The sequence below is a fragment of the Oncorhynchus gorbuscha genome, linkage group LG12 (genome assembly GCF_021184085.1).
Source record: "Oncorhynchus gorbuscha isolate QuinsamMale2020 ecotype Even-year linkage group LG12, OgorEven_v1.0, whole genome shotgun sequence".
NCBI lineage: Eukaryota > Metazoa > Chordata > Actinopteri > Salmoniformes > Salmonidae > Oncorhynchus > Oncorhynchus gorbuscha.
Window position 1 is genome coordinate 54,970,578 of NC_060184.1, and position 126,471 is coordinate 55,097,048.

At 43.0% G+C, this 126,471-nt stretch overlaps 1 protein-coding gene across 1 annotated transcript; it reads right to left on the reverse strand.

Moving 5' to 3' along the window:
• Positions 1–962: 962 nt before the first annotated feature.
• Positions 963–106,922, reverse strand: LOC123991132 (zinc finger protein 438-like). The gene is made up of 6 exons (XM_046292361.1): positions 106,812–106,922; positions 37,057–37,148; positions 19,512–19,599; positions 13,110–15,005; positions 2,093–2,246; positions 963–1,786 (listed from the first exon to the last, which is right to left on the reverse strand). Exons 4-6 carry the CDS (start codon positions 14,975–14,977, stop codon positions 1,649–1,651), a joined length of 2,160 nt encoding a protein of 719 aa, XP_046148317.1. The 5' UTR covers positions 14,978–15,005; positions 19,512–19,599; positions 37,057–37,148; positions 106,812–106,922; the 3' UTR covers positions 963–1,648.
• Between the last annotated feature and the right edge of the window lie 19,549 nt (positions 106,923–126,471).

Genomic DNA, 126,471 nt, shown 5'->3' on the forward strand with positions numbered 1-126,471 from the left:
AAGAAATGAAGGCCAGACAATTTGGAAAATTTCAAGAACTTTGAAAGTTTCTTCAAGTGTAGTCGCAAAACCATCAAGCACTATGATGAAATTGGCTCTCTTGAGGACCGCCACAGGAAAGGAAGACCCAGAGTTACCTCTGCTGCAGAGGATAAGGTCATTACAGTTAACTGCACCTCGGATTGCAGCCCAAATAAATGGTTCAGAGTTCAAGTAACAGACACATCTCAACATCAACTGTTCAGAAGAGACTGCGTGAATCAGGCCTTCATGGTCGAATTGCTGCAAAGAAACCACTACTAAAGGACACCAATAAGAAGAGACTTGCATGGGCCAAGAAAAACAGAGCAATGGACATTAGACCAGTGGAATTCCAGATTTTAGATTGTTGGTTCCAACCGCCATGTCTTTGTGAGACGCAGAGTAGGTGAACGGATGATCTCCGAATGTGTGGTTCCCACCGTGAAGCATGGAGGGGGTGGTGTGGGGGTGCTTTTCTGGTGACACTGTCTGATTTCTTTAGAATTCAAGGCACACTTAACCAGCATGGCCACTACAGCGATACACCATCCCATCTGGTTTGGGCTTAGTGTGACTATAATCTGATTTTCAACAGGACAATGACCCAACAGACCTTCAGGCTGTGTAAGGGCTATTTTACCAAGGAGAGTGATGGAGTGCTGCGTCAGATGACCTGGCCTCCACAATCACCCGACTTCAACCAAATTGAGATGGTTTGGGATGAGTTGGACTGCAGAGTGAAGGAAAAGCAGCCAACAAGTGCTCAGCATATGTGGGAACTCCTTCAAGAAGGTTGGAAAAGCATTCCTCATGAAGCTGGTTGTGAGAATGCCAAGAGTGCAAAGCTGTCATCAAGGCAAAAGGGTAGCTACTTTAAAGAATCTAAAATATATTTTGATTTGTTTAACACTTTTTTGGTTACTACATTATTCCATGTGTTAATTCATAGTTTTGATGTATTCACTATTATTCTACAATGTAGAAAATAGTCCAAATAAAGGAAAACCCTTGAATGACTAGGTGTGTCTAAACGTTTTACTGGTACTGTATATACTGTACAACCCAATCCTATTAAAACATAGAAAAAAATTAACACAAAAACACAAAACAGAGTGCAGTCCACAAAATACCAAAATAATAATTTGTAATGTATCAAGTGGATTCTCTAACAAACTAAACTGTGCGATAACTGACCTCTGTATGGACTAATACCCTTTCACCATACTGAGGTGAGCTGAACTTGCCTGGTTAGTGGTTACCCAGCCATCATAGTAGCTGGAAATGTACTGCATGGTTGGGGTCGGCTGGATAGTGTGCATAGGGACTAACTGGGTGTGTTTGAGAGCAGCACACAGCGCATGATCGGCTCATACAGACACAAATAGTAGGTACGTTCGAGGTTATATCTATTGTAGTCAGCCCGCCCCGATTATAAGATCTCACAATGCCTGGAGAAGTGTTTTTTTTACATCTCAGAAACTATGTTGATATGATATATCAATCTTTTAAAATGCACTGTTCTGGCAATTTGCTTCCTTAAGAGGCTAGAAGGAATAAGTAAAGTCAATATTCTGAGATGTGCAGCGTGACTGCAACAGAGACGACCTAGAACGTGTCCAGTGCCATGTTAACATGTGCTGTGGTCGGGCGAGTCCATCTCCCTTTCCCCCGAGTAGGAGCCGAGGGCCTCCCAGAGTACCTGGGTCTCCTCACAGTGGTGGTGGCCTCTCCAGTGCTCCATCACCTCCTCTTTACTATCCAGGACCTGGGTGCACAGCAAACAGTTAAACAACAATCCCTGCCTCAGGACCCCTCTCCCTCCCCAGGCTGAGGGGCCGGTCGGCTCCCCCTCTCCATCATCCTCCGGTCCCCCCTGGTGGTGGGAGAGGATATGACGCTTCAGCTTGGAGAAGGAGAAGAACTCTTCATCACAGCTCCCACACTGGACTAGGTTCCTCTTCTCATTGAGCTGGCACCAGTAGTGGGCGGCGTGTTTCACCAGCTCATCCTCTGCCTCCCGGCCCCCCCGCAGTGACCTTCCCACCCCCCCAGCCCCGTCCCGCAGGCGCACCTGGACCTCCTCCCCATGCACATAGAGCAGGTGTAGCTTCATGTCGGCGAAGGTGGGGGTGATGGCCTGACAGCGGCTACACTTGATCTGGAGCTCAACTGGGTCCTCGCGCTCCTCCTGGCCCTGCTCGTCCCCCAGGTCTGAAGACATGGCCCTGGAGACACGAACAACATGGAGACATATGATGGGAGGAAGAACTGGTGTTTTATGAAAATTGAAGGGCCAGAACGTTCTATTTTGATGTGCTGAGAAGCTAACAATATTCTAAGACAGGTATTCCAAAACTGGGATATTTCTCTTTTCAAACAGTCCATTTATATTTTCCAACAAGGCTATACATTTGGGTGAGTTTTTTTCCCCTCACCCGAGTAGCCGTTGGCTCGATAATGATAAATGGTTAAAAAAAAAGTAAGGCCCGCGTCCATAGAGACACATACCAGTTCTACTGGTAGTACTGCTACTACCAGCAGTACTACTCCTGCACCTGTCGAAGACACAAGTTGTTCTGCTTCCATGACCACATCCAATGCTAGCATCAGTAATTCTACATTTGTTGTTAGCCCAGCCAGCATGGGCACTGACAGTTGTGAATCTGATGCAGCCGAAGAGCTACTGCCCCTTACCTGGGAAAGCACCGAACAACAGAGCGGGACGGTGGACCATTGAAGAGGTGAAAATATGATGACATTGATTTGGGGTTCACTTATATTGGTAGTAGTGCCTTTCCTCAGCCACAGTGTGTTATATGTGCAAAAGTACTATCTCACAACTCGATGAAACTGTCACTCTTGCACAGGCATTTAGAAACAATACATGACAGTTTGAAAAATAAGCCATGGGAGTCTTTGGAGCGAGAATTAAGACGACCTTTGAGTAGTAAGACATGTATAAAAACAACAGATAGCATTAATAAGAAGGGGCTAGCTACCGAGTGGCTAGGACAGACAAGCCCCATACTATTTTGGAGGACTTAATTCTTCCTGCTGCCGCGGAAATAGGTGGGACAATGCTGGGGGAAAAGGCCCAAACAACTGTACAGATAATGCCTTCATCAAACAACACGTTCACGATGCATCAGTGACATGGCAGGAGATGTTTTGAAACAATTACTGCTTCGCATAAAAGCCAGTGAATTCTATGCATTACAGCTGGATGAGTCAACAGACGTGGCGGGCCTGGCACAGCTCCTGGTTTATATCCGTTACGTTCATGGGGAGGGGGTCAATTAAGGAAGACATCCTCTTCTGGAAACCAGGACAACAGGAGAGGATATTTTGAACGTACTGGACAGCTTTGGTGGTCAAGATGTGTTGGTATATGTACTAATCACGCAAAAACCATGACAGGGAAAGATAGTGGAGTGGTAACGCGCGTGCAAGTAGTTGCTCCCGACGCTACTTGGGTACACCGCAGCATCCACCGAGAGGCTCTTGCTGCCAAAGGAATGACTGACAGCTTGAAAGACATTTTGGACACGACAGTGAACATGGTTAACTTTGTTAAAGCAAGGCCCCTGAACTCTCGTGTATTTTCTGCACCATGCAATATGGGCAGCAACCATGTAACGCTTTTACAACATACAGAAGTGTGCTGGTTATCAAGAGGCAAAGTATTGACAAAGTATATTTTTTTTGTGAGAGACGAGCATAAAGTTTCTTTACGGACAATAATTGTCACTTGTCTGACCGCTTGCATGATGACGAGTTTCTCACACGACTGAACGATTTGGGTGATGTTTTTTCACGTCTGAATGATCGGAATCTAGGATTACAGGGACTCTCCGCAACTATATTCAATATGCGGGACAAAACTGAGGTTATGATTAATAAGACACAGCTCTTTCCATCATTGTATGATTTTTGTGTACAAATGAAGAAGCTTTTTTGTTCCGGAGTTCTAAATTGAGCAGCTGCTGAAAAATGAGCTCCTGTATATATTGAGATTTAAATGGTTTTTTAGAGTGAAGTACATCGAAAAAATCAAGAGAAAACTGCAAGACTCAATAGAAGACAAAACAAGGAACAAACCAAAAAAGACAGGCTTTTGAAAAATTAACTATTTTTCATAAAATTGTACAGTTATCTTAGCTAGCTGAATTGCTAGCAGAATTGTTTACTTGTTGCTAAGCAGTTGCTAGGGACTCTCCTGGAAGAAGCTAGCTAGCTTACAAAGAACAACAACAAAAAATATCTAGTTAACAGAAGAAAGGAAGACAAAATAAGGACAAAAGAAGGACAGAAGAAAAAGGAAAAGAAAGAGGACAACAAAGTGAAACAGTCAGCACTTCTATTGCAACTTCGTATTTCGTCGTCCTAACGTAGTCTACACTGCTATCTGCCCAGCAGCTAGCCAGCTAGCAAACGTCCACCGTCTACCGAATAGCAGCACTGTAGAAACTATTACACTCAACTGAACAACTTGATTAGTGTAGTGTTAGCTAGCTACATAGTTGTCTTTGCTGTCTTCGTATCCAAGATAATTGTGTAGTTTAGAGCGTGTAGTCTTAGAGTGATTATCTTAATTTACCGAGGTTAGCTAGCCAGCTATTTGTCGTCCTTAACGTAGGAGACACTGCTAGCTAGCCAACAGCTAGCTAACGTCTACTGAATAGAACTTCCGCACTCAACAACCCGGTCGCATTCCGCTTCGCTCCACAGGTAGTATCACATTTTTCATTTCATTTCATTACAGCACAACGGTTTGATTTGTTTGATCGTAGCTAGCTACATAGCAGTCTGTGTATCAAAGATAATTGTGTAGTCTAGAGCGATTTTCTAGGTTAGCTAGCCAGCTATTGTCGTTCTTTTAACGCAACGTAACGTAATCAACACTGCTAGCTAGCCAGCTAGCCCCCGAATAGCAGCACTGTAGAAACTATTACACTCAACGGAACGACTTGATTAGTGTAGTGTCAACAACGCAGCCACTGCCAGCTAGCCTACAAAGTCAACAACGCAGCCACTGCCAGCTAGCCTACTTCAGCAGTACTGTATCATTTTAATCATTTTAGTCAATAAGATTCTTGCTACGTAAGCTTAACTTTCTAAACATTCGAGACGTGTAGTCCACTTGTCATTCCAATCTCCTTGCATTAGCGTAGCCTCTTCTGTAGCCTGTCAACTATGTGTCTGTCTATCCCTGTTCTCTCCTCTCTGCACAGACCATACAAACGCTCCACACCGCGTGGCCGCTGCCACCCCTAATCTGGTGGTCCCAGCGCGCACGACCCACGTGGAGTTCCAGGTCTCCGGTAGCCTCTGGAACTGCCGATCTGCAGCCAACAAGGCAGAGTTCATCTCAGCCTATGCCTCCCTCCAGTCCCTCGACTTCTTGGCACTGACAGAAACATGGATCACCACAGATAACACTGCTACTCCTACTGCTCTCTCTTCGTCCGCCCACGTGTTCTCGCACACCCCGAGAGCTTCTGGTCAGCGGGGTGGTGGCATCGGGATCCTTATCTCTCCCAAGTGGTCATTCTCTCTTTCTCCCCTTACCCATCTGTCTATCGCCTCCTTTGAATTTCATGCTGTCACAGTTACCAGCCCTTTCAAGCTTAACATCCTTATCATTTATCGCCCTCCAGGTCCCCTCGGAGAGTTCATCAATGAGCTTGATGCCTTGATAAGCTCCTTTCCTGAGGACGGCTCACCTCTCACAGTTCTGGGCGACTTTAACCTCCCCACGTCTACCTTTGACTCATTTCTCTCTGCCTCCTTCTTTCCACTCCTCTCCTCTTTTGACCTCACCCTCTCACCTTCCCCCTACTCACAAGGCAGGCAATACGCTCGACCTCATCTTTACTAGATGCTGTTCTTCCACTAACCTCATTGCAACTCCCCTCCAAGTCTCCGACCACTACCTTGTATCCTTTTCCCTCTCGCTCTCATCCAACACTTCCCACACTGCCCCTACTCGGATGGTATCGCGCCGTCCCAACCTTCGCTCTCTCTCCCCCACTACTCTCTCCTCTTCCATCCTATCATCTCTTCCCTCTGCTCAAACCTTCTCCAACCTATCTCCTGATTATGCCTCCTCAACCCTCCTCTCCTCCCTTTCTGCATCCTTTGACTCTCTATGTCCCCTATCTTCCAGGCCGGCTCGGTCCTCCCCTCCCGCTCCGTGGCTTGACGACTCATTGCGAGCTCACAGAACAGGGCTCCGGGCAGCCGAGCGGAAATGGAGGAAAACTCGCCTCCCTGCGGACCTGGCATCCTTTCACTCCCTCCTCTCTACATTTTCCTCCTCTGTCTCTGCTGCTAAAGCCACTTTCTACCACTCTAAATTCCAAGCATCTGCCTCTAACCCTAGGAAGCTCTTTTCCACCTTCTCCTCCCTCCTGAATCCTCCTCCCCTCCCCCCCCTCCTCCCTCTCTGCAGATGACTTCGTCAACCATTTTGAAAAGAAGGTCGACGACATCCGATCCTCGTTTGCTAAGTCAAACGTCACCGCTGGTTCTGCTCACACTGCCCTACCCTGTGCTCTGACCTCTTTCTCCCCTCTCTCTCCAGATGAAATCTCGCGTCTTGTGACGGCCGGCCGCCCAACAACCTGCCCGCTCGACCCTATCCCCTCCTCTCTTCTCCAGACCATTTCCGGAGACCTTCTCCCTTACCTCACCTCGCTCATCAACTTATCCCTGACCGCTGGCTACGTCCCTTCCGTCTTCAAGAGAGCGAGAGTTGCACCCTTCTGAAAAAACCTACACTCGATCCCTCCGATGTCAACAACTACAGACCAGTATCCCTTCTTTCTTTTCTCTCCAAAACTCTTGAACGTGCCGTCCTTGGTCAGCTCTCCCGCTATATCTCTCTCAGAATGACCTTCTTGATCCAAATCAGTCAGGTTTCAAGACTAGTCATTCAACTGAGACTGCTCTTCTCTGTATCACGGAGGCGCTCCGCACCGCTAAAGCTAACTCTCTCTCCTCTGCTCTCATCCTTCTAGACCTATCGGCTGCCTTCGATACTGTGAACCATCAGATCCTCCTCTCCACCCTCTCCGAGTTGGGCATCTCCGGCGTGGCCCACGCTTGGATTGCGTCCTACCTGACAGGTCGCTCCTACCAGGTGGCGTGGCGAGAATCTGTCTCCTCACCACGCGCTCTCACCACTGGTGTTCCCCAGGGCTCTGTTCTAGGCCCTCTCCTATTCTCGCTATACACCAAGTCACTTGGCTCTGTCATAACCTCACATGGTCTCTCCTATCATTGCTATGCAGACGACACACAATTAATCTTCTCCTTTCCCCGCATTCTGATGACCAGGTGGCGGATCACCACCTCAAGCATCTCTGCATGTCTGGCAGACATATCAGTGTGGATTCATGACGGATCACCACCTCAATCCAGCTGAACTGCAACTCGGCATTAAACCCCTACAACTCATCCAGACGGAGCTGCTCTTCCTCCCACCCCGGGGCTTCCAGTTGAGGACTGACCATGGTTCCATGATCTACCTCCAGGCTCTGATCACCCTACACCCAAATAAGGTTGACAACTCCATTGTGTCCTCCTCCCAGAGCGCTAAGAATCTTGGCGTGATCCTGGACAACACCCTGTCGTTCTCAACTAACATCAAAGCGGTGGCCCGTTCCTGTAGGTTCATGTGAAAATGTAATTTAAATCAGAATCCACAGCCAGATTTATGGATTGGGCTGTGCTCAGAGTATCCTGCCCTGGCAAATCGTGCTGTTAAGACCCTGATGCACTTTGCAACCACATACCTACAGTTGAAGTCGGGAGTTTACATACACCTTAGCCAAATACATTTAAACTCAGTTTCTCACAATTCCTGACATTTAATCCTAGTAAAAATTCCCTGTCTTAGATCAGTTAGGGCACATATGTCAGAGTCAAGGCCCGCGGGCCACATCCGGCCCGCGAGAAGGTTTTTTACGGCCCCTGGGATGATCTTGATTTATTATTAGAACCGGCCCGCAGACCGCAGCAAGCCGGCAGCCCGCAGATCTTTTACACGCACCAATACTACATTTCCCACAATGCAACGGTGACGCACCGAGCAGTAGGCTGCTTCATTTCAATATTTATTGGCACAGCAGTTGTCAGCATCACAGTAAAATTAACTTTCAGATACCCATCAAAAATGGCAAAACGGAAGGTGGACACTGAGAACCGGGGGTTTCAAACAAGGTGGGAGTCGGAGTATTTGTTCACGGAGGTAGCTGGAAAACCTGTGTGTCTTCTGTGTGGAGAAAGTGTGGCGGTACTGAAAGAGTATAATCTGAGACGACATTATGAAACGAAACACGCGGACAAAAACAAGAATATGGACATGGAACAAAGGCTACAAAAGGCAGAGGAATTAAAACGAGGCCTCAAATCTCGACAGGCTCTGTTCAAAAAAGCCAAATCACAAGGCCAGGCTGCTGTCAAGGCCAGTTTTATTTTGGCAGAAGAGATCGCTAAATCAGCCCGGCCATTTACGGAGGGGGATTTCATCAAAAACTGCATGATTAAAGTTTGTGACGAAGTTTGCCCAGAAAAAAGGCAACTCTTTTTAAATGTGAGTCTGAGCAGAAACACCATTGCCGAGAGAGTAGACCAGTTGTCCATCAATCTAAAAGAGCAGCTTGTGAAAAAGGGAAAAGATTTCATTGCATATTCCTTGGCTGTGGATGAGAGCACCGACATTTCTGACATTGCCCAGTTGTCAATTTTCATCCGCGGAGTGGACTCCAGCCTAAGCGTGACAGAGGAGTTTTTGGCTTTACGTCCTATGCATGGCACAACTACGGGGCATGATTTGTATGAAGAGGTGTCAAGATGTGTAAATGAGATGGAGCTGCCTTGGGAAAAACTCGTGGGTTTGACAACCGACGGAGCACCTGCGATGTGTGGACACAGGAGCGGACTGGTGGAGAAGATACGGGAAAAGATGCAAGAGGAAAACGCGACAGGTGAGCTGACAGCTTATCATTGTATCATACACCAGGAAGCGTTGTGCGGTAAAGCCTTGAAAATGGAGCATGTAATGAGCATCATCACGCGCACAGTTAACTTTATCAGAGCCAAAGGTTTGAATCACCGCCAGTTCAAGGCATTTCTGACGGAGTTAGAAACGGAGCATGGTGATTTGCCTTATCACACAGAGGTGCGATGGCTAAGCCAGGGAAAGGTGCTTCAAAGATGTTTCGAGCTTCGTGAGGAGATTTGTCTGTTCTTGGACAGCAAAGGGAAAGACACAACACAACTCCGAGACGAAATGTTTCTGTGTGAAATGGCTTTTCTGTGTGACATTACGAGTCATCTGAATGCAATGAACTTGCAGCTGCAGGGTCGGGATCGTGTCATCTCTGATATGTACAGTACAGTGAAGGCATTTAAAACCAAACTGACTCTGTGGGAGACGCAGATGCGGAAAGAAAATTTGAGCCACTTTCCCAGCTGCCAGACCATGAAAGAGAAGCTCTCTACCAGTGCGTTCCCGAGCGCACAGTTGGCTGATAAAATAGGTATGCTTGCCGCTGACTTTCGACGCCGATTTGCTGACTTTGAAGCACAAAAAAGCAGGTTGGAACTGCTCGGTAACCCATTTGCTGTTGACGTGGAAAGCTCACCACCAAACCTCCAAATGGAGTTGATTGACCTCCAATGCAATGATGCACTGAGGGCAAAATATGCGGCAGTGGGTGCTGCGGAGTTCGCCCGTTTCCTCCCCGACACAATGCCCCAGCTGCGCATCCAGGCTGCTCAAACGTTGTCTATGTTTGGCAGCACATACCTGTGTGAACAACTGTTTTCTTTGATGAACTTGAACAAAACATCACACAGAAGTCGACTTACTGCTGAACACCTCCACTCAATTCTGAGGATTTCCTCAGCTCAGAGCCTTACCCCGAACATTGATGAACTTGTGGAAAAGATGGGACACCACCAAGTATCACCCTCAACCTCAAACAAGTGAACATTACTGTGCAATCACATATTTAGAGTTTTTACTCAGTTCAAGTTTAAAAGTTAAAGTTTAATATTTGTTTTCACTGCATGTTACTTCTCCTTAAACAAAGTGTTGTTTTTGATTAATAGATTTTTGCACTTTATTTTATTGTATTTCAATCCAATTATATTTTAAAAATATTTCAGTTGAGTGGATGATAGAAAATTGCTATTATTGTTTTTTTCTTTGAAGTAAATTTAGCCCACTTTTGCTAAAATAGAAAATATAGGCTACTGATGGTGCCTTGAATACCGGTTTCTTTCATTTAATGTTCATGTTATGGGGATTTTTATATAAAGGAAATTTGTCTTTTGTGTCTGTTGAAAATTAAAGATTACTGACAGAGCCATAAGAAAATATTGCTTTATTTATCTGATCATATTGGAATATATTTGTTAGGTTTTCAGTAGGTTCAATTAGGTTCACTAGACTATATGCGTCATTTAAAAAATTTTCAATGAACATTCGAACAGTCCGGCCCTCGGCTTGTAGCTAAATTTTTTATTTGGCCCTCCGTCCATTTGACTTTGACACCCCTGAGTTAGGGGATCACCACTTTATTTTAAGAATGTGAAATGTCAGAATAATAGTAGAGAATGATTTATTTCAGCTTTTATTTCTGTCATCATATTCCCAGTGGGTCAGAAGTTTACATACACTCAATTAGTATTTGGTAGCATTGCCTTTAAATTGTTTAACTTGGGTCAAACATTTCGGGGAGCCTTCCACAACCTTCCCACAATAAGTTGAGTGAATTTTGGCCCATTCCTCCTAACACAGCTGGTGTAACCGAGTGAGGTTTGTAGGCCTCCTTGACAGCACACGCCTTTTCAGTTCTGCCCACAAATTTTCTACAGGATTGAGGTCAAAGCTTTGTGATGGCCACTCCAATACCTACACTTTGTTGTCCTTTAGCTATTTTGTCACAACTTTGAAAGTAACTTGGGGTCATTGTCCATTTGGAAGACCCATTTGCAAAGAAAGCTTTAACTTCCTGACTGATGTCTTGAGATGTTGCTTCAATATATCCACATAATTGTCCTACCTCATGATGCCATCTATTTTGTGAAGTGCACTAGTCCCTCCTGCAGCAAAACACCCCCACAACATGATGCTGCCACCCCCGTGCTTCACGTTGGGATGGTGTTCTTCGGCTTGCAAGTTCCCCCCTTTTTCCTCCAAACATAACGATGGTCATTATGGCCAAACAGTTCTATTTTTGTTTCATCAGGCCAGAGGATATTTCTCCAAAAAGTATGATCTTTGTGCAGTTGCAAACTGTAGTCTGGCTTTTTTTATGGCGGAGCAGTGGCTTCTTCCTTGCGGAGCGGCCTTTCAGGTTATGACGATATAGGACTCGTTATACTGTGGATATAGATACATTTGTACCCGTTTCCTCCAGAATCTTCACAAGGTCCTTTGCTGTTGTTCTGGGATTGATTAGCACTTTTCGCACCAAAGTACGTTCATCTCTAGGAATCAGAATACGTCTCTTTCCTGAGCGGTATGATGGCTGTGTGGTCCCATGGTGTTAATACTTGCGTACTATTGTTTGTACAGATGAACGTGGTACCTTGAGGCGTTTGAAAATTGCTCCCAAGGAAGAACCAGACTTGTGGAGGTCTACATTTTTTGGGCTGATTTCTTTTGATTTTCCCATGATGTCAAGCAAAGAGGCACGGAGTTTGAAGGTAGGCCTTGAAATACATCCACAGGTACACATCCAATTGACTCAAATTATGTCAATTATCTCATTGCTTTAGATCAGAAGCTCCTAAAGAAATTACATTTTCTGGACTTTTCCAAGATGTTTAAAGGCACAGTCAACTTAGTGTATGTAAACGTCTGACCCACTGGAATTGTGATACAGTGAATTATAAGTGAAATAATCTGTCTGTAAACAATTGTTGAAAAAAATTACTTGTGTCATGCACAAAATAGATGTCCTAACCAACTTGCCAAAACTATAGTTTGCTAACAAGAAGTCTGTGGAGTGGTTGAAAAACAAGTTTTAATGACTTCAACCTAAGTGTATGTAAACTTCCGACTTCAACTGTATGGGAGAGTGGATTCTTGGCCGTCACTAGCATGAAAACAAAATACAGGCAAAGACTGTGTGTGGAAAATCATTTAAGACTGAGACTCTCTCCAATACAACCCAACACTGCAGAGTTATGTGCATCTTTTCAATCACACCCGTCTCATTAACCTGTTGTGAGTTATTCACAATTCTCAATGAACAAATAAAGTTTTATATGTAAGATGGCTAAATAAAGAGCAAAATGATTGATTATTATTATTTGTGCCCTGGTCCTTTAAGAGCTCTTTGTCACTTCCCACGCGCGGGGTTGTGACAAAAACTAAATCATTCTTAAGTTATAAATGTAATAAATGTATCGTATAGTGTGTGTGTTGCAGGCTTACAACGACGGCAAAAAACATTTGAGAGTGCGCTGACCCTGGTGCTAGAGGGGGTACGCAGCTGGAGGTTGAATGTTTGCAGAGACTATAAAAAGTTTGGGAACCACTGTTCTAAGACATTCAATGGTCACAGTGACCAAACGTCAAGACTCAAGAGTCCTATTGATGAGATAAATATACCAGTATTGTTAAGATATTCTGCTGATTATTCCCTATCGGAATTTGGCCTCCAAGTACCCTCTAAGGTCAGAGGTCACCATAAAGCAGGTCTTAGTAACTGAGATCTGGGCCCTTGAGCCACAAAATAAAAAAAATGGGCTATGGGGGTCCTTAAGCAATTAAGACATTTCAAATGTATAGTCTATTCAACCTCTAGGTCTCAGCCTTGATTGAATGTTTTGACTCAGGACAGGGAAGGATGAGACAACCAACAGATAAGGAGTATTTAGGTTTTCTCTCCCCGCTGGAGGGGATGAGATTTTCTGCAAACCTCTTAGAGGAACACGTCTGTCTACATCTGTTCTATTACATTGTTCACCTTATTTTTTGCATCTAGCATTTCTCGACACGTTGACTGGTTTTCAATTCCTAACAGTATGTAGGTACTGCTAATAATGCTGAATATTTAGGTACCCACCCCTCCACAGGCACGTCGTCTTCATGCTGGCTGACGGACGGCTCCACGGTCAGGATCACCTTATGCACCTCCCTCAAATGGCCGAAGTACACACCCACGTAGCCAAACGCCTTCTCACAGAAGTCACAGCGAAGCGTCCGCCGCGGTCTCCCGTCAGAGTGATGCAGCTTCATGTGGGTGCTGAGGGAGCCAGAGTGAGCATAGGCCTTACGACACACAGGACACAGGTAAGGCCTGCTGTTGGTGTGGCTGTTCATATGGCTCTGGAGGTGGTGTTTGAACTGGAAGCAGCGGCTGCAGGTGGGGCAGCGGTGGAGGGGCTTGCTACTGCCCAGGTAGACCCTATGAGAAGGGCCCCCTTTCAGGTACAGCGGGGTAGAGGCTGGCTGGGGCTGGGGAGGACCGGGCTCCAGGACCTCGGCAGAGAGCTGATGCCCCACAAGGAGCTCTGAATCCAGGCTGTCAGAGGAGGTGAAGGAGGGCAGGCTGACCAGCTGGGGTACAGTCTCCATCAGCAGCGTGTGGTGGGGCTTGGGTCTGATGCTGCGGTACTTCTTAGAGATGTCCACCTCCCTCTGCTGTTTAGACAGCGGGGAGGAGATGACGGCTGAGACAGAAGGCTTCTCTGGCACCCTCCTCCGAAAGAATGACAAGGACCTCTTCTTCCTCGCCTCATAGGCCAGAATGTCCTCCATTGTCTTCCTCTTCCTCCCCCTCTTCTTGCCTGATGGTTTCTGGATCTGTAGTGTTCCCAGCAGCGACAGGGCGCCTGTGGTCTTGGCCTGAGGCTGGCTCTGCAGCAGGGAGTTTGGCATGTGGTTCTGACATAGGGCCTCAGCAGTCTCCGGGGTCTTGGACTGGGGATCAGAGGGATAAGGGGAGAGGCTAGGGAAAGCCTTCTTGGGGGACATGGCATTGAGGTTGAGTTTGGAGGCGGGTATGAGGGTGCTTTTCATCATGGAGTAGGGCAGGATGGGCAGCTTGCCCTTGGGTGGGGAGGGAATGATCTGGACAGCTTTGCTGAAGATGGCTGGAGAGAGGACAGTGATGCTGCTACTAGCTGGCTGTGGATGGGGCTGTTGGGCTACAGGCTTGGGTTGGCACGGCCTGATAGCAACCTTACCGCTGCTCTCATCCTGTGATGATTCGACCGGGGAACTTTTAGTAATGCCACCAGATGGGTAGTGGAGGTTCTGCAGCATGCTGGTGTCAGGGCCGGGAGCGTGGGCAGGAGTGGACCGGTGGTCGGGGGTGGTGTCCACCACTGCTATTCGCTCCAGTGGAGAGCCATTGTAGAGCATGGCGTTGTCTGGGAGCAGGGCTGTGAGGGCGGAGAGCTCAGAGGAGGCTGAGTCGTCGATCAGTATGACCTGTTCTGATGGCTCCTCCTTGGGCTCAGCCAATGACAACTTCTTCTTTATGGCTGCTATTGACCGATGGTCCCGGGTTGTCAATGCAACCTTGGTGGGTGTCCTCACCCCCCTGGCGCTGACACCGGCGGTGGGCGTGGCTGATTTGACCTTCTCCGGGGTGTTCTTGGTCCTCATTGGCTGGTACCTGGGGATGGGCAGCTTCAGGTTCTTCTGGATTGGCTGTTGCTGCTGCTGTTGTTGCTGCGGCGACTGAGGGGATACGGAGGGCGGCAGGGCCACCAGAGAGAAGGTACCCTCCTGCCCTGCCACCTGCATCAGGGCATAGTTCTGGGCCGGGACCAGGATAGACTTGGGGCTGACGGCTGTGGAGGCTGCCTCCGGGAGGGCAGAGGGGTGCTGGCAGGACAGGATGGCGGCTGGGGAGGGAACCACCGCTGCTGGGGCCTTGGGGGCGATGCTTCTGAACTGGAGGCTCTTCATCATCTGGCCTGGCATGGAGGTCTAGACCAAGACCTGTCTCAGTCTGTCAATACAACAACAACAGTCAAGTTAGCGAAGTATTCCCCAACGTAGCATTTTTGGTCACAGTCCCCAATTATTATGTTCTCAACAGGAGGGTTGACCTTAGTGTTGTTAATGGGGTCGTTACACAGCGGTTCATAGTCAAGATGAGACACAGGATGCAATCCCAAATGGCACCCTATTCCCTATATGGCCCACTACTTTTGACCAGGTTACATAGGGCTCTGGTCAAAAGTAGTGCACTATTTAGGGAATAGGGTGCCATTGGGATAAATCCTGAGTTGAGAAACAGACAGAGGTAGGCAGACGTTGTCACTAACACAAACATGTCTAAGGCTTCCACAATAACTATCCCCCCACACACACACACACACATACAATCTACCCCCAGGAACAGATGGAGTGCCCCCTTTGATTTGGGCCCAGCGTGCAGCCTGGTTACCATTGTGGCTCGGCGGGGTGCACCCTGTACCTCCCACCACCCTCACTGTAGCCCCCCGTACTTCCTGGACGGATCAGTCAGTAGAGTGTGAAAGCTGCCCCAGGGCAAGACCGGCAGGAGCTTTACCACCACATTAAGAGGGGTTACTCTCTCTCTGTGTGTGTGTGTGTGTGTGTGTGTGTGTGTGTGTGTGTGTGTGTGTGTGTGTGTGTGTGTGTGTGTGTGTGTGTGTGTGTGTGTGTGTGTGTGTGTGTGTGTGTGTGTGTGTGTGTGTGTGTGTGTGTGTGTGTGTGTGTGTGTGTGTGTGATATTCACTCCTCATTCTCTCCTGACCAGCATTAGTAAGGCCCCGACTGTGGGGCTAAAACAGCCTCACTGACAAAGCCCCCCCATTACCCAGTCCCATACTGAGTAATGATATTTCACAGTACAACACCAGGGATTATGATTTTAAAGTAGGCTTGTAATTCTGGACATCGAAGATAAAAATCCCAAGAAAGGGTTGAACAAACTAAGTGGTGTCCAGGTAAATGGTTAATACTATTTAATAAAAGTTGAATGAACTTTATCTGGAAGTTTTTGACATCTGTACTGTGTAGTTCCATTTCAGTATAACAAATATCCACATACCTGCTTAAAAATAATTACAGCGGAATGTTTCGACTGGACGTGATTGTAAACGTCCAGTCGAAACATCCAAAAAATGTATCCAACTTTCAATACCAGCCTTACCATGGGTTAATGTGTCCAAGTTCTGTGCCACATTCAGAATAACCACCAGGCTCTAGATTGAAATAAAATGGGAAACATTTCACAGTATCATTTCTCCCACGTAACCTACACCCAACCATTCTATCGACTTTCAAAGGACATGGGCTGAACCAAAAGGTTGCTTTCATTTCAAAAGAGGGGAACAAGAAAAAAAAGAAAAAAAGAGTCAAAGACACATTGTTCAACACCTGGAAGTATTTCTGAGTGAGAGCAGAATATGTATACAGTGTCCACACAGCATCTTAACTCCATGCAACTGAAAATATTCCCCCTGTTTGCATAGTTGATTCCAATTCAACTGTGAGTTTGGCTGTTTGGCCAGGCGTTCAGTAGAGTAGTGAGGTGGGATATCAAGGATGCTCCCAGGACATGAAGGGGGTTCAAATGGTGTGTGCGTGTGTGTGTGTGTATGTGTGTGTGTTCGTGTGAGAGTGATTTTGTCAGTGGCAGGCTAACCTTCCTCCCATCAACTCTGAGTTTACAGTTGAACCCCAAGAGAAAAGGAGGGAATAAAAGGGAGGGAGTTTATAAAGGGGGGCACGATATAGACTCACCCCTTTACTCTCCCCCATTCCCTCTCCCTCAGTTTGGCACAAAGCAAAGATGTCTGTTGACACCAAGCCTACCCCCCACAGAAAGGAGAGTGGGGCCTCACACCTTCCCTCCCGAAAACTCCTTATAGAACTATGAAAGCTATGCTGCCGAGACGAAGCCGAGCAACCAACCACAGGCAGCGTGTGGGCCTGCTGTCTGCTTGAATCAGACTGATGACTTCTCACAGGAAAGATTGTTCTCACTCAGTCTTGCGAACCAAAGACAACGACGAGATGGAATGGAGAATGAGGGAGATTAAAATTAGTAGAGTGCTAGTGCGCAAGTGAAGTCGGGCCGTGTAAACCGGATGCAACCCGGATATAGACGGTGCATGAAAATCGGCATATGCAAACGCAAGTAGATTACGTTGAAAACAACGGTCGGACATCTTGGACGCAGTCGTCAGTTCTTTTGTACCCCAGTGCTATGGACCCTAGTCAAAAGTAGTGCACTATATAAGGAATAGGGTGCCATTTGAGACGCAGCCCTAGTCTCCAGAGGATGTGTGTGCTGCTTTAAGAAAACCCATCAGATGACCTTCCAGACCAGGCCCAGGGCTGCCAGAGGAAGTACACTGGGGGTACAGACAGACAGGAGGACTGGAGTGGTGTTGATGAAGACTATAGCCTCAGGCTAGCTACATTCTGTTGTCCAGTCAGTGTGTGTTTAAACCACAAATTCAAGATCCAAATCTAAATACAAGAACTGCCTCCTTCCATCTCTCCTCTCTACCTTCCATGTCTTGCACCCTGTTTCTCACCCCCCCCACCTCAATAACTACCTCAGCTCTCTCTCTCTCTCTCTCTCTCTCTCTCTCTCTCTCTCTCTCTCTCTCTCTCTCTCTCTCTCTCTCTCTCTCTCTCTCTCTCTCTCTCTCTCTCTCTCTCTCTCTCTCTCTCTCTCTCTCTCTCTCTCTCTCTCTCTCTCTCTCTCTCTCTCTCTCTCTCTCTCTCTCTCTCTCTCTCTCTCTCTCTCTCTCTCTCTCTCTCTCTCTCTCTCTCTCTCTCTCTCTCTCTCTCTCTCTCTCTCTCTCTCTCTCTCTCTCTCTCTCCCCTATCTGCAGAATGAGGATGCCAAAAACCCCTCTCCTCCCACCACTAGCCACATGTCGACCTGCCCTGGGGGGAGGGGCCTCACTGTTGAGGTCCCCAGTGTCAATTACATTATGGCTACGCAGATGATGAGAAAGAAGGAGAGAGCAAGCAAGAAAGAAATGGAAAAATGTAGAGAAAAACAGAGGGAGAGAGAGAGAAAGATAGTGAATAGGCAGTAAATCCCTGTAACAAATCGTCCACTCTCTCAGTTCATGGTAGGGGGTATTAGTATGGTGGTGTAGTGGTGAATTGGGGGTAGTGTATTGTGAATCAGGGGGTGGTGCAGTGGTGAATGAGGGGGTAGTGTATTGTGAATTAGGGGGTGGTGATATAGTAGTGCATTAGGTGGGTCTCCCCTGCACACCTGCGTCGGATGATAATGACATGAGCACAGCATTGAGCAGCAGCAGACAAACACGGGGTCGGCCCAGAGGCAAGCTGGTGGGGTTAACTGGAGCGAGAAAGCAGGAGGAGTTATACCAACACGAATCCCACCCCACAGATTTCTGACTGCTCCTCCCAACATGGGCTCATATGACAGCTTCGTGGTTGTTGTTTCTGCGGTTGTCATTCCTTTGGAGGGCATTTTGATTACGTGAGCACACATACAAGGATGAGAACAATGTTCATACACGGCAGGTTAGCAACATGAGTATGAGCAGTGACTCTTGACATACAAAGAAATGGATTGCTGGCAAATGTGTTTTATCTGATAATGTGTTTATACTGTATGAATTAACCTCAATATACTACTTTTGTATTTAACTAGCTTTCTACATCAGCATCATATTCCTCGTCATTCCCCGTAGAGACGTCGCTACCCAAGTCTCAAGGGGAACATGAGGTCACAAACGGAGACACTTAATCTAGTGCATGGCTTCAAAATCTACCAGGGTTCAGGGGTCAGGGATGGGCTGAGGACAGATGGACAGGGCTTGCCTGGCAGTAGACGAATATAGAGAGAGTGAGAGAGACAGACAGATAAACAGAAAGCGAGACGGAAATACCAGGAAACCGTGGCTATGTCGCCTGGGCCAGACCTTCCCAGGGTTACCCAGATAAGTAGGTAAGGCCAAGAGGTGAAAAGTCAGGCCTGGTGTTTACGTTAACAGCCAGGTCGCCAGGGTTACGGTAGGGCCATGGCAGTGCTCTAGTCGGACCGGTTCACTTGACGTATCCATCCGCGTGGAATGGAATGTGCTGAGGAGGCCGGATGGATCAGATGGATGGTGGATGGATAAGGCCCAGCGGTCAATGGGTCATGTAAGCATGGTTGTGCTGCAGACAGATAGAGGCTGAATCCCCAATGAGCTCCAAATGAGCCCTGGTCAAAAGTATTGCAATATATAGGGAATAGGTTGTTGTTTGAGACACAACCAGACAGGGACAGCAGCCAGTCGCCCAAACAATACACAGACCGGCCGCTGATCTGATGTCTTCCTGATTGGTTGACATGTGGGAACATAGGCCTATAATTTGTTGTAATGACAACCCAGTTAAGGAACAGGCATATCAAGCACAATGTTGTGGTCTAGGATTATGCATTTCCTCTCGCTCTCTCCACTGTTTTGGCCCTTGATCGTGTTATGGTTTTGGCCCGACTTACTTTGTGCTTGAAGGTTTCAGTCAGAGTGTGGAGTCCAGTCTTCTGTCTGGCTCCAGACTGGTCATGGCTCTGTCCCAAGGCAGAGGTCCTGAATAAACAAGAACAAACAGTACAAGAAATTACAGAGAATGAAATTAGCTGAATTGTGTTAATTCTATCTTCATCCACAAGGCAACCGATAAATAGGGGTAGTGTGTATGGAGCGTCTCAGAATAGGAGTGCTGACTTAGGATCAGCTTTTCCTATTAGATCACAATGAATAAGATTAGATGAAGCAGATGGAGCAGTGCTGGTCTTGTCTCAGTCAGTGGAATAAAGAGAGAGGAGGCTTCTCTTGATTCTCTGCTTCTTTTCATATTAAAAAAAAATAAAAAATCTATCAAGAAAACCTGGTGCTTCACGCAGAGCTAGAACAAACAGAACCTTCAAACAGCAGGAGGACTTACAGGGAGAGAGCCGTACAGCAACCACACAAAGAGACAGGCCTGGTGAGAGACATGTAATCCCGCCTGTAGGTGAGAGTGCTCATCTGGGGCTGAAAGATAAGAGCTGCATCCCAAGTGCCACCTTATTCCATACATAGTGCACTACTATTGTCTGGTCAAAAGTAGTGCACTATATAGGGAATAGGATACCAGTTGGGATGTAGACACAGGCTGGAGGAGGACGGGTGGAGGACGGAAGGGGGTCTGGAATGGAGGGTCAGGGGGAGAGGGAAGGGGGGGGGGGGACAACAGCAGCAGCCGGCCCAGTGGAGGCCAGGCCAACCTCCCCCAGGTCTTAGCCAGGATGAAAGCTCTGGATCTCTGCTAGATAAGGGCAGGATGCAGGGGAGAGGGGGGGTGCCATGTCCAGCGAGCATGTTCCCAGCCTCCTTTCCATAATCACGGTACTCTCCTCTAAAAAAGCTCTCGGAGTGTCTGTGGTACCAGACCCTCAACTATATTAGGACTGCACATGCCATTTCAATATCAAAACACAGAGCTGCATTCTACGTATCCACCAAGTGGGAAGGAATCAGATCATTCCATATTTGTTTGTGTCGTGAGTGCACTCAAAAAGATGCATCTGTGCTCAATTGCTTTTTCCTACATGCGTACTAAACGCTAATTTCTCCTGTGGAGGTTAGGGATTCGTCCGGGACATTGAGGTGTGTCTGTGTGTGTGTGTAGAGCAGGATCTCTGCCGTCTCTCTGAGGAGCGCAGGGTCGGTCAGGGGGGAAATTAAAATCAGTGTTTGCAGAACTACTTGTTTTATCCCAGAGCAGATGGAGGGAGGGAACAAGGAGGTAGCGACCGCATGGGGAGGAAGAAAGGAGGACGGAGTTCTTCAGCTTTAACTCTTACAAGACAGACCACAGAGGTGTAGTGCAGTGGGGGAGGGAAGAACATACTGAGTGTCCCAAATGGCACCCTATTCCCTATATACAGTACACATACAGGTAACTGCCCAAATAAAGAAAACACCAACATAAAGTGTCGCATTTGATGATTTCTTCTAGACATGGTAGCCAAAATAACGGGCAACTGGGCCTTTTTATACACGACACTACCCATGGGATGTGATGTTCATTTCTTCCTTAACTCAGGAACCGCACCTGTGTGGAAGCAGCTGCTTTCAATATACTTTGCATCAAAAGTAGTGCGCCACATATGCAATAGGGTGCCATTTGGGACGCACACCCATGGTATTCAGCACCACGCAGAGTGGACACACAGGAACAGAAGCACAACACCGTATGACGTTAGCTGGCACCTGTCCTGAACAGATCAATGAAAGAAATCAATTCCAATTACGATCTAGCCGCTTGGCTCTAAATAGGGATGTGGATCAATCAATATCCATCTCAAAGGGAACAAAAAAAAAATAGTGTTTGTTTGTGTGTTTGTCAGCGTTCAGATTTCCCCCCAAAAACTAGCAAGGATGCCATTCAGCTAATTTGTTAATGAAGCAAAATCTTGCTTAAATGTAGATTCACCTAAATGACATTACCATGAGAAGTACCGCAGATATTGGTATGAGAGAGATGCAACACTTGGCTCTCACACAGTCACACACAGTATCTGTGCATGTGCATTGGTTTGCGTCACTCTGTTACAGCAAGGTAGCCAAGGGACCAAAACAGCTGAGAAGTTGAGCCTTCTGCTTTAACGCACTTAGTTGTTGCAGAGATTGACCCTCTATGCCGTTTCCTTTCTGCATCTAAGTCATATCGCTGAGCCTACCTTTAATTGTTACAGTAGTAAAGACGGGATATTCTGGCTACTTTGTGCTAAAAATCAGATCAGTGTATGCCGACCTCTGTATGCAATTTTTTTTACAACATTCTCAGGACAAATATGGCTGTAGACTTCCGTAGAGTGATAATTCTGTCGGAAGGAGCCACCGTGGACAGAGATTTCCTGTGTTGAACAGAGTGGAGGAGAAAGGTACAATGCTGTAAACCAGCCAATCACATTTGACCTGGCGTAGCTGTTGACGAGGCTGTGAGTGTGTATGTCATATCCATAACACTACCAGGGTTCTGTCACAGCTATACACACACAAAGCCGTGTGTGTGGGAGCGAGCGCGTGTGTAGCTGTGACAGAACCCTGGTAGTGTTATGGAAATGACACACACTCACAGCCTCGTCAACAGCTACGCCAGGCCAAAGGTGATTGGCTGGTTTACAGCATCCTGCCTTTCTCTTCAACACAGGAAATGAATACCTCTCTGTCCACGGTGGCTCCTTCAGCATGATCACTCTACGGAAGTCTACAGACATATTTGGCCCCGTCTGTCACCGGGCCTAGGTGATGTCACTGTCACCTCTGGTTTAGAGGTCAGATAGGAACTCTACACGGTCACAAGCGCTCCTGTCTCAGCTCTTTTGGATGTGTCCCAAATGGCACCCTATTTCCATACTGTATAGGGCACTATGTAGTGCATGGTCAAGTGTAGTGCACTGTAAAGGAAATAGGGTGCTATTTTGGGACACACCCTTTTGGATGAGACATTCCCAGAGGGTTACGGAGAAGGAAGTGTATGTTCGTCATCTTACTGTGTTCCACACTAAACCTTTACCTGTTCCCTTTCGCTATAGAGCTCTGGTCAAAAGTAGTGCACTAGGGAATAGGGTGCCATTTCAAATCAAATCCAATTTTACTGGTCACATACATATTTTTAGCAGATGTTATTGCAGGTGTCCTAGCTCCAACAGTGCAGTAATATCTAACAATTCACAACAATACACTCAAGTCTAAAAGTAAAATAATGGAATTAAGAAATATATAAATATTAGATACAGCAGAATACAGTATATACATATGAGATGAGTAAAGCAGTAAACATTATTTAAACATTATTAAAGTGGCCAGTGATTCCAAGTCTATGTATCTCGGGCAGCAGCCTCTAAGGTGCAGGGTTGCGTAACCGGATGGATGCCGGCTAGTGATGGTTATTTAACAGTCTGATGGCCTTAAGATAGAAGCTGTTTTTCAGACTCTCGGTCCCAGCTTTGATGCACCTGTACTGACCTTGCCTTCTGGATGATAGCGAGGTGAACAGGCTGTGGCTCGGGTGGTTGATGTCCTCGATTATATTTTTGGCCTTCCTGTGACATTTGGCACTGTAGGTGTCCTGGAGGGCAGGTAGCTTGCCCCCGGTCATGCGTTGGGCAGACTGCACCAACCTCTGGAGAGCCCTGCAGTTGCGGGTGGTGCAGTTGCCATACCAGGCGGTAATACAGCCTGACAGGTGCATCTGTAAAAGTTTGTGAGGGTTTTCGGGGCCAAGACAAATTTCTTCAGCCTCCTGAGGTTGAAGAGGCGCTGTTGCGCCTTCTTCACCACACTGTCTGTGTGGGTGGAGCATATCAAAATTGTCAGTGACGTGTAGGCTGAGGAACTTGAAGCTTTCCACCTTCTCGTCTGTGGATCTATTGGGGCGGTAAGCAAATTGAAGTGGGTCTAGGTTGTCAGGTAAGGAGAGGTGATATGATCCTTAACTAGCCTCTCAAAGCTCTTCATGATGACAGAAGTGCTACGGGGCGATAGTAATTTAGTTCAGTTACCTTTGCTTTCTTGGGTACAGGAACAATGGTGGACATCTTGAAGCAAGTGGGGACAGCAGACTGGGATAGAGAAAGATTGAATACGTCCGTAAACACTCCAGCCAGCTGGTCTGCACATGCTCTGAGGACGTGGCTAAGGATGCCGCTGGGCCGGCAGCTTTGCGAGGGTTAACAAGCTCAATTCTCTTACTCACGTCAGCCACAGAGGAGAGCCCACAGTCTTTGGTAGCGGGCCGTGTCGGTGGCACTGTGTTATCCTCAAAGCAGGCGAAGGGGTTTAGCTTGTTCGGAAACAAGACGTCTGTGTCCGCGACGTGGCTGGTTTTCACTTTGTCTGAAGACCCTACCACATACGTCTTGTGTCTGAGCCGTTGAATTGCGACTCCACTTTGTACTGACGTTTTGCCTGTTTGATTGCCATATGGAGGGAATAACTACACTGTTTTGTATTTGGACATTTTCCCAGTCACCTTGCCATGGTTAAATGCGGTTCACACATTCAGTTTTGCACGAATGCTGCCATCCATCCACGGTTTCTGGTTTGGGTAGGTTTTAATAGTCACAGTGGGAACAACATCCCCTATACACTTCCCGATGAACTCGGTCACCGTCTATCTTATTATCAGGGGCTACCCGGAACATATCTCAGTCCGCGTGATCAAAATAATCTGGAAGCACGGATTCCGAATGGTCAGACCAGTGTTGAATAGACCTTAGCACAGGTACTTCCTATTTCTGCCTATTTCTGCCTATAGGAAGGGTGGAGAAAAACAGAGTTGTGATCAGATTTGCCAAAGGGAGGGCCTTGTAGGCATTTCAAAAAGTTGAGTTATGGTCTATGGTCCAATGTTTTACCAGTGCGAGTATTATCTTCTGGGCAGGTGGGACAGTAGCGTCCGGTGAAATTGCAGAGTGCCAAATTCAAAATAAAATATACAAGTGTCAAACATCGATTTAAAGATTAACTTCTTGTTAATCGAGCCGCTTTGTCAGATTTCAAAAAGGCTTTACGGCGAAAGCACACCATGCGATTATCTGAGGACATCGCCCCGCTTACAAAAGCATACAAACATTTTCCAGCCAAGTAGAGGAGTCACAAAAGTCAGAAATAGTGATAAAATTAATCACAAGACTCCCTGTTACACAATAAATGTTTGTTTTGTTCTATAAAGTCCCTCTTTATGTCCCAAAAACACTGTTTTGTGGGTGCGTTTTGTTCAGTAATCCACTGGCTCCAGGGCGGTCAAAACATGCAGACGAATAACATCCTAATAGTATCGGTAAAGTTAGTCGAAACATGTCAAACGATGTTTATAATTCATCCTCAGGTTGTCTATTGTCTAAATAATTAATCACAATAGGATTTTCAATAGAAATGAAAACCAACGAACAGCGTGCTCATGGTCACACGCCCATTCCAGCTCTGCATACTTCCCCTGTCCACTGACCAAAAGGTATTTTTACTCGTCGTTTTTCAAAATACAAGCCTATAAGCATGTCTAAAGACTGTTGACATCTAGTGGAAGCCATAGGAACTGCAATCTGGGCCCTAACCCATAACATAATCAATAGGCATTCAATGGAAAACAACAAAAAAATCCCACTTCCTGGATGGATTTTCCCCGGGTTTTCGCCTGCCATATCAGTTCTGTTATATTCACAGACATTATTTTAACAGTTTTAGAAACTGCAGAGTGTTTTCTATCCAATACTACCATGCATATGCATATCCTAGCTTCTGGGCATGAGTAACAGGCAGTTTACTTTGGGCACGTTTGTCATCCAAATACTGCCCTACCCAAGAGAGGTTAAAGTCAATGTGTTGGTGGAACAGTAGTGTTTTCCTCAAATTCGCTTTGTTATAATCCCCAGCTACAATAAATGCGGCCTCAGGATATGTGGTTTCCAGTTTGCATAAAGTCCAGTATAGTTCTTTAACTTCTTCGATATAGGGGGCGCTCTTTTAATTTTTGGAGGAAAAACGTTCCCGTTTTAAACAAGATATTTTGTCACGAAAAGATGCTCGACTATTCATATAATTGACAGCTTTGGAAAGAAAACACTGACGTTTCCAAAACTGCAAAGATATTGTCTGTGAGTGCCACAGAACTGATGTTACAGAAAAAAAACAGATAAAAATACAAATCAGGAAGTGCCGCATTTTTTGAAACCGCCTCATGGCAATGACTCCTTATATGGCTGTGGAGGAGCAAGGAGTCAGCTTACCTTTTCCACGTTTTCCCCAAGGTGTCTGCAGCATTGGAAGATTGACCCTAAGAGACTACATTTACCAGGGGGTCACTTGGTGTCCTCCGTTGCAATTATTGCGTAATCTCCAGCTGCAAGTACTTTTCCGTTTGCTACTGAGGAGAAACCCAACTGCCACGAAGGATTTATCATCGAATAGATATGTGAAAAACAACTTGAGGATGATTCTAAACAACGTTTGCCATGTTTTTGTCGATATTATGGAGTTAATTTGGAAAAAAGTTTGGCGTTGTAGTGAATGATTTTTTTTTTCTTAGCCAAAAGTGACGAACGGAGCGATTTCTCCTACACAAATAATAGTTTTGGAAAAAAATTAACATTTGTTATCTAACTGAGAGTCTCCTCATTGAAAACATCCGAAGTTCTTCAAAGGTAAATGATTTTATTTGAAAGCTTTTCTTGTTTTGTGCTAGGCTTAATGCTATGCTAGGCTATCAATACTCTTACACAAATGCTTGTGTAGCTTTGGTTGAAAAGCATATTTTGAAAATCTGAGATGACAGTGTTGTTAACAAAAGGCTAAGCTTGTGTTTCAATATATTTATTTCATTTCATTTGAGATTTTCATGAATAGAAAAAGTTGCGTTATGCTAATGCATTATAGTTGAAGTATTTTTCTGTCGATTTCTCAGCCAAGCAGGATGAACAAACGTGATGTTTTTCGCCTACAAAAATATTGTTTTTGGAAAAAAGGAACATTTGCTATCGAACTAGGAGTCTCCTGAGTGAAAGCATCTGAAGTTCTTCAAAGGTAAATGATTTAATTTGGTTGCTTTTCTTATTTTTGTGAAAATGTTGCCTGCTGCCAGCACAGCCTAGCATAGCATTATGCCATGCTAAACTTACACAAAAGCTTGTCTAGCGTTGGCTGTAACGCATATTTTGAAAATCTGAGATGACAGTGTTGTTAACAAAAGGCTAAGCTTGTGTTTGAATATATTTATTTCATTTCATTTGCGATTTTCATGAATAGGAAATGTTGCGTTATGGTAATGTGCTTGAGGCTATGATTACGCTCCCGGATACGGGATTGCTCGTCGCTAGAGGTTAAGGGCTGTCGTGGTATCGGCTTGAGGGGGAATATACACGTCTATGAATATGAACAACGATAATTATCTTGGGAGGTAATACTGTCAGCATTTGATTGAGGTATTCTAGGTAGGGTGAAAAAAATAACTTGAGTTTCTGTATGTTATCACAATCACACCATGAGTGGTTAATCATGAAACACACACCCCCGCCTTTCTTCTTCCCGGAGAATTCTTTATTCCTTACTGCGCGATGTACTGAGAACCCAGATGGCTGAATGAATGGGGACAGTATATCCCAAGGGAGCCATGTTTGAAACAGAGTATGTTTACAATCCCGGATGTCTCTCTGGCAGGAGATCCTCGCCCTGAGCTAGTCTACTTTATTATCCAGAGACTGAACATTAGCGAGTAATATACTCGAAAGCGGTTGATGGTGTGCACGCCTCCTGACTCGGACTAGAAGTCCCCTTCGAATACCACTTCTCCGCTGGCAGCCTCTGGAATAAGTTCAAAGGATCCAATTCTGGAAAGTCGTATTCTTGGTCGAATTGCTGGCGAGCTACCGCCGCTCTGATATCAAAAGTTATTTCCGACTGTATGTAATAGCACCCAAAAAAATCTGGGCTAATAATGTAAGAAATAACCCCAAAAAACAAAATACTGCAAAGTTGCTAAGGAACTAGAAGCAGAGCTGCCATATCTGTCAGCGCCATCTTACTTACTTGGGATGCAGATTTGGAATAGGCAAACTCCCAACTAAAGCATGGTAAGAAGGAAGTGAGGTGGGATGGGGGGGGGGTTGTGCCATCAGAGAAAATATATAGATGTGAGCCTAACTAGAATAGAAAGATGAGAAAGCACAGGAAAGAAGTAACAAGTGATGCGTTGCTCTTCTTACGAAGTGGGCTTTCCCTTTCTCTCCCACCAAAGGCACACTCCTTAACAACCAAACAAAACACCCCCGCCCCCCCCCAAACCTTGAGAGGGTCACCAAGAGCCTCTTCACACTTACACTTTTTTGTAAAAAGACAGTCGGCTACAGATATTGAAGAATGGGGATGTTTTGACTTAATTGAAGGAGTAAAAAAAAGTCGTCTTTCTGTTCAGTCTTATTTATGACCTTTTCTGTTGGCCATGAACTTTCTCAACCAGTTATTACTTTCTATCATTCTGGGCAAAGTGTACATACTCCGCATAGGCCTAAATTAATAAAAACATGTGCCATTACTACAAATGACAAATGACATGTTCCGAAATAGCATGCAGAGCTCGGTTAGAACTCATCGAAACGCCACAAGGATTTCAAGAGCCAAAATTTGATTTCGAGAAATGGTATGAAACATTTTGTGATATCATATATGCTGAAATGGGGGGGGTGGGGAGGATCATGTGAATAAAGACTACATCCCCAAGTCCAGGAACATTTACAAACTGAACAGCCTTATTGGAACGGGTTAATGGACCTATGGCTTGTAATGAGCCAGGCTGAGCACTTCTTTCTAAAGGGTAAATGTAGGAATACAAGAAAACATTTAATTAAGGAACTGAAGAAAAAGCAGCATGCTTAATAAGACTATTCAAACTGAGATATCAAAGAGGGCAGGTATTACACCTTTGAGGAAATACAGACAAGAACTCAACAGTTCTGGAACCAAATAAATACGTTAGGACCAAAACGACATAAGATAATTCCAAAACGACATAAGACAATTCCAATGGAAGTCGGGGAAGAGCAAGGGCATACTGTGGCATATTATGAGGAAGAATTTTATAAAGACGCATATTCCCTGAAAACTTAACTGGAAAACACATTGTCAGAACTCTTTAATATATGTAACCCGTACCTAAATGAGGAGCTGTCCTTGGCAGAAGTTATAAGCTGCAAAAAAAATAGGAAACTAAGTTCGACATGGTTTGCTCCAAACTTGTTTGTATCCTACGTAAACTGAACCATTCTAACGACTGCCATATCTTACAAATGTTCTATAAATCTGTCTTGCCGAGAGTGCCGTCCTTTGGACTTCAGAAAACATGCGAGTGCGAAACCAAGTCAAGCTTCAGCGCTTGATTAAGACCGCGGGAAGAATAATTGGTATAGATCAAGAATCAGCCACCAAGCTGTACACAAAACTCCTCCTCCTAAAACTTAAAAGCATTTTACAGGACAGTGCTCATCCCCTTCACTCAAAATTCAGTTTCAGCAGTAGCCGGACAAGGGTAGATTATGATAGATATGGGGACTCTTTCATTCCAACAGCTGTTAGGCTGTATTATAGATTGTCTGTTGGTCCTTCGAATACACAGCATATTGCCATTTCACTTTAAAATGTATAGCTATAGCGCTCTGAATGAATTATTTTGTGTAGTTGCTGTGTCATGTTTTATGTACTGTCTTTGTAAGCACATGACCAAATTAATTTCCCCCTGGTGGGATAATAAAGTTGATCTGAATCGGAATCCACTTGGTATGAGTAAGTCTCTGGTGAATCCCATTTTCCAAATCTTCTTCGAATCTGTAATTAAAACTCATTAAAAAGATACTCATACAGTATGTCATCACTATTGTGTTGATTGATTAATTCCAGTCAATAATGTTGTATTAAAAAGGCCTAGGTAGCCTAGGCAACCGAAGTGTCAATATAAACCACATTTGATCACAATCACATTTTCTCAGAACACAAATAAATTGGCCTATTTTAGGCTACAACTACATAGCCGAGGCTATAAAAACATGACGTTTCCCCGAGTCCAGATGGGATCAGAGCGCATAGGCTTCTCTAGGCTACCGGCAGCTGTGGTAATCAGACTGAGAACAGACTAATTGTCCACTTTGACAAATCATGAGGCATTTTTGTTTGGAGGGGGTGGGTTTCCATATAAAACGGTTAATCACGGTGAACTCACATGATTTGCATGATATTGATAAAAAAATGAAGCCTGGTTTGTTGTAATGTTGTAAGGTAGGCCTACTGTACTTTTCTATTCATATGAGAGGGTTAATTGTTCATTTTTGATAGGCTAATGAAGAAGACATGCTGATATAGCAACTGTGCTTTGTACTGAAGCTAAAATATAATGAATGTAGCCTACAGATGAGAAAATAAACCCTTTAAATTGTCAGCACATAGAGTACATGCTTGTGAAATGTTGCATTATTCAAGTGTGTAATATGGTTTGGTTGCATTATTCAATTGTGTAAAACGTTTTAAAATAAAAGTTTCTGTCATTGTTGAATAGTTTGTCCTTCCTGGCTACGGTCGATTTGAGCTGCTGACTAAGAATGGTGGGGAAATTCTCTTTCTGTCTGTGTGTGTATAACACACAGCTCTGTCTGTGTGAGCCGGTTCAGGGACGTGACGAACGGAGAGACAGATAAACAGAGGAGAAAGGAAAGAGAGAGAGGAGGAAAACAAACACTCTATCCAAGGGCAGCGCACCTCGATCACTGGACCCGGTGGTGAAGGACAGAGTGGCTTTGACCGCACCTCAAGGAGCTGTTTGAAGCGAAGGGCAGCTTCATGCTTCAGAGAAGGACGATCTTACGGTGGGGGAGTGGTAGTGTTAGCAGCGTCAGGTATAGGTAGCAGAAGGGCTAGAGTAAGAGGCCCCCAGTCTGTCTCGCCATCCTCTTTTTCTTTAATGATGACTGCTCCCTAAGACCTGGTTGATGGAGATCAAAGGAATATGCAGATCGTCCCACAGGTTCTCCTCCTCTAAGAGGTGATATGAAGTTTCTAAAAGCAGGCCAAGGCAACAGCCTCTTAATTTACATAAAAGTACTGTAGCCTGGAGTATTAGTACTTAGAGCCTGATGCTAGTATAAAAATGGGTCTTGTGGCTAAAAAAAAGTTAATATTTGTCACATGGTTCGTAAACAACAAGTGTGGATTAAGAGTGAAATGCATACTTATGGGCCCTTCCAAATAATGCAGAAAATAAAAATAATAAACAAGGAATAAATACACAATGAGTAACGATAACTTGGCTATATACACGGATTACCAGTACCTAGACGATGTGATGGGGTACGAGGTAATTGAGGTATATAGTGCTTTCGTAAAGTATTCAGACCCCTTGACTTGTTCCACAATTTGTTACATTACAGCCCAAATATAAAATTGATGAAATTGATACCCCATAATGACAAAGCAAAAAGTTATTTTAGAATTTTTTTGCAAATGAATAAAAATAGGATATCGGTCACCTCCCTGATCAAGGCTCTTCTCCCCTGATTGCCGGGCGGCCAGCTCTAGGAAGAGTCTTTGTGGTTCCAAATTTCTCCCATTTAAGAATTATGGAGGACACTGTTCTTGGGGACCTTCAATGCTGAAGAATTTGTTTGGTACCCTTCCCAAGATCTCTGCCTCAAACACAATCCTGTCTCGAAAGCTCTACGGACAATTTCTTCGACCTCACTGTTTGGTTTTTGCTCTGACATGCACTGTCAACTGTGGGACCTTATATAGACAGGTGTGTGCCTTCCAAATCATGTCCAATCAATTGAATTTACCACAGATGGACTCAAATCAAGCTGCAGAAACATCAAGGATGAGCAATGGAAACAGGATGCACCTGAGCACAATTTCAGGTCGCATAGCAAAGGATCTGAATATTTATGTAAATAAGATATTTTTGTTCAATTTATTTTTAGCAAACATTTCTAAAAACCTGTTTTCGCTTTGTCATTATGGAGTATTGTGTGTAGATTGATGAGGATTTATTTTCTTTTGTCCATTTTACAATAAGGCTGCAAAGTAACAAAATGTGAAAAAAGTCAAGGGGTACTTTCCAAAGGCACTGTATGCACATCTAAGTAGGGATAAAGTGACTAGGCAACACAGTAGATAATAAACAGTAACAGAAACATATGTGATGACTCAAAAGAGTTAATGCAAAAAGGAGTCAATGCAGAAAAACTTTCATCACATTCCCAGTGGATCAGAAGTTTACATGCACTCAATTAGTATTTGGTAGCATTGCCTTTAAATAGTTGAACTTGGGTCAAACGTTTCAGGTAGCCTTCCACAAGCTTCCCACAATAATCTGGGTGAATTTTGGCCCATTCCTCCTGACAGAGCTGGTGTAACAGAGTCAGGTTTGTAGATCTCCTTGATCGCACATGCTTTTTCAGTTCTGCCAACAGAGGTGAGGTCAGGGCTTTGTGATGGCCACTCCAATACCTTGACTTTGTTGTCCTTAAGCCATTTTGCCCCAACTTCGGAAGTATGCTTGGGGTCATTGTCCATTTGGAAGATCCATTTGCGACCAACCTTTAACTTCCTGACTGATGTCTTGAGATGTTGCTTCAATATATCCACACACTTTTCCTGCCTCATGAAGACATCTATTTTGTGAAGTGCACCAGTCCCTCCTGCAGCAAAGCACCCCCACAACATGATGCTACCATCCTTGTGCTTCACGGTTGGGATGGTGTTCATCGGCTTGCAAGCCTCCCTCTTTTCCTCCAAACATAACGATTCGTCATTATGGCCAAACAGTTCTATTTTGTTTCATCAGACCAGAGGACATTTCTCCAAAAAGTGCGTTATTTGTCCCCATATGCAGGTTAGGGTTAGGTTTTGGAGCAACGGCTTCTTCCTTGCTGAACGGCCTTTTATATAGGACTAGTTTGTTAACAAGAAATTTGTGGAGTGGTTGAAAAACGAGTTTTAATGACTACAACCTAAGTGTATGTAAACTTCCGACTTCAAATGTAATTAGCAGGCAGCACGTGTTTACTGTCCTGTTGCGTTTACTGTCCTGTCGCAAACAGTGCATTCTGACATAGCGTACATAAAACAACTCACACTGGGGTGACCGTTGGATATATTTGGAACTCACGTATGAAAAGGTTACCTGTAAAATTACAGTAAGATTTTTGAATTAGAAATGATTACTGTAATTTTACGATAATTTGTTCATTATTCCAAAAAGGAAATTACTGTAAAATTTGTCAAATGACATTTTAAAAAAAAGTTTTAAGCGTACCAGTCGAGTCAATGTGCAGAGGTACGAGGTAGTTGAGGTAATGTGTACATGTAGGTAGGGGTAAAAGCAACTAGCCAATCAGGATAGATAATAAACAGCAATGTAAGTGGTGTGAAAGTACGTGTGTGTTTGTGTGTGGCATCAATATGCATGTGTGTGTGAGCGTATGTAGTGTGTGTGTGTGTATGAGTGTGTTGGCGTGTCAGTGTGTGGGTAGAGTCTGTGCAAAAAAAGGTCAATGCAATAGTCTGGGCGGCCATTTGATTAACTGTTTAGCAGTCTTATGGCTTGGGGACAGAAGCTGTTTCTGGTGCCTTTCGGTTCCAGCCTTGGTGCATTGGTACCTCTTGCCATGCGGTATCAAGAGTGAACAGTCTATGGCTTGGGTGGCTGGGGTCTTTGGCAATTTTCTGAGCCTTGTTGTGCCGGCACCACACAGCCAGGTCTCTGACCTCCTCCCTGTAGGCTGTCTCGTCGGTGATCAGGCCTACCACCGTCGTGTCATCAGCTGGTGGCGTTGGAGTCATGCATGGACACACTGTCATTGGTGAACAGAGAGTATAGGAGGGGACTAACCCACACACTGGGTTCAAAATGTATTTTCACACCTTCAATGACTAACTGTGCTTGTTTGAGCTAGCCTGGCACAATGGAACCCATGGAATAGTCCAAAAACTGCAAAACCCACACGTCTAGGCACTCAAATCAAGTGCAGAAAAGTATTTGAAAATTAATCAAATACCACTTGAACCCAGGTCTGGTTAGTTAGCGCCGAACTGAAAAATACAGTGCTCATTCCTGAGGTATAGAGAGGGAAAGGTGAAAGCCTGCCTGTCTCTCTCTTGTCTCAGCAGAGTTAGAAAAGGTTACTGCACAAATTGAGCAGCTGCTCCAGAGTCTTTGACGGGCATTAGAACCTGGGAAACATTGTCTGGCAGGATCAAAGGGAACCATGGGTAATTACTGTAGTTACCTTCAGTGATGCTGTTAAATTAACCACACACACACAGACACACACAGACATTACCCTCACTAGCTAGTTTTAATGGGCCTCGAAAGAGGAGGCACAAAGCAGAGGGAACACAGTGGCAGTGTCTCAATCGAGGCAGATAGCTTCCTTTCCTTGTGTCCTTTGCTCCATGACCCCCAACCTGGCCAGGACAGGAGGCCATTCGGGATCAACTCATTCAGTCCTGTCAGCCATTATAGTACAGAGTTGATGAAAAGAGAAAATGGAGGAAAAGGGAGAGATGGTAAAAGATGTGATGGCGGAGTTAGATTATCTATTTTTATAACGAGGTCAATGATAGATGAGGGATTTGATTCTCCTGGGAGGAGGAGAGGAGGATCACACACAGGAGATGAGATGTGGATACCTTCGCTTGGCGCTCTTTTTCTTTGGCGGTCTGTGTAAACAGGACACGATAAGAAGCGAGGAGAGGAAACGGTCATCTATGATTCCTGGATATTTGAGGTATGGCAGGCTTTTGGGAGTTTCTCCCCCTTTACGGAGAAGCTTTTAATCTTTCAATTTCCTATGACGTAACAATATTATGTGCAAGTCTGCGCAGGTCTATCTCAAACTAGGGCTGGGTGGTATACCGTTTTTTGCGATATACCGGTATTGATGCACGGACTGGTTTGGGTTTTTACTTTACCTTCTATAACGGTATTTGAATGTTTGGTTTGTTAAATATAGTTTACTCTGCCACTTGAGTCATCTCTCTCTGCTCTCTCGCCCCATGCTGCTTTCCACACAGACCTAGCCCCGCCCCTGTCACTCAAGGAGCGCATTCATTGTTGCTCGACCATGGGACACTTGCGTTGTCTCTGCATGGTCAATGCAGCACATGCAACAATGTTGATGACTACGATGCAGTTTCGACTTTGCTTCCTAATATAAATCCACCAGCGTTCTACAATTACACTATTAGTTTGTGTTTCTTATATCTGCAAACAGCTAGTCCTGTTGGGCCGCTACTTGGGGAGGCAGGTAGCCTAGTGGTTAGAGCTTTGGGCCAGTAACCAAAAAGTTGCTAAATCTAATTCCTGAGGTAAAAATCTGTCGTTCTACCCCTGAACAAGGCAGTTAACCCACAGTTCCTAGGCCATCATTGTAAATAAGAATTTGTAAACAGACTTGCCTAGTTAAATAAAGGTAAAATAAATGTCAAAAATGCTAATCGCTAGTTAGCTGGCTAAGTAATAAAATGTACCGAGTCACATTAAATGTAGCTAGTTATACAGCCTGGTACCAGTGATGGTGTAGCCCTAAATCAGCAGGCTGTTTGTGCAACAGTATCTTTTAAATCAAAGAGGAATAGGCGAAGTAGCTAAGAGAAAACATTTAATGTAGCCAAAGAGTATAGGGTCCCCTAGGAGTTTGTTTTATACTGTTCAGTTAAAAAGATCAGAATGGAGAGAGACCCATTGAAATCACTTAGAATGTGTTTTCACCCTGGGGTAACACACTAATCATAAAGCAAATTTAGAACTTTTATTACTCAACAACATAAAAGACAGTCCAAAATGTGAAAACATATTGTGATATTATAGACTGGGGCAAAAAAAGTATTTAGTCAGCCACCAATTGTGCAAGTTCTCCGACTTAAAAAGATGAGAGAGGCCTGTAATTTTCATCATAGGTACACTTCAACTATGACAGACAAAATGAGAAGAAGAAAAAAATCCAGAAAATCACATTGTAGGATTTTTTATGAATTTGCAAATTATGGTGGAAAATAAGTATTTGGTCACCTACAAACAAGCAAGATTTCTGGCTCTCACAGACCTGTAACTTCTTCTTTAAGAGACTCCTCTGTCCTCCACTCGTTACCTGTAGTAATGCCACCGGTTTGAACTTGTTATCAGTATAAAAGACACCTGTCCACAACCTCAAACAGTCACACTCCAAACTCAACTATGGCCAAGACCAAAGGTGTCAAAGGACACCAGAAACAAAATTGTAGACCTGCACCAGGCTGGGAAGACTGAATCTGCAATAGGTAAGCAGCTTGGTTTGAAGAAATCAACTGTGGGAGCAATTATTAGGAAATGGAAGACATACAAGACCACTGACCTGATCTCACCTGATCTCACCCCGTGGGGTCAAAATGATCACAAGAACAGTGAGCAACTTCCCAGAACCACACGGGGGGACCTAGTGAATGACCTGCAGAGAGCTGGGACCAAAGGAACAAAGCCTACCATTAGTAACACACTACGCCGCCAGGGACTCAAATCCCGCAGTGCCAGACGTGTCCCCCTGCTTAAGCCAGTACATGTCCAGGCTCGTCTGAAGTTTGCTAGAGAGCATTTGGATGATCCAGAAGAAGATTGGGAGAATGTCATATGGTCAGATGAAACCAAAATAGAACGTTTTGGTAAAAATTCAACTCGTTGTGTTTGGAGGACAAAGAATGCTGAGTTGCATCCAAAGAACACCATACCTACTGTGAAGCATGGGGGTGGAAACATCATGCTTTGGGGCTGTTTTTCTGCAAAGGGACCAGGACAACTGATCCGTGTAAAGGAAGGAATGAATGGGGCCATGAATCGTGAGATTTTGAGTGAAAACCTCCTTCCATCAGCAAGGGCATTGAAGATGAAACGTGGCTTTGTCTTTCAGCATGACAATGATCCCAAACACACCGCCCGGGCAACGAAGGAGTGGCTTCGTAAGAAGCATTTCAAGGTCCTGGAGTGGCCTAGCCAGTCTCCAGATCTCAACCCCATAGACAATCTTTGGAGGGAGTTGAAAGTCCATGTTGCCCAGCAACAGCCCCAAAACATCACTGCTCTAGAGGAGATCTGCATGTAGGAATGGGCCAAAATACCAGCAACAGTGTGTGAAAACCTTGTGAAGACTTACAGAAAACGTTTGACCTCTGTCATTGCCAACAACAGGTATATAACAAAGTATTGAGATAAACTTTTGTTATTGACCAAATACTTATTTTCCACCATAATTTGCAAATAAATTCATTAAAAATCCTACAAAGTGATTTTCTGGATTTTTTTTCTCCTTTTGTCTGGCATAGTTGAAGTGTACCTATGATGAAAATTACAGGCCTCTCATCTTTTTAAGTGGGAGAACTTGCACAATTGGTGTCTGACTAAATACTTTTTTGCCCCACTGTATTTGTGTGCTATTTTGCCCAGCCCTATCTCAAACACACAGCATAAATGTTTTTTAAATGTATTACTTGTGGCCCCTTCTCTCTATGAGGTGGTCCCTCCTCTCTTCCAGGGTTGGTGCCAGAGGTCTGCTCCTCCCCCTGAACCTCTCCACGGGCCCCTGGAACACAAACAGTACATATAGGCTGAATGAACTAAATATACTACTGTAAAATCACATTATTTCTGATAGTATTTTTAAGGCATCCATTAGACACACAGATTGTGGTGACGCGCGGCCAAGCGCCTGCTGCTCTGCCCCAACATTAAACAAAGGAACGTTTCGTTTAACACACCAGGCTACCAGCCAGGTGGGTGGTTGGGGACCCCTGGCCACTCGGTCAGGCTGTATATTAAATAAATCAAGAGCATTCTACTGGGTAAATTATTCAGTTAACACACCTTATCCTCTTCCAACAACCTTGTTAGAGAACCTCAAGAGTGAAAAGCAAAAGAAAGGGAGAGGGGAAAAGACAAGGGAAGGAAAAGAAGAAAAACAACTCATTCACCTGCAACTCAGCAAAACTCTGGGTACATCTCCAAGCACTCAGCCAGAGAAGAGAGATAATTCACCCTGACACCTCCATTGTTTCAGAGTAACGGTAACGCACGCACGCACGCACGCGCACACGCACACACACACACACACACACACACACACACACACACACACACACACACACACACACACACACACACACACACACACACACACACACACACACACACACACAGTGTTTTCAGTACATATTTATAGAAAAATGGCTCTAGATCAGGGATGGGCAAGTTTGATGTGGGCCACAAAACAATTGAACTCATGAGGGGCCGCAGTGGCTCATGGTTCTGTGTACCCACATCCATACACTTTTTATTGGTCTGCGGGCATAGAAAAAAGGGAATGATGCCTCGGTTTCAAACACATAAAGAAATGCTTAAGTCAATCCATATGCAACATATGCACAATATATAGGAAAGGAACATTAAACATACAGGGCCAGTTTCCCAGATACAGATTGAGCCTTGTCCTGGATTCAAAAGGAAGATCTATGGAGAATATCAATTAAAAATGCTTCTTAGTCCAAGACTACGGTTTAGGATTGGGCAGTATACCTATTTCCATACCGTGCCTCTGCCATCCAGGGTTATACTATTACCGGTAGTGCACACAAGAGAGCAATCTTTTGCAGGGAAACAGAAAAAAATCCTTAAAAACATCACTTACAAGAATGCTAACAAAATTCTAACAAGTACTAAGGAATTCTCAAAGTGGATGCTACGTAAATGCTAACGAGCGAATACAAACATTTACTCCTAGGTCAGACAACCCAGCTCATAAAGTATCTCAAAAAGCAGTTTGCAGCACGCACAAAACAAATAATAGGCAGCTGGGATCTTAATTCATGAGGGGATTGTCTCTGCTGCTATTACCAAGAAGCTTGATCTTGCAAACTAACATCAGCCACTTCGTTAACATTAGCAAAACTCCAACTGGAGAAAACTTATTTAGATAGTTAACTTAATAGTTGATATATAGCTGGCAAACTGTTGTAAATTTCATAATTTCACCGCACTTAAATTGCGCTGCAGGAGTGACTCACCTCACAAAGCTCCCATTTTGCTTGTTGTGCTTCTTTGTAAACAAACACATGTAGCTTGTTCAAACCTCTGTTTTGGGAAAATAGTACTGGTAAACATTATAATGAACAATTATCTAACGGGCAAAATGATGAACACAATCTGCTGTATCTATTACCTAGTGCACAAACTGACTGCAGGTATTTATTTAAAAAATAACACATTTTCAGGGCCTCCCGAGTGGCGCAGTGGTCTAAGGCACTACACTATAGTGCTAGCTGTGACACAGGAGATTCTGGTACGAGTCCAGTCTCTGTCGCAGCCGGCCGCGACCGGGAGACCCATGGGAGGACGCACAATTGGCCGAGCGTCGTCCGGGTTAGGGGAGGGTTTGGCCGGCAGGGATGTCCTTGTCCCATCGCGCTCTAGCGACTCCTTTGGCGGGCCGGGCGCATGCACGCTGACATAGTTGCTAGGTGTACGGTATATCCTCCGACACATTGGTGTGGCTGGCTCTGTGTCAAGAAGCAGTGCGGCTTGGTTGGATCGTGGTTTGGAGGACGCACGGCTCTCGACATTCGCCTCTCAAGTCCGTACGGGAGTTGCAGCGACGAGACAAGACTAACTATCAATTGTATACCACGAAATTGGGTAGAAAAAGGGGTTAAAAATAGCCTAGCATTCCATGCCAAAAAACGTCACATCAGAATGATAATAAAAAGCTAACAAGCCAATAACTAGAATCCTCATAGAGAATGCTGACGCATTGAGAACATTTTGTACAGTTTCTGACCTAAACTACAAAAGTAACTCAAACATGTTACTCAGTTTGCTGCACACACAAAAAAACTAATATTAGCCAGCAAGGCCCTTGATCCAGCAGGGGATTCTCTGCTGTTACCAAGCAAATGCTTGATATTGGAAGAAGCTAGCTAACTACTTAGCTTACTAAACTGCAAAAAAAAAAGGACCCTGTCTTTCAAAGATAATTCATAAAAATCCAAATAACTTCATAGATATTCATTAAAGGGTTTAAACATTGTTTCCCATGCTTGTTCAATGAACTATAAACAATTAATGAACAAGCACCTGTGGAACGGTCGTGTGTCACAGCAACATCGGACTGAGCTTGTTATCAATGCAGGCAATCTCAACGCTGTGCGTTACAGGGAAGACATCCTCCTCCCTCATGTGGTACCCTTCCTGCAGGCTCATCCTGACATGACCCTCCAGCATGACAATGCCACCAGCCATACTGCTTGTTCTGTGCGTGATTTCCTGCAAGACAGGAATGTCAGTGTTCTGCCATGGCCAGTGAAGAGCCCGGATCTCAATCCCATTGAGCATGTTTGGGTCCTGTTGGATCGGAGGGTGAGGGCTAGGGCCATTCCCCCCCAGAAATGTCCAGGTACTAGCAGGTGCCTTGGTTGGAGAGTGAGCTAACATCTCACAGCAGTAACTGGCAAATCTGGTGCAGTCCATGAGGAGGAGAGGCTCTGCAGTACTTAATGCAGCTGGTGGCCACACCAGATACTGACTGTTAATTTTGAATTTGACCCCCCCTTAGTTCAGGGACACATTATTCCATTTATGTTAGTCACATGTCTGTGGGACTTGTTCAGTTTATGTCTCAGTTGTTGAATCTTGTTCATACAAATATTTACACATGTTAAGTTTGCTGAAAATAAACGCAGTTGACAGTGAGAGGATGTTTCTTTTTTTGAGTTTAACTACTAAATTAGCAAACCAATTGCACAACTGCAGAGAATTTAGCACATTTTAAGACAGTTAACTTAATCGTTGTAAGATATCCAGCTGGCAAACATTTAGTTGCGAATTCCATACTGTAGATCACCTGGTGCATGCTGCATGACAGTGAGTGACTCACAAGGCTTCGGTCTCTTGTCGTTGTGTGCTTGTAAACTAACACCACATGACTGGGGACTGCCGTAAGCTACATAATAATGTGACAGGAGAAATAAAGAACACAATGTTCTTTATCTCCTGAAGTATTGCACAAGTTGACTCGCAAACTTATTTCTATTCAAGCATATTGGATGACTGTCATTCATATTCCATTCACCCAGTTCAATGTAACCGCGATAGGTTTAGGCTACTACATGTTCCTCAAATTTCCCCTAAACACATCATGAGGTTGCTACAATCTAGCCTATTAATGAAAGTTAACGTAGGTGCACACAGGTCGAGATAAAAATTTGAGGTGACAGACACTGACACATTCAATACCACCTTGCATCTTGCTGATCTGGGGTGTAATCATTAGTCCAATAGTTGCAAACAACTGTTTGTCCATTGTATGTTTATTCCCATTTTGTTTGAGTCTGTTTTTCAACAGAATCGGTGGAATGAATACACCCCCGATCACGAGTAAACACAGTTCCCTTTCAGAGCAGCCACGTTGTATCCCTTCTAGCATCTATGCACTCTCCTTCTCTCACCTTTCCCCTTCACTTGTGGACTTCAATGCACAACACATCAGCTGTATGTAAACAGGCAACAAAAAAAAGATTCCAAGCCAAACTATATCATAACAACTACACAAAGCCTACGTCGATGTCCCCATATTAGCTAAAGTAACGTCAGTCAACATAGCTAATAGAACTAAAGCATTAGTAAACTCACTACAATCATTCAGTAACATTACAGTGTACAGTCAGTAAGCAGTTTAGCACTTACACCGGCGGGCCCTGCTGGCAATATATTTGTAAAACCAAAAGCTCACATTGACTTAGAAGAGTTCTAGTGTTGTGTTGGATAGTCATAGCTAACATAGCATCCCTCTGTTGGAGCAGGGGCTAAACTAGCTAGCTGCATTTGGACGGAAGCTAGCTGTCCTCCGGCTACACCATAGTGCTACCTTAGAGTGCTGTTGAGGCTACTGTACACCTTCATTGCAAAACAGTGTGTTTTAATTAGAGGTCGACCGATTAATCGGAATGGCCGATTAATTGGGGCCGATTTCAAGTTTTCATAACAATCGGAAATCGGTATTTTTGGGCGACAATTTAAAAATAAAAATAAACATTTTTTTTAATTGTTTAATTTGTATACCTTTATTTAACTAGGCAAGTCAGTTAAGAACACATTCTTATTTTCAATGATGGCCTAGGAACGGTGGGTTAACTGCCTCTAACTGCCTCTCTCTCGTTGCACTCCACAAGGAGACTGCCTGTTACGCAAATGCAGTAACCCTTTTAAGTTGCTAGCTAGCATTAAACTTATCTTATAAAAAACAATCATAATCACTAGTTAACTACACATGGTTGATGATATTACTAGATCTTATCTAGCGTGTCCTTCATTGCATATAATCTGACTGAGCATACAAGTATCTGACTGAGCGGTGGTAGGCAGAAGCTGGCGTGTAAACATTCATTCAAACAGCACTTTAGTGCGTTTTGCCAGCAGCTCTTCGTTGTGCGTCAAGCATTGCACTGTTTATGACTTCAAGCCTATCAACTCCCGAGATGAGGCTGGTGTAACCAAAGTGAAATGGCTAGCTAGTTAGCGCGGGCTAACAAGAGGAACGGAAGCTATACTGTTACACTGGCAATACTAAAGTGCCTATAAGAACATCCAATAGACAAAAGGTATATGAAATACAAAATGGTATAGAAAGAAATAGTCCTATATATACTATATTAACTACAACCTAAAACCTCTTACCTTGGAATATTGAAGTCTCATGTTTAAAGGAACCACCAGCTTTCTCATGTTCTGAGCAAGGAACTGAAACGTTAGATTTCTTACATAGCACATATTGCACTTTTACTTTCTTCTCCAACACTTTGTTTTTGCATTATTTAAACCAAATTGAACAGGTTTCATTATTTACTTGAGGCTAAATTGATTTTATTGTTGTATTCTATTAAGTTAAAATAAGTGTTCAATTCAGTATTGATGTAATTGTCATTATTACAAATAAACAAAAAAATAAAAATCGGCCGATTAATCGGAATCGGCTTTTTTTGGTGGTCCTCCAATAATCGGTATCGGCGTTGAAAAATCATAATCGGTCGACCTCTAGTTTTAATAAATAATAACAGAAAGTGCTTGAAAAACACAGAGTAATATGCATGTTCTTTCCACAGAGAGAGAGAGAAAGAGAGAGAAAAAAGAGTGAGGAAGGACGAGAGAAAGAAAGAAGGAGAGAGAGAGAGCCAGTCCCAGGGCCGTGAGGCTTTAAGTCAACTGACCGACACTCCTCATTATCAACTCACACAGTACGAATTGGAGCTAACAGGCTTTGGCCCCGGCAGACAGGCCCATGAGACTCTGTGTGTGTGTGTGTGTGTGTGTGTAAGACATTGTGCTGAGGAGCAGTGAAAGGGGTCCGTTCCTAAACCACAATCCTTTCCAAATAACCCCACAAGCTTTGTAGGATGACCGGAGCATTCTTATGATAGCTACTACCAAAGTAGCTAATCTAATTTTCACACACTAAACAACTGCTGTGTGTATTTTGCTATTGGTTAGTGACATAAGCTTGCTACAGTATGTGCAAAAGGAGGTAAGGTTATGCTACTGGTGGTTTATATATTCTATGACATGACATTTTATGTACCAAGACGTTCAAATAAACCTTCAGTTCAAACTTCCATTCTGTTTTTCCTCCCACCCTCCCATGCAGCTATCAGGCTCATATTCCCTCCATAAGGCTGGGGCTGGGCTGGCATTTACATTAGCCTCTCCCTCCCTCCCTCCGACATCACCGTCCAGGCCAGGGCTGAAACCAGTAACCACCTTGCAATGTAAATTATTACATTTGTGAATCAAGCTTTCCACCTCAAACAGGCTGTTTATATAGGCCCTGATATAGAGGGAGATAAAGAGCAAGTGTGTTTTCCTGGGGGTGTTGAATGTCATTAGCTTACGCTGAGGCTTTGTGTGTGTGTGTGTGTATGTTATTCATAATGGCATTCTATCTACATACTACGTGGCTATGCCTCTCGTTCTGCTACTTAATAAACTCAACATCAACATCAACTCAGCTGCAGGGCAGGGGAATGGCGATGGATTCAAAATATTATGTTCCTTTAGATGGAGGTGACAGAGGAAACAGGTTGCCCTTTGTTTTATAGATAAAATTAATCTAAAAGCTCCTGAAATCATTTTCACTTCAGTTCCATTTTACTCACAAATGTATATTGGTTAACTGTTTGGTTCACCATCTCTGACTGCATCCCAAATGGAACCCTATACCTAGCCCAAATAAGTGTACATTATAGGGAATGGGGTGCCATTTGGCACACAATCTCTGGCTATGAAAAAATAACTTGGTCTGACCTTAGTTCCCTGATGTTAGTTTTATGCTATAGCACAGAACATTTCATCTTGTCATTGTTTTCACTATAAAACAAAATGGCCGATCAGCAGGTGGTCCAAGTTCCCTTCCGTCACCTGTCATGCTAAAGTCTTAAACTTGGAGACAAAAAGAAAGAGCAAGGTGTATTTTTTGTAAAATCACATACAGCTGCACCGTACCACTGAATTCCAAAATTAACCTCGACCACATGAAAGAAAACCTGCTGTCTCCATTCCGGGTAGGACAGGAAAATTACACCCCTCCACTCCATGCCTTGGTATTAAACCTCAATTACAAACTGGGTGGTTGGAGCCCTGAATGCTGATTGGCTGACAGCCGTGGTATATCAGACCGTATACCACGGGTATGACAAAATATGAATTTTTACTGCTCTAATTACATTGGTAACCAGTTTATAATAGCAATAAGGCATCTCTGGGGTTTGTGGTATATGGCCAATATACCATGGCTAAGGTCTGTATCCAGGCACTCTGCGTTGTGTCGTGCAGAGAACAGCCCTTAGTCGTGGTATATTCAAATCAAATGTTTGTCACATGCGCCGAATACAACAGTGAAATGCTTACTTACAAGCCTATAATCAACAATAAGTAAAACATTGTTTTATTTTCTAAGAAATAATTAAAACAGCAGCAGCAAAATAACAAACGAGGCTATATACACAGCTGTACATTTTGATGAAACATGGTGAAGCCCCAAAAATGCCCTCACTGGAAGCCTGTGTTTCAGACATAAGGAAGTGGATGGCTGCAAACTTTCTACTTTTAAACTCGGACAAAACAGAGATGCTTGTTCTAGGTCCCAAGAAACAAAGAGATCTTCTGTTGAATCTGACAATTAATCTTGATGGTTGTACAGTCGTCTCAAATAAAACTGAAGGACCTCGACGTTACTCTGGATCCTGATCTCTCTTTTGACGAACATATCAAGACTGTTTCAAGGACAGCTTTTTTCCATCTACGTAACATTGCAAAAATCTGAAATTTTCTGTCCAAAAATGACGCACAAAAATGTATCCATGCTTTTGTCACTTCTAGGTTAGACTACTGCAATGCTCTACTTTCCGGATAAAGCACTAAATAAACTTCAGTTAGTGCTAAATACGGCTGCTAGAATCCTGACTAGAACCAATTTATTTTTATCATATTACTCCAGTGCTAGCCTCCCTACACTGGCTTCCTGTTAAGACGAGGGCTGATTTCAAGGTTTTACTGCTATCCTACAAAGCATTACATGGGCTTGCTCTTATCTATCTTTCCGATTTGGTCCTGCCGTACATACCTACACGTACGCTACGGTCACAAGACGCATGTCTCCTAATTGTCCCTAGAATTTCTAAGCAAACAGCTGGAGGCAGGGCTTTCTCCTATAGAGCTCCATTTTTATGGAATGGTCTGCCTACCCATGTGAGAGACGCAGACTCGGTCTCAACCTTTAAGTCTTTATTGAAGACTCATCTCTTCAGTAGGTCCTATGATTGAGTGTAATCTGGCCCAGGAGTGTGAAGGTGAACGGAAAGGCACTGAAGCAACGAACCACCCTTGCTGTCTCTGCCTGGCCGGTTCCCCTCTCTCCACTGGGATTCTCTGCCTATAAATGGGGGCTGAGTCACTGGCCTACTGGTGCTCTTCCATGCCGTCCATCACTTGATGGGTGCATCACTTGAGTGGGTTGAGTCTACCTGGCATGATGACTCTTTGCTGTCTCCAGTCCACCTGGCCGTGCTGACCTGTTGCACCCTCGACAACCACTGTGATTACTATTATTGGAGACTATAACATGTTCTGTTATAATCTCCACCCGGCACAGCCAGAAGAGGACTGGCCACCCCTCATAGCCTGGTTCCTCGCTAGGTTTCTTCCTAGGTTTTGGCCTTTCTAGGTTTTTTTTTTCCTAGCCACCGTGCTTCTACACCTGCATTGCTTGCTGTTTGGGGTATTAGGCTGGGTTTCTGTACAGCTGATTTAAGAAGGGCTATATAAATACATTTGAATTGATATACAGGGGGTACCGGTACAGAGTCGATCTGCGGGGGTACACCACCCAGTTTATAATATTGGCCATATACCACACCCCCCCGGGGCTTATTGTTTAATTAGAGGACGGCAGTGATGTCACCAGTGAGAGAATAAGGGGTCCCATTGTTGCCAAGGCAGGGTGCTTCATGAAATAGACTCACATCTAAAAACACCTCGAACGTCAGTTTGTTAACTTTGTGTGGAGAGGGCTAGGGTAGGCCAAGCCTTGGCTTATGGGTCGTACAAAGAAAGTTGTTCATCCCATCAAACTGGAAAGTACTGGGCAGTCATGCTGCCTCACATGGTGGCACAATGCAGTTCAAATGTAGTCAATCATTCAATCATCACCATTTGGAATCGTACTACAGGACATAGCCTACATGTTTAGCCCTGTGTATATAAAAGAAAGAAGAAAAGAAAACCTGGTGTGATATACAGTGCCTTCAGAATGTACTCCGAGCCCTGGACTTTTTCCACATTTTGTTACGTTACAACCTTATTCTAAAATTGATAAAAATGAAACAAATTCCTCAGCAATCTACACACAATACCCCACAATGACAAAGCAAAAACAGGTTTTTGGAAAGTTGAGTTAATTTATTAAAAAAATATATATATTTACATAAGTATTCAGACCCTTTGCTAGGACACTCAAAATTGACTTGTGGTAAATTCAATTGATTGGACATGATTTAGAAAGGCATACACCTGTCTATATAAAGGTCTCAGTTGACAGTGCATGCCAAAGCAAAAAACCAAGCCATGAGATCGAAGGAATTGTCCGTAGAGCGCCGAGACAGGATTGTGTCAAGGCACAGATCTGGAGAAGGGTACAAAAAAAATGTCTGCAGCAATGAAGGTCCCCAAGAACACAGTGGGCTGCATCGTTCTTAAATGGAAGAAGTTTGGAACCACCAAGACTCTTCCTAAAGTTATAGCAAGATGATGCCGACAGAGATGGTCACCTCGCTTCACGTTCTTAGGAAACTATGCAGTAATTTGTTTTTTTGATTTGTTAGATTACTTGTTAGATATTACTGCAGCGTCGGAACTAAAAGCACAAGCATTTGACTACACTCACATTAACATCTGCTAACCATGTGTATGTGACCAATAAAGTTTGATTTGAAGTTGGCCTCCCGGCCAAACTGAGCAATCAGGGGGAGAAGGGCCTTGGTCAGGGAGGTGACCAAGAACCCGATGCTCAGTCTGACAGAGCTCTAGAGTTCTTCTGTGGAGATGGGAGAACCATCCAGAAGGACAACCATCTCTGCAGAACTCCACCAATCTGGCCTTTATGGCAGTGGCCAGATGGAAGCCACTCCTCAGTAAAAGGCACATGAAATCCCACTTGGTGTTTGCCAAAAGGCACCTAAAGACTCTCAGACCATGAGATTCTCTGGTCTGATGAAACCAAGATTGGACTGAATGCCAAGCGTCACATCTGGAGGAAACCTGGCACCACCCCTACGGTGAAGAATGGTGGTGGCAGAATCATGCTGTGGGGATGCTTTTCAGCGGTAGGGACTGGGAGACTAGTCAGGATCGAGGTAAAGATGAACAGAGCAAAGTACAGAGAGATCCTTGATGATAACCTGATCCAGAGTAGGGCTGGGCGGTATACTGTTTTTGCGATATACCGGTATTGATGCACAGACCCGGTTTGGGTTTTTACTTTACCTTCTATAACGGTATTTTAATGTTTGGTTTGTTAAATGTGATACGCAGTGTGTAGCGTCCATTTTTAGAGTTTACTTCGCTACTTGAGTCATCCCTCTCCGCTCTCTCTCGCCATACCGCTTTCCACACAGACCTAGTCCCTGCTCCCGTCACTCAAGGAGCGCATTTGTTGTTCCTCGACCACGAGACACTTGCCTGCACGGTCAATGCAGTATATGCAACAATGTTAATGACAACAATGCAGTTGTCACTTTGCTTTGTATTGTATAATTACACTATTAGCTTGTGTTTCTTACATCTGCAAACAGATAGTTTGTCTTTTCTTAGCAAGTTGTTCCTAAATCTTGTTAGCCGCTAATGCTAATCACTAGCTAGCTAATACATGTACTGAGTAAGAGGAAGCGTAGTTAACTTATACAGCCTGATAATACCAGTGATGGTATAGACCTAAATCAGCATGTTGTTTGTGCAACAGTCTCTTCTACATCAAAGATGAATACGCAAAGCAAGAATACATTAGCTACATGAAGTAGCTAAGAGTAAACATTCAATGTAGCCAAAGATTATAGGGTCCCATATGAAACACCTATCAACACTTTAGCTCCTACCCTGTCACAATAACTCCTCCCTGGCATTTTCATTCGTTCTCATGTCAAACAACACTGTATTAAAAGTGCCCACTATTATATTCTAACTATAGAATTACAATATACATTCTATTTCCATGATCCAACAGTTAAGATTTAGAGCAAAACACTTGGGTTAAGTCAAATTGCAACATTTGGTTAAAAATATGGCCCAGATTGCTTGCCCACATCGTGCAGCCCTACGTGGCAGTGTGGAAATGATCTCAAATGCAGAAATTGATGAAAATTATGCATTTTTTCAGGTTTAAGTTTTATTGAACAGTATAAAACAATCAATCAGATGGAGAAAGACCCATTGAAATCACTTAGAATGTATGTGTTGCAACCCTAGGGTCATGCACTACTTATAAAGCAAATTTAGAATTCTTGTTTAAAAAAACATAAAATTGTATTTTTAATTATTATTTTTAATACCGTGATACAATATTTTGGCCATATCGCCCAGCCCGACTCCAGAGCTCTCTGGACCTCAAACTGGGGTAAAAAATTCACCTTCCAACAGGACAATGACCCTAAGCACACAGACAAGACAACGCAGGAGTGGCTTCGGGACAAGTTTCTGAATGTCCTAGAGTGGTGCAGCCAGAGCCCGGACTTGAACCTGATCGAACATCTCTAGAGGAGAACTGAAAATAGCTGTGCAGTGATGCTCCCCATGACAGAGCTTGAGAAGATCTGCAGAGTATTTGGGGAGGAACTCAAATGGGTCAAATGTTTCGGGTAACGTTCCACAAGCTTCCCACAATAAGTTGGGTGAATTTTGGCCCATTCATCCTGACAGTGCTGGTGAAACTGAGTCAGGTTTGTAGGCCCCCTTGCTCACACACACTTTTTCAGTTCTGGCCACAAATTTTCTATATGATTGAGGTCAGGGCTTTGTGATGGCCACTCAAATACCTTGACTTTGTTGTCCTTGAGCCATTTTACCAGAACTTTGGAAGTATGCTTGGGGTCATTGTCCATTTGGAAGATCCATTTGCGACCAAGCTTCAACTTACTGACTGATGTCTTGAGATGTTGCTTCAATATATCTACCTAATTTTCTACCTCATGATGCCATCTAGCAAAGCACCCCCACAACATGATGCTGCCACCCCCGTGCTTCACTGTTGGGATGGTGTTCTTCAAGCTTGCAAGCCTCCCCCTTTTCCCCCCAAACATAACGATGGTCAATATGGCCAAACAGTTCTATTTTTGTTTCATCAAACCAGAGGCCATTTCTCCAAAAAGTATGATCTTTGTCCCCATGTGCAGTTGCAAACCGTAGTCTGGCTTGTTTATGGCGGTTTTGGAGCAGTGGCTTCTTCCTTGCTGACCGGCCTTTCAGGTTATGTCGATATAGGACTAATTTTACTGTGGATATAAATACTTTTGTTACCGTTTCCTTCAGCATCTTCACAAGGTCCTTTGCTGTTGTTCTGGGATTGATTTGCACTTTTCGCACCGAAGTACATTCATCTCTAGGAGACAGAACTCGCCTCCTTCCTGAGCGGTACGATGGCTGCGTGGTCCCATGGTGTTAATACTTGTGTACTATTGTTTGTACAGATGAACGTGGTACATTCAGGCATTTGGAAATTGCTCCCAAGGAAGAACCAGACTTGTGGAGGTCTGCATTTTTTTGGCTGATTTCTTTTGATTTTCCCATGATGTCAAGCAAAGGAGGCACTGAGTTTAAAGGTAGGCCTTGAAATACATCCACAGGTACACCTACAATTGACTCAAATTATGTCAATTAACCTATCAGAAGCTTCTAAAGCCATGACATAATTTTCTGGAATTTTCCAAGCTGTTTAAAGGCACAGTTAACTTAGTGAATGTAAACTTCTGACCCACTGGAATTGTGATACAGTGAATAATAAGTCAAATAAACTGTCTGTAAACAATTGTTGGTAAAATGACTTCAAAGTAGATGTCCTAACCCAGGGGTCCCCAAACTTTTTCCTGTGAGGGCCACATAACTTTTCCCTTCTCTGAAGGGGGGCCGGTGTCAGTTTGTAACAGAAAAAGTGTGACGATCGTAGGGGAGCTTAAAAATTTTTTTGTTTTCCAGAAAGCCACACATAACCAAATAACCCTTTCCAGATTCTTTACAGAAAAAAAGTCAGGAAACAAATAATAACACTATTAATGAAATAAATAATAACTAAATAACCCTCTCTGAGTTCTTCACAGAAAAAACAGGAAATAAATAATAACTAAATAACTCTCTGGGTTCTTCATCGAAAAAAAAGCCATGGAACATTAACTTTCTGTCGTGCCATGCACAATCTTAACAGATAAAAGTTCAGCTCAGTTGTCAGAGCAGAATCTCTCTGACACATATGAGCAGTCTCTTAAAGTTCTTGTGTTCCTTCCTTATAATCCTTTTGTAGGTTCCAGTAGGCTTGTAGACACCGCTGTTTGCAGCTCTCTCTCATCAACTTCCCTGTGAAAACCACAAAAGAAGCAGGTTGAGAAACTGAACTAAGTGATACAGCACCTACACAGCACAATACATTTCACTACCAGTATGGTTGTAAAGATGGATTTTATCCCAGTAGATTTTATTATGATTATATTTGTTTATGCTCAGAATGACTCATTCAAGTCAGAAAAGTGAGCTTACCTATGTATGTTCATCAGTGTGAACTGTGGGCCTGCATCTGGCTGGTGAGAAGTTGAATATCAGGTTCCATTCTAGTTACAGCCAGTCTCAAGCACTGATGCAAATGTTCATCTGTCAATCTTGATCTCATCGGGGTTTTCAGCAGTTTCATGCGAGAAAAGGTTTTCTCGCAGATATACGTGCTGCCAAAAACTGTGGACATTTTCATTGCGTGTTTTTTGATGTTTGGATATGTGTCGTTTGGGAGGGCGGCATAGAAGTCAATGAGACTGTTGGGCTTGAATGCGTCTTTCAGAACATCACAGTTCTGTAACTCAGCCAACTCAAACTGATATGAAGGCTGGGCTTCATCAAAGACGGATTTCTTTTGCATGAACATGTAGTTCACTGAATCGCACACCGAACTCCGCCTTCAGCATTTCCAGTGCTTCCACGCACTTTTCAGCTGGGAACGGGACCGCTGGGTTCTCTGTCGACAGGTTTTGGGTAGCAGGAAGATGGACGAAGTTGCGCTTTTTCACTTGTTCCAAAAGCAGCGCTAATTTCACCTCAAATGCTTTTATGTGTGAATACATGTCGCAAATGAGTTTCCCCTCACCTTGTAGCTGCAAGTTAAGGCTGTTAAGTATTTCTGTCACGTCTGTTAAAAATGCGAGGTGCCATTTCCATTCTGGGTCGATCAGCTCTGGGACCGTTTTGTCTTTTAAATGAAGAAATGCGTTAATTTCGGGTAGCAGCTCGTAAAAACACCTCAAAACTCTGCCCCGGCTCAGCCATCGGACCTCTGTGTAGTACAGCACATCTCCGTGCGTAGACTACAGTTCAGACAGGAATTATTGGAACTGCCTGTGTTTAAGTCCCTTTGCTCTGATGAAGTTTATGCACGACACCACAACCTTCATTACAGAATTCAACGCGTCTGGTGATTGTACTCGCCGACAGACTTACGGCATTAAATGAATCTTTCTTCTCGGGACACACCTCCTCCGTGACAGCATCCATACATTTCTTAACAAACTCACCGTCAGTGAAACGGATGCCTGGTTCAGCTGAGCTTGGCGTACAAATGTATTCTGCTGAGATAGTAGTCCACTTTTTAGCTTTGAGAGTTTGTCTGCTCGTATTTGGCCTTGCAAGCTATCGTACTTGTCTTTGTGACGGGATTCATAGTGTCGGCGAAGATTGTATTCTTTGAATACCGCCACCGTCTCTTGACAGATGAGACAAACAGCCTTTTCTTTGCATTGAACAAAAAAATTATCGTTTGTCCACTGCAGGTTAAATACCCTGCATTCTGAATCAATTTTTCTCTTACCTAACCTTTTCGCCATTATTCCGTTCTCTCTTTGACAGGGCCGGGCCTAGGATTTTTTTTCTGGAGGCCAAATAGGAAAAAAATTCGATAGCGTCTCTGGTATTGTTCAGAGGGCCGGGCCAAATGTGCTGACGGGCCGTATCCGGCCCGCGGGCCGTAGTTTGGTGACCACTGTCCTAACCGATTTGACAAAACTATAGTTAGTTTGTTGACAGTAAATTTGTGGAGTGGTTGAAATGTAAACTTCCAACTTCAACTGTAAATGTGATATTTCATATTTGTAGTTTTAATAAATTAGCAAAAATCTCAACACTATTTTTGCCTTCTCTTCTTGACATATATATATAGAACATATATATATAGAATAAGGCTGTAACCTAACAAAAAGAAAAGTAAAACTCAAGGGCCTGAAATTAATACTTTAATACTTAATAATTTCCGTACACACACCTACGCACACACACTTACGCGCACACACACACACACCATTTGACCAGCTCTGAAGACTAGTGGGAGGGTCCTGGCTGGCTCCTGTCCAAACATTGATAGTCTCTCCTCTCTACTTCTACCCCCATTCTAACCCTATATCAACAACTTTTAGAATACACACACACACACACAGGCCCTATATTAGTAAGGCCTCTCTCACTGTCTACCGTGCTGTACTGTGCTGGGCTTTCAGATATTTTCACATTGCATTTTCCAGCACAGCTTGGCTCTCTAAAAGCGAGCAGAACTCACCCCATAACATATCCTGTCCCATATGTGTGAGAGCTGTATGAGAAAAGAAGGAAGGGTGGCCCTATATCGTATCATACTAACTGAATAGTGCATGTCTGCGTCACAATTTGCAACCTATCAATTAGTGATGGGAAGATCTGAAAAGCATGGCGCTTGTAAAAGTGGGTTCGATCCCGGGACCACCCATAGTTACATGACTGTAAGTCGCTTTGGATAAAAGCGTCTGCTAAATGGCATATCTTTACATGTAATATTATCTTTGTATATCGATTTATAAAAAAAGGTAGCAATTGGTAGTGCTGGTCGACTGTGCCGGAGCCAAAACGCCAATATTTTTCGTCTTGAAGATTGTTCTCAATCTTTAAAAAATAAAATAAATAGAGAGCCAATTTGTTTTCAGAACTTTTATTTCCATGACAGATCAAAACTCGTTCTCTCATGACTCCTTTGTCTCTCTGCAGCAGACATATAGTGAGCAATATATTTGGAACATCAAATCGCAATACATACAGAATTGAGTGAATCGCAATATGTATCGGCACCTAAGTGTTGAGATAATATCATACTGTGAGGTCCCTGGCAGATCCCAGACCTGTCCCTATGGTTCACTACATTTGACCAGAGTTCATAGGGTCCTCCTGCCATAGTTGAGCTAGGCACAATACCGTGAAACCACGCAGACTAGTCACTCACCATCCCAATTCCCTGTGAGATGGGGCAGGCGAAGCATGCAGCATTCTCCCCCTACAAGCCTGTCTGTCCCTGGTCGCTCTACTTGTTCGTACATTAGGGTCACACTGGTAATTCATGTCTTACAAAAGAGACACAGTTCAACTGTTCAGCCAGGGACAACAGAGACTGCTCACAAGTGCCAGCAGCGTTCCTTTCCTTCTCTTTGTGACCCGACGGGAGAAAAGTAGATCCACTGTGAGTGAATACATTGGTGCTGCGAGACACTTCTAACCAGAGTAACATTACTGTGTGTCAAGAAGCAAGCTGCTCAGTGCCTACAGAAGTCAACCAGGGGGAGGAATTTTATTTTTTACTTTGAGAAACTGCAGTAGATTCACTAAAGATGGTACAAAAAAATGTGGAAAAGATTGAAACAACATCTCACACAGGTGCAAACCCAGAGACACAGATACTCTGTAAAGTGGAACAGAAACCCTGTTGGATTATGAAGACAAGACTTTGAGCGCCAAGCTCCCAAAACTTAACGAGGGAGAGATCAAAAGCCTGTGTGTTCCTGGCGAGCGGAACCAATCAGCCAGGAGGGCCCGGCCAGGAGAGGAGAGGAGGATGAGAGGAGAGACAAGCGCTTCCCTTTTAAATTGATCCCACAGAGACCCTGGTGGTGGTTACCCTTGACTCAGGAGAGATAACAACTCTCCAAGCCCCACGGATCTGAGGAGACTCGGTGAAGAGAAACCGGAGAGGGAGGGATAGAGAGAGAGAGAAAGAGAGTGAGAGAGAGGGATAGAGAGAGGGAGGGATATAAAGAGAAAGAGAGAGGGATATAAAGAGAAAGAGAGAGGGATATAAAGAGAGCGAGAGAGAGGGATATAAAGAGAGCGAGAGGGAGGGATATAAAGAGAGAGAGAGGGAGGGATATATAGAGAGAGAGGGAGGGATATAGAGAGAGAGAGGGAGGGATATAGAGAGAGAGAGGGAGGGATATAAAGAGAGAGGGAGAGAGAGAGGGGGAGAGAGAGAGAGAACGAGAGAGGGATAGAGAGAGAGAGAACGAGAGAGAGATAGAGAGAGAGAACGAGAGAGAGAGAGAGAGAGATAGAGAGAGAGAGAGAGAGAGAGAGAGAGAAGAGAGAGAGAGAGGGGATAGAGAGAGAGGGATAGAGAGAGAGAGAGAGAGAGAGAGAGAGAGAGAGAGAGAGAGATGGAGGGAGAGAGAGAGAGAGAGATAGAGGGGGATAGAGAGAGAACGAGAGAGAGAACGAGAGAGAGAGAGAGAGAACGAGAGAGAGAGAGAACTAGAGAGAGAACGAGAGAGAGAGGGGGATAAGAGAGAGAGAGAGGGAGAGAGGATAGAGAGGGGATAGAGAGAGAGAGAGAGGGAGAGAGGATAGAGAGGGGATAGAGAGAGGGGATAGAGAGAGAGAGAGAGAGAGAGAGAGGGGGGGGGGTAGAGAGAGGGGATAGAGAGAGAGAAAGAGAGAGAGGGATAGAAAATAATAGCAATAGAAGACAGAGTTGAGGCTAGGATAGAGAGCAGGGTGGGGACGGAGAATAGAACAAAGAGCTGATCTCAGTCTCTGGGGCAGTCAGTCAATGTGTATCCAGACAGCATCTGATCCAAGCATCTGATGCCAACATACAGACATGGATTCTGGAGTATCAACTATCAAAACTAACCGATGTTACATGTCCTGATGATGTACTTTAGCAGCAGTGTCTATTTACTCTGTCCTGTTCTGGCAGATTAAGCCTTGGCTCATTAAGGTCTGAGATTAGACTCTAGACCACACCAGTCTGTTTAATCCCCCTGAGCATGGAGCTCGAGGGAACAATGGTATCACTTCAGCCCAGAGACCCAACATGCTGCCAGACAACACACAGCCTGCCCAGTGACCAACACATCAGCTCAGACACACTTTGCTGTGTGTGTGTGTCCTATCCCTTTTCGCTAGTCTTATCCCTTTATTGCATTAATAAAAGGTGATTCAGTACTCAGTTGATCTCTCTAGCTGCTCGCTATAAAGATCTTCTCTCTCTCTCTGTAGACAGATGAAGCCTACCTTTCAGAGAGGTGAAGGGTAAAAAGCTAGTATGTGTTGTAAATACATCTTGGTGGGGGCCCTTTATACGTACAGTGCCTTCAGAAAGTATTTACACCACGACTTTTTCCACAAGTTGTTGTTTCAGCTTGAATTTAAAATGGAATAAATGTAGGATTTTTTTTTTGTCACTAGCCTACACACAATACGCCAAAATGTCAAAGCGGAATTATGTTCTTAGAAAGTTGCACAAATGAATGAAAAATGAAAAGCTGAAATGTGTTGAATCAATAAGTATTCAACTCCTTTGTTATTGCACGCCAAATAAGTTCAGGAGTTAACACAAAGATACAGTTGCAGAGTTTAACATTGTAGTTACTCCATAATACTAACCTAAATGACATACTAAAAAGAAAGAAGCCTGTACAGAATAAAACATATTCCAAAACATGTATCCTGCTTGCAACAAGGCAGTAAAGTAAAACTGAAAAGATTTGGCAAAGAAATTAAATACTTATGTTGTGAACACAAAGCTTTACGTTTGGGGCTAATCAAACACAAAACATCACTGAGTGCCACTCTTCATATTTTGAAGCATGGGAGTGGCTGCATCATGTTATGGGTATGCTTGTCAGTGGCAAGGACTAGGGAGTTTACGATAAAAAGAAACAGAATAGAGCTAAGCACAGGTAAACTTCTAGAGGAAAACCTGGTTCAATCTGCTTCCAACAGACACGGAGACAAATTCACCTTTTAGCAAGACAATAACCTAAAACACAAGGCCAAATCTACACTGAAGACGTGGCCTAGTTAGTTTTGACTTAAATTGTCTTGAAAATATATGGCAAGTCTTGAAAATGGCTCTCTAGCAATGATTAACAACCAACTTGACAGAGCTTGAATTTGTTTTTAATAATAGTGTGAAGATATTGTACAATCCAGGTGAGCAAACCTATTAGAAACGTACCCAGAAAGGCTAACATGTATTGACTCAGGGGGTTGAGTACTTATGTAATCAAGATACAGTATTCTAGTGTTTTATTTTTCATAATTTTTTTCCAAATGTTAGGATTTATTGTAATCCCACTTTGTAAACCAGCAAAATTAGGAAAAGGTCAAGGGGTGTGACTAGATCCTGAAGACACTGTAAAGGGTTTACATGCCCACTCCACACAAACACATGCACTCTCTCCACAGGCCTTAGAGGTGACTCTGTGATGTAAAAAGAAATGGCCGATTAATTGGGGCCGATTTCAAGTTCATAATAAAAATCGGTAATCTGCCTTTTTTGGACACCGATTATGGCCGATTACATTGCAATCCATGAGGAAACTGTGTGGCAGGCAGACCACCTGTTACACGAGTGCCGCATTAAAAGAACCTTGTGGCTGCAATGACTCATGGTAGGTTTCTAGCTAGCATTAAACTTATCTTGTAAAAAAACAATCAATCTTCACATAATCACTAGTTAACCTAGCAATATCATCAACCATGTGTAGTTAACTAGCTTGTCCTGCGTTGCATATAATCAATGTTCATTTATCATCGAATCACAGCCTAATTCAACCAAACGGGTGGTGATTTAACAAAAAGCGCATGTGAAAAAAAGCACATTCGTTGCACAAAATGTACCTAACCATAAACATCAATGCCTTTCTTCAAATCAATACATAGAAGTATATTTTTTTAACCCTGCATATTTCATTAAAATAAATGCATATTAGCAGGCAATATTAACTAGGGAAATTGTGTCACTTCTCTTGCGTTCAGTGCAATCAGAGTCAGGGTATATGCAACAGTTTGAGCCGCCTGGCTCGTTGCGAACTGTGTTTCTTCCTAACAAAGACCGGAATAGATTTGCCTGAATTTTACATAATTATGACATAACATTGAAGGTTGTGCAATATAACAGCAATATTTAGGATTTAGGGTTGCCACCCGTTCAACAAAATATGGAATGGTTCCGTATTTCGCAGAAAGAATAAACGTTTTGTTTTCGAAATTATAGTTTCCTGATTTGATCATATTAATGACCAAAGGCTCGTATTTCTGTGTGTTTATTATAATTAAGTCTATGATTTGATATTTGATAGAGCAGTCTGACTGAGAAGTGGTAAGCAGCAGCAGGCTCGTAAGCATTCATTCAAAACAGCACTTTACTGCGTTTGCGAGCAGCTCTTAGCAATGCTTGAAGCAAAGCACTGTTTATGACTTCAAGCCTATCAACTCCCGAGATTAGGCTGGCAATACTAAAGTGCCTATAGGAACATCCAATAGTCAAAGGTATATGAAATACAAATGGTATAGTGAGAAATATATATCAAAATCAGCCGATTAAATCGGCATCTGCACATGATTTGGTCACACCGATTATATGATATATTTTTTTAAATAATTGATAATGACTCCAATAATGTGCCTACATTATATACAGAAGCAGGCTAATAATGACTAGCCATCATTTAAATTAGAATGCTCGTGTTCTTACGTTTATTTGGATAGATTTACTCTAACAGCAAAGAGACTTCAAATGTATTTATTGCCATTTACAAAGTGCCATGTCTTCTTTTCTGCTAAATCCTCCAGAGAATTTGAGGGGAAAAAATAATACTTTATACAAATGATACTCCCAACTGTTTTTTTTTTTTTTTTTTTTTTTTTTCCCGAAAAACAACATTGGATATTCTAAGTCCACAACAATGCTTAAACAATATCAGGTGACAATTTTTGAGAAATGTGATTTATTTTGTGTAGTTACCCTTTAATTCAAGTGCACATCAGCCAGACTGTTGTGTTTGGCTAGCCGTGTTTCTGTAGCCATAGGCGGCGCAAGAGTTTCTAATATTTACCATAAAAATGCACTGTTATAATAAATAATTCCATGCATCATCACATTTGCAAAATTATGTAAAATAGCCTACTATTCATAATGTGATGAGTAGATTGGATAGTCATAATTTAGGCTAATAATATAACAAATCACTGTGGGCAAAAAAGACCATTCACTGCATGGCTGTGAGTGTAGTTGCATAGAGACTATAGCGCATTCGGAAAGTATTTGGACCCCTTCACCTTTTCCACATTTTGTTACCTTACAGCCTTATTCTAAAATGGATTAACAAGCGTTATTTCCTCATTAATCTACACACAATACCCCATAATGGCAAAGAAAAAGTTTTTTTTTTTGTGCAAATATATGTAAAAATTTAAAAATGGAAATATCACATTTACATAAGTACTCAGACCCTTTACGCAGTACTTTGTATAAGCACCTTTGCCAGCGATTACATCCTTGAGTCTTCCTGGGTATGATGCTACAAGCTTGGCACTTTCTCCCATTCGTCCCTGCAGACCCTCTCAAGCTCTGTAAGGTTGGTATGGCTCGTGTATTGGACCGCAAGGCACTAGAGGGTAGTGTGTACAGCCCAGTAAATCACTGGGGTCAAAGTCCTCGATATTTTGGCCTACTTAATGCACAGCTATTTCAGATCTCTCTAGAAATGTTAGATCAGGCTCAAGTCCAGGCTTTGGCTAGGCCACTCAAGGACATTCAGAAACTTGTCTAGAAGCCACTCGTGCATTGTCTTGGCTGTGTGCTTAGGGTCATTGTCCTGTTGGAAGGTGAATCTTCACCCCAGTCTGAGGTCCTGAGCGCTCTGGCTCAGGTTTTCATCAAGGAGATCTCTTTACTGTGCTCCGTTCATCTTTCCCTCGATCCTGACTAGTCTCCCAGTCCCTGCCTATGAGAAATATCCCCACAGCATGATGCTCCCACCACCTTGTTTCACCATAGGGATGGTGCCAGGTTTCTTCCAGACGTGACAATTGGCATTCAGACCAAAAGGTTCAATCTTGGTTTCATCAGACCAGAGAATCTTGTTTCTCATGGTCTGAGTCCTCCAGGTGCCTTTTGACTAAATCTAAGCAGGCTGTCATATGCCTTTACTGAGGAGTGGATTCCGTCTGGCCCCTCCACCATAAAGACCTGATTGGTGGAGTGCTGCAGAGATGGTTGTCCTTCTGAAAGGTTCTCCGATCTCCACAGAGGAACTCTGGAGCTCTGCCAGAGTGACCATTGTGTTCTTGGTAACCTCCTTGACCAAGGCCCTTCTGCCCCGAATGCTGAGTTTGGCCGGGCGGCCAGCTCTAGGAAGAGTATTGGTGGTTCCAAACTTCTTCCATTTAAGAATGATAGAGGCCGACACAATCCTGTCTCGGAGTTCTACGGACAATTCCTTCGACCTCATGGCTTGGTTTTTGCTCTTACGTGCACTTTCAACTGTGGGGCCTTATATAGACAGGTGTGTGCCTTTCCGAATCATGTCCAGTCAATTAAATTTACCACATGTAAACGCCAATCAATATGTAGAAACATATCAAGGATGATCGATAGAACCAGGATGCACCTGAGGCCAATTTAGAGTCTCATAGCAAAGTGTCTGAATACTTACGTAAATAAGGTATGTTCTTGTATTTTTAATACATTTGCAAAAATGTCTAAAAACCTGTTTTTGCTTCGTCATTATGGTGTCTGGATTGGGATATGGCCGATGTTCTCCACTGGTACCAACAAGATAGGCTTGCAATACTGTTCAATCAATTAAGATTACAATTTGTATAACTATAAAATAAAGATGAGTCTATTAGTCAGTCTTCTCTTTACAGCAATAGCCATTTGCTTTCTAAACTCCACTTTTCACCGACAGTCGCAACTCCAAGCTTAGTTTATGGACACACCCCCATGGTCTGTAGTGTACTTGTGATGGAGTTATCAAAACAAATGGTCACTGAATTGATGCAAATCATAATGATTCTTCCAGGTAGGCAGATGCTACTTTGTAGTTACCTGTGAATTTCCATTTCCATCGACAGTACAGCTATACAAAGTGGTAGACATTTGGTCCTACATACACTGCACACACACAGATGGGGACATTCCCATGCCGTTGTTTCCTCCTCAGAAAGTTGGTATATTTTTGGTCAATTGCCCATTACTGTTTGAATTAATCATGATAATAAAATAAGCTACTTGTGAAACTAACGTGACCAGGTAAAAAAAATGTTTTTAAATTAAAAGTGTGTCGCACTGCCAAGTCAAATGGTTGCAAACGCGACACTTTTGGTCGCAGTATCGAACCCTGCACTTGTACAAATACGGAGTCCAATGGAGCATCTCTAATTGGACAATATCAGGTAATATATGTTTCCAAACATTTCCTCCCTACTAAACACCACCCTGCTTGTAGTACTTAAGGCCATCACCATGGGCAGAGGGGTGAAGAAGACACTCAAGACAGTAAATAATTTGAAAGACTTTCAAGTACCGCAGTGTTGCGGCCGCCAGTATTTAGCCAGACTATAATTGGCTCCAGTCAAAGCACTCAGCTCAAGCTGTGACAGATAGCCTGAACGGGGCATGAATAACTTACAGCCTCATAAATAACTAGATCACTACTAATATCATTAAAGTACCCCCTGGTTGGCACAGCCACTCCTAATTCCTCCACACAGCTATGGCCTGCCTGCCTCTCTACCTGTCGCTCCCCATAACAAACGCGCTAAAATCACATCAATATTTTGACATTTCATTCAGCTCACTCTCCAGGCCGATGCAATTTTTTTAATTAGTTGAATAGAAAATTGGCAGGAGAGGCAGGATTGGGGTTTCGTGGCTGCCTGGGTCTCTATTGCCACAGGTTACCTTCTTTTGAGGGACTTAGCACAGAGAATTGATTGCTTGCAAGAGCAGACTCATCATCTCGGCTAATTTTCTGTGCGAAGCAGGCAGAGCTGGGGAGAAAAAAAAGAGAGAAAGAGACCTATTTATAATCGGTGGAGGAGAGAAGGAACAGGAGAGGGGGATTAGTCTGTCATTAGGATGAGGAGCGGAGGAGAGTAGAAAACATTGGGGTTTAAAAAGCTGACAAACACAGTTTACTCTCTCCCTCCCTCCCTCCCTCGGCCGCAAGCACGCCTCTTCTTGACATCCCCAAAGTACCACAGAGTACAGAATGAGGGGAGGTGGAGAAGCCAGGTATGATACTGTATGTATCACATAATGGCCTATTGTTAAAATACAGCGAGGAATGTTTCCCAACCACGTGACCTGATCAGGAAAAACTCAGTCCTATTACCACATTTTCCACCCACCTGGCTCAGGCAGCGGTTCTCATGGCCAGTGATTTGAATGCAGGGAAACTGAAATCCGTTTTACCAATTTTTTTACCAGCATGTCACCTGTGCAACTAAAGGAGACAACTCTAGATCACCTTTACTCCACACACAGAAACGCATACAAGGCTCTCCCTTGCCTTCCCTTTGGCAAATCTGAGCATAACTATTTTCCTGATTCGAGCTTACAAGCAAAAACTCTAAACTGGAAGTACCAGTGAATACGGAAGTGGGCCGATGCAGCGGATGCTATAAATTACAGGATTACTTTGCTAGAACAGACTGAAATATATGTTCCAGATTCATCTGATTACATTCAGGAGTTTACCACGTCAGTCACTGGCTTCATTTTTAAAAAGTGCATCGACGGCATTTTCCCCACAGTGACCGTACGTACATATCCCAACCAGAAGCCATGGAGCTAAAAGGACAGAGTTGCAGCCTTCAAGGAGCGGGACATTAATCCGGACGATTAAAAGAGATCCCGCTACAACCTCCCATGAGCCATCAAACAGGCAAAGCATCAATATAGGACTAAGATCGAGTACTACTACTCTGACGCTCGTCGGATGTTGCAGGGCTTGCAAACTAAATCAAATCAAATCAAATCAAATTTTATTTGTCACATACACATGGTTAGCAGATGTTAATGCGAGTGTAGCGAAATGCTTGTGCTTCTAGTTCCGACAATGCAGTGATAACCAACAAGTAATCTAACTAACAATTCCAAAACTACAGTCTTATACACAGTGTAAGGGGATAAGGAACATGTACATAAGGATATATGAATGAGTGATGGTACAGAGCAGCATACAGTAGATGGTATCGAGTACAGTATATACATATGAGATGAGTGTGTAGACAAAGTAAACAAAGTGGCATAGTTAAAGTGGCTAGTGATACATGTGTTACATAAGGATGCAGTCGATGTTGTAGAGTACAGTATATACATATGTATATGAGATGAATAATGTAGGGTAAGTAACATTATATAAGGTAGCATTGTTTAAAGTGGCTAGTGATATATTTACATCATTTCCCATCAATTCCCATTATTAAAATGGCTGGAGTTGGGTCAGTGTCAATGACAGTGTGTTGGCAGCAGCCACTCAATGTTAGTGGTGGCTATTTAACAGTCTGATGGCCTTGAGATAGAAGCTGTTTTTCAGTCTCTCGGTCCCAGCTTTGATGCACCTGTACTGACCTCGCCTTCTGGATGATAGCGGGGTGAACAGGCAGTGGTTCGGGTGGTTGATGTCCTATCACAGATTACAAAGATAAACCTAGCAGCGAGCTGCCCAGTGTTGTGAGCCTACCAGACGAGCGAAATCCTTTTATGTTCGCTTCGAAACAAGTAATACTGAACCATGCATGAGAGCACCAGCTGTGTGATCTCACTCTCCGTAGCTTATGTGAGAAAGACCTTTAAACAGGCTAACATTCACAAGGCCACGAGGATTAACAGGACGTGTACACAGAGCATGTGCTGACCGGCTGACAAGTGTCTTCACTGACATGTTCAACCTCTCCCTGATCCAGTCAGTGTTTCAAGCAGACCACCATAGTACTTCTGAGCAGGAACACCAAGGTAACATGCCTAAATTACTATCACACAGTAGCACTTACATCTGTAGCCATGCTCACAGCACCATCATCCCAGACACCATGGACCCCACTCCAATTCACATAACTCCCCAACAGATCCACAGATGACTCAAAATCTATTGCACTCCACACTGCCCTCTCCCATCTGGACTAGAGGAACACCTACATGAGAATGCTGTTCATTGACTACAGCTCAGCGTTCAACACCATAGTACCCTTCAAGCTCATCACTTAGCTCAGGACCCTGGGACTGAACACCTCCCTCTGCTACAGGATCCTGGACTTCTTGACTGGCCACTCCTAGGTGGCGACGGTAGGCAACAACACATCCGCCACACTGACCCTCAACACGTGAGACTGTCAGGGGTGCGTGCTTAGTCCCCTCCTGTACTCCCTTTTCACCCACAACTGTGTGGCTGTGCACGACTTCAAACATCAAGTTTGCTGCTGACACCACGGTGGTAGGCCTGATGACCAACGACGATGAGACAGCCTATAGGAAGGAGGTCACTGACCTTGCAGTGTGGTGCCACAAAAGTACTTAAAATACAAAAATTGGGTAGGAATCAACATGGTAGGGATAAAAACACAGCAAACAGAGGACATAGAAGGCAAAGTATGTAGGTATGTGTGGGTGTATTGTGATAGAAGGTGGGGTGTGTGTTTTTGTGTTAAGTGATTGAAAAAGGAAAATGGTTACATGGGCTCTGGCATTTGCGTGTCTAAGAGCTAGAGTTGTGACAGAGAGCTCTTTCAATTTTGTGCAGATATAGAATATACATTTAAAAATAAATTAAAATAATATAATATTATTAAAAAATAATATTTATTTATTGTCTTATGATGGAGCGGTCCCCAACCCTGTACACTACACTAGAGACCCACCTGAGCCACCTACACACTAAGGAGAAATCCTTATGTTTTATAGGACTACTGCAAGTGGCCTAAATGCAGCCAAGACAGAAAAATAAACACGGTCAGAGACCCACTAAAGCAGCACTACCCACTCAAAAGTCTGAGTCTGCCTGGCAGGGCTGGTCCAAGCCCCCAGATGGGTGAGCATAATATACAAGGAATTTCTCAAAGCTGCTAATGAGAACCTTGATGATTTTGTGGCAGTGGCAGTGCTGGCAACACTAGCTACAGTAACCTATGGGGAGGGTCACGCTCGGTCAATCATAGAGGGGAAAGATTTTGTGGCCCTGGTGGCACAAAATATTAAAAAGGTCTGACTACACAGAGATGCTTGGGAAAATGGTCAGAACGGGGGAGCCCTGTGTGTGTGTTTCAGGGTAGGGGGTGTATCTGAGAGCCATCAGCTAAAACTTGACATTGGTTAATCAAATCTCCCCAATCTTGCATGCCTTCTCAAACAGCTATAACTGCAGATAAATTCGCACATCAAGTCTTCTCTTGAGTTGCGCTCGGGATAGAACAACTGTTGAACATCTGAGCTTGTGGTAATTGTGTGTGTGTGTGTGTGTGTGTGTGTGTGTGTGTGTGTGTGTGTGTGTGTGTGTGTGTGTGTGTGTGTGTGTGTGTGTGTGTGTGTGTGTGTGTGTGTGTGTGTGTGTGTGTGTGTGTGTGTGTGTGTGTGTGTGTGTGTGTGTGTGTGTGTGTGTGTGTGTGTCCCACATCTGTTGCTATGGGGAAATGAAATTAGGTACAATACAGGATGAATTACAATAAGTGGTTTGCCAAAATAATGATTGCTTTCCATAAATGTAATTTTTGTAATGCCAATCCTGGTTATAGGTAACAATCATTCATATGAACTGCCAACATTATTACACATATTATTCATTAAATGTGGAAAAAAATTAAGATATGCAAGATTTTTCAATATACAGTACCAGTCAAAAATTTGGACACACCTACTCATTCAAGGGTTTTTCTTTCATTTTACTATTTGTAGAATAGTTGTAGAATATTCTACATTGTAGAATAATAGTGAAGACATCAAAACTACGAAATAACACATATGGAATCATGTTAGTAACCAGTGTTTAACAAATCAAAATATATATTTTAGATTCTAGATTCTTCAAACTACCCACCCTTTGCCTTGATGACAGCTTTGCACACTCTTGGCATCCTCTCAACCAGCTTCACGAGGTAGTCACCTGGAATGCTTTTCCAACAGTCTTGACGGAGTTCCCACATATGCGGAGCACTTGTTGGCTGCTTTTCCTTAACTCTGCGGTCCAACTCATCCCAAACCATCTCAATTGGGTTGAGGTCTGGTGACTGTGGAGGCCAGGTCATCTGATGCAGCACTCCATCACTCTCCTTCTTGGTCAAATAGCACTTACACAGCCTGGAGGTGTGTGGGTAATTGTCCTGCACAAAAACAAAGTATCGTGGGACTAAGTGCAAACCAGATGGGATGGCATATCGCTGCAGAATACTGTGGTAGCCATGCTGGTAAAGTGTGCCTCGAATTCTAAATAATGCACTGACAGTGTCACCAGCAAAGCACCCCACACCATCACACCTCCTCCTCCATGCTTCGCGTTGGGAACCACACATGCGGTGATCATCCGTTCACCTACTCTGCGTCTCACAAAGACACGGCAGTTGGAACAACAACAAAAAAATCGGAAAAAGTATTTAGTCAGCCACCAATTGTGCAAGTTCTCCCACTTAAAAAGATGAGGCCTGTAATTTATATCATAGGTACACTTCTCTATGACAGACAAAATGAGGGGGGAAAAAATCCAGAAAATCACATTGTAGGATTTTTTATGAATTTATTTGCAAATTATGGTGGAAAATAAGTATTTGGTCAATAACAAAAAAGTTTCTCAATACTTTGTTATATACCCTTTGTTGGCAATGACAGAGGTCAAATGTTTTCTGTAAGTCTTCACAAGGTTTTCACACACCATTGCTGGTATTTTGGCCCATTCCTCCATGCAGATCTCCTCTAGAGCAGTGATGTTTTGGGGCTGTTGCTGGGCAACACGGACTTTCAACTCCCTCCAAAGATTTTCTATGGGGTTGAGATCTGGAGACTGGCTAGGCCACTCCCGGACCTTGAAATGCTTCTTACGAAGCCACTCCTTCGTTGCCCGGGCGGTGTGTTTGGGATCATTGTCATGCTGAAAGACCCAGCCACGTTTCATCTTCAATGCCCTTGCTGATGGAAGGAGGTTTTCACTCAAAATCTCACGATACATGGCCCCATTCATTCTTTCCTTTACACGGATCAGTCGTCCTGGTCCCTTTGCAGAAAAACAGCCCCAAAGCATGATGTTTCCACCCCCATGCTTCACAGTAGGTATGGTGTTCTTTGGATGCAACTCAGCATTCTTTGTCCTCCAAACACGACGAGTTGAGTTTTTACCAAAAAGTTATATTTTGGTTTCATCTGACCATATGACATTCTCCCAATCTTCTTCTGGATCATCCAAATGCTCTCTAGCAAAATTCAGATGGGCCTGGCTTAAGCAGGGGGACACGTCTGGCACTGCAGGATTTGAGTCCCTGGCGGCGTAGTGTGTTACTGATGGTAAGCTTTGTTACTTTGGTCCCAGCTCTCTGCAGGTCATTCACTAGGTCCCCCCGTGTGGTTCTGGGATTTTTGATCGCCGTTCTTGTGATCATTAAGACCCCACGGGGTGAGATCTTGCGTGGAGCCCCAGATCGAGGGAGATTATCAGTGGTCTTGTATGTCTTCCATTTCCTAATAATTGCTCCCACAGTTGATTTCTTCAAACCAAGCTGCCTACCTATTGCAGATTCAGTCTTCCCAGCCTAGTGCAGGTCTACAGTTTTGTTTCTGGTGTCCTTTGACAGCTCTTTGGTCTTGGCCATAGTGGAGTTTGGAGTGTGACTGTTTGAGGTTGTGGACAGGTGTCTTTTATACTGATAACAAGTTCAAACAGGTGCCATTAATACAGGTAACGAGTGGAGGACAGAGGAGCCTCTTAAAGAAGAAGTTACTGGTCTGTGAGAGCCAGAAATCTTGCTTGGTTTAGGTGACCAAATACTTATTTTCCACCATAATTTGCAAATAAATTCATTAAAAATCCTACAATGTGATTTTTTTTCTCATTTTATCAGTCATAGTTGTACCTATGATGAAAATTACAGGCCTCTCATCTTTTTAAGTGGGAGAACTTGCACAATTGGTGGCTGACTAAATACTTTTATGCCCCACTGTAAGTGTCTGCTCTACTCAAAATTACAACCCACTCATTGCAGCATTATCACAAAAATGGAAGGGGCAAGTGGAAGGGGAGAATGTAAGGACCAAAATTGGGGGAAAAATAGTGATAAGTAAAAGAAGAATACCAGTTTCATTTAAGGACCCCTAAAAAATGATGACAGCTGTGCCATATAGATTGCAAAATAGTTGGGAAGAGATTTTCAATGTACCGATTCCATGGCACATGGTTTATGAACTGATAAACAAAACAGGATTCAAAACTTAAGAGGTTTTCTATTTAAATTATTATACAAAATTCTTGCAACCAATTTAATGTTACATATATTGGGGATACAAGCATCCCAGCTCCTCCGATTTTACTGCGAAGAGAAAGAAACATTAGATAATTTGTGTTGGTACTGGAGCTTGTTTTTGGTCGCAAGTACAGGAATGGCTGCAGTCGTTAAAACTAGTTTTTCAACCACTCCACAAATGTCTTGTTAACAAACTATAGGTTTTGGCAAGTCAGTAAGGACATCTACTTTGTGCATGACACAAGTCATTTTTCCAACATTTTTTTACAGCCATTTGACTTATAATTCACTGTATCACAATTCCAGTGGGTCAGAAGTTTACATACCCTAAGTTGACTGTGCCTTTAAACAGCTTGGAAAATTCCAGAAAATTGTGTCATGGCTTTAGAAACTTCTGATAGACAAATTGACATTATTTGAGTCAACTGGAGGTGTACCTGTGGATGTATTTCAAGGCCTACCTTCAAACTCAGTGCCTCTTTGATTGACATCATGGGAAAATCAAAAGAAATCCGCTAAGACCTCAGGAAGAAAAATTGCAGACCTCCACAAGTCTGGTTCATCCTTGGGAGCAATTTCCAAATGCCTGAAGGTACCATGTTCATATGTACAAACAATAGTACGCAAGTATAAACACCATGGGACCATGCAGCCGTCATACCGCTCAGGAAGGAGACGCGTTCCGTCTCCTAGAGATGAACGTACGTTGGTGCGAAAAGTACAAATCAATCCCAGAACAAGAGCAAAGGTCCTTGTGAAGAAAACGAGTCCTATATCGACAAACTGAAAGGCCGCTCAGCAAGGAAGCCAATGCTCCAAAACTGCCATAAAAAAAAGCCAGACTACGGTTTGCAACTGCACATGGGGACGAAGATCATACTTTTTGGAGAAATGACCTCTGGTCTGTTGAAACAAAAATAGAACTGTTTGGCCATAATGACCATTGTTATGTTTGGAGGAAAACGGGGGAAGCTTGCAAGCTAAAGAACACCATCCCAACCGTGAAGCACAGGGGTAGCAGCATCATGCTGCGGGGGTGCTTTGCTGCAGGAGGGGGTGCTTTGCTGCAGGAGGGACTGGTGCACTTCACAAAATAGATGGCATCATGAGCCAGAAAATTAGGTGGATATTGAAGCAACAGCTCAAGACATCAGTCAGGAAGTTAAAGCTTGGTCGCAAATGGGTCTTCCAAATGGACAATGACCCCAAGCATACTTCCAAAGTTGAGGCAAAATGGCTTAAGGACAACAAAGTCAAGGTATTGGAGTGCCCATCACAAAGCCCTGACCTCAATCCTATAGAAAATGTGTGGGCAGAACTGAAAAAGCGTGTGCGAGCAAGGAGGCCTACAAATATGACTCAGTTACACCAGCTCTGTCAGGAGCAATGGGCCAAAATTCACCCAACTTATTGTGGGAAGCTTGTGGAAGGTTACCTGAATCACTTGACCCAAGTTCAGCAATTTAAAGGCAATGCTACCAAATACTAATTGGGTGTATGAAACTTCTGACCCACTGGGAATGTGATGAAAGAAATCAAAGCTGAAATAAATAACTCTCTACGCTATTATTCTGACATTTCACATTCTTAAAATAAAAGTGGTGATCCTAACTGACCTAAGACAGGGAAATTTTACTAGGATTAAATGTCAGGAATTGTGAAAAACTGAGTTTAAATGTATTTGGCTAAGGTGTATGTAAACTTCCGACTTCAACTGTATAAGCTGGAAGTAGAAGCCTAAGAGTTGTTATCCGTTAGTTTACTCCAACTAGGGGAGGGGTGGTAGGGTTAGGGAAAATACATTAAAAAAAATATGTATATATATATTTTTTTAAATGGGGGACTGGAAATGATGCAGAAAATTACATTGATGGAAGCCACAATATGCTATATTAAAGCAGACCTACCCCCTACAAAAAAATGACAACCTCCTCTCCCTCAACGTTAGCAAGACAAAGGAGCTGATCGTGGACTACCAGAAACGGAGGACCGAGCACGCCCCCATCCACATCGACAGGGCTGTAGTGGAACGGGTTGGAGTGTTTCAAGTTACTCGATGTCCACATCACTAAGGAATTAAGATGGTTCACACACACCAAGGCATGACAATGCCTTTTCCCACTCTCAGGAGGCTGAAAATATTTTGCATGGGCCCTTAGATCCTCAATCTTTTTTTTACAGCTGCACCATTGAGAGCATCTTGACTGGCTGCATCACCGCTTGGTATGGAAACTGCTTGGCATCCGACCGCAAGGCGCTCCAGAGGGTAGTGTGTACGGCCCAGTACAATCACTGGGGCCGAGCTCCCTGAAATCCAGGACCTCTACAGCAGGCTGTGTCAGAGGAAGGCCCTAAAAGTTGTCAAAGACTCCTGCCGCCCAAGTCATAGACTGTTCTCTCTGCTACCGCATGGTAAGCGGTACCAATGCACCAACTCTGGAACCAACAGGACCTTGAACAGATTCTACCCCCAAGCCATAAGACTGCTACTGTAAATAGTCAACCAAATAGGTACCCGGACTATCTGCATTGGCCCTTTTTGCACCAGCTCTTTTGAATCATCACATACGCTGCTGCTACTGTTTATTATCTATCCGGTTGCCTAGTCATTCTACCCGATACCTATACGTACATGTCTACTTCAATTACCTAGTAGCCCAGCACATAGACTAGGTACTGGTACCCTGTGTATACAGCCAAGTTATCGTTACTCTGTGTATTTATGCCTTCTGTTATTATTTTTCAATTTCTCTCTCTGCATTGTCGTAAAGTAAGCCTTTCACTGATAGTTTACACCGGTTGTTTACGAAGCATGTGACAAAGTTTTATTTCATTTTAGGCGTCCAATAGTAATGGAAATGTCCATGGAAAGGCCTGGGAGGCCGCAGGTTTCCCCAGAGTTCCTGTGAGAGAACAACCAGGAAGGAAAGCCTCTTTCCTGGGGCTTTAGAAGGCTCAAGGCAGGGCCGCTCAGAGTTCTCCATATCCGCTCTTCCTACCACAACTCCTCACCCCCTGACCCTGACGATCATGTGTCCGCAGCTTCACCAGGGCGAGAGCGGGGACAGGAACCACACAGGAAACAGAGCTGTAACCCAACACACGGGGGTCGGCAACAAGCTCAGCAAGCAATGGTAGGACAGCCCCATACTGCCTGGCCTGGCCTACCATCAGTCCTAATGGAGCCCACGTGGTGCAGCTATCCGTTGGATAGGAGATGCTTCCTGTGTGAAAGCTGTGATAGAGCTTTGTGGGTTAGTGCTGCTGGCAGGTGTTGGTACAGTTACAGTGTGTTTCACTGGACTGGTCTGTTGAAGTCTGTAGTGCTGAGCGATAATGCTTTTTGAAGTTGGTTTGGTTTCGGTTCTATAAAAGGATCACCGTTTTCGGTTTTGATAATTTGTTTCAACATGAATGATTAGAGCTTTTTTATGGAAACTCCAAAGCCTAAACATTAACATTCAATTGCCAGGTCAACATAGAAAAATTGGAAATTACAATGAAATAATAAAATATTTCAGTTGGGTATATTACTTAGTTATCTTTGAGGGGGGGCGGGGCAAAAAAGACAACAAAAATGTGCCATAAGGAATAATGTTTTGAAGTGTCTGTCCTATATCTAGGAGATAAAAGCTCAGGTAATATTTTTGCTTTTCTGGACACATATTTAACCACTTATTTTTATTTGGCACAAAATTACCTCCATACTTCCATTCATTTGTATGGGTTACCTTCAAAACGAGTCCCGTCACACTTGTGGGGTTGTAGATCAAAACGGAGAACACCATCAGGTTTGAGAGACTCCCATTTTCAGTGTGGTCATATTAGTTTGTAGCGCAAACAGTTTGAACGCTACAGATGAGAAGACGGGATGTCTAAAGGTCTGATAAACACCACTATAGCTCGGTCATCGTCCACCGCAGGTGCGGAAGGCCGACATAGGCAGATGCGGTGGATTGAGATGCAGATCTCTCTTAAACTGATGGGTTTCGATGGGATTTTTTTTACAATGTTAATTATACTGAACAAAAATATAAAACGCAACATGGAACAATTTCAAAGATTTTACTGAGTTACAGTTTATAGAAGGAAATAAGTCAATTTAAATGAATTAATTAGACCCTAATCTATGGATTTCACATGATTCGGAATACAGATACGCATCTGTTGGTCACAGACACCTTACAAAAAAGGCACGACAATGGCACATCAATGGGATGTCACCACAGTATTGCTCTGTATTCAAATTGCCGATAAAATGCAAATGTGTTTGTTGTCCGTAGCTGCCAAATTCTCTAAAACAATGTTGGAGGTGGCTTATGGTAGAGAAATTAACATTCAATTATTTGGCAACAGCTCTGGTGGACATTCCGGCAGTCAGCATGCCAATTGCACACTGCCTCAAAACTTGAGACATCTGTGACGTGTTGTGTGACAAAACTGCACATTTTAGAGTGGTACTTTATAGAGGTCGACCGATTATGATTTTTCAACGCCTATACTGATTATTGGAACAAAAAGAGCCGATACCGATTAATCGGACAATTTGTTTAAATGTATTTGTAATAATGACAATTACACCAATAATGAAAGAACACTTATTTTAACTGAATATAATACATCAATAAAAATCTATTTAGCCTCCAATAAATATTAAAACATGTTCAATTTGGTTTAAATAATGCAAAAACAAAGTGTTGAAGATAATAAAAGTGCAATATGTGATATGTAAAAAAGCTAACGTTTAAGTTCCTTGCTCAGAACATGAGAACATATGAAAGTTGGTGGTTCCTTTTAACATGAGACTTCAATATTCCAAGGTAAGAGGTTTTAAGTTGTAGTTAATATATTATTTATAAGACTATTTCTCTCTATACCATTTGTATTTCATATACCTTTGACTATTGGATGTTCTTATAGGCACTTTAGTATTTCCAGTGTAACAGTATAGCTTCCATCCCTCTCCTCGCCCCTACCTGGGCTCGAACCAGGAACACATCGACAACAGCCACCCTTGAAGCAGCGTTACCCATCGCTCCACAAAAGCTGCGGCCCTTGCAGAGAAAGGGGAACAACCACTCCAAGTCTCAGAGCGAGTGACGTTTGAAACGCTATTTGAAACGCTATTGGCGCACACCCCGCTAACTAGCTAGCCATTTCACATTGGTTACACCAGCCTAATCTCGGGACTTGAGAGGCTTGAAGTCATAAACAGCGCTGTGCTTGCGAAGAGCTGCTGGCAAAACACACGAAAGAGCTGTTTGAATGAGTGCTTACGAGCCTGCTGCTGCCTACCATCACTCAGTCAGACTGCTCTATCAAATCAGACTTATAACAGAATAATAACACACAGAAATACGAGCCTTTGGTCATTAATATGATTGAATCCGGAAACTATCATTTCGAAAACAAAACGTTTATTATTGCAGTGAAATACAGAACCGTTCTGTATTTTATCTAATGGATGGCATCCCTAAGTCTAAATATTCCTGTTACATTGTACAACCTTCAATGTTATGTCATAATTAAGTAAAATTCTGGCAAATTAGTTCGCAATGAGCCAGGCTGCCCAAACTGTTGCATATACCCTGACTCTGCGTGCAATGAAAGCAAGAGTGACATTAATATTAATATTGCCTGCTAACCTGGATTTCTTTTAGCTAAATATGCAGGTTTTAAAAATATATACTTCTGTGTATTGATTTTAAGAAAGGCATTGGTGTTTATGGTTAGGTACAGTCGTGCAGCGATTGTGTTTTTTACGCAAATGTGTTTTTGTTAAATTATCCCCCTGCGTTGCATTGATTATATGCAATGCAGGACACGCTAGATAAACTAGTAATATCATCAACCATGTGTAGTTAACTAGTGATTATGATTGATTGTGTTTTATAAGATAAGTTTAATGCTAGCTAGCAACTTACCTTGGCTTCTACTGCAGTCGCGTAACAGGCAGGCTCCTCGTGGAGTGCAATGAGAGGCAGGTGGTTAGAGCTTTGGACTAGTTAACGGTAAGGTTGCAAGATTGAATCCCGGAGCTGACCAGGTAAAAATCTGTTGTTCTGCCCCTGAACAAGGCAGTCAACCCACCGTTCCTAGGCCATCATTGAAAATAAGAATGTGTTCTTAACCTCTAGCGTCGAGCAATCACGTATCCGGGAGCGTAATTATAGCCTCAAGCTCATTACCATAACGCAACGTTAAATATTCATGAAAATCGCAAATGAAATGAAAGAAATATATATTCACTCACAAGCTTAGCCTTTTGTTAACAACACTGTCATCTCAGATTTTCAAAATATGCTTTTCAACCATATCTACACAAGCATTTGTGTAAGAGTATTGATAGCTAGCATAGCGTTAAGCCTAGCATTCAGCAGGCAACATTTTCACAAAAACAAGAAAAGCATTCAATTAAAATTTACCATTTACCTTTGAAGAACTTCGGATGTTTTCAATGAGGATACTCTCAGTTAGATAGCAAATGTTCAGTTTTTCCCAAAAGATTACTTGTGTAGGAGAAATCGCTCCGTTTTGTTCATCATGTTTGGCTAAGAAAAAAATCTGAAAATGCAGTCTACAACGCCGAACTTTTTACCAAATTAACTCCATTAACCTCTTGATCTTAGCCATCCCGGATCCGGGATCGTGACTACACCCTCAGGCTCATTACCATAACGCAACGTTAACGATTTCTAAAAATCACAAATGAAATGAAATAAATATGCCTGTTCTCAAGCTTAGCCTTTTCTTAACAACACTGTCATCTCAGATTTTCAAAATATGCTTTTGAACCATAGAAAATCAATCATTTGTGTAATAGTATTGATAGCTAGCATACCATTTAGCATAGCATTTAGCACGCAACATTTTCACAAAAACCAGGAAAGCAATCAAATAAAATAATTTACCTTTGAAGAACTTCGAATGTTTTCAATGAGGAGACTCTCAGTTACATAGCAGATGTCCAGTTTTTCCCGAAAGATTCTTTGTGTAGGACAAATCGCTCCGTTTTGTTCATCACGTTTGGCTAAGAAAAAAAATCTGAAAATGCAGTCTACAACGCCGAACTTTTTACCAAATGAACTCCATTAACTCCATAATATCGACAGAAACATGGCAAACGTTGTTTAGAATCAATCCTCAAGGTGTTTTTGTAGTTCCAACGCCGGCAGAGATGGCCGCCTCGCTTCGCGTTCCTAGGAAACTATGTAGTTTTTTGTTTTTTTACGTGTTATTTCTTACATTAGTACCCCAGGTCATCTTAGGTTTCATTACATACAGTCGAGAAGAACTACTGAATATAAGATCAGCGTCAACTCACCATCAGTACGACCAAGAATATGATTTTCGCGACGCGGATCCAGTGTTCTGCCTTTCAACCAGGACAACGGAATGGATCCCAGTCGGCGACCCCAAAAATAAACGACTCCGTAAAGGAGGGAAACGAGGCGGTCTTCTTGTCAGACTCCGGAGACGGGCACATCGTGCACCACTCCCTAGCATTCTTCTCGCCAATGTCCTGTCTCTTGACAACAAGGTTGATGAAATCCGAGCAAGGGTAGCATTCCAGAGGGACATCAGAGACTGTAACGTTCTTTGCTTCACGGAAACATGGCTCACTGGAGAGACGCTATCGGAGGCGGTGCAGCCAGCGAGTTTCTCCACGCATCGCGCCGACAGAAACAAACATCTTTCTGGTAAGAAGAGGGGCGGGGGCGTATGCCTTATGGCTAACGAGACGTGGTGTGATCAAAGAAACATACAGGAACTCAAATCCTTCTGTTCACCTGATTTAGAATTCCTCACAATCAAATGTTGACCGCATTATCTACCAAGAGAATTCTCTTAGATTATAATCACAGCCGTATATATTCCCCCCCAAGCAGACACATCGATGGCTCCGAACAAACTTTATTTGACTCTTTGCAAACTGGAATCCATACATCCTGAGGCTGCATTCATTGTAGCTGGGGATTTTAACAAGGCTAATCTGAAAACAAGACTCCCTAAATTGTATCAGCATATCGATTGCGCAACCAGGGCTGAAAAAACCTTGGATCATTGTTACTCTAACTTCCGCGACGCATATAAGGCCCTGCCCCGCCCTCCTTTCGGAAAAGCTGACCACGACTCAATTTTATTGATCCCTGCCTACAGACAGAAACTAAAACAAGTAGCTCCCACGCTGAGGTCTGTCCAACGCTGGTCCCGACCAAGCTGATTCCACACTCCAAGACTGCTTCGATCACGTGGACTGGGATATGTTTCGTATTGCGTCAGATAACAACATCGACGAAAACGCTGATTCGGTGTGCGAGTTCATTAGAACGTGCGTTGAAGATGTCGTTCCCATAGCAACGATTAAAACATGCCCTAACCAGAAACCGTGGATTGATGGCAGCATTCGCATGAAACTGAAAGCGCGAACCACTGCTTTTAATCAGGGCAAGGTGACTGGTAACATGACCGAATACAAACAGTTCAGCTATTCCCTCCGCAAGGCTATCAAACAAGCTAAGCATCAATATAGAGACAAAGTAGAATCTCAATTCAACGGCTCAGACACAAGAGGTATGTGGCAGGGTCTACAGTCAATCACGGACTACAAGAAGAAAACCAGCCCAGTCACGGACCAGGATGTCTTGCTCCCAGGCAGACTAAATCACATTTTTGCCCGCTTTGAGGACAATACAGTGCCACTGACACGGCCTGCAACGAAAACATGCGGACTCTCCTTCACTGCAGCCGAGGTGAGTAAAACATTTAAACGTGCTAACCCTCGCAAGGCTGCAGGCCCAGACGGCATCCCCAGCCGCGCCCTCAGAGCATGTGCAGACCAGCTGGCCGGTGTGTTTACAGACATATTCAATCAATCCCTATAGCAGTCTGCTGATTTCACATGCTTCAAGAGGGCCACCATTGTTCCTGTTCCCAAGAAAGCTAAGGTAACTGAGCTAAACGACTACCGCCCCGTACCACTGACTTCCGTCATCATGAAGTGCTTTGAGAGACTAGTCAAGGACCATATCACCTCCACCCTACGTGACACCCTAGACCCACTCCAATTTGCTTAGCGCCCAAATAGGTCCACAGACGATGCAATCTCAACCACACTGCACACTGCCCTAACCCATCTGGACAAGAAGAATACCTATGTGAGAATGCTGTTCATCGACTACAGCTCGGCATTCAACACCATAGTACCCTCCAAGCTCGTCATCAAGCTCGAGACCCTGGGTCTCGACCCCGCCCTGTGCAACTGGGTACTGGACTTCCTGACGGGCCGCCCCCAGGTGGTGAGGGTAGGCAACACCAACTCCACCCCGCTGATCCTCATCACTGGGGCCCCACAAGGGTACGTTCTGAGCCCTCTCCTGTACTCCCTGTTCACCCACGACTGCGTGGCCACGCACGCCTCCAACTCAATCATCAAGTTTGCGGACGACACAACAGTGGTAGGCTTGATTACCAACAACGACGAGACGGCCTACAGGGAGGAGGTGAGGGCCCTCGGAGTGTGGTGTCAGGAAAATAACCTCACACTCAACGTCAACAAAACTAAGGAGATGATTGTGGATTTCAGGAAACAGCAGAGGGAACACCCCCCTATCCACATCGATGGAACAGTAGTGGAGAGGGTAGTAAGTTTTAAGTTCCTCGGCATACACATCACAGACAAACTGAATTGGTCCACTCACACAGACAGCATCGTGAAGAAGGTGCAGCAGCGCCTCTTCAACCTCAGGAGGCTGAAGAAATTTGGCTCGTCACCAAAAGCACTCGCAAACTTCTACAGATGCACAATCGAGAGCATCCTGGCGGGCTGTATACGGCCTGGTACGGCAACTGCTCCGCCCACAACCGTAAGGCTCTCCAGAGGGTAGGGGCAAACTACCTGCCCTCCAGGACACCTGCCCTCCAGGACACCTACACCACCCGATGTTACAGGAAGGCCATAAAGATCATCAAGGACAACAACCACCCGAGCCACTGCCTGTTCACCCCGCTATCATCCAGAAGGCGAGGTCTGTACAGGTGCAACAAAGCTGGGACCGAGAGACTGAAAAACAGCATCTATCTCAAGGCCATCAGACTGTTAAACAGCCACCACTAACATTGAGTGGCTGCTGCCAACACACTGACACTGACTCAACTCCAGCCACTTTAATAATGGGAATTGATGGGAAATGATGTAAAATATATCACTAGCCACTTTAAACAATGCTACCTAATGTAATGTTACATACCCTACATTATTCATCTCATATGCATACGTATGTACTGTACTCTATATCATCGACTGCATCCTTATGTAATACATGTATCACTAGCCACTTTAACTATGCCACTGTTTACATACTCATCTCATATGTATATACTGTACTCGATACCATCTACTGTATCTTGCCTATGCTGCTCTGTACCATCACTCATTCATATATCTTTATGTACATATTCTTTATCCCCTTACACTGTGTATAATACAGTAGTTTTGGAATTGTTAGTTAGATTACTTGTTGGTTATTACCGCATTGTCGGAACTAGAAGCACAAGCATTTCGCTACACTCGCATTAACATCTGCAAACCATGTGTATGTGACAAATAAAATTTGATTTGACAGATCTATTCGATGATAAATCATTTGTGGCAGCTGTGTTTCTCCTCGAAGCAAACAAAAAATACATGCAGCTGGAGATTACACAATAATTGCAACGGAGGACACCCAGCGGCCACCTGGTAGATGTAGTCTCTTAAGGTCAATCTTCCAATGATTTGCCTACCAATACGTCACAATGCTGCAGACACCTTGGGGAAACGACAGAAAGTCTAAGCTCATTCGTGACCCATTCACAGCCATATAAGGAGACATTGGAACACAGCGCATTCAAAATCTGGGGCACTTCCTGTATGAAATTTCATCTTGGTTTCGCCTGTAGCATTAGTTCTGTGGGACTCACAGACAATATCTTTACAGTTTTGGAAACGTCAGTGTTTTCTTTCCAAAGCTGTCAATTATATGCATAGTTGAGCATCTTCACGTGATAAAATATCTTGTTTAAAACGGGAACATTTTTTTATCCATAAATTAAGAGCGCCCCCTATATCCAAGACATTAACTCTTGCCTAGTTAAATGTGTAAAAATAATAATCATAAAATATATATTTTTTAAATCAGCCAAATCGGTGTCCAAAAATACCGATATCCGATTGAAAACTTGAAATCGGTCCTAATTCAAATCTGCCATTCCGATTCAAATCGGTCGACCTCTAGTACTTTATTGATATTTTTGTTTAGTGTAGTTGGTAAATATCCAAATAAAAAAGTTAAACTTCAGTTAATCGCTCAGCACTAATATCAAGATTAACAATCGCAATCAGCTCCCGGACACCCGCTGCAAGGTCACTTTGGTGACTTTTTTATTAAAAGGACATTCTACTCCAAAATGATTGAAAACAGAATTATGTTGAGTTCATCTGACTCTGGGTAAGTAGAAAAATGGATTAATTGCTAAACTCTTAGACTATCCTTTTAAAACCACGTCTCGGCAGAAATATATATATTTTTGTAAAAAAAAATGAGTGGCGGCGACAAGGGTGCCGTTGATTATTGAATAAATGGGAAACACTGGACAACAACGATGGGACGTATGTAAAGTAGGAGTTTTGCAGCTAGACTCAGATCCAATATGGAAGATGGGCTAAAGACCACCATAATTTGCCTCATGTTTGCAGAGCCCTGAGATCACGGTTGAATTTGGGAACTTAACTTCAGGGTAGCAGTCAGTGTTCTGGCTTCTGCAATCATTTGTTTGCTGCTCTGGGAGCCTGGAAATGATTAGGCCTCATGGACAATTAGCTGGAGCATCACTGGGCTAAATATAGGGCTTTCTTGGCAGGTCTGATCCTGGGTCAGGTCCATGACAAGAAGTCCCTCCTGTTGTTTATCTAGTGTGGGCATGATATATTTTATACAAATCACATGAATCACTAGACGTTCCATTCAGTCGGACAAGACAACGTGAATGCAGCCCAAACATGTCCATCGGTCCGTCTACCAGGTGTCGAGAGAGAGAGAGAGACAGACGGACCGGTGTGGGAAAAAATGTGGTGGGAGAAAGAAAAAAAGAAACGTGGGAATGAGACTGCAGGAAATTTTGGGATGCAGAATTGTTTTTGTTTGGCAAACAATAACTGTCTCAAATTGCAGAGAAGGAATCTCAGCTTGTAAATTCTCCAGGATGATATGATTTTTAGTTCCATTGGAATAGATCATCTATTGTAATTTAGCACAGCCATATCTCATGCTTATACGTTTGACAATTTTCTATTGACGGACATATAAAAAATGTGTTTCTGCTATGTCAGAAGAACCTCTCAGCTAGACTAGTTAAGGTAGTCAATGGAACACATTCTTCATTTTGACAGCTCTTGGCTGAGTCAATGAGTGGACTCCATCATTGGGCTTAGCTACGTCACCAACCCTAGAAGATCTTAAACCAAACTCTTAGCGCAATGTATAGGCTACTGGAGGGATGATCAACAATTTTTTCTTGAGCGGATGGATGGTCTGGGGGCCGGAACATAATTACAAATCATTTATAAACTGCAAATTGACAGCAAGAATCCCAAACGGATATAATGTTTAATTAAAACAAATCATTTCAAACCTTGCTTACATTTGTATGCGAACACAAAATGTATCTCTCTATTATGCGTGGGAATACTTTGGAACACATTTCCAAAATTAAAATCACTTGATGCTACAGTGGGGCAAAAAAGTATTTAGTCAGCCACCAATCGTGCAAGTTCTCCCACTTAAAAAGATGAGAGAGGCCTGTAATGTCCATCATAGGTACACTTCAACGATGACAGACAAAATGAGAAGAAAAAAATCCAGAAAATCACATTGTAGGATTTTTTATGAATTTATTTGCAAATGATGGAAAATAAACTTTTGTTATTGACCAAATACTTATCTCAATACTTTGTTATATATCCTTTGTTGGCAATGACAGAGGTCAAACGTTTTCTGTAAGTCTTCACAAGGTTCACACACTGTTGCTGGTATTTTGGCCCATTCCTCCATGCAGATCTCCTCTAGAGCAGTGATGTTTTGGGGCTGTTGCTAGGCAACGCGGACTTTCAACTCCCTCCAAAGATTTTCTATGGGGTTGAGATCTGGAGACTGGCTAGGCCACTCCAGGACCTTGAAATGCTTCTTACGAAGCCACTCCTTCGTTGCCCGGGCGGTGTGTTTGGGATCATTGTCATGCTGAAAGACCCAGCCACGTTTCATCTTCAATGCCCTTGCTGATGGAAGGAGGCTTTCACTCAAAATCTCACGATACATGGCCCCATTCATTCCTTCCAGCTCTTTGGTCTTGGCCATAGTGGAGTTTGGAGTGTGACTGTTTGAGGTTGTGGACAGGTGTCTTTTATACTGATAAGTTCAAACAGGTGCCATTAATACAGGTAACGAGTGGAGGACAGAGGAGCCTCTTAAAGAAGAAGTTACAGGTCTGTGAGAGCCAAACATCTTGCTTGTTTGTAGGTGACAAAATACTTGTTTTCCACCATAATTTGCAAATAAATTCATTCATGGATTTTTTTTCTCATTTTGTCTGTCATAGTTGAACTGTACCTATGATGAAAATTACAGGCCTCATCTTTTTAAGTGGGAGAACTTGCACAATTGGTGGCTGACTAAATACTTTTTTGCCCCACTGTAATTTGCTGGGGGGGGGGGGGGGTTACAGTCTTTATGAAGAACAATAAAATACATTAAAAATTAAAAACTTTTATAAAAATAAAAAAATTGCTCAGAAAACTCGGTGGGCAAAACCAAATTTGGCCCGCGGGCAGGCAGTTGGGGAACCCTGGGTTACTGTATCAGACACAGTGTAGGCTACAAGTGAAAATAGGCATTGTTTGTTTCCACTAAAATGTAAGGGTTGCATACATACAGAATGTTTTTTATATTTTTTATATCTTAGCCAATTCAACAAACATGGTTCAGGAAACATGCTTTCCCATGGCGTGGTGCTCAGGAATTCATGCAAAAAGAGAGAATGCTTTCCCAACACTCCCACCCCCCACCAAAATATATATATTTTTAAACTGAAGAGATTTTATCCTTAAAAAACAGGAGGTTTGCCCACTTGTTCACCTGGGATAACTCTTGGCCGGTGCAGGCTAACTAGAAGGTTATAGAAGCCTGGGAATGTTTAACATCAAGAAGGCAATCAGAACATAGCAAGAGCACTGGGAATATCGCAGGAAACATGGAGAGTAACCCTTTCCTGTCTGCCAGAGGAAAGAACGGAAAACCAGGAGGAAGACTATTGGGAATTTGACTTATTCCTGATCCAAACTAATGTGAGGGAAAGCATTGTCTGCATTTATAGGTACGAACTGTAGAGAAAAAAAACTTTAAGCACTTTAAGTTAGACTTATACATTAAACAGACCTCTACCTACATCAGAGGACGTCTTAACATTTGCAGATGCCATTTTATTTTTTATGTATACTTAACAAAAATATAAAAACGCAACATGCAACATTTTCAAGTATTTTACTGAGTTACAGTTCATATAAGAAAATCAGTCAATTGAAATAAATGTACTAGATCCTAATCTATGGGTTTCACATGTCTGGGAATACAGATATGCATCTGTTGGTCACAGATACCTTTAAAAAAGGCACGACAATGGCACATGAATGAGACACAGGATCTCTTCACAGTATCTCTGTGTATTCAAATTGCCATTGATAAAATGCAATTGTGTTCATTGTCCGTAGCTTATGCCTGCCCATACCATAACCCCACTGCCACAATGTGTCAGGGCGAGCAAACCGATCGCCCACACAACACCATACATGTGGTCTACAGTTGTGAGGCCGATTGGACGTACTGCCAAATTATTTAAAAACAACGGAGGCGGCTTATGGTAGAGATATTAAAAAGTATTAGAAATTAACATTAAATTCTCTGGCCACAGCTCTGGTGGACATTCCTGCAGTCAGCATGCCAATTACACACCCCCTCAAACCTTGAGACTTCTGCAGCATTGTGTTGTGTAACAAAAATGCACATTTTAGAGGGGCCATTTATTGTCCCAAGCACAAGGTGCACCTGTGTAATGACAATGCTGTTTAATCAGCTTTTGATATGCCACACCTGTCAGGTAGATGGATTATCTTGGCAAAGGAGAAATGCTCACTAACAGGGATGTAAACAAATGTGTGTATGGAACATTTCTGAGCTCTTTTATTTCAGCTCATGAAACATGGTACCAACACTTCACATGTTGCGTTTATATTTTTCTTCCGGATACATAAAGCGTTTCAGGAAACAGAGGTTTTCTTTGTAACCCAAGCAGAGAACACTTATCACCAGTAACGCTTGCTTTAAGTAGCCCTATGCTATGGAAGTCACGTGACTGTGCTTACTGTAAGAGGGAGCCTACAGTGAGTGACAGACAAGAAAACCAAAACAGAATCATATATAGAAATTGGCGGTCACCATGATGAATGCTCCAGTCTAGATGATTTCAACAGACTTTAAAACAAGGATGAATTAACTATAGGATAAAGTTGAACTATGAGAAGGTCAAACCACTCACTAACTGTGATGTCAAATATCTACAGCCTAACTGAGTGTACATGGCACATTTCTAAGCAAAACACACTGGATGCTCCAAAAAGAAGCCAGAAAGTATTTACTTTGTAACGGAGCATTTACATTTTTCCATCAATACTATAGACTAAATATGATGAATTCTGCTTGCTAGGCCAGAACAAAGATGTTGCAGATTTTCTAAATCGCATCGCGTTAGACAACATCACAACAAAGATGATTTGCATCATCACCTTTTGCATCATTGATGCCATCGTGCCAAACACATAGCGTTGCAATAGACTTAGTTTACATGTTGCGTTTATATTTTTTGTTCAGTATATATTGAAAGTGTGTCCTTGGAGTGACATCATTTATTGAAATAAATGCAGTCGAAATGTGTATGGCGAATGGATAATGAACAGTCATTCAGAGTGCATAGAGGGGATTTTTTTACTTGGCGTAACATTGCGCTCTTCAACAGATGTCCCGGGTGATGCAGGAAAGGGCAGAATATAAGAAGAGAAAATGTGATTGTTACGGTTTAATTTCTGCCCCCTTTCATGAATGGAGCTGGGATTTCCTTTTGAAGGTTGATTTGAATATAGACAATTTGGGGTTTTTGCTCTCTGTCTCTGCAAAGATTACAATCTTAATTACTTTCTTAATTAGCTGTGATTCTCAGGGAATGCGTGAGTCATTGTCGCTTTTACACAATCTCAGGACATTGAAAATGTAGCCTAGTTCTACATCCTCACACTGTTTATCAAGTCTGTCTTTTGCTGACATTTGGAGGAAAAAGCCCACCTTCAGCACATACAAGCTCTGGAATAATAGCCCATCTCTAATTACAGTGGGTAGAAACCTGAACTGATCAGCTTTTACTTGTTCAGTATTGCAGACTTATACGACGGTCACATTCCCTGGATTTACGTTGACCGTTTTCTGATGAAAAGGGTCCGGCTTGTGGCAGAGAGAGGCAGACAACATCCTTCCTGTATGATGCTCCCTAGTGGCGCGGTGGTCTAAGGCACTGCATCTCAATGCTAGAGGCATCACTACAGACCCTGGTTAGATTCCAGGCTGTATCACAACCGGCCGTGATTGGGAGTCTCATAGGGCAGCACACAATTGGCCCAGCGCGTTCCGGGTTTGGCCGTCATTGTAAATAACAATTTGTCCTTTAACTGACTTGGCTAGTTAAATTAAGTTTAAATAATATAAATGTACAAATTCTCAGGAAAGTTTGTGATAAATATGGTTCCTCCAGGTGAAGCTTCTCACCTGGCGGATCAATGAAACATTTAGCTAATCAAGAGGAAATCAAGAGGAAAGCGGCCGTAGGAAGAATAAGGATAGACGTAAGAGACCATGGAGCAATCGGTGTTAAGTAAATCCAAATGGGTTTATTATTCATTGGATAAATGGACCAGATGGATAGGTTGAGTTACCTTTCTCAGGCCATCACAACGTTACATGTCTCAGTAAATTGACCATGTCTGTTGGTCACAGACTAGCAGCATGAGAGAGGTGTTTATTACCTTCATTCCCTTTTCTAATAAAAACCTGCCCAAGAGGTGTGTCACGCTTGGTCACATGGACTGCTATGGTGAGAGCTAGCAACAACTGGAAAGACTGAGAAAGACGAGAGCAAGAGAATGAGGAGTAAGAGGGGTTTTCCACATAACGCGATCATTCGCATAGCCACCCTAGCCACTTCATGTGGGTGCTAGCAAGCAGGCTAGGTCGTGCTAGTGTCAACAGCCAATCCAGTAGCGTCTGGAAGTTATAATGAGCTTCAATTGGTCAAAAGTGTCACGATATCACGGAGTATTTGCATAAAGTTCAGCTTTCCCCTACTTTGGTCCTGCCCTGTTCATACTCCCTCGCCCATGCTCGCATAAGCCCCCCCGCCCACTTCACTTCCCTCCATTGAAAATGAAATGGGGCTCCGTTGTTTCATTGCCCCCAACATGTTATGTGGAAATGCATTGTGAGAGAGAGCGATAGAGAGCAAGGTAAGGTCCAGCTGAGCCAGCTGCATGCTATTACTCCATTCTCCCTCCGCAGGAAATGAGCAATCATTTAACATTGACAGGTACATGCTGAGCCTCGCCATCTCTGCTCCAAAACATACCAAATAATGTATTCCAGCAGTTTAACATTAACCCTAAGGCTCGCTGTACCTTTTTCAAGGTTGGTCTCATACCCTTACAGTGTGTGTGTGTGTGTGTGCATGTATGTGTGTGCGCACACACACACACACACACACACACACACACACACACACACACACACACACACACACACACACACACACACACACACACACACACACACACACACACACACACACACACACACACACACACACACACACACACACACACACACACAAGGGTCTGTTGCCTCTAAGACAGGAAAAACACAACAACAGACAAAAACTACTAAAACATCTGAATCACTTTTCTGGTCATGAAAAGCAGTAATTTAGAGGTCTCGTGTGAGCTGTAGACGGCTTAGCGTGTCCAACTTGAACTGGGGTGAAGGCTGAAGGCCTGCCTTAATGCACTGCCAGGTCTCTCACTCTAAGGAGGGAGAGGCTGAGCCATCATTCCAGGTACTGGATCTGAGGGACTATTCAGTCGCTCTCTCCACAGTGCTGAGGGTGAATGAGTCGAACCGTAACCAGGGAGTGATCATACTTCATCACAACAAGAGGCCAAGGGCCTCACATAAACAAAAATATTGCGTAGAAACTCATCTAAAATACTACTTACAAATGGAATTTTAGAATGGTCGTACGTATGCATAGAAAAAGTACGATTTATCAAAAAAATCCTACGAGCATAATACGCAAACTGAAAAGGAGATAACCATTGGTAAATAACAATTGTTCTCCGCCTCAGTGCTCATGCACGACCTTAACCATATATGGTCAGAATCATTCCTTTAACCCGTTGGGAATATACAACGCTGTACCATGAAATACAACTGCGCATTCAAAGAAAGCAAAGAAAAATGTGAAATTCCAAAGCTGAAATAGAGGCAGTGGTGTAAAGTACTTAAGTAAAAATACCCCAAAAAACTACTTTAGTATTTTAAAAAGTATCTGAACTTAACTATTTATATTTTTGCCAACTTATACTTCACTACATTCCTAAATAAAATAATGTGCTTCTTACATTTTCAATGACACCCAAAAGTACTCGTTACATTTTGACAGGAAAATTGTCCAATTCACACACTTATCAAGAGAACATCCCCGGTCATCCCTACTGCCTCCTATCTGCCGGACTCACTAAACACACACACTTCGTTGTAAATTATGTCTGAGTGTTGGCGCATGCCCCTGGCCGTCAATAATAATAAAAAACAGAATAATTGTGCAGTCTGGTTTGCTTAAAATAAGGATGTTTAAAATGATTTATACTTTTACTTCTGATACTTAAGTACATTTCAGAAATTCCATTTCCTTTTGATACTTAAGTATATTTAAAAACAAATACTTAGACCTTTACTCAAGTAGTATTTTACTCAAGTATGACAGTATGATTCTCAACAGCTCCCTCCTGTAAGAGTATAGGCCAACAGTGCTGTTCTGCAGAATGAAGGAATCATTAGGTTCCACCTGGCCACCGAATTAATCAGCGTCTTTCGCGCATCACCTGCACAGAAAGAGTGGAAGCCTTTTCTGTTCACATCATTTAAATTGTTTTGTGATGTGATTTTATGGAGATGTGGGTGCGGTCTATTGCTCCGTTTTGTATTTGAGAACCCATTGATGGCATCGTGGCAAAGAAATACCTCTCGACTTCAACCTGTTGTGGGCATGGTGTATGGAAATTGTGTGTTACTGTTTGTTTTGCTGATGATTGCATCAAAAACATTGGCTTATCGAGGGCTGAGAGATGACGGTCAACGAGCTCCTGCTGAAAAGTGCCCGTTGCTAAATACCTGAGGGTGGATAGCATTTGGATGTGCACCAGAATGGCATTTGTTCGCCTTTTTAAACGGGGTATTTCTTAAATCCTCGCAAAAAATCCTATAAAGTTGGTTTTTGGAAACGATAGCTGATGAGCAAATCTGTACTTTCTGCAGAAAATGTCCCCCACCAGTCTCTAAAAACATGCTCTCTGCAAAATGCAGCGTTGGCCAAATCTTTAAACAGAGCAAGATCAGGCATCTCTCTGTCTAGTTCCCATTACCTCAGTCTTTTATAGTATGTCAACAATGGTTTCACTTTCACACGTACACCTCATTTAACAAATTACTGTGCTTCAGATGGATAATTATTGTAACAAATGTACTGATGTGGTCAAATTATAAAGCATGTCAAGTTACAGTATGTTGAATTCACAATGGAAATAAAATGAAATAAAAAAAAATATTTAATTATTACTCTCACAATTTCAACAGATCATTTCTCCGTTCTATGCTTGACAAGCAGTTCCCTTATTCCACCACGTGGCACTGTAATACACATGGCCATGGCTGTGCGTACATTTACGTGTACTCTCAAGCAAACGTTCATACTGATATTTCAAACTTTGCGTGAAAATCATCCCAAGCATGGTTTAAGCACCGATTCATGCCTACGCCCCAGGAGTGGGATCTCTCTCTTCTAACAAAACAAGGCAAGGGACTATTCATCTCAAATTCAGCCCCAAAATCGTTCAGATGCAGCAGTTTGTATCTATTAAACTGTCCGCTTCATTCCTAGTGACATTAACAGCCTGATTTCAAAACATCAGCAGAACGATGCACCGCAATCAGAAAGACTTTCTGGAATAAGATCACAGAAACCGACGATCTCCGTGCTGCCTATGAATTCTAAGATCTGAGAGAGAGAACAATCTTCCTGCTGTCTAATTGAACTCTTCAGGGCAAAAAGACGCCCTGGATCTAGGTTGTCCTAAATATTCCAAACCCCATCTGTAATTCTACATGACAAAAATCACATTAAAAAACATCTCTCCTGTGCAAACAATGCTGCTGTGCCATACATTATGACGCACGAATGCACGCACACACTGCACAGGGGAGGGAGGACAGAGTGGAAGGCAATGAAACAGGCTGTAATAAACAGGAGAGTCTGTCTGCAGCCCTGTTGTTTTGTCTGTGACAGAACCAACAACCCCTCAGGCACAGGACCCGTCTCTTGCTCCCTTGCTACGAGACAATTATTCCCAAGCACAGATGTCTAATTACTATAAAAACAACTATAGAGATGAGGAATGAACAGATCACCGCCCCGAGCCCTCCGCCTCCCCGACGACATGGCTTCCCATTCTCAATTACACTGGATTACCTTCGATAGGCTGGCTGACCTGTATCATCAGATAATGCTAAAGCTACTGTGTCTTGTGATGCTGTTGGCTCAACTTAGCTGTTGACATAATGCATATAGTCTGGGGAACCCGACCCTAGGTAACGGTCTGCCTAGGGAAACTATTATGCATAGGCATTTGTCGATCATAGACTAGAATTAAGGAATGGAGGAACGGAACGGCCCAGGTCTAGTCTGACCTGGAAGTCTTGTTAGGAACACACACGATCGCAATGTGCAAGCAAAGACACACACAGCAGAGATCCCACACACTACAATATCTCAGACAGCTTCTCAGATATTTGGTTTCATTCCGCATCCATTTATCAGCCAATAAAGATCAGCCAGTGAAAATCCTACAGAGTCATGCATTGACCAAGAAGCTTCTGTCCAGACCGACCACTCACATCCCATCCCTTCCCAGTTCCCCCCCCCCAGCAGCAGCACTACAGCAGGGACATCCTTAACAGAGTGGCAGGAAGGCCCGCATCTATGGCCTACATCACTCACTTTTATGGGAGTAGGGTGGTGTAAGGTTTAACAAGACATTTTACTCGTCAAGAGACCCGACATTACACAACCATAAAACGACGAGGTCCACAAATCTCTGTCTGACTTTGTGAGCAGGCCTTGTTGTGCGGTCGGTCTTCAATGGATGGCGTTGCCTCTAAATAGAATAGTGGGGTCAAGATTCTGGGTTGCCTTGCCTACATGAGCTGCAAAATATCTTGGAAAATAAGAAAATCGATTTTTTTAGGAGTTTTAACAACGTACCCAGAAGAATTATATTCAAGCACAAAAAGTATATTTAAAATAAAAACATATAAGGTCTTTAAAATAAAACCATCTAAGAGATCTATGATCATCATCTCTCAAAACTGCAGGATGATGAAATAACCTAGCTAGCTCCTAGGTCCACATCCTACTCTGTCACAGAGCATGAAATACAGCGCTGGTGTTTATAGAGAGCCAGCTGAGCCACCATTCACCCGACTGTGTCATTTTCCTCGGAGCCTGTGCCATAGCTGGAGCGGCTCCACTGACCAGAGGCGTCTGTGGTCTGCCCTGTGCGCCAGGCAGTCGGCCTGGTCTGGTAGTGGACCGGTGAGGCACTGCGGCAGGGCAGCCTCCCCGCCCCTGACGCAGAGTACCCGCGCTGGGGAACGTCTGAGTAATGGCAGGGTAACCTGATCCAGCCAGAGGAGGAGGTAGGGAGGGGGAGTGAGCTAAGCTGACGCCTAAATCATAGCAGGAGGATGGAGGGAGAGAGGTAAAGAGAGAGAGAAAGAATGGGAGGAGGCCTGGAGACAGGAGGATGAAAGTAAACTAAACTTCTCCCTCCTGCCTCTGAGCACACGTACGTGCCACACCCACTGCTGGGCTAGGGAGTTACACAGAGATGAAAGGAGAGTGGGCATGGAATTCAACCTTCCTGCAATGTCACATCATGTCACTGACATATTTCAATACAAAATGCCTAGATGAAACAAACTCGATGTAAGTTTTCTCCAATGCTTGCGCTATTAAATTACTTAGCAGGCATGGATTTGAAAAATATGAATAAATAAAACTATTTAGAGGGGAAAAGTCCAGAACATGTAGGCTATTTATGTGCATCTCTACTAGAGGTCGACCAATTAATCGGAATGGCTGATTAATTAGGGCCGATTTCAAGTTCTCATAACAATCGGAAAATCTGTATTTTTGGGCGCCGATTTGCCATTTAAAAAAAAAAACCTTTATTTAACTAGGAAAGTCAGTTAAAGAACACATTCTTATTTTCAATGACGGCCTAGGAACTGTGGGTTACCTGCCTCGTTCAGGGGCAGAACGACAGATTTTCACCTTGTCAGCCCAGAGGATTCCAATCTTGCAACCTTATAGTTAACTAGTCCAACGCAATAACGACCTGCCTTTCTCTCATTGCACTCTACAAGGAGACTGACTGCCTGTTACGCGAATTCTGTAAGCCAAGGTAAGTTGCCAGCTAGCATTAAACTTATCTTATAAAAAACAATCAATCATAATCACTAGTTAATTACACATGGTTGATGATATTACTAGATGTTATCCAGCGTGTCCTGCGTTGCATATAATCTGACTGAGCATACAAGTATCTAAGCATCTGACTGAGCGGTGGTAGGCAGAAGCAGGCACAAACATTCATTCAAACAGCACTTTCGTGCGTTTTGCCAGCAGCTCTTGTGCGTCAAGCATTGCGCTGTTTATGACTTCAAGCCTATCAACTCCCGAGATGAGGCTGGTGTAACCGAAGTGAAATGGCTAGCTAGTTAGCGCACACTAATAGCGTTTCAAACGTCACTCACTCTGAGCCTTCTAGTAGTTGTTCCCCTTGCTCTGCATGGGTAACTCTGCTTCGATGGTGGCTGTTGTCGTTGGGTTGCTGGTTCGAGCCCAGGCAGGAGCGAGGAGAGGGACGGAAGCTATACTGTTACACTGGCAATACTAAAGTGCCTATAAGAACATCTAATAGTCAAAGGTTAATGAAATACAAATGGTATAGAGGGAAATAGTCCTATAATTCGTATAAAACTACAACCTAAAACTTCTTACCTGGGAATATTGAAGACTCATGTTAAAAGGAACCACCAGCTTTCATATGTTGTCATGTTCTGAGCAAGGAACTGAAACATTAGCTTTCTTACCTAGCATATATTCTTCTCCAACACTTTGTTTTTGCATTATTTTAACCAAATTGAACATGTTTCATTATTTACTTGAGGCTAAATTGATTTTATTGATGTATTATAGTAAGTTAAAATAAGTGTACATTCAGTAGTTGCAGTTGTCATTATTACAAATAAATAAAATAAATAAAAATCGGTTGACCTCTTTCTTAACATATCCTAACTATCAAGGTATTCTCTTCTCTGCTTCTCCTCACCGGTGACCCAGTCATCATTACAGCCTTTCCCTTGGCTCCTTCCTTACTAAACAGAGCTTCGAGTTTACATTATGAGAAACGGTTTCATTTCACGTGCTCGCAGTCCAGCTAGGTGCCTTTATGACTGAAACAGGACGTCGCGAGGTCGTGAGCCAGCGTCCTTTCAGCTTTCTCATGTTGTTATTACAACTTCATTATTGAACACCGGACACACGGCTTCCTCTTATCAACTGATGGTGGCTCAGAACTGGCGCCAGAGAACGTGATTATTACATGGAAATACAGTATGTTCAGCCTATTACTGGACAATGAACCACTGAAATAACAATGAAAAACTGAAGTGGCTTACTAAGCATAACGCGTCACATACACTGACTATACCAAACATTAGGAACACCTTCTTAATATTGAGTTGCAACCCCTTTTGCCCTCAGAACAGCCTCAAGTCGTCGGGGCATGGACTCTACAAGGTGTCGAAAGCGCTCCACAGGGATGCTGGCTGATGTTGACTCCGATGCTTCCCACAGTTCTGTCAAGTTTGCTGAATGTCCTTCGGGTGGTGGACCATTCTTGATACACACGGGATACTGTTGAGCGTGGAAAAACCCAGCAGCTCTTGACACAAATCGGTATGCATGGCACGTACTACCCAGTGGTGTAAAGTACTTAAGTAAAAATACTTGAAAGTACTACTTTAGTATCTGTACATTACTATTTATATTTTTGACAACTTTTACTTTGCTACATTCCTAAAGAAAATTATATACTTTTTACTTCATACATTTTCCCTGACACCCAGAAGTACTCAAAATACATTTTGAATGATTAGAATGACAGAAATTCTCAAACTCACCCACTTAGGAAGAGAACATCCCTGGTCATCCCTGCTGCCTCTGATCTGGCACACTCACTAAACACATGCTTTGTTTGTAAATTATATCAGACTGTTGGAGCGTGCACCTGGCTATCTGTAGATTTAAATAAACAAGAATATGATGCCGTCTGGTTTGCTTAATATAAGGAACCTGAAATTATTTATACTTTTACTTTTGATACTTAAGTATATTTTAGAAATGACATTGACTTTTGATAGTTAAGTATATTTCAAACCAAATACTTTTATATGTAGCCTAGGCCTACTGGTTGTATGAATTTGGAATCTATCTCCCCACAACTGTCCCAGAGTCTGTTTGGAATAGGCCATTTCTTTCTCGACAAGCTGACCAATAGAATAGGTAAACTTTTCTACTATGGGGGATAGTAGATTGATGCATTACTCATCTTGTTGAATGAGGAAAATTAGATACGGACAGGTATTCTAACATCGTCAAAGTGCACGTTAGAATTGGTTAAGAAGGACCGGACATCATTGCATCCTCGACTTGCATGTTCTGTTAATATGAATGACGATAATCTAAAAATAGGATTTCTGTCATTCTGAGCACCGTGGTTGGACACCCTAACCAGGTTATGCACCTAATGCATATGGGTCCGGCAGATTTCTCAAATTTCTGGTCAATTAAAATGTTGCCGGGTCAAATGTCCGGCGCCACATTTTCCTAACAGAAACCCACTACTACAGTTCAAAAGGCAATTAAATACGGTCTTGCTCATTCACCCTCTGAATGGCACACATACACAATCCATCTCTCAACTGTCTCAAGGCTTAAAAATCCTTCTTTAACCGGTCTCCTCCCCTTCGCCGACACGGATTTAACAAGCGACATCAATAAGGGATCATAGCTTTCACCTGGATTCACCTGGTCTGTCATGGAAAGAGCAGATGTTTATAATGTTTTGTATACTCAGTGTATAAAGCTACTCCATTAAAAGTGCACATCAGAAACTGACACGTTCTTGTCAGAAGGTTGAACCACGTTCACGTCACACAATGTCAACTGTCACCATAAATACACGTCCAAGCAACGTCCATTCCTTTATTACGAAGTCGGGAAGCATCTTGAATTTAACATTTCATTCCCTATTTTCTAGGAAGCACAATTTAGGCCTAACCAGTGACTGACTGAAACATTCACTAGACTATTTCTGTACCTGTACCACATCCAGCCATCCACAACATGGACCTTATTCATTATTCAGACTTATATGCACTTTCCTTTTCCTCTGACAAGCTGTTCTTTTGCAGGCCTGAATAGATATTAAGGCCTTCTGGTTAAGGTAGGGCTGAGTGACGAGAATGTTTCATGAAACATCTTCCAGGTAGAAAACATCTTGAGGTAGGTCAGGTTGGTCAAGTTATTTTACAGATGTTTTCATCGTTCAAGCTGATAAGCAAAAGAGACTTGAGGGAAATCCAGCAAAGAAATTGTAGGCTATATAATTTTGGCAAAATGTTAATACTGGATTGGATTTACCATTTTGTAAAATGTGCATTTCTAAGAAAAACTTGATGTCCCATTTGACAGCAAGATTACAACCTCAATGACCATAACATTGAGAATACATTACACATAAAATACAGAATGTACTGTATATGGATGTGTATACTTTGGCATGTAGGTATAGTCTCACCTTGCGTAGCAGCTCTCAGTTCATACCATGATATGATACTTCTCCCATACAGCCTAACTATTCTCCAGAACCGACCTCCCGTCTTCTATCATAAAGACTTGGCACGCGTCGAACATGCCTTCGTGTTCTTTCAATAATAAAAAACAAGGGTGAGCTTGATCATTTAAAACGTCTACAGAGTTGAGATGAGCAGAGCTAAGCATAAATTCACTCTTCGTTCTTGCAACAAATAGGCGATACCGACATAATTGACGGGAATTATTAAATAAAACAGACAAGTTTCTTTCAACCCTCACCCCCCTCCTCCCATTCCCCTCTCACCCCTTTCCCCTCACTCCCTCTCCCACCCCTCAGTCACCCCTCTCCCACCCCTCTCCCGTCTTCTCCTCTCACCACATGTGAAACCACACTGTAGCTCCTAACATGCCAAAGTAAGCGCTCCACATCTTTCAAACAGAGTGTGTTTACAATAGATCAGAGTTCCACACTTCCACTGGATTTCACTGTACTCTATTGGACTTTATTAATAAAATAAAACAGAGGGAATCCCTTTTTTAATGTAACATGATACACAATAAATGCAAATGAGCAAAAGTATGTGGACACCTACTCGTCAAACAACTAATTCCAAAATCACGGGCATTAATATAGAGTCGGTCCACCATTTACTGCAATAACAGCCTCCACTCTTATGGGAAGGCTTTACACTAGATGTTGGAACATTGCTGTGGGGACTTGTTTCCATTCAGACACAAGAGAATTATTGAAGTCGGGCACTGGTGTTGGGTGATTAGGCCTGGCTTGCAGTCGGTGTTCCAATTCATCCCAAAGGTGTTTGAAGGGGTTGAGGTCAGGGTTCTGTGCAGGCCAGTCAAGTTCTTCCACACCGATCTCGAGAAACCATTTCTGTATGGACCTCGCTTTGTGCACAGGGGCATTGTCATGCCCCCCACATTGAAGTGCCTTCCCCAAACTGTTGCTACAAAGTTGGAAGCACAGAATCATCTAGAATGTAATTGTATGCTATAGCATTCCGATTTCCCTTCACTCGAACTAAGGGGACCAAACCATGAAAAACACTCCCAGATCATTATTCCTCCTCCACCAAACTTTACAGTTGGCACTATGCATTGGAGCAGGTAGCGTTGCCCTGGCATCCGCCAAACCCAGATTCATCCATCGGACTGCCAGATGGTGAAGCCTGATTCATCACTCCAGAGAAACCATTTCCACTGCTCCAGAATCCAATGGCGGCGACCTTATCACCATGCGCACTGCCAAGCGTTGGCGACTGGAGTGATGTTCTTAGGCTTGTGTGCGGCTGCTCGGCCATGGAAACCAATTTCATGAAGCTACCGACAAACAGCTCGTGCCCACGTTTCTTCAAGAGGCAGTTTGGAACGCTCTAGTGAGTGTTGCATCCAAGGACCGATGACTTTTACATGCTACGCACTTCAGCACTCGGCAGGCCTGTTCTGTGAGCTTGTGTGGCCTACCACTTCTCCGCTGAGCCGTTGGTGCCCCTAGACGTCTCCACTTCACAATAACACCACTCTCAATTGACCAGGGCAGCACTAGCAGGGCAGATATTTGACAAACTGGCTTGTTTGAAAGGTAGAATCCAATAACGGTGCCACGATGAAAGTCACTGAGCTCTTCAGTAAGGCCATTGTACAGCCAATGTTTGTCTATGGAGAATGCATGGCTGTGTGCTCAATTTTATACACCTGTCAGCAACAGGTGTGGCTGAAATAACCAAATCCACTAATTTGAAGGGGTCCACACACACATACATATATTGCTCAAAAAATAAAGGGAACACTAAAATAACACATCCTATATCTGAATTAATGAAATATTCTTATTAAATACTTTTTTTCTTTAAATAGTTGAATGTGCTGACAACAAAATCACACAGAAATGATCAATGGAAATCAAATGTATCAACCCATGGAGGTCTGGATTTGGAGTCACACTCAAAATGAAAGTGGAAACCACACTACAGGCTAATCCAACTTTGATGTAATGTCCTTCAAACAAGTCAAAATTAGGCTCAGTAGTGTGTGTGGCCTCCACGTGCCTGTATGACCTCCCTACAACTCCTGGGCATGCTCCTGATGAGGTGGCGGATGGTCTCCTGAGGGATCTCCTCCCAGACCTGGACTAAAGCATCCGCCAACTCCTGGACAGTCTGTGGTGCAACGTGGCCTAGGTGGATGTAGCGAGACATAATGTCCAAGATGTGCTCAATTGGATTCAGGACTGGGGAACGGGCGGGCCAGTCCATAGCATCAATGCCTTCCTCTTGCAGGAACTGCTGACACACTCCAGCCACATGAGGTCTAGCATTGTCTTGCATTAGGAGGAACCCAGGACCAACCGCACCAGCATATGGTGTCTGAGGATCTCATCTCGGTACCTAATGGCAGTCAGGCTACCTCTGGCGAGCACGTGGAGGGCTGTGCGGCCCCCCAAAGAAATGCCACCCCACAACAGGACTGACCCACCGCCAAACCGGTCATGCTGGAGGGTGTTGCAGGCGGCAGAACGTTCTCCACGGCATCTCCAGACGTCTGTCACATGTGCTCAGTGTGAACCTGCTTTCATCTGTGAAGAGCACAGGGCGCCAGTGGCGAATTTGCCAATCTTGGTGTTCTCTGGCAAATGTCAAACATCCTGCACGGTGTTAAGCACAACCCCCACCTGTGGACGTCGGGCCCTCATACCACTGTCATGGAGTCCGTTTCTGACCGTTTGAGCAGACACATGCACATTTGTGGCCTGCTGGAGGTCATTTTGCAGGGCTCTGGCAGTGCTCCGCCTGCTCCTCCTTGCACAAAGGCAGAGGTAGCGGTCCTGCTACTGGGTTGATGCCCTCCTACAGCCCCCTCCACGTCTCCTGATGTACAGGCCTGTCTTCTGGTAGCGCCTCCATGCTCTGGACACTACGCTGACAGACACAGCGAACCTTCTTGCCACAGCTCGCATTGATGTGCCATCCTGGATGAGCTGCACTACCTAAGCCACTTGTGTGGGTTGTAGACTCCGTCTCATGCTACCAATAGAGTGAAAGCACCGCCAGCATTCAAAAGTGACCAAAACATCAGCCAGGAAGCATAGGAACTGAGAAGTGGTCTGTGGTCACCACCTGCTTAGCCACTCCTTTATTGGGAGTGTCTTGCTAATTGCCTATAATTTCCACCTGGTGTCTATTCCATTTGCACAACAGCATGTGAAATGTATTGTCAATCAGTGTTGCTTCCTAAGTGGACAGTTCGATTTCACAGAAGTGTGATTGACTTGGAGTTACATTGTGTTGTTTAAGTGTTCCCTTTATTTGTTTGAGCAGTGTATATATATATATATATGAATGTATAGGGTATCATTAGCAACACATGCTATTCGTAGCTATGAAACATACAGGCTGTGACCCAGTCGATAGAGAGATCAGAGTAGGCCTATTTGTCCACGTGCTGCTTCATGGAAAGCAAAATAAAAGCGATATGGTGAGGATATCACCCTGGAACACAACACTAACACGGAAGCTGACATCTTCATCGTTTTGTCTTTGGCTAAGATTTTAAATGGCTCTTCCTTAGTGGAAAGTTCCCCCCTTTTCCATCCTGCCATCATAAATCCACCTCAGTGAATCACATTATAGGCCTCCCTCTCTTGGCGTGTCCTCAAACACTGAGTGTGCATATTCAATGTTTCTACTCACATTTCTTCCTAGTCCAACTGTCATTCATTTGAGTGAATTCAGTTATTTTCTCGGTCATCGTGAAATAGGAAATGCAATATTTTAAAGGGGAACATGAACATGTTTACAACATCTATATTATAATATGCTGCTCATTCTAAGCTGCGGGAGGATCTACAATTTTTTACTGATTTCCTTCATTTTAGAATCAAAAGAAGCGTGCCGTCCTCTTACATTCCACTGGCCACTTTATAATGGGCTGGGTTATGTATTATTGTGTTTTTTTAAATGGTTTCTGTGTTTGGAATGGCATGGTTATTATTGGAGATTCAGCGGTCATACCGCAACTGATAAGCGTTTGTAGGCCAATTTTGAATCTGTTGAATGATGGCTAATTTAGCCTTGCTACAGAATTGTTAACAGGATACAGTTTAAGTCAGAAGCTTACATACACCTTAGCTAAATACATTTAAACTCAGTTTTTCACAATTCCTGACATTTAATCCTAGTAAAAATTCCCTGTCTTAGGTCAGTTAGGATCACCACTTTATTTAAGAATGTGACATGTCAGAATAACAGTAGAGAATGATTCATTTCAGCTTTGATTTCTTTCATCACATTCCCAGGGGGTCAGAAGTTTACATACACTCAATTAGTATTTGTTAGCATTGCTGTTAAATTGATTAACTGTTTTAACAACCTTCCCACAATAAGTTGGGTGAATTTTGGCCCATTCCTCCTAACAGAGCTGGTGTAACGGAATACGGTGTGTAGACCTCCTTGCTCGCACACACTTTTTCAGTTCTGCCATCACATTTTGTATAGGATTGAGGTCAGGGCTTTGTGATAGCCACTCCAATACCTTGACTTTGTTGTCCTTAGGCCATTTTGCCACAACTTTGGAAGTATGCTTTGAAGACCCATTTGCAACCAAGCTTTAACTTCCTGACTGAGGTCTTGAGATGTTGCTTCAATATATCCACCTAATTTTGTGAAGTGCACCAGTCCCTCCTGCCACCACCGTGCTTCACGGTTGGGGTGGTGTTCTTCAGCTTGCAAGCCTCCCCCTTTTTCCTCCAAACATAACGATGGTCATTATGGCCAAACAGTTCTATTTAATTTTCATCAGACCAGAGGACATTTCTCCAAAAAGTATGATCGTTGTCCCCATGTACAGTTGCAAACCGTAGTCTGGCTTTTGGATGGCGGTTTTAGAGCAGTGGCTTCTTTCTTGCTGAGCAGCCTTTCAGGTTGTCCATTTAGGACTCGTTTTACTGTTTCCTCCAGCATCTTCACAAGGTCCTTTGCAGTTGTTCTGTGATTGATTTGCACTTTTTGCACCAAAGTACGTTCATCTCTAGGAGACAGAACGCATCTCCTTCCTGAGTGGTATGATGTCTGCGTGGTCCCATGGTGTTTATACTTGCGTACTATTGTTTGTACAGATGAACACGGTACCTTCAGGCGTTTGGAAATTGCTCCCAAGGATGAACCAGACTTGTGGAGGTCTGCCATTTGTTTCTGAGGTCTTGGCTGATTTCTTTTGATTTTCCCATGATATCAAGCAAAGAGGCACTGAGATTGAAGGTAGGCCTTGAAATACATCCACAGATAAACGTCCAATTGACTCAAATGATGTCAATTAGCCTATCAGAAGCTTCTAAAGCCATGACATAATTTTATAGAATTTTCCAAGCTGTTTAAAGGCACAGTCAAATTAATGCATGTAAACTTCTGACCCACTGGAAATGTGATACAGTGAATTATAAGTGAAATCATCTGTTTGTAAACAATTGTTGGAAAAGTTACTTTTTATGTTACCTTTATTTATACAGGTTCTCTCATATTGAGATAATATCTCTTTTCCATGAGAGAACTGGTCCAATAGCAGCAAGGGGAACAATGTGTCAGACAAATCAACCTACATACACTAACACAACATTAAAACAAAACCATAAACACACATACAGTACAACAATTACATATTACATTCAAAACAAACATCTTGACTAGAAACAGTTGGCCTAAAAACAATTACACTCTTCTATGATATATACATCGATCAAGTGTTTAAACTCCACCAACGAAAGTAGATCATCACATTTTAAAATGTTCAGGAGAGAATTCCAGGACCACGGTGCTAAGTAACTAAAACTATTTCTACCATGACCTGTTGATATTTATTTACAGACCTGACTAAAAAAAGAACAGAGATAAAATGGCATTTTACCCAATATGGCCTTATAAATCAGTGTATACCAGTGTTTAAGCCTACGCAAGGTCAATGACGACCAGCCAACAGCGCTGTAGAGATCCAATGATGTGTTAGGGTAGAGGCTGAGGCCTGCATATATATAACATCACTAAAATCTAAAACTGACAGTAATGTACATCGTACCAGCTCCTTCCTGGCATTAAAATAAAAACAAGCCTTATGCCGGTAATAAAATCCTATTTTCAGCTTGAGCTTCCTTATCAAGTTCTCTACATGCACAGTGAAGCTCAGCTTATCATCAACCCACACACCCAAATATTTGTACACTTTAACTTGCTCTATAGTATGTCCAGCCAATGAAGCAATAACATAATTTGTAACATGCCTGGCATTTGAAAATACCATGCATTTTGTTTTACCCAAATTTAGAATCAGTTTTAAATCATACAGATTCTGTTGTATGATGTTAAATGCTCTTTGGGCATTTTCAAAAGATAAAGATAAACTAGTATCACTTGAATAAAGAACAGTATCACTTGAATAAAGAACAGTATCATCTGCATAAAAATGAACATCCGCTGTTTCAATAAGATCCCCAATGGTGTTGATATACAAAATGAACAACAGTGGGCCCAAAATAGAACCTTGCGGAACACCTGAGCACACCTCTATGGACTCAGATTTACAACCATCCACCATTACACATTGTGTACGATTTGATAGGTAATTTAGAAACCAATCTAGAGCATGACCAGTAATTCCACAACATTTTAACCTTTGCACTAACAGTGTCAAAAGTCTTGGACAAATCAATAAAAACAGACACACAATGTAACTTCTTATCAAGAAGCTTCAATGTTGCTGAAACAGTGCTGCAGCCAGACCTAAAAACCTGACTGCATTACATTTAAGATGTTGTTTTCTTGGAAGTAGGTCTTTAGCTGCCTACTAACTAAGGACTCCAGTACCTTTGACAGTACAGACAATTTTGACATGGGTCGATAGTTGTTAAGTAGCGAGGGATCTCCACCTTTCAGGAGAGGCAGTACAAAAGCAGATTTCCATAATTTGGGGATTTCCTTAACATCAAGTGTAAGGTTAAAAATACACGTTATGGGGGAGCAATGATGTCTGCGGCTAGGTGTAGGAGGCGGGGGTCTAGTTCATCAGGGCCAGGGGATTTTTAAATACATTTCTTTCAGGGCTTTACACACTTCTGAAACAGAGAAGGATGACAATGAGAACCTGGTGAAGGAGTGCACAGGTGTGTCAGGTAAATTCAGAGGGCTCAATTATACCTTTGACCTTTTCAAATAAACTGCCTGCGTCTACAAAAATGCTGGTTCAAGGCATTCAGAATGGAGGTTCTCTCAGTTACAATCTGTGTGTCGACCAACAATTGTTTAGGAAGCTGTGTATCTTTTCTGCACTCCCAAACCTTTCACTACTTGCCAAAATGTGGATGGATTATTTACATTTTGTGAAGTACATTTCAGGTATTGGTCTGCTTTCAATTTACAGATCATAGCCACACCCATATTCCAAAGACGTTTAAAAACCATCAAATCATCTGTCAAACCAGTCCCTCTTGCTTTAGCCCACATAGCATTTCGTTCCCTTATGACTTTTGTAAGTTCCTTAGTAAACCAAGGGTTCTCTCTGCCCTTTGTATTTTTTTTTTAAATCGCTGATGCCGATTAAAATCGTCCGATTAAATTTTTGGGGGGTAATAATGACAATTACAACAATACTGAATGAACACTTATTTTAACTTAATGTAATACATCAATAAAATAAATTTATCCTCAAAAAATAATGAAACATGTTCAATTTGGTTTAAATAATGCAAAAACAAAGTGTTGGAGAAGAAAGTAAAAGTGTGTGCCATATGTGCCATGTAAGAAAGCTAACGTTTAAGTTCCTTGCTCAGAACATGAGAACATATGAAAGCTGGTGGTTCCTTTTAACGTGAGTCTTCAATATTCCCAGGTAAGAAGATTTAGGTTGTAGTTATTATAGGAATTATAGGACTATTTCCCTCTATACCATTTGTATTTCATTAACCTTTGACTATTAGATGTTCTTATAGGCACTTTAGTATTGCCAGTGTAACAGTATAGCTTCCGTCCCTCTCCTCGCTCCTGCCTGGGCTCGAACCAGCAACACAACGACAACAGCCACCATCGAAGCAGAGTTACCCATGCAGAGCAAGGGAAACAACCACTCCAAGGCTCAGAGCGAGTGATGTTTGAAACGCTATTAGCGCACGCTAACTAGCTAGCCATTTCACTTCGGTTACACCAGCCTCATCTCTGGAGTTGATAGGCTTGAAGTCATAAACAGCACAATGCTTGACGCACAACGAAGAGCTGATGGCAAAACGCAAAGAAAGTGCTGTTTGAATGAATGTTTATGCGCCTGCTTCTGCCTACCACTGCTCAGTCAAATATTTAGATACGTGTATGCTCAGTCAGATTATATGCAACGCAGAACACGCTAGATAATATCTAGTAATATCATCAACCATGTGTAGTTAACTAGTGATTATGATTGATTGATTGTTTTGATAAGTTAGTTTAATGCTAACTAGCAACTTACCTTGGCTTACTGCATTCGCGTAACAGGCAGTCTCCTTGTGGAGTGCAACGAGAGAGAGGCAGGTCGTTATAGCGTTGGACTAGGTTGCAAGATTGGATCCCCCGAGCTGACAAGGTGAAAATCTGTCGTTCTGCCCCTGAACAAGGCAGTTAACCCACCGTTCCTAGGCGGTCATTGAAAATAAGAATGTGTTAACTGACTTGTCTAGTTAAATAAAGACTAAATAAAGGTGTACAAAAAAATCAAGTTAAATCGGTGCCCAAAAATACAGATTTCAGATTGTTATGGAAACTTGAAATCGGCCCTAATTAATCGGTCGACCTCTAGTCAGAGCTGTTGGCCGGGGTAAGGGTAGCCAGGTGGAAGGAATGGCCGGCCGTAGAAAAATGCTTCTTGAAATTCTCAATTGTCGTAGATTTATCGGTGGTGACAGTGTTTCCTAGCCTCAGTGCAGTGGGCAGCTGGGAGGAGGTGCTCTTATTCTCCATGGACTTTACAGTGTCCCAAAACGTATTGGAATTAGTGCTACAGGATGCACATTTCTGTTTGAAAAAGCTAGCCTTTGCTTTCCTAACAGACTGTGTATTTTGGTTCCTGACTTCCCTGAAAAGCTGCATATCACGGGGGCTATTCGATGCTAATGCAGTACGCCACGGGATGTTTTGTGCTGGCAGTCAAGTGGAGTGAACCAGGGGCTGTTCTTAGTTCTACATGTTTTGAATGGGGCATGCTTATTTAAAGAACAACCAGGCATCCTCTACTGACGGGATGAGGTCAATATCCTTCCAGAATAACGGGGCCAGGTCGATCAGAAAGGCCTGCTTGCCTAAGTATTTTAGGGAGCATTTGACAGTGATGAGTGGTGGTCGTTTGACCGCGGACCCATTACGGACAAAGGCAATGAGGCAGTGATCGCTGAGATCCTGGTTGAAGACAGCAGAGGTGTATGTGGAGGGCAAGTTGGTCAGGATGAGGGTGCCCATGTTTACGGATTTAGGGTTGTACCTGGTAGGTTCCTTGATCATTTGTGTGAGATTGAGGGCATCTAGCTTAGATTGTAGAACGGGCCGGGGTGTTAAGCATATCCCAGTTTAGGTCACCTAAAAAGTAAGAACTCTGAAGATGGATGGGGGGCAATCAATTCACATACAGTGCCTTGCGAAAGTATTCGGCCCCCTTGAACTTTGCGACCTTTTGCCACATTTCAGGCTTCAAACATAAAGATATAAAACTGTATTTTTTTGTGAAAAATCAACAACAAGTGGGACACAATCATGAAGTGGAACGACATTCATTGGATATTTCAAACTTTGTTAACAAATCAAAAACTGAAAAATTGGGCGTGCAAAATTATTCAGCCCCTTTACTTTCAGTGCAGCAAACTCTCTCCAGCAGTTCAGTGAGGATCTCTGAATGATCCAATGATGACCTAAATGACTAATGATGATAAATACAATCCACCTGTGTGTAATCAAGTCTCCGTATAAATGCACCTGCACTGTGATAGTCTCAGAGGTCCGTTAAAAGCGCAGAGAGCATTGTGAAGAACAAGGAACACACCTGGCAGGTCCGAGATACTGTTGTGAAGAAGTTTAAAGCCGGCTTTGGATACAAAAAGATTTCCCAAGCTTTAAACATCCCAAGGAGCACTGTGCAAGCGATAATATTGAAATGGAAGGAGTATCAGACCACTGCAAATCTACCAAGACCTGGCCGTCCCTCTAAACTTTCAGCTCATACAAGGAGAAGACTGATCAGAGATGCAGCAAAGAGGCCCATGATCACTCTGGATGAACTGCAGAGATTTACAGCTGAGGTGGGCGACTCTGTCCAAAGGACAACAATCAGTCGTATATTGCACAAATCTGGCCTTTATGGAAGAGTGGCAAGAAGAAAGCCATTTCTTAAAGATATCCATAAAAAGTGTTGTTTAAAGTTTGCCACAAGCCACCTGGGAGACACACCAAACATGTGGAAGAAGGTGCTCTGGTCAGATGAAACCAAAATTGAACTTTTTGGCAACAATGCAAAACGTTATGTTTGGTGTAAAAGCAACACAGCTCATCACCCTGAACATACCATCCCCACTGTCAAACATAGTGGTGGCAGCATCATGGTTTGGGCCTGCTTTTCTTCAGCAGGGACAGGGAAGATGGTTAAAATTGATGGGAAGATGGATGGAGCCAAATACAGGACCATTCTGGAAGAAAACCTGATGGAGTCTGCAAAAGACCTGAGACTGGGACGGAGATTTGTCTTCCAACAAGACAATGATCCAAAACATAAAGCAAAATCTACAATGGAATGGTTCAAAAATAAACATATCCAGGTGTTAGAATGGCCAAGTCAAAGTCCAGACCTGAATCCAATCGAGAATCTGTGGAAAGAACTGAAAACTGCTGTTCACAAATGCTCTCCATCCAACCTCACTGAGCTCGAGCTGTTTTGCAAGGAGGAATGGGAAAAAAATTCAGTCTCTCGATGTGCAAAACTGATAGACATACCTCAAGCGAATTCCAGCTGTAATCGCAGCAAAAGGTGGCGCTACAAAGTATTAACTTAAGGGGGCTGAATAATTTTGCACACCCAATTTTTCAGTTTTTGATTTGTTAAAAAAGTTTGAAATATCCAATAAATGTCGTTCCACTTCATGATTGTGTCCCACTTGTTGTTGATTCTTCACAAAAAAATACAGTTTTATATCTTTATGTTTGAAGCCTGAAATGTGGCAAAAGGTCGCAAAGTTCAAGGGGGCCGAATACTTTCGCAAGGCACTGTATGGTGTCCAGGACACAGCTGGGGGCTGAGGGGCGTCTTTAACAAGCGACAACAGTGAGCGACCTATTTCTGGAAAGGTGGATTTTTAAAAGTAGAAGCTTGAACTGTTTGGGCACAGACTTGGATAACAAAACAGAACTCTGCAGGCAACTCCACCCCCTTTGGCAGTTCTATCTTGACGGAAAAGTATGTAGTTGGTGATGGAGATTCAGAATTTTTGGTGGCCTTCCTATTTTCTCTTCTTATAAAACCACTCATGGCACAAGTAGTGAACGTTTCTATTTTGAATTTTTCTACAAATTATTCAATTCGCCGATTAGTCTACAGGCCACTATCAGTTCCACTGTATCTCTCTGGCACCTGCGCAGTTAGATGTAGCCATGCAGTTACATAATTCCTACCATATTGCTTTTCCAATTCCAAATACGAATGGCAAAATAAAGCTAGTCTGTTTTCTAATGTTGGCTGATCGTGAAGGTGCCATGGACAAAATACTGGCCTATATAATAATATAATATATGCCATTTAGCAGACGCTTTTATCCAAATGTGTGCATACATTCTACGTATGGGTGATCCCGGGAATCGAACCCACTACCCTGGCGTTACAAGCGCCATGCTCTACCAACTGAGCTACAGAAGGACCACATTAGAGGTACCTATATGACATTCGTCAACAGTTCCCACAGCCACAAAATCACAAACCCCACCTATTTCTACAATTTATCTTCTTAAAATGTGATTTAAACCTAACATTAACCCCACTGTTAACCTGTATGCCTAACCTAAAATTAAGACCAAAAGTCAACAACAAAATTACTTTGTGGCTGTGGTAACTAGAGGAAACCCCTATGCATTATGACATGAGTTGATACATGACCTAGTCTACTGTAGCTAAATGCATGACACAAAAAGAATATGCACGACTTTCATGTTTGAAAATCAGTGGAAAGCACACATGCACAGCTATTTCGCACACCTAAACACACAGGTTGTACACTGGTAGCGTGTGTTTTTCCTGATATACAATGTTATGAAAAGGCCAAAGAAGCCTGCTATCGCTCCCTCTGTATCCTTACTTTCCTATTGGCTGAAATTAACATCCGTAATATCATTGCCCAGCAAACTCATTACCATTGGGATTTATTTTCTATTGCCAACGGTGAAAGGCTTAGAACAAATTGTAGAGTTACTTTCAGACATCTCACCTGTATCCCCAGTTGTTTTGGAGGCTTCTTCGTTAATTTGTCAATTGCGACATATTCATTTCTTGTAGAACGGCAGATCTTCATAACTGTTTGTCTACAGCCATTTTGAGCTGTACCTCGAGCTAAGGAGGACGGGGGTGATAGTAGTAAGTCGCTGCTCTTTCAATCAAAATCTTACTCAAATTTATGTTGGTAATAGTGAGACAAGTAGAAACTGAAAACACAGTTTGAATTTATTTCGATAGTTTTCATGCATTTTGTAAAGAATGGAATATGTTGCAAGCGCATAGTTCCCTAACCCCCCTTTTTGAGTGAAATGGTATGTCTCTTAGAATACTGGGTTAGCTCGTCAATTGTAGCCAATCAGCGACGTTGAAATGTAAGCCTCCAAATGATCAATATAAACAGGACTTGACGCTTGCAAGTACAGTAGAGGTATGATGCTAAAAAAAATGCACACTGTTATTTAATCTTCAACCAGTATTTGAATTTATGATGAACAGCCCTGCAATGCTCTGTACTCCCGGTCAAAATCTGTGCATACACAATATAATAAGTAGCCTATGCTGTCCTATCTTAGTTTGAAATGTGAGTTCCACATAGGCATGGGTTGTGTTACTGTAGTTGGCACGCAAACAGTTTGGGCGTCGTCATTCTTTTTCATATTTTTCTATTACACAATACAGAAGGTTATCAAATGATGAGAATCCTTATTTTGTGTTACTGTAGTAATAGTAGTAGTATAGTATATTAGTAGGCTATTCTGATGACAGTTTCCATTATAGAAGCACACCATGTTGCTTCTGCAATGTGTAGGCCATTCTCTTCCACAAACACACAACTCCCCGATGGTGTAGAACAATATGCTGCTGCCTCCCTGGATGTATTCAAGCATGATGTTATTACTTTTGCTGGGATCAGAGTCACTTCAGGCTACACATGTCCTGTTCAGTTAACCGCTGTCACAGCCTGTAGTGTATGGTCCCTGGCAGGTGGTGTTGCTCACTGCTGTGGCGGTGTAGTGAGGCAGAGCGAGAGAGGCTTTTCACAGTCTGAGGAATCGCCTTCACACACACACACGCATGCACATGCATGCGCACACACATTCTCTCGCTCAGTCACACATGCAAAATATAGTGTTACAGGTGTTATTATCAAATACTCATATTTCTGGCTGAAACATGGTTTTCCTCCTATAGGATGTTGTTTCTGTTGGTGCAACACAGTTACAGGTAGTGTATAATGAATGATGTGGTGCTGTGTTGTTATATTTCAAGCTGATTGCGGACCAGAGGCAGCTTATCAATATTTCACATCTCCCAGAGCAGGAAGTGAAAGATATAGGTGACTAGCTTCTAATGAAACACTGAGGAAGCATAAATGTTTCGCTCAAACATACTGTATTATTGACCGAGAACAGATAACTATGCACAGAGATCCTATTAAATTACTAGTAGTAAATTATTACTACTACTAAATTACTACTATGTTTTAATATGTTACTATTGCCATTTGAGCAGGACCTGGCGTAGAGGTCCTGTGCCTATGAACAATAGACTTAAAACATTTGAAAGGTAGGTGACACTTTACTCATTTTTGCGTTCAATACCTTCATCTTTGCTTCATTTGTATTTATTTATTTTTTGTAATTTAGCAGACCTTATCCAGAGCGACTTACAGGAGCAATTAGGGTTAAGTGCCTTGCTCGAGCGCACATCGACAGATTTCTCACCAAGTCGGCTGTGGGATTTGAACCAGCGACCTTTCGATTATTGACCCAACGCTCTTAATCTGTAGGTGAAGGTAATTCTATTTACCTTCATCACTAAATAGAATTAAGAATGGGCTGGGCTGTGGCAGTAATGACAGTATTGATCGGCTCACAGAAACCCTTTCAGGCTAGTAATCACAAAGCAGCTTCTGTGGATGGAGGGATAGGGTGAAAGAGGAGTGAGACAGACTGATATGTGGTTTGCCCATTTAGTCAGGTAATCCTTACCCATTACGAGTCAGATACATGGCTACATAGCTGACTGATAGGGCACCATTTTACAGTGTACCTTTCTCTGCTCTTTATCTCACCACTATATCTCTCTCCAATCTGGAGCTTGTATCTCAGCCCAACTGCAGCCCCGCTACTTATGCTGAATACCTGAATACAGCTTATATGCAATCAGCCATTCATGTCAATTCACTTGACCCAAAACAAGGGGTTATATTTCTTAGTCATTTTCTTTTTTGCAGCTTTATGGAGATAGAGGGTGATCTTGCAAAGATTCCCATGCCAATTCTCTCTTACCATAAATACAAAATAATTTAGGCTCCAGAACCATGCTCATTATGTCAGTGTAGTGAAGAGGTTTGATGTTTTGAGATGAAATGCTTTAAGATTAAATATTCATTTTTTTTATATATATTGGTTAATTATGTATTTATGTGTCCACTGTCAAGTTGAAACTCATGCTCCAGTGAGGGATGTTTCAGGCGTATGTTTATGCCAATGTTGCGGAATACATTTCCCCCTTATTATAGGATTTCTGAGGTAAACTCGTATGCAACCTTATGGAAATATTAAATGAGGAGAGTGCATAACACACCTCACTGGACACATTCTGTGAGTGTAATTATTTTGCCTCTATGGCCTATTTATTGCCTTGGCTCCCTACTCTTCTACATTTGCACACACTGTACATATATTTTTATATTGTGTTATTGACTGTACGTTTGTTTATGTGTAACTCTGTGTTGTTGTTTTTGTCGCACTGCTTTGCTTTATCTTGGCCAGGTCGTCGTTGTAAATGAGAATTTGTTCTCAACTGACCTACCTGGTTAAATAAACGTGAAATAAATCAATATAAAATGATCCTGCACAGCATCCTCTAAGGTGAGAATGTTTAGGTCTTTATTGAGCACATTCTAATAGGTCATTGTTGGCCGGCAAAATGTTGTCCCTTCTTTTATAATTCATCATGGAATATACTGTAATTCACTCAATTATTATTCATTTACTCTAGTATTATGGGTGGAACAAGCCATTTACTCTAGTATTATGGGTGGAACAAGCCATTTACTCTAGTAAGGTGGGTGGAACAAGGTCATTGTTGGCTGGCAAAATGTTGTCCCTTCTTTTATAATTCATCATGGAATATACTGTAATTCACTCAATTATTATTAATTTACTCTAGTATTATGGGTGGAACAAGCCATTTACTCTAGTGTTATGGGTGGACCAAGTCATTTACTGTAGTGTTATGGATGGAACAAACCATTTACTACATTTACATTTAAGTCATTTAGCAGACGCTCTTATCCAGAGCGACTTACAAATTGGTGCATTCACCTTATGACATCCAGTCATAACAGTCCCTTTACAATAGTGCATCTAAATCTTAAAGGGGGGGGGGGGTGAGAAGGATTACTTTATCCTATCCTAGGTATTCCTTAAAGAGGTGGGGTTTCAGGTGTCTCCGGAAGGTGGTGATTGACTCCGCTGTCCTGGCATCGTGAGGGAGTTTGTTCCACCATTGGGGGGCCATAGAAGCGAACAGTTTTGGGCTGAGCGGGAACTGTACTTCCTCAGTGGTAGGGAGGCGAGCAGGCCAGAGGTGGATGAACGCAGTGCCCTTGTTTGGGTGTAGGGCCTGATCAGAGCCTGGAGGTACTGAGGTGCCGTTCCCCTCACAGCTCCGTAGGCAAGCACCATGGTCTTATAGCGGATGCGAGCTTCAACTGGAAGCCAGTGGAGAGAGCGGAGGAGCGGGGTGACGTAAGAGAACTTGGGAAGGTTGAACACCAGACGGGCTGCGGCGTTCTGGATGAGTTGTAGGGGTTTAATGGCACAGGCAGGGAGCCCAGCCAACAGCGAGTTGCAGTAATCCAGACGGGAGATGACAAGTGCCTGGATTAGGACCTGCGCCGCTTCCTGTGTGAGGCAGGGTCGTACTCTGCGGATGTTGTAGAGCATTTACTCTAGTGTTATGGGTGGAACAAGCCATTTACTCTAGTATTATGGGCGGAACAAGTCATTTACTCTAGTATTATGGGCGGAACAAGTCATTTACTCTAGCATTATGGGTGGAACAAGTCATTTACTCTCATGTTATGAGTGGAACAAGCCATTTACTCTAGTATGGTGGGTGGAACAAGGTCATTGTTGGCTGGCAAAATGTTGTCCCTTCTTTTATAATTCATCATGGAATATACTGTAATTCACTCAATTATTATTCATTTACTCTCGTATTATGGGTGGAACAAGTCATTTACTCTAGTGTTATGGGCGGAACAAGTCATTTACTCTAGTATTATGGGCGGAACAAGTCATTTACTCTAGCATTATGGGTGGAACAAGTCATTTACTCTCATGTTATGAGTGGAACAAGCCATTTACTCTAGTATGGTGGGTGGAACAAGCCATTTACTCTCGTATTATGGGTGGAACAAGTCATTTACTCTAGTATTATGGGCGGAACAAGTCATTTACTCTAGCATTATGGGTGGAACAAGTCATTTACTCTCATGTTATGAGTGGAACAAGCCATTTACTCTAGTATGGTGGGTGGAACAAGCCATTTACTCTATTATTATGGGTGGAACAAGTCATTTACTCCTGTATTATGGGTGGAACAAGCCATGTATTCTGGCATTATGGGTGGAACATGTAATTTACTCTAGTATTATGGGTGGAACAAGCCATTTACTCTAGTGTTATGGGTGGAACAAGCCATCTACTCTATTATTATGGGTGGAACAAGTCATTTACTCTAGTATTATGGGTGGAACAAGCCATTTACTCTAGTATGGTGGGTGGAACAAGGTCATTGTTGGCTGGCAAAATGTTGTCCCTTCTTTTATAATTCATCATGGAATATACTGTAATTCACTCAATTATTATTCATTTACTCTCGTATTATGGGTGGAACAAGTCATTTACTCTAGTGTTATGGGTGGAACAAGTCATTTACTCTAGTATTATGGGCGGAACAAGTCATTTACTCTAGCATTATGGGTGGAACAAGTCATTTACTCTCATGTTATGAGTGGAACAAGCCATTTACTCTAGTATGGTGGGTGGAACAAGCCATTTACTCTATTATTATGGGTGGAACAAGTAATTTACTCCTGTATTATGGGTGGAACAAGCCATGTACTCTGGCATTATGGGTGGAACATGTCATTTACTCTAGTATTATGGGTGGAACAAGTCATTTACTCTAGCATTATGGGTGGAACAAGCCATTTACTCTAGTGTTATGGGTGGAACAAGCCATTTACTCTATTATTATGGGTGGAACAAGTAATTTACTCTAGTATTATGGGTGGAACTGTAACGGTTCTCTTTTGATGAAGGAGAGTCGGACCAAAATGCAGCGTGTAGATTGCAATCCATGTTTAATCAACAAACGTAAACACGAATGAACACAAACACTACAAAACGTAACAAAAACCAAAACAGCCTATACTTGTCAACTAACACAGCGACAGGAACAAAGGACAATCACCCACACCAAACTCAAAGAATATGGCTGCCTAAATATGGTTCCCAATCAGAGACAACGATAAACACCTGCCTCTGATTGAGAACCACTCCAGACAGCCATAGACTTTGCTAGATCACCCCACTAGCTACAATCCCAATATATACACACCAAAACCCCAAGACAAAACACACCACAATACAAAAACCCCATGCCACACCCTGGCCTGACCCAATACATAAAGATAAACACAAAATACTTCGACCAGGGCGTGACAGGAACAAGTCATTTACTCTCGTGTTATGGGTGGAACAAGCCATTTACTCTAGTATGGTGGGTGGAACAAGTCATTTACTCTAGTATTATGGGTGGAACAAGTCATTTACTCTTGTGTTATGGGTGGAACAAGCCATTTACTCTTGTGTTATGGGTGGAACAAGCCATTTACTCTAGTATTATGGGTGGAACAAGTCATTTACTCTCATGTTATGGGTGGAACAAGCCATTTACTCTAGTATGGTGGGTGGAACAAGTCATTTACTCTAGTATTATGGGTAGAACAAGTCATTTACTCTCGTGCTATGGGTGGAACAAGCCATTTACTCTAGTATGGTGGGTGGAACAACAAATTTACTCTATAATTATGGGTGAAACAATTCATGAGATGATGGTTGAGTTTTTAAGTATACAACTGTCTTTCTTTTTTTCTTTCTTTCTCCTCTTTCTCTCCTTTCTCTCTCTCCCACTCTCTCCTTTTTTCTGTCTCTCTGCTCCTCTCTTTCTCCTCCCAACGATGAAGTTAAGGCAAGGCAAGACGCCCTCTCTCAACCGCACTCTCCAGAGCTGTAAAACATTCCAATGAAACACTTTTCTCAACTTTTATTTTCAAGGTTGAGATTGGGCTGCAAGACATTTTCAGTCAGTCGTAATAGTGTGACTTTTGGTTGGTTGCTTGCTTTATTCAAATCCAATTATATTTGTCACATGCGCTGAATAAAAAGGGTGTAGACTTTACCGTGAAATACTTACTTACGAGCCCTTCCCAACGATGCAGTTTTAAAAAATTACATAACTAAAAATAGTAATACAACAGGAATAAAATACACAAACATTTAGCTATATACAGAGATAACAGAACCAGGATAGGGTCGATGCACACTGTCCGGGTCACCATTTATTGAACTATTAAGCAGTCTTATGGATATTTTAGCAGTCTTATGGCTTGGAGGTAGAAGCTATCTCGGGAACCTGTTGATCCGAGAGCTGATGCTCTGCTGGACAGTAGCAGAGTGAACATTCTTTGGCTTGGGTGGCTCAAGTCTTTGGCAATTGTTTGGGCTTTACGCTGACACCGCCTGATATAGAGGTCCTGGATGGCGGGGGACTCAGCCCCAGTGATGTACTGGGCCGTCAACACAACCCTCTGTAGGGCTTTGCGGCCGAGACAGAGCAGTTGCCATATCAAGCGGTGGTGCAGCTAGTCAAGATGCTCTCGATGGTGCAGCTGTAGAACTTTTTGAGGATCCGAGGGGAAGAGGCACTGTCGTGTCCCCTTAACGACTGTGCGGGTGTGTGTGGACCATTTCAAATCTTTAGTAATTTGGACACAGGGGAACTTGAAGCTCTCGACCCGCTCCACTGCAGCCCTGTCGATGTGGATGGTGGTGTGCTCTCCCCCTTTTTCCTATAGTCCTCGACCAGCTTCTTGGTTTTACGGACGTTGATGGAGAGGCTGTCGTCCTGGCACCACAATGCCAATTCTCTGACCTCCTCCCTGTAGGATGTCTCATCGCCGTCGGTGATCAGGTCTACCACCGCCATGCTTTCAGCAAACTTATTGATGGTGTTGGAATCGTGCGTGGCCATGCAGTCGTGGGTGAACAAGGAGTACAGGAGGGGACTAAGCATACGCCCCTGAGGGGCCCCCATGTTGAAGGTCAGCGTGGTGGAGGTGTTGTTGCCTACCCTCACCACCTTGGAGCGGCCCATCAGGAAGTCCAGGATCCAGTTGCAGAGGAAGATGTTCAGTCCCAGGGTTGCTAGCTTGGTAATGAGCTTGGAGGGGACTATGGTCTGGAACGCTCAGCTGTTGTCAATGAATCCCAGTCTCACATAGGTGTTCCTCTTTTTCAGTTGCGATAGAGAGCAGCGTGAAGTGCAATTGAGATTACGTAATCTGTCGATCTGTTTGGGCGGTATGCAAATTAGAGTGGGTCCATGGTGTCTGGGATGATGGTGTTGATGTGTGTCACGACCAGCCTTTCAAAGCCCTTCATTCATAATTACAGATGTGAGTGCTACGGGACAATAGTAATTTCATCTGGTTACCTTGGAGTTCTTGGGAAAAGGGACAATGGTGGTCAGTTTGAAATATGTTGGGATTACAGACTGGGACAAGGAGAGATTGAAGACTAAAATGTAAACATAACATGTCTGTGAAGACGCCTGGATTATATGTACACTGAGTATACATTAGAAACAACAATCCCCCCTTGCAGTCTTTGACACCAACAGGTGCGCCTACGGCCTGCATACACAATCCATGTCTCAATTGTCTCAAGGATTAAAAATCCTTCTTTATCCTGTCTACTCCCCTTCATCTACACTGATTGAAGTGCAGGTCTGTGTTGATAACCCACCTTTCCTTCCTTCCTTTCACATAATTTATCATTTTGGATCCTCACAAAAGGCATTTAGTGCTGTAGAAGGTTTCTGTCCCACTTTCTGTCAGCGAAGCCATGAATTATTGGGAGAGGCAGGATTAGGCACCAATTATAGAACTCATGCACTGCTGAACTTCTATTTTCCCCCCGTTTACCGTCTTTATTATGAATAATAAAGGAGAACATAATTGTAACATGTTTATTTCCAGCTAGCCCTTTGACAATGTTGTGTTATTACAGTCCTTTCCTGCTCTGAAATTTAAACGGTGGCTTCTGAGTTTCTTTACCCGTACTCCCCGGCAGTCCCGTAACCCTTTCAGCACCTCTCCAGTCGGTGCTTGTAAAGTTGTGGGTGGTCGGGCTCAGCCTTAGTCAGGGGTTTGGACCCTGTGGTGGACGTGTGGATTTTGAGCTGTGAAATTGCATTAAGTCGCCAGTTCTAAAGTCGTAATGGTGAGGCAGGGAGGCAAATGGCAATCCTTCCTTTAATGAAACCTAAGCTACTTTACAAAGCAGAGTAGAGGACCAAAGAAGGTCTGCTGGAGTTGGCCAACTGGGACTTATAAGGGGGAAGTTGAATGGAGGGAAACTGCAGATATTCACATGCATTTATGCTTAATGTCAACTAAAATAAACAAGTACTTTATGACTAGGCAGACTACCATATTATATTATATATTATGTATTTACTTGGACAGTGAAGCTAAAACTTTTAATTTGGCTCTATACTCCAGCATTTTGAATTTGAGATCAAATGTTTTATGTGCGGTGACAGAATGTCACCTTTTTTCATACATATCTGTTTTGCAGTTTAGAAATGAATACACTTTATGTATCTAGTCCCCCCATGTACATTTCTTTACTTTACTCTAATACAACTGTGGTTTGTGACTACTCTGCTTTCCCATTGTGGCCGATTCAATTGCAGTCATTCTGTGTTACGGACTTTTCAGTCACTCTGGAAACGATTTGGTAACAGAGTGACACGTTTTAATCCCTTTATAATTTATGAACAAAATTGTTATCAGTAAAAGCACTACAACTTTCTTTTTACTTCTGTAAACTTTCATAATCCTCCCTCCTCATGAGGGAGAGAAATGAGAAAATATCTATATTTCACCTTTATTTAACCAGGTAGGCCAGTTGAGAACAAGTTCTCATTTACAACTGTGACCTGGCCACGGTAAGCAAAGCAGTGCAACAAAAACAATAACACAGAGTCACACATGGGATAAACAAATGTACAGTCAATAACACAATATAAAAATATATGTACAGTGTGTGCAAATTTAGTAAGATTAAAAATAAAAAAAATCTTTATTGATCTAGGCAAGTCAGTTAAGAACAAGTTCTTATTTTCAATGACGGCCTAGGAACAGTGGGTTAACTGCCTTGTTCAGGGGCAGAATTACAGATTTTTACCTTGCCTGCTCAGGGATTCGATCTTGTAACCTTTCGGTTACTAGTCCAACGCTCAAACCATTAGGCTACATGCCGCCCCGATTGGGGTGGTAAGGCAATAAATAGGCCATAGTTGCAAAATAATTACAATTTAGCATTAACACTGGAGTGATAGATGTGCAGATGATGATGTGCAAGTGGAGATAATGGAGTGCAAAAGAGCAAAAAAACAAAAACAATATGGGGATGAGGTAGTTGGGTGGGCTATTTACAGATGGGCTGTGTACCGGTGCAGTGATCGGTAAGCTGCTCTGACAGCTGATGCTTAAAGTTAATGAGCTGAGATAAGGTGGGGCTTTACCTAGCAAAGACATATAGATGACCTGGAGCCAGTGGGTTTGGCGACGAATATACATGTATAGGGCCAGCCAACGAGAGGATACAGGTCGCAGTGGTGGGCAATATATGGGGCTTTGGTGACAAAACGGATGGCACTGTGATAGACTACATCCAATTTGCTGAGTAGAGTGTTGGAGGCTATTTTGTAAATGACATCGCCGAAGTCAAGGATAGGTAGGATCGTCAGTTTTACAAGGATATGTTTGGCAGCATGAGTGAAGGAGGCTTTGTTGCGAAATAGGAAGCCGATTCTAGATTTAATTTAGGATTGGAGATGCTTAATAATGTGAGTCTGGAAGGAGAGTTCACAGTCTTACCAGACACCTAGGTATTTATAGTTGTCCTCAGAACCATCCAAAGTAATGATGCTAGTCGGGCGGGCGGGTGCGAATAGCAATCGGTTGAAGAGCATGCAGTTAGTTTTACTAGCATTTAAGAGCAGTTGGAGGCCACAGAAGGAGTGTTGTATGGCATTGAAGCTCATTTGGAGGTTTGTTAACACAGTGCCCAAAGAAGGGCCAGATGTATACAGAATGGTGTTGTCTGCATAGCGGTGGATCAGAGAATCACCAGCAGCAAGAGCGACATTGTTGATATATACAGAGAAAAGAGTCTGCCCGAGAATTGAACCCTGTGGCACAATATGTGGCAAAATGTGTTAAACAGAAGGTGAATAATTTCTGCAAAACTAAATACAAACGTGGTCCTTCTGTAGCTCAGTTGGTAGAGCATGGCGCTTGTAACGCCAGGGTAGTGGGTTTGATCCCCGGGACCACCCATACGTAGAATGTATGCACACATGACTGTAAGTCGCTTTGGATAAAAGCGTCTGCTAAATGGCATATATTATTATTATTATTAGTTGGCAGGGGCCTTTACTTCAATAGTATTGTGTTTTGATGTATTTCTAATAGTTTTTAATACTTTTTCCTAATAGATGTTTTTTAAGAAACATTTTCCATATGTGTGACCAGAAATCATATCCGTTGCTTATTCCAAGTCTTTGGGATGGAAAAGTCTCAAAAATATAGACTCTTAGCTTTCCTTTGACACCAACTTTGATATGCTCCTATACACTTCACAAGTTGGTGCCCGTGGGTCCTTTTAGATGGTAGATCAATGTTAGACCAATGTCAAAGTATAAGGATGAAGGGAGACAGAGAGGAGGGGTCTGGAAAAATATCCTTCCTTCTGCGTGTAACACCTGAGTAATCATTTTGTTCTCACTACATCTCCCTTCGCAGGTATTATTTCATCCCAGAGAGATTTGAAACTGTGCGAAGATGCTTCCAACAATAACACCTTGATATACTGAGCTTGACGTCTGTGCAATATCTACGGGTGGCCGTTCCAGCAGCAGCAACAAATGAGCAGTGAAATGCAACAAGCGCCCCAATAAACACAGTATACATTTCAAACGGTGGTCTCCAGGGGATGGCTGTCTCTTTTGACAATCAGAACAGGGGGAAGACTGGGGGAAGGTTGTCTGGGGCTCAGCGTGTGAGGCACACGTACACAGAGCGTTGTACTGAGCGGCCAAGGTAAGAATGTATCTTGGATAGTTGGGTTGATTGGCAGTACTATATTCACCCTGAAGTCAGAACACCTCAGTCCCTCAGCTAATGACACAGTCAGTAGATTCAAATGACTGAGTTTTTGCATTTGTTTGTTTAAGTTTAAAAATGTGCTTTTGAATGCTATTTGCAAATAAATAGAAGGTGGTGCACTCAGATGGCCAGTACTGTTTTGCAGAACTCCAGAACAATTTGTGAATGCTTCAGGGTTTCTTGTATTTTAGTTAGGCCCCGAATCTTTCCCTGACCCCTGTCCTGACTAAGATGTTTGGGGTGTGGCTCGATCCGAACAAGTGTGTCAGTCCGCTACTTCCTGGTGAGGAGAAAAATCCATAAAGCAGGGAGGAAGTGAAGTAATAACAGACAGGAAGTGAGTTCAGAATGACCAGGCGTTTAGGAGGGAAACGGACCGAGATTTACATCTAGTCCTCAAAACATTGGACATTGTTGGTTTTGCAGGGCCTCCGTGTGTGTTGTGATCAAATGAATTGGTATTTGTCCTGGAATGTTCCTTTCCAAGGATAGGGTTGGACTTCCTGAGAGAGACTCCGAATTTCGGTCCCAGAGTACGAGAATATGAGAGAATTTCAGGCACTATGATTTGTTTATTTGTGTGATTTATTGTTTATTTATGACAATCAATCTGGTAATTGATATGGTATATTGATTCAAGTCTACATTGGTATTTTGGTACTAGTAACTATCATTGCTTATTAGTAATGGATCTTTCTATGATCAATAACCATCTGTGCCCCACCTGGGCTTCTGGGGGTGTGCAGTGCACTCTCTTTTAGTTTGTTATCTATCAGCTATCACTTCAGCTCTGAGTGTGATGTGGTGAGCTAAGTGCTGTGTTGATGCTGTTCTGTGGGGGATGTGTGTGAAGAGGAAGGCCTGGGCCTCACATTTAGCTGTGGTCTCCTGGGAGAGATTAGCTAGTTTAGGCTCTGGAGTCTCTCTCTCTCTCTCTCTCTCTCTCTCTCTCTCTCTCTCTCTCTCTCTCTCTCTCTCTCTCTCTCTCTCTCTCTCTCTCTCTCTCTCTATCACTGCCACACTCTTGACTGCTCAATGCTGGTCTCTCTTTGTTTAGAACCAACGGATGGTTATTCTATTCTCTCTTTCTCTCACTCTTCCGCTCTCTTTTTTGCACTTTCTGTTCCTCTCTCCTTTACTCTATATTCCTCTAATCTCACTTTCCTTCCTATTTTAACCCCCAGTTGTCCATCTCTACCTAAACTGTTTCTATTTTCCTTTCAGTGTCTATTTCTCCTTTACTCCCTCATACCTCTCCCACTTTCAGTTGTCTTGGAGTGTGCCAACACACCCCCTTTCTCTCTTTACCCCCCCCCTCTCTCTGTCACTCATTTTCAATTAAATTCAAAGGGCTTTATTGGCATGGGAAACAATGTTTACATTGCCAAACCAAGTGAAATAGACAACTCAGTCAATCACCCACACAGCAGATGCTCTTAGCTGACAGCCCAGGTGTCTTGGTGGTATTCAGGCCCAGACTGGACCCCTCTATGCAACCCACCCCCACATCAGGCCTCCTGTCCTGCTCCAGAGCCCTCTACTACAGGTCTGTCCCAAACGGCACCAGATTGTCTATATAGTGCACTACTTTTGACCAGGGCCCTGGTCAGTAGTGCACTATATAAAGAATAGGGTGCAGAGCCCTCCACAAATGGTCCCCAGGCCCACCGGCAGGCTGCTAGCCAGGCTCCGGCCGGCCTCCCTCTCTGGCTGTGGCAGTTGGAGCTCCACTGCACCACAGCATCGCTGTTAGTGTTCATCTCCTAAACGATCCCAGCCCTAAGAGGATCAATACTCATTTTCAGGGAGCAGCATGATCCCTTAATGTAGTGGAGGAGGATTGCTTCTCCCCCCCCCCCACACACACACACATCTGTCTCTCTACAGGAGCCAGCGCATGCAGCTAGAGCTCTGCTTTCATTTCTCTCATCTCCTGGGGACAGGGTTAGTTAGGTAGTTAGTTAAAGACATTGTCCTTTTGTGTTGCTGATATCATTACTTCAGTCAGTTGTGTTATACCGTGTAGGGAGGATTTTGATTTATGGGATTACTGTATCACTATCTGTATTACTAGCTACAATATTGGTTTTAGTCCTCTGTAGCAATTGTTATCAATGAAATCAATGCATTGAAATTGACTTCATTGACCCATATTACTCTAGCTATAGGGTCACCTTGAAGGGTTTATGTATGGAACGGAATAACCACCAGCTCCCATCCAATTCCGCCAGTGTATGAATTTGCCCTTGTTCGAAATCCTAATGCTTATGCTGCCAGAGAAAATAGATGGTGCTGTTTTATTCTAGTTGCTTTTAAACACACCCGAGAGCTCAGTTCTCCCTCTTTTCAGACTGTTTCATTATTGGTAGTCATATTATTCTTATTCTTTGTGTTCCACAGACGTTCTGTTTGAAAAAATGACTTCATGCTAACAGTGGCATGATCCAAGGAAAATGGGAAAGATTTCAGAGAGTTTCCATTGGATAACAACCATCTCTTTTTCCAGTCAGTCGTCTCTGTACGGTTGGAGGGTAGGAACAGGAACAGAACGTGGTTTAGCTAAACGTCTCATGATTGATCTTTGCTGATGTAGACTGTTTCGGTCCCTTTTTTCATCAAGGAGGGTGGGAGAAAGGAGAGAGGAGGGGGGGGGTCAAACCATTCCTCTTTCTCACCTCCCCCCACCCCCTTTCCAACAGGTCCTGGCTGGCTATTGGCTGAAACAGGTTGGGAGGGACTCATTGGGTATGCTAAAGCTATTTTTCTCCGTCAGGCCAACCCAGGCAGCACCGCATGGCCCTTCACTGTGGACTGACCGACTGACCACTCTCCTCTGCTGAATTATGCAGCCCGCAGTCCGCAGACCATAAACAGCCATCTTTTTTCTACTAGTATGTAGGTGATAGGGGACTCTTCTACGAGTGTTTGACCAAACAGAGAACAATATACTTTTGCTAACATGGTAATAAATGACTCACAAGCTGAGCAGGTAACGTTTCCTTGCTGTAAAAAAAAAAAAACATTTGCAAGTGAAGTCTGTGTTATGTTTAAAGCTGAGTGTTTTTTTTCTTTTAACTCTTGGCTTAAATATACTTAAAGTAGACATAATGACAAGCTCTCTCTCTCCACACAAAAGACATGCTTCAAGCTTGTACACAAGAACCCCTATAACAGTCTGTAGGTACAAGAATAGCCTGGCCAAGCAGCAACAGTTGCTCCTGTGTGTGACCTATAATTGCCTGCCTATCATGGGATCTTAAGAAAAAGAATCATTTCATTTTGTCCTTAGCTAGCTAGATTATACAACTTTTTTATTTTTCTGGTCCATATTTTTCCGAAAGCCAGGAATTCACCTCACCAGCAACTAAGCATGTGATCAGTTCTTTCCATTTATCCAGAAGAGAATCTGTGCATCCTAAATATCACCCTTTTCCCTTTATAGTGCACCACTTTTGACCAGGACCCATAGAGCTCAAAAGTAGTGCTGTATATAGGGAATAGGGTGCCATTTGGGATGCATTCTATGGGTGATAAGAGGTGTGTGACAGGTCTGATTGGATGCAGTCAGACCTGCTGATTGTTTTGGCATGCCCCTGTCTTCCTTCCGTATGCCACACCTGGGTTCAAACACTATTCCAAATCTTTCAAAATACTTTGAGCATTCATTCTAGCCTGCCCATGGAGTGCAAGATGGGTGGGATTTAAAGTGTTGGGACTATAATATTGGTCCATTAAGCCAGGCAAGCTCAATCAAGCACAGATAAAGCAGTTGAAGTGATTTGGAATAGTATTTGAACCCAGGTGTGGGCCCTGCCCTCCCTCGAGCTGCGGTAAAGCTTGTGCTACAGGAGAACAGCCAGGCCTTTCTTTAGGTAAGAGGCAGGAGGATTGAATCACCGCTGGGCTGGCTAGCTGACGGTCTCATGACTCTTTTTCTCTCTCTGCTGTCTCGGTCTGGTCCCATCGCATTCCTTCGTCCATCCCACACGCACTCTCTCCTCTCTCGGAGTTGGCATAAGATTTGTGGAGAGAAAAACTTGTTTAGATGCATCATACCGTTTCTGGTAAAAGTATCCCAATTTTGGTGAAAAACCTCTAAATCTTGTAAATGGATATTACTTTCTATATTTTTCTTTTTAGAATGATACGTAGTGATATGATTTAATAATATATACATACATTTTCTCTATAAGTAGAAATGTTTTTTTTTTTAAATGTTCACAATGTTTTGGGTAGATATATCTTCCTTCATGTAATAGCCTAATTCAGTCCATGTAATAAACACAAACACCCGCAGAGGGGTGATCTACAGGTGCAAATAGCCATCTAAGCTCCATCCACTACTACATGTACAAGCTTTAGAGCAGGTTTCCCCAACTGGCGGTGGTTTTATTTGGCCACCCAAGTTTTCTGAGAAACAATACAAATGTATACAGTACCAGTCAAAGGTTTGGACACAACTACTCATTCAAGGGTTTTTCTTTATTTTCACTATTTTCTACATTGTAGGATAATAGTGAAGAAAGACATCACAACTATGAAAAAACACATATGGAATCATGTAGTAACCAAAAAATTGTTCAACAAATCAAAATAGATTTTAGATTTTAGATTCCTTAAAGTAGCCACCCTGTGCCTTGATGACAGCTTTGTACACTCTTGGCAACAAGCATCAGGAATGCTTTTCGAACAGTCTTGAAGGAGTTCTCACATATGCTGAGCACTTGTTGAGCACTTTTCCTTCACTCTGCAGTCCAACTCATCCCCAAACCATTTCAATTGGGTTGAGGTCGGGTGATTGTGGAGGCCAGGTCATCTGATGCAGCACTCCATCACTCTCCTTCTGTCACACCCTGATCTGTTTCACCTGTCCTCGTTATTGTCTCCACCCCCTCCAGGTGTCGTTTGTTTTCCCCAGTATATTTATCCCTGTGTTTCCTGTGTCTCTGTGCCAGTTCATCTGGTATGTTTCCAAGTCAACCAGCGGTTTTCCTGTTCTCCTGCTTTTTTCATTCTCCTTTTTTTAGTCCTCCCAGTTTTGACCCTTGCCTGTTTCTGGACTTTGTTCTCACCTGCCGGACCACGAGACTGTCTGCCACTCTGTACCTCCTGGACTCTGACCTGGTTTTGACCTTTTTGCCTGTCCACGACCATTCTCTTGCCTACTCCTTTTGGATTAATAAACATTGTAAGACTCTAACCATCTGCCTCCTGTGTCTGCATCTGGGTCTTGCCTTGTGCCTTGATTCCTTCTTGGTCAAATGGCCCTTACACAGCCGGGAGGTGTGTTGGGTTATTGTCCTGTTGAAAAACAAATGAATGCTGTGGTAGCCATGCTGGTTAAGTGTGCCTTGAATTTGAAAGAAATCACATACAGTGTCACCAGCAAAGCACCCCCACACCATCACACCTCCTCCATGCTTACAGAAATACTCCTCAGCACCACCCCGCCCCCTCCTCAGACGATCCCGCAAGTTAAAAAGCTGGTGGCGGAAGTCCTGGGCTGGCGTGGTGACACGTGGGCTGTGGTTTTGAGGCCGGTTGGATGTACTGCCAAATTCTTTAAAATGACATCAGAATTAGCTTATGTTAGAGAAATTAACATTCAATTCTCTGGCAACAGCTCTGTTGGACATTTCTTCAGTCAGCATGCCAATTGCACGCTCCCTCAAAACTTGATACATCTGTGGCATTGTGTTGTGTGACAAACCTTCACATTTTAGAGTGGCCATTTATTGTCCCCAGCACAATGTGCACCTGTGTAATGATTATGCTGTTTAATCGGCTTCTTGATATGCCACACCAATCAGGTGGATGGATTATCTTGGCAAAGGAGAAATGTTCACTAACAGGGATGTTAGAAATACGTTTTTTGTGTGTATGGAACATTTCTGGAATCTTTTATTTCAGCTCATGAAAAATGGGATCACCATTTTACATGTTGCATATATAGTACCAGTCAAAAGTTTGGACACACCTACAAGGGTTTTTCTTTATTTTTACTATTTCCTACTTTGTATAATAATATTGAAGACATCAAAACAATGAAATAACACATATGGAATCATGTAGTAATCAAAAAAGTTTTTGGTTACTACATGAGCAGCCACCCTTTGCCTGGATGACAGCTTTGCACACTCTTGGCATTCTCTCGACCAGCTTCACCTGGAATGCTTTTCCAACAGTCTTGAAGAAGTTACCACATATGCTGAGCACTTGTTGGCTGCTTTTCCTTCACTCTGCAGTCCCAACTCATCCCAAACCATCTCAATTGGGTTCAGGTCAGGTGATTGTGGAGGCCAGTTGGAACCAAAAATCTCAAATTTGGACTCATCAGACAGCACCAGCAAAGCACCCCCACACCATCACACCTCCTCCACCATGCTTCACGGTGGGAACCACACATGCGGAGATCATCCGTTCACCTAGTCTACGTCTTACAAAGACACAGCGGTTGGAACCAGAAATCTCAAATTTGGACTCATCAGACCAAAGGACAGATTTGCACCGGTCTAATGTCCATTGCTCGTGTTTCTTGGCCCAAGCAAGTCTCTTCTTATTATTGGTGTCCTTTAGTAGTGGCTCCTTTGCAGCAATTCGACCATGGAGGCCTGATTCACGCAGTCTCCTCTGAACAGCTGATGTTGAGATGTGTCTGTTACTTGAACTATGTGAAGCATTTCTTTGGGATGCAATTTCTGAGGCTGGTACCTCTAATGAACTTATCCTCTGCAGCAGAGGATGTTCCTTTCCTGTGGCAGGCCTCATGAGAGCCAGTTTCGTCATAGCACTTGATGGTTTTTGCGACTGCACTTGAAGAAACCTTCAAAGTTCTTGAAATGTTCCGAATTGACTGACCTTCATGTCTTAAAATAATGACGGACTGTCATTTCTCTTTGCTTATTTGAGCTGTTCTTGCCATAATATGGACTTGGTCTTTTACCAAATAGGGCATCTTCTGTATACCACCCCTACCTTGTCACAACACAACTGATTGGCTCAAAAGCATTAAGAAGGAAAGAAATTCCACAAGTTAACTTTTAACAAGGCACACCTGTTAATTGAAATGCATTCCAATTGACTACCTCATGAAGCTGGTGGAGAGAATGCCAAGAGTGTGCAAAGCTGTCATCAAGGCAAAGGGTTGCTACTTTGAAGAATCTCATATATAAAATTGATTTAGATTTGTTTAACACTTTTTTGGTTACTACATGATTCCATATGTGTTATTTCATAGTTGTGATGTCTTCACTATTATTCTACAATGTAGAAAATAGTAAAAAATAAAGAAAACCCTTGAATGAGTAGGTATGTCCAAACCTTTGACTGGTACTGTAAATATATATATATATATATATATCATTGTTGGACATACAGACTGTAAAAACACCAGGAAATCAGCTCCAATTGATTTTAATTTTGGAAATCTGTATTCCCGCTTATAATAGAGATACACTACAAAAGTATGTGGACACCAGCTTGTCGAACATCTAATTCCAAAATCATGGGCATGAATATGGAGTTGCTCCCCCCTTTGCTGGTATAACAGCCTCCACTCTTCTGGGAAGGCTTTTCATTAATGTTGGAACGTTGCTCCGGGGATTTTCTTCCATTCAGCCACAAGAGCATTAGTGAGGTTGGGCACTGATGTTGGGCGATTAGGCCTGGCTCACAGACGGCATTCCAATTGATCCCTAAGGTGTTTGATGAGGTTGAGGTCAGGGCTCTGTGCAAGGCAGTCAAGTTCTTCCACGCGATCTCGACAAACCATTTCTGTATGGACCTCACTTCATGCACGGGGCTGGCAGGGTAGCCTAGTGGTTAGAGCGTTGGACTAGTAACCGGAAGGTTGCGAGTTCAAACCCCCGAGCTGACAAGGTACAAATCTGTCGTTCTGCCCCTGAACAGGCAGTTAACCCACTGTTCCTAGGCCGTCATTGAAAATAAGAATTTGTTCTTAACTGACTTGCCTGGTTAAATAAAGGTAAAATTAAAATTTAAAATTAAATTGTCATGCTGAAACAGGAAAGGGCCTTCCCCAAACTGTTGCCACAGAGTTGGAAGCACAGAATCGTCTAGAATGTCATTATATGCTGAAGCATTGAGATTTCCCTTC

Excerpts from the sequence above, each read along its gene's own strand:
- LOC123991132 (XM_046292361.1), bottom strand. The coding sequence starts at position 14,977 with ATGCCAGGCCAGATGATGAAGAGCCTCCAGTTCAGAAGCATCGCCCCC. Across the intron at positions 2,247-13,109 it reads GACGACGTGCCTGTGGAGGG|GGCCATGTCTTCAGACCTGG; the intron begins GTGGGTACCTAA and ends TCGTGTCTCCAG. Across the intron at positions 1,787-2,092 it reads TGCATGGGGAGGAGGTCCAG|GTCCTGGATAGTAAAGAGGA; the intron begins GTGCGCCTGCGG and ends CTGTGCACCCAG.